This window comes from Pinus tabuliformis, chromosome 2_1 (assembly GCF_031772625.1).
Source record: "Pinus tabuliformis cultivar Carrire ecotype Pingquan chromosome 2_1, CPIR1, whole genome shotgun sequence".
Taxonomy (NCBI): Eukaryota; Viridiplantae; Streptophyta; class Pinopsida; order Pinales; family Pinaceae; genus Pinus; species Pinus tabuliformis.
Genome location: NC_142299.1, coordinates 855832044 through 855976222, shown reverse-complemented (window position 1 = coordinate 855976222; position 144179 = coordinate 855832044).

The following is a 144179-nucleotide window of genomic DNA, read 5'->3' as shown; positions in this document are numbered from 1 at the left end:
ATGGACGTTGCTTTATTTCTTTGGATACTACATTACCACTTATTTTTTAAGGAACGATAGCAATTGGTAAAATAGATGGTACCATGGAAGCAAAACCTTATGAGAAAGATGATAATAAAGTAATTCATGTTCCAGATAATCTTCCAAAAGTGTATACACCATCGTCAAAAATATTGGCTACAATGTTACCCCTCAAAGGTAGTTTAGGTATGCAAGAAGGCCATATGAGCATAAGGAAGAGTGTTTCATCAATGCAAAAGAATTCGTTTGTTCAAGATGTAATAAGAAATATTCTCTAGAAAATGTTCAACCTTCCAAGAGTAGCCTCAGAGAGACATTAGAGTTCAAAGAGGATATAGAATACATGTAAGTATGGATTCGACAAGTGACAGAAGACAAATCATCGTTTAATATCTCATTTGTTGGTCAATGCAAACCTGGTAGAAATTCCATCAAATGAAGTAATCAACCATGTTCTCTCCCATGGTTTGGGATGAACATCAAGCTAGTATCCTTGAGAAGTTGCTAATGATTACATATATTTATAGCTGAAGGCGTCTTATAGAAAATGATTTTGAGTGGACAAATTGTTTGGAAGTTTGCAAAGATGCATGGGTGTTATGTTGTTGGGCATGATAGAAGTATATGATCAAAAGAGAATATTTATTCACTTGAATTTGTTATCTTCATTGATAGGAACTAGATGAAAACTAAGGTCATTGCTTCTACGAAGGAAAAAGATGCTCCTCACACTCTGGTACACCATGGCATGTAGATCCAAGAGTTACACGTTCTTGGAACATTATTCTCCAAGGGTTAAAGAGTGTAGCAATAAAGTCAATGAACCTTCATTTCAGTTGTGAAAATTCTAAAAATATTTTGCATGAGATATCATTCATAAGTAATCGAGATCTTAGAATGTGATATCCAAAGAGGATTTTCGATTCCTTTAAAAGTAAGGAATCATTTCGAACAGTTCGGTGATACAGATTCATCATTTAGAGGATTTATTCGTGGCTTACGAAACCCATTTTGGGGGTTTTCCCTTGTTATTTTGAAGTGGACTTGGAACCCGATTTGTGGTCGTCTCATTTGCTTGTTCTCAAAGATGTGAATTAAATTACAATATCTTGATTTGTGATACTAAGAGATTGTATAGGAAGATGTATCATGCAGATTTTGAACACATAAATATTTTACAATTGTAAGAGTATGGAAGCTCTCATAGAAATCGTGCCCTGCAATACCAGGTTCCTCTATTTTTCTTCTAAGGTACCTAAAAGCTCAAATGCTAGATTTATGTACCTTTATTTTTCGGCATCCCACTTACGAAGTGTAGGTAAGAGGTTAAGCAAAGGATAGCATGTTTATTCCTTGAATATTTCACATTAGCAGAGGACGCCAGAACAATATCCTTGAGGAAGCAGATTCCAGGATGTGAGCACAGTCATAGGAGGAACGTGCTTTTGGAAGGATGATCTTTTGATAGAAAAACTCGAGGATGTGATGATAGATGAAGTTGAGGCACCTTGTAAAGAAGAAATTCCCTCTTTAGTTGATAGCCAACAAGGTACGCAGGAAACACATGAAAATGAGGAGCATATTTTACCCAATCGTGAAATAGTTACTGGGAATGATGTGACAGGAGGAAGCCGACGCATCGAAATTTCACACAATATTATTTTTGTAGCAGCTGAAGTTGCTCGACACTAAAAAATAGGAGGTCCTCGAGACATCTATGGTTCTCTAACTATTTGGCTTGCTGCTTGAGGCCATTGTGTGATGGTAATATCTGTGAGATGTTTGAATGGTGTGAGAGATAAGAAGTACAATAGGGATTTTTATGCTCACTGTCACATTAAAATCAAGCGCTTTGATGGGGAACATCAAGTCACATATTTTCATGAGTACAGGGCAGGCATTGATTGGGTAATTTGTTGATGATCCTTCTTATCACTAGCTTGGAAATCCATATGGTTATAATTTTGGTTCTTTTGGTGATAATCAGACCCACTGCACTCCTATTTTCCATGCTGCTTATGAGGCACCTTTGTACTCTCCTTGGGAGGATTTATATACAGAGAAAAGTTTATATTTATAGAAAATGGTTGACATCCACGTATCATCCTAGTTCTAATAGCAGCTTTGTATCTTGCATATGGATTTTATTGTGATGCTCATTCTATTCTTTCTATACAAAACCTTGCACACCAAGGGGTTGAACCTGGAATAGCCTATGGGAATCTGGGATTACCTCGTGATTAATATGGATCACTAGAATGGGTCTTTCCTAAATGGGCAAGAAAGCATGCTCTTGATAGAGGTGAAGTTGTTAATCATGTGAAAGGTGCAATTGTTACAACAGATCCAATTCTAACTATTAGTCAGCGAGATGCTTGAGAAATAACAACCACTTTCAGTGAATCTCTATGAAATGCAACAAGTACTCCAAGATTTCCAAGCACAAAATCAACATTTTGGTTTTTATGATCTATCAGTCAAAGAGAAATGTGGTAGTAGAAATCCAAAACTTTTCACAAAATTAGTAGATGAGGGATAATTCCAAATATGCAAGGAATTTTTTGGGCTCTTAGTTAACATGTGGCAGAGCATCTTAGATCCTTAGCACAAATCAAATCTAGTATACTTAAGAAATCAAGGATAACAACAAGTGAAAGGAATAGGGTACAATTGGAAAATCACCTCAGATTTATAGAAATCTTCGAAGCAAACTTTTATCAAGTTGGACATCATCCAACAATTAACCATATCATTGATTATCATTCCAAATTTCATGTAATTTATTAAAGAATGGTTTGATAGGATTTTTATTTTTTATAATTCAAAACTGTAGGTACTATGTCTGGGATTTAGTTTATTTTATAGTTTTATTCCAAAAAATGAAGCTAGCAACAACTAGCGTAATGTAATTGGCTAAAATAACACTCAACTTTCAAATGCATACATTTTATGGATTGTTTAAGAGAAAAAATTAGTCGTAAGAAATAGGGTGGCACTTAAAGATAGTGCTACAAAATTTGGAGATATTTGCAGCTAATGGACAACTATCAAGGATCCAAATTGCAAAGGACAAGGGAGGTACTCTTAGTACTATTGTTTCTCGAACCAACAATAGCTCCACATAACCAACACCTCCATATATCCAAAGAACACTTAACACAAGAAGAAGATGACATAGCGTCTTTGTGACCATATACAATTCGAAACCTTATGCAACTTGTTTTCAATTATTTTAGTTTGTTTTTTGTTTCTCATTCCTAAGAAATAGGAAAAGATAAGATGATTTAATTTTTATTTAAGTTATCATTTGTAATGAACAAATCATTGTTCATTATGAAATAAAAATACTACTTTATCTTTGATTTTAAGTTGTGGATCTCAAGGAGAAGTGATCAATTTACAAAAGAACAGAGAAAATTTTGTTATGGAATTCTTGTGTTAAGCAATCGGTGATGTGTTCTCTCATGTAAAGTTGTTTATTTTGTTAGTTTTCTATATGGCTTTCCCTCCTTATTGTTGCAATAATATTAAGGGATGACTTTTGTTAAGTGTAATCTACTCTAGCTTGATAATAATATTAATATTTTTCTTGTGAGGTTTAAGTATTGAATTCATCTATGTAAGCTATATGTTTAAATTTATCCTTAATTTGATTCATTTCATCCACCCCCAATACCTCTATAAGGAGTAGGAGCTTTCTTAGCTCGCCCTAATCCAAATCTTCCTCTGTCTATCTATTATTGATTATTGAAAACCTTTATGACTCATGGCCAATGGGCTCTTCCTTCATTCTGCAACCATAATTTTGAAACCAAATCCTTGATCTTCGTACCTAGCCTAAAACCATAGACTATTATTGATTGAAATCCATCGAGAGAGAGCCCTCTCTATTATTGGAAAGACTAGTTTCCAATTTTGCTAGCGGTTTTTGGTTACCTCTACAAGTTTCCTTTGCAGCCTAGGAAAATTACATAGCGTTAACAACGTGCATGCTTGAGATTTCATGCACTTAGGTTGCTCCTTTTGATGAGATGGTTTGATCTCTCCATTACCAAAAATTGATGCTATATGTCCAAGAACTCCATAATTATAACACTTCCCAATTCTATTATTCTTCTTTGTCCTTCTTCACTTTTTCTTCTACATCCTACATGGCTAATGGTTCTAATTATTCTCACTACTACTATATGCTTCAATAATTTATGATTTACTTGTAGATGCCTCACTACTATCTTTGAACCTTTCTAATTCATTCCTTGCAAAAATTTCTTTAGTCTTCAAATTTTGGCACTCATCCTCCAACTCCTTATACTACTTCCACATTCCATTTTCGATTTTTCTTCCTCCTTCTAGTTGAATTTTCAGATATAAAATTCCTTCCTTGAATGCACGATCCTTTTCGTCAAACATTTCTAGCAGCATCTATTGATCTTTATCTTCAACTATGAGCCTTTGAAACTTTTCTTCTAGTGCCTTTACCTTGGATTTCTCATCATATTTTCAACTGATCTATTATTTTCGTTCCTCTTGTTTGATGCTTGATCAATATCACTAGGAATTCCATATTCTTCTTGTGAACATGATTGATTTTCTCCTACAATAAAAGTAGAATCTTTTATATTTTCTTCCATTTCTGGAATGCACAATTTTCCTCTAAGATACCAACTTTTCAACTTATCTAACATCTCTCTTGCAGTCTCATGATGCTTCACATACGTGCTATCTCATTTTGAAATACCAATGAAAGTCATCTTTTTAGCGAGATCATTATATTAATATTTAATTCCATATTGAAGTAATAGAAAAATATCTTCATTAACAGACAAAAAATATGATTCCAAATTCATTGTCCAGCTTGAAAATTTACCTATATGAAACATTGGAATTCCTTGTGGATCCATTTCAAAAAAAATTCAAAAAATATACCAAAAACTCAAAGATCCAGTCTCTAGCGATCAAGCTACAAATGAAAGCCCCACTCTCATACCAATCATTGGAAACTAGATCAGTACTGAGACAAGGGGTTGAATTAGTAGTGAATGCATCTATAACATTTTCTTGAAATTTTTAATCTCTAACCATGCATAACTAAAACCCATAAATAGAAATTAAAGCATCGAAAATGAACATGAAACATGAAAACCATTCAAAACGTAGAACACAAATATGTCTGGTGGAACACCATTGCCCAATCAAAAAACCACCCATTGTTGTTGTGATGCTCAAATATTCTATTATGTCAAACAATTCTTTACATAGAGATTCAAATGGCTACTTTCAAATGGAGACTCTTTGTCATGTGGGTCTACAAAATACGATCTCTTGAAGACCACCATGATAAACGATCCTCACTCAGTTACTCTTGAATTATAATTGAATCTATAGATGTTGATATGCTGGAATCCACCTTGATCAATGAGCCTTGCCCAATTTCTTATGAACTATCTAACCACCATTGGATTAGGAAAACTACCTACTTATATTAATATTGCCTGAGTCACCCAACTCCACTTCCCTGTGTGGTTCTCATTTCATACATTTTCAAAATCGAACCGAGAAATTCTTAACATGAATGCCACAACACCAATATCTTCAAAGAACAAAATCAAAGCCAATTTTTCACCACAAACTACAACACAATCTTTCCACACACTTCTATCAATCCACACTTCACCTTCTCACTCACTACACAAAAATGATGGTTTGAAACATATTTCTTCTATCTGTTTCTACTACTTTTAACTACTTTACAAGATTTGTAATAATATCCTCACACAACTTTCACAGTCTTCTCTACCCTAACACTCACTCAACAGAACATAAGAATCAACTAAACTATCATTGATCTATATTCGTTATATATATGAAATCATGTGCTCAACTCAATAATTATAATAACGATTTAGCGCCACAACTTTAGCAATATGGTTGATTGGGTCTGAATTTAGCTCATTGACTCAATTAAGAAAGTAACTCCACTTTCCTTTTGATATTTTCAACTTCGATTATCTTCTAGAGGCCCAACAAAATTTCGTGAGCATATGCCGAAAAGTGTTGAACAACAAGGTCGCCGTAATAAAAAAATTAGTTAATATACATGAGGAATGCAAATACTTTTATTTGAAAAAGCTCTATCTCATGGAAAACACTGGACAAACTCGACTGGAACTCCTCAGTTGCTCCAATAAGCCTCTCTACTAGCAACTGGAGCCTTTAAATTCCTCCCACAAAATTTCCTCCATCCTGCTGGGGAAAAGTGTGAACAAAAACAAGTGAAATTTAGTCTAGGACCTCTGTTGACTAATGGATCACCTTCCTCAGCTCTTCAACACACCTCAAAGCCTATCTAACAAGCTTTAAACTGATGACATAGGCTAAGGACTCCACAACAAATCACTAAGAAGTAGTCCCTAGTCTACCAACCCCATCACCAATATCAACACCTCCATCTCCTTAAGAAACAACGAAAACCTATCTAAACACCTCCACCACCTATAGAAACATCTATAACTCGTGTAGTAGTATCTTGAACCCATGCAATAGCAACATAAATTCATCCAACTTCCTCCAATTCTCGTATAATCACCTCCAAGATATGTAGCAACATCTTTAATGCTTCGAAGACATATAAAAACATATGCAACACCTGTATGATCACTCCAACCTCAGGAAGCAACAACATCTCCAACATGTGTGGCAATTCAATCATCAATCTATGAGAATCCACCATATCATACCTTGTATCCATCTCTACTCAACCTCCCATTCCTACACTAGATCATATCATAAACATCTTGACATTAATGTCAACTAACAAGACCATCATTTTGAACACTAAAACAACCAAAAACTCATCAAACATCATGAGGTAGACATAGGCATATGATGAACACCACCAAGACCCTATTTACATCAATGGAAATGCTACAATGCCAATAATTTTATCTTATAACTTATGTATTTTTTATTGAAATATTAAAATAGAAGTGAAAAGACATGTCAAGGTAAATATTTTTTTTAATTATGGAAAGAATGAATTATTTGCAGCATGTTAATCCTCTTAGAAATATACTAAAGTTTGTTATGTGATATTAACTCCCAACTATCAGAAAAATAGTTGAAATGAGTTATGCCCGGGAAGGGGTAGGAATAAAAGAATAAAAATCATCCTTTGGTTGTCATTAATTATTAACATAATTTTTGGATGAGACAAACCACCAATATTATGTTCACAGCTAGAGATAAATGTTATGAGGTGGACCTATGGGGGAGAAAATAGAGAAATGTCTAACGGTTGGCAGGAACATTGAAGCCTTTAGCTTATCCCTTGAGGAACCTAGATAAGTATATAAATTATTTAATTTGTTAATAACGGAAATCTAAATGTGGCGAGTGTTTCTCAAAGGATAGGATGCATGGTTGTTGTTAAATTCAATGGTTATGAGAATTGTATATTGTTAAACGAAGATTTTGTTGGTGTTGCGAAATGAGAATAAATGTATGTGTATCATACAATTGAGTTGTTTTTTCTTATATACTCTTGTTACACATAAATAAAGGTGCTCATGTGTCAGGAAAAAGGCCTTTTTTGTTATTGAAAGTAGTAAGATTCTACCCATGAGCTTATTTTGGAATTTTCTCGGTTGGAACGACATAAATAAGATAAGGGAAGGGTTGAATAATTGGCCTAATTATTCAGTAAATAAATATGGTATGGTAGCATAGACATAAAAATGATTCCATAGCTCATTTGTATCAATATATGTGTTTTAAGAAGTAATAGAGTAGAAGGGTTTACAAATAAACATACCTATATTTTAATCTTAAAGTGAGAGGCTATGATTATGTTTAGGTTAGATTTGAAAACTTATTCAGGGTAACAATTGTTCACAAGCACTAACACAATTGGTTAGGGGGAAAGGAGGAATAAAACTTACAAAATCTAGAGTGGTCCCACATCACAGGGGTCCACTAGGTTTTTGACTTAGTACTATGAGTAAATGATAATATGATATTGATATTCTCAATGAAGAATTGAATTAATATCTTAAAAATATTTCACACAGATACAATACATAATATATGTCTATTTAAAGAGAAAACTCAATTAGGAAAGTGAATTAATTATGTAGCCATCTTCAAGAAAATAAATACTAAGTTATCTAGTAAAACGCAAAAACAATATATATATATATATATATATATATATATATATATATATATATATATATATATATATATATATATATATATATATATATATATAGATATATATACTATTATTCAACTATTTAATGTAGAATAATTCCTTCAACAAACAATTCATGAAGGACTTAGCCATAACTCTTGGGAATTGAATAACGAAGAATCTTGCCTTAAGCATATGTATATATATATATATATATATATATATATATATATATATATATATATATATATATATATATATATATATATATATATATATACCTTTGGAACAACATCAAAGGATTGATGGAAAAGCATAAATAATAACTTTCGACTAATGAAGCATTAACAGGATATTTTGAAGACAATATATGGGTACATAGATTTTCAAATAAGAATTAGATGAGAAACAGTCATTCTATGTCAATAATTTACAAGGTGCATGAGTTTTTACCATGCCATATTATGCAAGCAATTGTAATAGACAAGAAAGATAAAAAATCAAGGAAACTACCCGAATGCGAGTGATCACAACCGCATATAATGACAAATCACACCAAGCAGACACCTCGCCTCACGGATGGCAGGCGGAAGATCTACCAGGTACGCAGTGCAGGAGGTTATTTCAGGTTCACGGTAAGCGAATTAATGTCTGTTCAGTCTCGAAGCACGATTGAGTTCAATACGAGCATGGCTACCCTGCTCACAGTCCGGCTCATTAACGTGGATCGGCTCAACACCGATGCTGCAGTTATTTCCTCTGCTCTTTATGAAGCGATGCCGCTTCAGTGCTCTTGTATGATCTTTCCCGTCTGCTCAATTGCCTGGCTCTGGAATAGGCAGAATTTTATTAGTTCTCTCACCATCTCAGGCTCACTCTGTCTCACTCGTTTTCTCAGGTTTCTTGTTGCTATTACAATGCCTTGCAGTCGAGGCATCCTGCGTCGTGGAGGTCGGTCAGGGATCAGGGGTCGCTCTCCACCAGTTCCTCAGCAGGTCGCACCCATTGCCTTAGCCCCTCCCTCATCTCCGCCTTTAGAGCAAGATATGATTATCCCTAATAACTCTTACCAGACCTCGAGGTTCATATTCTAGATTCGGCTCAATAGGCCTGTGGTGACGGTGAATTTTACAGTTTTTGTCTCAGAGGAGGAAAGCAACCAGCTCAGTTCAACCCCACCCGCTTCCTCACCTTCTCAGGATGACAATATTCTTCTTGGTGATATGACTCGGTTGGTGTTTCATGCTGACCGCATGCAGGAGGACGCCCCTGTCTCGGCTGCGCCTCAGCATCCTGTCCCTGCTCAGGAAAATGACATTGTTGGCGAGCCGTCTCAAAGAGTAGCTGGTTTATTACATTTGGTTACTAATTTTGACGGAGTGCCGGTTCTGGACGATGAAGGGCTCGTGACCTGGGTTGCTTCACCAAGCCAGGCAAAGAAGGATCTGCCAGCTTCTTCAAGTCATGCGGATTAATCTCTACTCCTGTCTTTCGGTTCGCCTTCTGGTTCACATGCTTTGCAATTTTGGTCCTGTGTCTCTGTTTTTGAAGGTAAATGTTATTGTTTGTTTCAATCTCATGCTTCAGTTAGCAACATCAGACAATACAGATTTCAATTTTTGTTTTAAAGACAGCCATGCTCGTTGCTACAATATTTTTGAGGTCACTGAAGGTTATGTTAATTGTAGTCCTGATAAACTTTGTCAATCTGTCGGGGATCGAAATCAAATCTCTGAGGTCTGTAATGTAAATCTGATGGACAGTTTAAACTGTAAAGTCCCTGAATTTTTGGTTAAGGAATGGCCTCGGCCTCCTCGGAGGTCTTGACCTCATTGTACATATTTTTTCCCCTTTTTTTAATAGAATTAGTATTTACCGAGAAAAAAAAAAATCAAGGAAACTAAAAATTGAGCAAGAGTGTTGGAAAAACTGAGAGGAGGGGGTGAATCAACATTTCCTTTTCTCGCTATTGTTTTACTAGTTAAAACATATATATTCAGAACAAAAGATGAACAACAAGAATAAATGCTTTTATTAATATAAACTGTGCAGTAAAATAGATAAACTATATAGATGGTTGCAATCAGTTGCAAAGCTCCAACTTGGACTTTGGTGAGGCTCCAACCTCCAGAGCACCAACTTTATTTCACCAAGACACCAATCTTGGACTTAGGAGCACAAACTCACAAGGAATTCAATCCTTCCTACTTCTGAGGCATCAATCCCAAGGATTCCTATCCTTCTTGCTGCTGAGGCACCAACCCCAATATTGTCAAGGCACTTTTGATGATAATGTTCTACTCTCAAAACTCTTCTCTACTGAGTTCTGTGTGGTTATAGTTTCTCTGTAGTCTCCAAGCTACAGCATCAACGACAACCAGTCTTCTCTTAAAGGAGTCTTTTACAACTCTCCCTACCATTTGCATAGAGTCTCCAATAGCTAACCTTTGATCGTATCTCCACAATGCTTTAGTGAGTCCACTACAACTGCACTAAAACTCTGCATAAGAACTTGCTTTCAGTTCAAGCATATGTTCTAATGTCACGTTGAATGTTTCAGCAAGACTACTTCTCTGCTGGCAACTTCTACCCTTTGAATGTCTCCTGTCCTGTTGGTCCTTCAGCCCTCTTTTTGTTCTCCTGGACCCTCTTTCTGTTCTGTTGTTTTCTCCAACTATTTCAATAGTGTTCAATAGCTACAACATCCTTCACCAATGTTCACCAACAACTTCATACAATGCTTAACCACCTCTTCTGCTTCTGCTACCACACATTCTGGTTCTTCACAACACCAATAGTCACTATAGTCCTCTACTTTTGCTGCTTTTATGCATTCCCATGCCTCTGTCCATTCATTTCCTCTTACTCGCTGGCTCTTTGGCTTCCTTCTTGCCTGCTTCAGCTTCCTCACCACTCACTTGTTTGTTAGCTCCTCTTCTTTGGCATATATATGGCATATATATATTACATATATATGTGGCTCCTCCTGTAGCTCCTCTAACTCTGTTGGCATATATATATATATATATATATATATATATATATATATATATATATATATATATATATATTTGTGTGTGTGTATGGCTCCTCTTGTAGCTCCTCTTGCTCCAATTTGGCTCCTCTCATTTCCATCTGCTCCTCTGGTGGCTCTGTCTGCTCCTCTCATCTCCATCTTCTCCTCTGGCCTGGCAGTGTCTTTCAAAGACCTCCTTGCATATATGTCTGTTTCCGCATATATATATGGCTCGGCTATCCTGATGGCCTTGCACCTGTCTGTTCATGAATCTGCTCTACATCGCCTTGGCTTCATGTCATCCTCTAGTATCTAGAATATCACCATATTGACATCAATGACAACCTAGGTCAACAATCTCCCCCTTTGTTATTGATGGCAATATTCTTCTTCTCTCCCCCTTTGACATCAATGGCAAAGGAGTGCTCTGGGACTCCCCCTATCAATCTTCTTCTGCTCTTCATGAATGGTAGATCTTCACAGGTCTGTGACTCCCCCTGTCATTGTGTTCTTCTTCTTTTTACTCAAGATAGAAGGATTGATATTTTATCATCAATTAGCATATTATTCCCTCTTCATGTCACAGAACTGCTTTATCATGGCTTCAACAATGAATAAGGATGCTCTGCTTTAATGGTTTCATTCAGATTGCAAATGGCCATACACCAAGTGTCCAAGTCTAGGCTTTGATGCCTCAATCCATATTGTTGTCTTCATAAGCAGAATTAAGAGACCTTCATAGTCTGAATCAAGAGAGAATGCCGCCGAGATTGTATTTTTTGCTGTCTTTCTATAGATCTGAGTTTATCTGTGTCTCTGTGCTTCTTCTTAACTCACTCCCATCCTTTCCTTGTGTTCTTGTACATATCTCAGCTAGTTATTTCCTCTTAGCAGATTTAGATATCCAAGCTGTGATTGTCTTTTAAATACAATTGTTGATCTGCATCTTCATGCAATGCTTTAGTTTTGTTATATGCTACCAACTACTCTTACTTCAAACTCCATTCCAGATGTATCTGTTTATTTGAAGACTTCCTCTATCAGTGTCCAGAATTTATCTATTCTCACATTTAATTCTTGAGTTAATACATAAACTTCTATGATAATAGCACCATGGTTGTTTGCCCTATTTCTTTAACAACATTCCAAAGCATGGTTACACGATCATATGCTTCAACGGAGTGCTCCTGAGACATGATCTTCATCAAAGAATGATTGTTAATATAGCTCAACAAGGATTTCATCACGACCCATTCACTAATAGCTTTAGCGATAATAATCAAGAATTACAGGCTCCCCCTAACTGTATGCATCGTCTCCTTTGGGCAGACTCTTCCCATCAAATGCTTAGATTGTCAAAATTCAGGCCAATGACATATGTTGTTGGCTAAAGAGCTGAAGGGAATTTTGGATTGCATTTCCTTCCTTCTCCACACTTGTATAACTTTCTCCTTTTGCATGGTTCTAGCTTGGGTAAGAGCCAAAGTTAAGTTACAATCTCATACCATATGACCAATGTTATGACACTTGAACCATTCTACATTGTTTATGAATAAGAATTCATGTTTTCTTCCTACAAAATTGTTTCTTGGAGGTTGTCAGAGACTATAACACCTATCTCTATGAGATGGTTGGGGACCATAACATCTATCTCTAAAATATGCTTTATAGTCTTTTTCCATCTGACCAAAGTTTGAACAAGAATAACAATAACCAAAAAATGAACTTTGATACCTGGGAGATTGAGGTTTCCTTGATGTACTTCTAAAGCCTTTCTACCTTGAGATCCTTTGATGATAACCATTGCCTCTTGCATATTTGACATCATCTACATTTATTCTTGGAGCCGGGCTTCTTCTATTGTAGCCTTCATTTTTCTCCTTGCCTTTGCTGGAGCTGGGAGCATCCCCATTTCTTTCTGACTTCTTCACATCTCTTTTGTTTAAAGCATTTTCATTCTTGTTTGAGGATTCACCTACATATCCGAGACCTGATTTATCAAATGGGAATATGTGATAGCTGAGCATGTCATCCAAGGCTTGAGATCTCTTCAAGATTTTGTTCATCCCTTCAACCATTGTTCTGAGGAAGACAACCTCTTTTTCCAATCTTTCACACTCATTATTCTTCTGGGCAAGTTGTTTCTTAGTTTCTTCCTTGCTACGAGTAGCTTCATCTACTTCTATTTTAAGGGAGATGATATCTCACTTCATTTTGAAGATTTCTTCATTCTTTGCTTGACTGCTCTCCATTCTCTTCTCAGCTCCTTGTTCCTATTTCCTGGCTTCTTGTAATTGAGACTTAAGGGAGGAGACCTCTACCTTGTACTGACCAATCTCTTCTTCAATTTTTTTCAAGCTCTTGTGCCTTTGTTCAAGTTGACTTGACAAGGTATCTTCCTTCTTATTTGCTTTATTCAGTTGATTTGTCATGGACATGACTTTTTCATGATGCTTTCTTTTACTTTGATCAAATTCCTTCTTAAGCTTGGCAAGCTCTTCATCCCTTTTTTGTACTTGAAGCTTGATGAGATCAACTTTCTTTCTTGTTTGATCTTGGTCACCAACTGGAGCTATCTTCTTAAGTGCCTCATTTTCCTTTTTCAAATTGTTAATCTCTTCCATGGCAGTCATAAGTTGAGCGAGGAGTTCTTCTAAAAATTCTTTTCCATTCTCTTCATCTTCTAGGTCTGCTTTAGCCTTCATGTCATCATTCTCATTTTCAACTTCTATGATGGGTTCAGGATCTCCTTCTTGATTGATGGTCATGGTCAGTGCTCATTTTGAGTGAATGTCATGAAGTTTGTCCCATATATACTTTGCTGATGAATAGTTTCCTAGATTGTTCTTTATAGAATCAGGTGGCCCATTCAAGATTGCCTTTACTACTTTTGAATTGTACTCCTTGGATTCTCTATCCATCTTGCTATCTTCAATCACTGATTTCCAGATTTCAATGCCTTGAGATTGTAAGAAATTCCTCATTCTTGCTTCCCATATATTAAAGTTCCCATTCAGCCTTGGAGCCTCCTCAAATTGATTGTCTTCTATTTTAGTAGTGGAGGAAGACACATTCTTAGGAGGATTGGAGACTCTCTTCCTTGACTTCGCCATTTTTGTTCTAAGGTTCAACCTTCAAGTTGTTAAGCTTTGAATGAAGGTACCTACTCTGATAACAATTGTTGGAAATACTGTGGAGGGGGGGTGAATCAATATTTCTTTTTCCCACTATTGTTTTACCAGTTAAAACATATATATTCAGAACACAAGATGAACAACAAGAATAAATGCTTTTATTAATATAAACTATGCAGTAAAATAGATACACTATATAGATGGTTACAAGCAGTTGCCAAGCTCCAACTTGGACTTTGGTGAGGCTCCAACCTCCAAAGCACCAACTTTATTTCACCAAGACACCAATCTTGGACTTAGGAGCACAAACTCCCAAGGAATTCAATCCTTCCTACTTCTGAGGCATCAATCCCAAGGACTCCTATCCTTCTTGCTGCTGAGGCACCAACCCTAATATTGTCAAGGCACTTTTGATGATAATGTTCTACTCTCAAAACTCTTCTCTGCTGAGTTCTGTCTGGTTATAGTTTCTCTGTAGTCTCCAAGCTACAGTATCAATGACAACCAATCTTCTCTTAAAGGATTCTTTTACAACTCTTCCTACCGTTCACACAGAGTCTCCAATCACTGACCTCTGATCATATCTCCACACTACTTTAGTGAGTCCACTACAACTGCACTAAAACTCTACATAAGAACCTGCTTTTAGTTCCATCATATGTTCTAATGTCACGGTGAATGTTTCAGCAAGACTGCTTCTCTGCTAGTAACTTCTACCCTTTGAATGTCTCTTGTCCTGTTGGTCCTTCAGCCCTCTTTCTGTTCTGCTGGACCCTACTTCTGTTCTGTTGTTTTCTCCAACTATTTCAACAGTGTTCAATAGCTACAATAGCCTTCACTAGCATTCACCAGCAACTTCATACAACGCTTAACCACATCTGTTGCTTCTACTACCACACATTCTAGTTCTTCACAACACCAACAGTCACTACAGTCCTCTGTTTTTGCTGCTTTCATGCATTTCCATGCCTCTGCCCATTCATTTCCTCTTACTCGCTGGCTCTTTGGCTTCCTTCTCGCCTGCTTTGGCTTCCTCACCACTGGCTTGTCTTTCGTTGTAGCTTCCTTCTTTCTCATCGGGCTCACAGGACACGTTAATTCATAAGAGAGTGCCAAATAATCCATGGAGAACACATCTCACTAGTTACGACTGTAACAATGCTCCTTTAACAATGATTGTGGGCATGTACAGGGACGCTTCATTTAACGGATATCAACGTCCTGATCGCAATCATAATCGCCATGAATCAGCCTCCTAAACTATCGGGAGCGTTATTGTATGCATCTCTGCCTCAAAAGCCCGTGCACGGAAAATATACAATTACACAGGATATATGAGTGAAACAGGAGAAACTTGTTAAAGAGCCGGACTTCAATAAATTTTATACTCGCATCTATAGTGTATCGGGTCCACAGTATAATTGCAATAGGGACTTTCCCTTGGTCGATGCCTGATGGCCGATGGATGCGATAAGACATTAAGCCAAATCGCAATATAACATCGTGTCTGGTCTTGCAATCGCAATCGACAATTCGCGAGGGTCCTTTATATATCGGACCCATGACTCCACCGATGGCTGACAGCCGATCCTCCACTGCTCTGATGAAACATATGTGATGTAGCATTCAACCATATATTATATGCCTGTCGGGTCCAGTCTTTCAATTCACAATCGGCGTTTACCCTAGGTGCAGGTCCGATGCGATATTCGCTAATCGCTATTAGTGATCGCAACATATCGACAGTCGCAGCAATCAGCAATCGCAAATCGGAGGTTTCATGTGGCATGGCTTCATGACTTGTGATATGGCGATGAACATGACATTACAATAGGTGTGATATAGAAAGACCATCGGGTCCACAATTGTATTCGAAATTAGAGGTTTCAGGGTGATGGCGCATAGTCTAACCGCTGATTAGGACTGTCGTTGATATTTACGCGTATGCCCGTTCCGATAGTGTAAATGCCATATAACTAAGTCTTCAGCCTGTTATCACCAAAATAATACCCTGATAGGCTGCTGATCAGACTATCTCAGTGTAACTATTTCAAACCAACTTTTGGCTGAGGCTTAGCCTCCTCAACCTGAGAGGGCTCTCTCAAAGGTTAATTATTTTTATAAAGATTAGATGGCTAACTCTATGAAACAAGTATGAAAAATATGAATGGTTGAACATGATCAGTAAAAATCCATTGGGCTTATGGAGTCAACAACACCTCAATATAACAATGAACTCAACCTTACATGGAAGTCAGGGCATTCAGCGTTTAAATATTCAGAACATAAACTCATATGGGACACACAGTTTATGCATGTATACAGGAAGTCAGAGCACATTCAGTGAATTCTGAGTGATTATACATCCATACCACTGTAAGAATTAAGAAGAAGTACAACATCACATATTATGAACATGAAAAACCCTTCATGAATCCTGAGAAGCAAAGTCAAGCATGTATTATTGAAAATGAGTCATACATATGCCAAATACAAGTTTTTCCATAAAAATTTCCAACCCTTTGTACATAAGATGTTCTTCTATATATAGAGCTCTTTACATGCTTGGATTCCTTCCTCCATCATGAGGGGAATTCGAATTTACCATCAGTGACACCTATTCTAACCATAAAACAAGACTTTAAATGCATTTGACACCTAACTAACAGTCCTAGAGACCTAATACAACTAGGAGTGTAACTCCTTATTATGATTACAACAAACTTATCTAAACATTTAAAACATTCTTTGACACCTAACACTCCATGAAGTCGAATTTGATGAAGCCTCCCACGTGGTCACCCAACTACTGATGACAAACCCTAGACAAACCCTAGAAATTAGGGAACATGTTTCCCTGTTTTTAGGATTAGATACTTGAAAACTGGCACGTGGGACATAGCCTTTATCTCTTCATCCATGACACATTTTACGAAACGGAAGGAGGTTTTTGTAGCCCATGTTGTCCAGAACAAAAACCTATCCTGGTTTTTTAAAAAATTTCTCCAGCTGTCCAGTAACTGTCCTTGAAAAACACGTGTCAAACAGGAAACTGTCCCTTGCTCTGTTCTGGCTGAAAAATAGGTCTTGGGAAAAATAGGTCTTGGGACAGAGGTCATAACTTCTCGTACAAAATGTATTTGGAAAAACTGAAGGAGTGTTTTGTGAACCAATCTGTGCTTAACAAAAAACTCTCTTGGTTTTTTTAAACATCTTTTCTACCGCCCAGAATGAGTCTTTTAAAAACAGGTGTAAAACAGGAGATGAAAAACTGCACCTACAGCAGTTTCGTAGCGCAACTTTGGTCCTTCATTTCTCCCAGATCATAATGGATTTGAAGAAAGTGGAAGAGGTTTTTGTACTTTAGTATCTTAGGAATAAAAACCTCTTTCAATTTTCAGAGATGAGTTTTCAACTGCTCAGAAAAGCTTCTGGAAGTTAACTAGTAAAACAGTTTTTTCTGCTGAAACAGGCTGCTACAGGGGTTTCGTAGCGCTATGAAAACACTGATTTCGTAGCGCAAAACAGGATTTTTACACTGTCTGCGCTACGAAAACGTGGATTCGTAGCTAGTTTCAAAATTTCTCCGAAATTATGTGAGATATGTCTTCTAAACAGGTGGTGAGGCTTCTAGGACATGGAATGAGGCTATCAAACTTTATTTGAAGATGGACATGAGACTCTAACCATATGACTTAGACTCTAAAACATAAAAATGACTTCACCATGACTTGACCATGACTGATACAAGAATTGAGAAACCATGTAAGTTGTCCGAATTTTTTAAGGAAGTTTTACAGTGATAACAGTGGCTCCACTAGGGATAGTGTGCCCTTGTGGTACATTAAGAACCTGTAGCTCCAGTGCCACTATCCATCCTCTAGAAGAAAACTTTGAACTTCTGCCCAATTTGCTCCTCAAGCCTTGAATGATTTTTTGTAAGAAGAATTCAAACTATACCTACTGAAATAGATGATCAGTCAACCTACCCTGAGCTTATTTGCACATTCCTACCTACCCTATCAGCTGCGATCTCCACTTGTAGCTCAAGGGACATGAAACTTCCAATGAAGCCAGTCATCGATTTGATCTAACACTTGAATCCTTTGACTGTGCTTGAAACAAAAATAAACCAGATACTGAAATAACCAAGGCAGCATGAGGTGTAACTGTTCTTCAAGATGAAAATATAACTGGAAGCCTGAACAGTAAATCTTTTCCATGTATTCAGCTATAGGGTCAAAAAACACATGGTTAGTTTGATGATTCTCACAACTTTCTGGTTGTGCAAACTGATCTTCAACAACAGTGTACAGTTCCTCAATCGTGAAAGAGAAAGGAAGCAACACTCTCTCCTTGTGTTCTGCCATAGAAAGCTTCTGAAAATAATGATCATGATTATGAAGACTATATGCCTGAATTTGACCTTGTAAACCTTCAATGTCTTTCTCAATGTCTTTAGCAACTTCATCCAAAAATTTCATCTTATCCTTTGCCTTGCACTCAAAAGATTTTAGATACGAAGAAAAGGACAAAGAAAAACTTTCATCTATTTCTTCATTAATATGATCATCATTCCATTGTTTGAAACCTTGAATTGAAGGAGAGTTTGCCACCACATCTGATTTATCTATCCATTCCTCCAAAAACATAAGCCAAAAGTCTTCAAATGACTAAATGGATTTGGTAGGAAAGCTTTCAATCCATTGTTTACATTTCCCTTGAAATGAATCATAGAACAACATAATGCAAACATCCTCATGTTTAACTCTAAGAAGCTATGTAAAATCACAAAAATCTGATATATGCTTCAAAGTTAAACTCAAATCCTCTCCATTGAATTTTGGACCATTCCTTAGAAAATATGCATCCTTGGGAAAATGATTTGGGAAACCATGAATTCCTGAAAAATCTATGCATGCATACCTTGAAATAAGACTGGTAGCATCTGGGTTCTTCATAACTCCAGTGGAATCACCATGAATCTATGAATTTCGAATTCTTCAACAATGGAGTCACCAAGGTAGATTTGCAGCCTCAAAAAGATTTCTGAGCTCCTGTTACCTTCAGAAGTTCAGTCTCTTGATTTCGGGAATGAATAATCTTCAGACTCCCGGCAGACGCACCAAAAAGTTATCACCAAAATAAGATCGTGATAGGCTGCTGATCAGACTATCTCAGTGTAACTATTTCAAACCAACTTTTGGCTGAGGCTTAGCCTCCTCAACTTGAGAGGGCTCTCTCAAAGGTTAATGATTTTTATAAAGATTAGATGGCTAACTCTATGAAACAAGTATGAAAAATATGAATGGTTGAACATGATCAGTAAAAATCCATTGGGCTTATGGAGTCAACAACACCTCAATATAACAATGAACTCAACCTTACATGGAAGTCAGGGCATTCAGCGTTTAAATATTCAGAACATAAACTCATATGGGACACACAGTTTATGCATGTATACAAGAAGTCAGAGCACATTCAGTGAATTCTAAGTGATTATACATGCATACCACTGTAAGAATTAAGAAGAAGGACAACATCACATATTCTGAACATGAAAAACCCTTCATGAATCCTGAGAAGCAAAGTCAAGCATGTATTATTGAAAATGAGTCATACATATGCCGAATACAAGTTTTTCCATCAAAATTTCCAACCCTTTGTACATCAGATGTTATTCTATATATAGATCTCTTTACATGCTTGTATTCCTCCCTCGATCATGAGGGGAATTCGAATTTACCATCAGTGACACCTATTCTAACCATAAAACAAGACTTTAAATGCATTTGACACCTAACTAGCAGTCCTAGAGACCTAATACAACTAGGAGTGTAACTCCTTATTATGATTACAACAAACTTATCTAAACATTTAAAACATTCTTTAACACCTAACACTCCATGAAGTCGAATTTGATGAAGCCTCCCACATGGTCACCCAACTGCTGTTGACAAACCCTAGACAAACCCTAGAAATTAGGGAACATGTTTCCCTGTTTTTAGGATTAGATACTTTAAAACTGGCACGTGGGACATAGCCTTTATCTCTTCATCCATGACACATTTTACGAAATTTAAGGAGGTTTATGTAGCCCATGTTGTCCAGAACAAAAACCTCTCCTGGTTTTTTAAAACATTTCTCCAGCTGTCCAGAAACTGTCCTTGAAAAACACGTGTCAAACAGGAAACTGTCCCTTGCTCTGTTCTGGCTGAAAAATAGGTCTTGGGACAGAGGTCATAACTTCTCGTACAAAATGTATTTGGAAAAACGGAAGGAGGTTTTTGTGAACCAATCCGTGCTTAACGAAAATGTCTCTTGGTTTTTTGAAACATCTTTTCTACCGCCCAGAATGAGTCTTTGAAAAACAGGTGTAAAACAGGAGATGAAAAACTGCACCTACAGCAGTTTCGTAGCGCAACTTTGGTCCTTCATTTCTCCCAGATCATAAAGGATTTGAAGAACATGGAAGAGGGTTTTGTACTTTAGTCTCTTAGGAATAAAAACCTCTTTCAATTTTCAGAGATGAGTTTTAAACTGCTCAGAAAAGCTTCTGGACGTTAACTAATAAAACAATTTTTTCTGCTGAAACAGGCTGCTACAGGGGTTTCGTAGCGTTATGGAAACATTGATTTCGTAGCGCAAAATAGGATTTTTACACTGTCTGCGCTACGAAAACGTGGATTCGTAGCTAGTTTCAAAATTTCTCCGAAATTATGTGAGATATGTCTTCTAAACACATGGTGAAGCTTCTAGGGCATGGAATGAGGCTATCAAACTTTATTTGAAGATGGACATGAGACTCTAACCCTATGACTTAGACTCTAAAACATAAAAATGACTTCACCATGACTTGACCATGACTGATACAAGAATTGAGAAACCATGTAAGTTGTCCAAATTTTTTAAGGAAGTTTTATAGTGATAACACATCCTATGTATGGTTTTTGGCCTATGATAGTGTTAAATGAATATTTATATGATATATGCTGCTCTGCCTGTATTTGCATGCATATATGGCCTCCGATGGTATATTTGTATGCATCTATGCCTCCCGATAGTGTTATCTTTGGATATATGGCTCCTTTAATTCTTCCTCTCAGATCTTCTTGCCTCTGTCTGCTCCTCTTGACTCCACTTCGCACCGTTTGCTCCTCTTCTTTGGCATATATGTATGGTCTATAAATATGGCTCCGTTGGTTGTGCTTCGTGCTCTATTAGCTCCTCTTATTTGGCATGTATATGGCATATATGTATGCTCTATTCTGCTTGCTCTGATGCTCTATCTACTCCTCTATTGCTCTGATGGTTGTGTCCTAATTTGGCATATATATATTGCATATATATGTGGCTCCTCCTTGTAGCTCCTCTAACTCTGTTGGCATATATATATATATATATATATATATATATATATATATATATATATATCTGTGTGTGTGTGTGCGCGCGTGTGCGTGTGTGGCTCCTCATGTGGCTCCTCTTGTTCCAATGTGGCTCCTCTCATTTCCATCTGCTCCTTTGGTGGCTCTGTCTTCTCCTATGGCCTCTCATCTCCATCTACTCCTCTGGCTTGGCAGTCTCTTTCAAATACCTCCTTGTATATATGTCTGTTTCCGCATATATATATGATATATATATATATGGCTTGACTATCCTGATGGCCTTGCACCTATCTCTTCATGAATCTGCTCTGCATCCCCTTGGCTTCATGTCATCCTCTAGTATCCAAAATATTTCCATATTGACATCAATGACAACCTAGGTCAACAAAAAGTTCCTTCAAGTAATGGTAAAACCTCCATGAACTGGAGTAAGGTTTTTGGAAAAGTTTGCAAGGCTCATTCTTGACATCATACACCGTAACAAATGAAGCATTGGATACAGCTTGTAGTAGGGTAGTTACCCTACCCATAACCTAAGAAATCCACACAATTGATTCTCCAACATAGATCTATATTTTCAAAGACCACCAATAAGCTATGGAGTGTGGACCCAAATCCATTCAAACCAAGCCATACATATGAATGCCAACATAAAAAGGAATAAAAATATATATTTTCATGCCTACCATGTTTACAGGTAGAGCCTTCTTAACTCCTCATGAAAATGAAAACCTATAATCAAACCTCATAGTGATGTTAAACTATTGTCTGTGTGGTGATTGAATTCCGAAAAGACAGTTGGAATTGTATGTCATAATTCAATATTGTAAGTGGCAAGGTTACACGAGTAAGCATGAGGTAACGCCAATGGTTTATATAAAGTGGTTGAGTCATTCATTATATATATATATATAGAGAGAGAGGGATTTCATGCATATATATATATGTTTGTGTGTGTGGGTGTGTGTGTTTGTAAATGTCATAAAATTTCACAAGGCATTGTGAATTGTCTTCCCATCCTCCAAATAAGAAAGTAAAGAAAGCTAATTTCAAAAATGAGAAAAGGAAAAGTATAAAAATAGACTATTAGAACTAGTAGGTGGGACCATCCCTTAAGAAAATCCTCTATCATCTAAAGAAATACATGACAAATGTGTGTTTAAAAACTCCATATTTAAAAGTCCTCTTTATGAGATCTTTTGATATGAAGATGATTTTGACCTAGACTCATATGATGCTAACATGTTCATACATCTCAAAACATGCAAAGTGTGTGAGCTTTGATATGCTAGTTGGATGTTTTATAATCAAAAGGATTTCTAACAAGAGTCGTATTACATATATACATGTGGTTGGGAGCTTGTTACAATAGTCAAGGAATTTTCACCTTATGACCGTATGAATAAAATTAAATCATAATACCTTATATGATGTATGTACCATGGAAATGCTTACTATTATCATAAGCTCAACCTAGTCAATGAGATTGGTACGAAAACATTTATATGGAACATTGTGGTTATGCTATCAAATGTGTTGGATCTTTATGAATAATGTTTGTTGTATGGTCGAAGTTTTGGTAATGTTTATACCCCATATGATGGAGTCACATATTAGGTTTAAATTTTCAATGTGAAACATTTCTATAATATGGTTTTTAATATGACAAGTGTGCATTACATATGGAGCATATTGAATATGTGATGGAAAATGGTTATGGACATTAATATTCCCAAGGAAAGTGATAAAAAGTTATTTTTGGCACATTTAGTTTCCCTTTTGCGTCGATATGTGTTGGAAAATTGGCATTTCATTCATGGCTAGTGGTAGCAAGTGTGTTGGCATTGATGCCAACAGTCACGGTGGGAGAGGTGTTGGCTAGTTGGCGTTGTCTGATAGTTGGAAAGAGTGTTGGAATTGATGATGTCAACCAGACTAGAATGGGTGAATATGGCACCAAAAGTTGGCTTTGATGTCCACTAGCCTAGATGTGATAACTCGGTTAGTATTAATTTGCTTGATATGCCAAGCTAAGTAGGAGTCCCCATGGTTTCTACAGTGTCTTGTAGAGAATCATCATAGTAGCAAGCTTATTAAAGAATCCATAAAATGATGTCTATGATGGCTGGGAGTCCTAGAAGTTAGCTTTGATGCCCACTAGCCTGGTTGTGATGGTCACTTCAATAGTATTGATGTGTTCAATGTATCAAGCTAAGAGGGAGTTTGTTAAGGCCTGGAATTGTTTTGTTTTTACTATCCTTTTATCCATATCACTTCACCTTCTTATCACCATTTTATAGAAATCTCTGCATGTTCAAGGTCAAGTTCAAATCATAAAAAGGTATTAATCATCCATAATTATAATCTCTGCTTCTGAATGAACCATAATGAAAATATTCTTACAAATGACAAAATCATAAACATTTTGTTGCTAATATTGGTTTCTACAACAATATTCATTGTTAGACAGGATGAAACACTTCAATAAAAGGATGAAGACTACTTGGAGATGAAAATTATTGACCGTACGGATACCAACTATCATCATAACTTGGAAAGGTACGAGGATTGAGAAGTCTATAAATAAAATTCATAGTCAAACTTTGAAAATGACGTGTAGCAATCAAGTAAAAGTAGTGGAGGAATGGAAAAAGCAAAGCAAGCTAGATTAAAGAACTGTTTAGCTATTAGATTTTGGATCAAGATGAATCCCTTATGATTTGATCTTCCATTAGAAAATCATAAAGAGATTGAGATTCAAATTGAATATATCTCATAAATGTAAAAATAGTTGAGGTCGTATCAGCTTAAAACCCTTAAAACCATTTTATAAAATTTGTATAAAGTATGTAAATTAGGAGGTAAGATATATATTTTTCAAATATCAACTTTATAATTTCTTTTTGTAAATACTATTGATACTCTGTTCCAGTTTAATATAAGCTACTTTCTTCTCAATCCGTGCGTGAAGTTATTTTGATTACTAGATGACCTACACTCATAAGAGGGACCCGTGTCAAGATGTGATGTTCTTTTTTTATGGTTTTCTTTTGCATCAATTATTTCTAATTTTATAGCTTCTTTTAGAATCTATTTCCATTGTAACTACATTTATGATAATTCTCATTTTGATTGCAGATTACTCATAAATAGAAAAACACCCAAAATATTTCAGTTATTCAATTCATCTTCTTTTCATAACTTAATTACTTCATAGATTTATTCAATTTCTTAAATGATGATGACGTACTATTTAGAGGCTAAATTTGCACAAAAGTAATCATTCTCAAGTTGTAAATATTTTAATTTCATTTTTTGCACGTAGGAATTAGATGTTTTTTTTTTCGATTTCTCTTTCATGCAATTAGTATAGAATTTCCTTGCTGCAATTTAATATAAAGTTTCTTTTTGCAAGTTAATGTAGAATGTTTTGAATTCTTCAAAATATAATTAGATTGTTTCTTTCTTGAAATTTGGTTTGTAATCATTCTCCTTTCATACAATTAGAGGAAAGTTTGAATTTTTCAATTTAGATAGGTTTTCAAATTTTGCAAAGTAATGAATTTCAATTCAGATAATTAGTATTTAATATAACTTTGGATTCAAAGAATATCTGTGTTAAGCCCCTATACTACTAGTGTAACCCCTTATTGTTATTAGTATAACCCACTTATTATATTGATGTACCCATGTAGTGCCCATATTGTTACTATTGTGCCCCATAGAAGCCCACTATTGTTATTATTGTGCCCTTACATTATTATTGTTATGTCGGCTCTGATTATGATATGACCCCTTAGACTCCTATATATAGAAAGGAGGTATTTTCATTTGTATCATCCAATAATTGTTCACTTATGTAATGTAAAGTAGGTTGCCCCCTCGAAGAGGCTAAATTCTAAGGCGTTGATATATCTTTTCTATCTTTTCTTGAGCTGGTTTCATAACATTTGGTATCAGAGCTTTGGATTCTAGGGTTTCGCTGCTCCAAACAGGTCATCGTGGCATTTTCGCTATAACCTTTTTTCTGTGACGTTTTAGAAGTCCCAAAAAAAACCCATTTTAGAAGAAATCACATTGAACCTTGGGTCCAAATTTTAGAGCTTTTCACGTGATATTTGCGGAGATATGATCTAAGGAAGTTGGTCTTTTTGCAGACTCCTGAATTACATTCAAAACAGGTGACCTGGGAAAATTTGCCATAACTTTCTCTCTGGGGATTGGATTGAAATAGCATAGGAAGTTACAGAAAGAGGACATACTGTAGTTTCTTGTATGCATTTGTCAGATCCAAAGGTTGAAATAGTGACTCGTGGCACGTCGTACAAGTTCGCTCTACTGAACTAGTATATAATCAAGTCATCATGGGAGATTGTGCATAACTCTTTCTTGGAGAATCCAATTTGGATCAGACTAGTGGCATTGGAAAGAGGACACAGAGAGCTACTACATATGACAATTTCAGAACTTAAAGATTCAAAAGTGAATATTTACAGTCGTTTCAAGGTCGATCTCCTAAAATCAAGAAAAAGCAAGATGAGAAAGTTTGATGGAAAGGATCCGGTAAATTGGATACTTCAGATGGAGAAATATTTTGATCTACATGGTGTACAACTGTTACAAAAAGTATTTATTGCATCTTCATATTTAGAACCAGATCAATTTTTATGGTACAAAGGGCTTTGTTCTTGTAAAAAACTTGTTACGTGGTCAATTTTCACAGAGGAAATGATAGCACATTATGAGGATACAAAGAGCAACACCTTCTTTAGAGCAACACCACAACAATTGGAAAGAGTAAAAGGGCTTTGTGACATAGTGGAAAGAAAAATTATGGAAACCAGGAAGTGTACCCCTCACAACTATAAAGATTGAAGTGTTGTTTCTCCTAGCCTTCCACAACCTACAAGGGTTACACCACAACAATTGGAAGAAAAAAGAGAAAAAGGGCTTTGTTACAATTGTGATAGCAAATGCACTAAAGGTCATAAGTGTGCTGAGAAGAAATTATTTTACATAGAATATGAAGAGGAGGAAGAAAAGGATCAAGAAACAACAAAAGAAGAAGATATACGTCAGGACCTCACCCCAGAGAAAGAAGAAATGAATTAGACCATATCTTGTAAAGCATTGGCAAGAATTACCACTCCTCAAACTCTCAAGACAGAAGGCCATATCAAGAAGAAAAAGGTGCAAGAAGTGAAAGATCACATCGAGAAAGAAGAAATGAATCCAACTATATCTTATAATTCATTGTTTGAAATTACCACTCCTCAAACTATCAAGATAGAAGGACATATAAAGAAGAAAAATGTTCAAGAAGTGAAAGATCACATCGAGCATAAAGAAATGAATCTGACCATATCTTGTAAAGGATTGGAAGAAATTACCACTCCTCAAACTCTAGAGATAGAAGGACATATCAAGAAGAAAAAGGTTCAAGCAGTGAAAGATCACATCGAGCATCAACAACAAGTTCTCCAACTTTTAAAGGATAACGCCACTTCGATGCAAAATCAAATGAAACAACACGTAGATCAACATTGTAGTGAAAAATGTTTTGATGTAGGTGATTGGGTCTTTTTACTGCTACATCTCAAGCAAGCCATTTATGAGAAGGAAATGTTGGCAATACTACATGCACTTAAAAAATGGCGACCTTACTGAATGGGAAGACTCTTCAAGGATGAGGATGTGGAAGCATTATTTTGTACTATTGATATTATCCAACCAGATTGGATAAATGAAGCAAGGTATGAATGGAAGCATGATGAAGAAGTATGGCCACTTATTCAAAAGTTGCAAAAGATCCCAATTCAAACAATATTGCCAGAAATTGAAGAGGAAGGAAAAATCATATTGGAACTTGGAGCAGTGACAGAAACAAGAACCTGACAGCTACGAAATCGATCAATTTTAGAGTATCTCATCAAGTGGAAGAACTTACCCGCTGAATATTCCACATGGGAGGACAAGAATTTTATACAGAAGCATCAAGAACTACTCAAGTGTTGAGGACAACACTTTTTGAAGGAGAGGGGCATGTTAAGCCCCTATACTACTAGTGTAACCCCTTATTGTTATTATTATAACCCACTTATTATATTGATGTACCCATGTAGTGCCCATATTGTTACTATTATGCCCCATAGAAGCCCACTATTTTTATTATTGTGCCCTTACATTATTATTGTTATGTCGGCTCTGATTATGTTATGACCCCTTAGACTCCTATATATAGAAAGGAGGTCTTTTCATTTGTATCATCCAAGAATTGTTCACTTATGTAATGTAAAGGAGGTTGCCCCCTCGAAGAGGCTGAATTCTAAGGCGTTGATATATCTTTTCTATCTTTTCTTGAGCTGGTTTCATAACAATCTGTGTAATTATTCTCCAAATCATGTCCATAGTTAGAATTACTTTGATTTCTATAACCAATTAATTCACAAAAAGAATCCTAGCATATATAATGCACATACATTTCATAAGTACATGAATGCTTGTTGACAATTAATGAAGTAAATTAAGAATAGTTGATTTACCAAAGATTTCGGCATCATTGTCAGGGAAGTGTATAAAGGATTCCATTCATGCATATCATATTTAGTATTTTTTAATTTTTATAAATTGAAAAATGATAAAAAGCATTTACCCATAGAGAAAGTCATTCTAGGGGTAGATATGTAAGTGAATGTAGAATTTCAATTCCAACATCACCACTCACTCCACCTAGATCTTTTAGTGCCACACCATACAACCATACTCGCATCCCAGCATTGGAAAGTAGACGTAGACTTCCTAAGGTGCATATATATGAAATCCAACCTAGAGATTCACCAACAACTTCTAGTAAAGTTGTAGTTGAAGAACCGACATCCCCAGTAGAAGGAGAAATTTTCCTCTCTTCAATGGGATAACAACGTCTAGGGAAGGAACTAGAGGTTCCTAGTGAAGAATAGGAATATATTATTTTAACTTACCATTAGTGGAGGAAGTTGAAGAAGAGACAGATAATCCTATTGTAGAACCATATATTAGCTATGAGGATTCTACAATGGAAGGGGAAGTAGAAGGATAATTACATAAAATAAATGACAAACTTAGGATTGGAGGTGGAAGAGTAAGAGGAGGAAATGAAGGAGGAGGTGGAGGGGGAGGTGGTAGGGGTGGTGGGGGACAACCAGATCCTTATGGAATTTTGATCTTTGATGAAGATACCACAACCGTAGTGAAGAAAATCTCATCCTCTATCCTCCCTCATTTCCGTGGTTTGAGACAAGAGAACCTTGAAACATTGATTTTTGAGTTTGAAGTTTTGTATACAACCTATGACTACTTACATGATCCTAAAAAAATGGAATTATTTCTATTAGATCTTAAATATGGAGCACTTAAATGGTTTATGGGATTTGGAACACATACCATTAGAACATGGGATGAAAAAAGAAAATGTGTTATTAGAAAGATAAAAATATTATTCTATGCCCCATATCCGTAAGGATGAAGTCTTTAAGATGATGCCAAAAGAGGATGAAAGCCTTGAATATCTATTTGAAATATTTACTTACAACATCAGAAGGCATAATATGTATAATTTGGATGATGAAACACTAAAAACTCTTTTGTTAAAACTGATCAGAGTGTTAGCTACCTATACCAATAGGTTTCATATTTCATGATTGGCTATGAAAAAGTCCAAATATGCTCTGCTTTGATGATTCAAAGATCACATATTTCCAAGAGAATCAAATATGTGCTTATAGCTTGGTATGGACTCAAATTTTGATGGATGTGTTATAGACATTTTTGTGCCTCGCGACATGGAGCATGAAATGTCAATAATTACAGGGATCCTCAGTCCCTAAACATGTTGTTCTTACCCCTAAAAGAACAAGGTCATCAAACAACAGCACTTCCAATCAGTTCTCCACCTGAAAACACTTCAAAACAGGCTAATTTTGGATCATGTCAGCTGCTCCACTGAGCATCTGCGCTGGAATGCAACTGCTCCTCCTTGTACCTGCGCTGGAAGTCAAATCTAATGAAGGCTACCTGCGCTGGGCGAGATTGGCCAAGTGGCACAGTCATTCTGCAAGGTGTCAACTGCCTAGGAAGCTTCCAAACTGACACTTGGTTCATGAGATTCGCCCTGTGATGAGTAAGAGGTACTTGATCACCATGTGTAAGCAAGGATCTCCAAGTGGACTCAAGAACTGAAGATTAACTGAAGAGGGAGAGGACACAAGGCAGCTTCATGTCAGTCTCAAGCTGACTCATCCTTTCTTCTTCTCTCCTATATATAGAGCTCTTCTATGAGGTCTAAGGAGGCTGGAATTTTGTGTAAAGCAAGGAGGTGCTGTTGGTTTACAGTTAGAGCTATTGGGTGATTGTTTTACTAGAGGTGAAGAGGAGAGTTCTTGCTGCTGGGGAGGTGCTGCTGGATTGGAGCCATCATTGGTTGTAACCTTCTCAGAACCCTGTTACTTCTATCAATAAAGTTTTGCATGTTCTCCTATATACTTGTATTGCATTGATGTATTGTATTTACTTGTATATTTGATTCACTCTAATCCATGCATCAGTTATGAGTACATGTATCTTGTAGTTTCCTCTCTTGTTTTGTGCAGGATCTGTGTGTAGCTGAACCGGCAAAGAGAGCAAGGAGCTGGGAACAAGAGACAAAGAGAGAGGATAAGGATCTACTAAGCGAAAGACACCAGGTTGGTTAATCTTTTCTTCCTTCTCTCTGTACTTTCATAAAGGAAAATATCAAAGCTTTACTTTCAGTTGTTGCTAAAGACTATCACCTTTAGAGTAGGGATAGGGTCATCCGAGTCGGATACTTTTCCCCACAACAAACTGGCGACTCCGCTAGGGAGCCTAGTATCTTGTTGGTGTTTGTAGTATTTTGCCATTCATTTCTTGAAGAAAAGAGTACCAAATCGAAAAGCTTTTGACTATATCAAAAGCGAAGTAGAGGGACTGCTACTCTTGCTCATTTGCTGAGCAAATTCAAGATTTGAACAGCTTATCTACAAAAGACTCTTTACTCTTTGTGATAGCTTTTCATCCTCTTGATCATCCCTTAGCCTGTACTTGACCTATAGCTTTTTATTTCAGCAAAAACAGTGCATTTTTGAGCTTTTTATGACCCGGAAAACTTTGTAGACGTAACTCTCGTGTCCCAGAGCAGGCTGTCCACAGGCAGTCTACATTACAGCGCAGGTACTCCCTTCGGGAACTGCGCTGAGAGTCAAACTGACAGACCAGAGCCTGCGCTGGTCCAGTTAGCCATTGTCTTGCTCAGTTTTCCCATTATGTCTCAGCCCTGTTTTCACTGATTTTTTGCTGATTGCTCGCTGGTCATTGTATTTGCTGTAAACCATTCTCCTTGACATTATTCCGCCTCAGTTGTGTGATGAAACTGTGAATGTTCTTTCAGTATTTCTTGTTTCAGTTACAGTTTCCCATTGTGAAAAGCGAACCAGTATAGTTGTGACCTCTTAGATCCTGAACTGTAAAAGTGTCTTTGTGATCTTAAGAGCTAGTTTTATTACTGTTCATGGCTGTTTGAGTTTGTTTGTTTTTCATATTATGGTTTTAATTCATATATTTTTAGTGTTGAAACAAGTACCTGTAAGGTGTCTTTTCATTTTAGACGAAACTTGTTTGTTTACGCTTCAAATTGAATTCAAAAATTATACAACAATTTCCTTTTGTCTACATCAACATTAAGGGAAAAGAAAAGAAATACATGCATCTTGCATTTGCATTTTTGATAAGTTTGTGTGTCTGATCTAGGAGAAAGTGCATTAGTTTGTGCTTTGTGCTCTGTGTGGAAAGATATTGTTTTTCTCTCCCCTCAGTAGTTAGGATTTTCAAAGCTAAAAAGATTGTAAAAGCTTGCTTATCATTTTAGCTGCATTTAGGAATTTGTACCAATACATCTCGTGGTGATCCTGAAAGACAAACTGATAAACAAGATCAACTTAAAATATATTGAATGAATCTAAAAACGCATTGTAACATAACGCTCACAATAGAGGTCTAGGTAGAGACGTGTTCCGGCGTCGTTAAACGTAGTGACTGTCGATCTCTACGAAGGTGGGTGATTCCTCCTGAGGGACGATAGCACTAATACGGACTTGTGCTCCCGCGTACCGTCGCGTATATTGGGAGACCCCTATAGGCAATTATCCTTTATCCTTAGGAAGCCGTGTCGACCGCCCTACTGATCGCGATGCAGTGAACACAGCATTCACGAAGATCGACCACCCGTACCGTAAAACGTATTCTGTGGTTTCGCGAAAGGTTTGGCACACCCTCTGCCTAGATCTCCAGAGCAGTTTCTTTTGGCCCTTTTCAAACTCTATAACTGAAAAGGTCCAACCGAGCATTTGTCACTTCGGGCTCGTTAATACATCGAAGGCGACTAGAGTCATCTTTAGCTTTTTCTCGACTCTTAAAACATGAAAAAGCAAAGTTGTGTCTAAAAGCGTCTAATAAAATTCATTCAATACGGAAACATAATTCCCCTTTTTGTATTTTAGTTGATCAAGTAATCCGCAACCGTGGAGGAAAGTCAATTAAAACTCCGTCGTTCGGGGAGACTTGCGAGTCAACCACCTTTGTCTCCGGAACCGAGAGTAGTACGGACAAAGCGAACTCGCTGGACCAGGTCAAAATCTCCTTTTAAAGTTAGAATGGAAGTTCCAACAACATCTGAGATTCTGGTCACTCCCAATATTTCTGGAATCCCTGCCTCTATTGAAGAAGTTCAACAGCAACAGAAGGACAGTTGTACTGATCCTAGTCTGAAGACAAGTACTTGCATAACTGAACCAGTGCCATCTGAAACCAGTCCACAGAGTCTTGTTGGTCAAACAACTGTCGCTGTCGAAGCAACCCCTTCTTCGGCACCAGAAATCTTTTACGGACCTGACGGTCTTCCTCTTCCTCCTGGTCTGATTGCAATAGAGGAAATCGTAGAGGACCAGCAAGCAAATAATCCAACTCATTTTGGAGTAGGTACCACTCTTTTTCCTTCTGCATCAGAAGTTTGTCCATCACCACAGGAAGTTCCTGTAGAATCGATAGGCAGTTTATTGGATAGACTTAAAATGTCTGAACAACCGTCGACATCTAGAACTGTGCCAAACGACACAGCGACAGCAGAACCTCCTGCTGCCAACCCAACGATGTTTGCCGGCATACCAGCCGTCCCGACTAGCTCTCATCAGCTAGAAGGAGTCCACCCAGGGACTATTATGACAACTTGGTCTGTTCCAGTTTGTTCTTCCGGTATAATACCCGGTAATTCTTATGTTGAAACTAGACAAATTGATCCCTTTGGGAATCAGTTTGGGCCATCCAGTCCTCAAAGGCAATCTATACCCTTGAGCTCCGGATTGTTACCGTATGGGGGGCAATATGCCCTTTCACTTCCTCTTCCAGAAGGATACCCATACGGCAGTTTTCAACCACATTCAAGTTTAGCTGAAGTAACGACGAGTGGTTGGGTACCTATGTTACCCCAACAACCAAGAGTTGTATATTCCATGCAACAGTGTGTACCTATGTCTAGTATCCCGACGACGCCAGCAATTGTAACCGTTTCGCAAGTTCAATCGATGCATGTTGTATGTCAACCCCAAGTTGTAATGCAACAGCCTATTGACCCTGCAACACAACCACAATCGCCAACTGCCGGGACGACACAGATACAAACGGGAACCATAACCCCGCATCTTGGTCCGTCGGTTAGTGTCGCACAACAAAACATGGCTTCACAACCATGGATGGTGCAATACCAACAACCTCAGTTTCAACAGGTGTACTAGGGATCTGAGCAACAGATCTTTGCAAATAGTGGGCAACCCTATATTCAGAATGGGTTAAACCAACCACTTTACAGTGGCCAAGCCCACCAACCATATCAGTCATATCAACATCAGTTGCATTATGCTGGTGTGCAAAGGCCTACTGCTCAGGCAATTCCATCATATCCTGGGTACGCCTCGCCAAACCTGAATCAGCAGTTGCCATTCGTGGCGACCCTAGAATTACCAGATTTACATCGATTAACAAATGATCCAATCGCCTATGCCCATTGGTGGCCAGCGATTCCTCACAAACTTCCTTCGGACATTCCTAAATTCAATGGAAATCTGGGCGAAGACCCGTCGAATCATGTGATGACATTCCATCTGTGGTGTTCGTCGAATACCTTGAATGATGATTCAATAAGGCTTCACCTTTTCCAGAGGACATTGACTGGTCCGGCGGCTAAATAGTATATTGAATTACCTAGAGCCTCGTTCGACAATTTTAGTTCCCTAGCCACGACTTTCTTAACACACTTTCAATTACCTATAAGGTACGAAACTGGAACAGAGATCTTGACCAATTTCAAGCAGACAACGGCCACACATATATCAGATCATATACATGAGTGGCGTCGTCGTCGCATAATGGTAAAAACCTATGTTCCAGATCAGCTATTAGCTGAGTGGTTTATAAAGTCACTTCTGCCTGCAATAACAGAAGATGTGGTCAAGGGAGGCGTCGTAACAGAAGAGCAGGTTATTGCTCGTGCTCAATATTTGGACTTAGTATATACTCAGTCGGGCACGCTCTATGATAAGATACCTGACGCCCCCAGACCAGAATTTTCAATCCCTCCTCCTCCCGGATCGAATAGTGACTCTCATGCCGGTGATGGCGTGATTGGAACTGAAAACGCTAAGTCGACAAGGGATTCGAATAAGAAAGCCCGTAAGACTTCGAATCAAAAAGCAAATCAAGAGATTCTTGCTTCGGAGGTAAATGCTGTATCTACGGATAAAGACAAAAACTCCAATCAACCAGGAAGCAAGAAGAAACAAAACAAAGGGAAGAAGAAACAGGGTGGGTCATCCCCTCAGAAAACTTCTTCAGGCTCTCCAGGAAAGAGGAAACCACCCCCGTCAGGGTGTCAGATATGTGAAGAGGATCATTGGACGAAAGATTGTCCATTCAAAGCTGAGTTTAAAAAATTCGTAAAGAATTCGCAAACCCCAGCTGTGTTAAATGATCCGTTTCCAAATCCAGGTCAAAATCTGGTTGATAGTAGGGATGCTTCTAGATGCGAAGTACTAATGTTGTCGACTTCTAAGCAACAAGACGATGCTTTGATTTCGACAAAAAGAAAAGATTGTGAGGATCCGCAGTCATCGAACAGCAAAGGGAATGATCAACCAAGCAGTTCGACGACAACTTCGGCAGAAGTTGTGCAACCTCGCATCATGGGAAGCATTCCAATAATCCATGGGAACAATTGTTCTCTCCAAAATATCGGATTCATCTTCCTAAAGAACCCTCCATTGATGGGTACTTTCGCCTTACCGCCTCCAAGTAATCTGGCAGAAATGGCTACAGTGGAGTATGAAACTTTCTGTTTCTAATGGATCTAAAATTTCGAGGATAATTCCTATCTCGGGTCAACCTCGTTAAAAAATGAAATAAGGATAGTTCTTTACTATGTCAACCTTGTTAAAAAATGAAATGACCCTATAAAGACTAGGGGGCATGTGCCTCCGTTGCATTATTATGCTGGGGGCATATCGAGCAGTTTTAGCACATAGTTCATGCTCGTTAAAAAATAAACGCAAGATTCGAGCAGTTTTAGCACATAGTTCATGCTCGTTAAAAAATAAACACAAGAATCGAGCAGTTTTAGCATATAGTTCAGGCTCGTTAAAAAATAAACGCAAAATTCGAGCAGTTTTATGACTGAATTTATGCTCGTTAAAAAATAGAAAAGTGTGAGAAAAAGTTTCCCCCAGAGTTCAAGCTCATGGAAAAAATGAACCGGTAAATCACCTTTTGAGATTGTAAATTCATCATCCATAAGAACCTTGATCGTGTTTTCATCCATCACCTCCGCTGTTCATTTGGCCGATCATTCACTTCCATTTGTGTGTTTACCTCTTTTGAGAAACAGCTGCGAAGGGTGACTTCATCTAGCCATCCTTGTGACACTGCCGTGATTGGAAAATTCCAATTTGTACCTGAAATCTGCTGCTATCCCTGTTTATCACTCGTTCCTCAAAAGACGAGTCTTCTTTGAGCTCTTTTCACTGACTCGTAAAATATGAAAAGTTTGCCGAGTTTTGGCCTTCCAGCTCGTTAAATGACCGGAACGCTATCCCTCCTCTAAATTTTAATCTTTTTGGACCTGAGGGATTATTACACAAAAGGATCGAGCGCTTGTCTTGTTCGGCTCGTTAAAAGTACCGAACAGCCATCCCTACTGTATTGTTTTATACTTTTTCAGACTTAAGGGATTAGCTGACGAAAAATGGATTATGGAGTTGACTTTCTGTACCTTTTCAGACTCTCTAAAAATGAAAAGGACCGAGTTTTCATTGTCGTTAGACTCGTTAAAATGATTAAATAGCGACAAACTTGTCTTTAGATGAGAACGAGTTTCCCTATCGCTAAGCTCGTTAAATCATAGCGATGGGCTTGCCCGAAGGGCAGGTTATAGAACAAGCATATGTTATCCTCCTCAAGCTTGACAAAAATAAAGAGGTACTGGTCAGAAATGACTGGGGAAAAATTGGGAGAACATCAAAGTTTAATGGTAGCAAGTCACTCTTGAACATGACACTTTTCCTCCGTACCACATCGGGTTGGGTTGTTTCATTCACCGGTCTCATCACCATGGTCCTCGCCAAACCATCCACATTTGGGGTAATGCTACCGATCCATCGCATCAGTGTCGTTATATGTTCAAGAGGGGTCATTCTGAAAGTGTCAACCGTGTCCCATCCACTGCCATACATTATCCTTCATCCATTCATGATTGCCACCCTGAATCATATGTCACAGTTTGTTTTCACCTCCACTAAAATCATTAGCTCCGTTCCGTGTCATTGATGTGGGATTCATTAAGGCCCTCCTTTGACGGATCTCTTCTTGTCGACTTCAGCTCATTATCCAAGAAGTTGATCTAGGAACACCCCCATCAGTACTTTGAAGCTTGCATGCCTCAATGGCAAGTTTCTCACTTCCGGCGACAGGTATACATCAATGACCTTCGACCAGAAGATTTTGCGTGGCGTTCGACGCCAAGTCCTTTATTCACGCCACGTGAATTGTACTGCAGTACCTTGAGGGTCATCGTCATTATTGGTGATTCCTCTCGCGCTTGTTAACGGTTTTCATTATTGACCGGTAATCAAGCGATGTCTTTCCATGTTCGACTTCAGCAAAATTCTCACATGGATCGACTTGTACTTAGAGTGAAGATCGAACGAGTTTGAAGACCCCGGATCTAGTTTCATCCATCCGGGCTGCGATATATATTCAGGAAATATAAAAGCATTTGCCATGTACATCATTGCAGCAGATGATCATCCTATTCAAAGGATGATAATTTCAGCAGAAAATTATCAGTCTACCTTCAGACGATCGTCTGTCATATGTACCAAAATGTATTTATAAAAGCTGAGCATGGGAATGCCCGCCTCAGCTAGATCATGAAAATAGAATGAAAAATAATGTATTGTATTGTATTGTATTACAGGGCGCCTCCTCAGCACTGGAATGAACTTCGGACCCTCTAGATAAAGCATTTCACCCGATAAACGGCCTCATACTTTAGGGGGCAACTGTTATAGACATTTTTGTGCCTCGCGACATGGAGCATGAAATGTCAATAATTACAGGGATCCTCAGTCCCTAAACATGTTGTTCTTACCCCTAAAAGAACAAGGTCATCAAACAACAGCACTTCCAATCAGTTCTCCACCTGAAAACACTTCAAAACAGGCTAATTTTGGATCATGTCAGCTGCTCCACTGAGCATCTGCGCTGGAATGCAACTGCTCCTCCTTGTACCTGCGCTGGAAGTCAAATCTAATGAAGGCTACCTGCGCTGGGCGAGATTGGCCAAGTGGCACAGTCATTCTGCAAGGTGTCAACTGCCCAGGAAGCTTCCAAACTGACACTTGGTTCATGAGATTCGCCCTGTGATGAGTAAGAGGTACTTGATCACCATGTGTAAGCAAGGATCTCCAAGTGGACTCAAGAACTGAAGATTAACTGAAGATGGAGAGGACACAAGGCAGCTTCATGTCAGTCTCAAGCTGACTCATCCTTTCTTCTTCTCTCCTATATATAGAGCTCTTCTATGAGGTCTAAGGAGGCTGGAATTTTGTGTAAAGCAAGGAGGTGCTGTTGGTTTACAGTTAGAGCTATTGGGTGATTGTTTTACTAGAGGTGAAGAGGAGAGTTCTTGCTGCTGGGGAGGTGCTGCTGGATTGGAGCCATCATTGGTTGTAACCTTCTCAGAACCCTGTTACTTCTATCAATAAAGTTTTGCATGTTCTCCTATATACTTGTATTGCATTGATGTATTGTATTTACTTGTATATTTGATTCACTCTAATCCATGCATCAGTTATGAGTACATGTATCTTGTAGTTTCCTCTCTTGTTTTGTGCAGGATCTGTGTGTAGCTGAACCGGCAAAGAGAGCAAGGAGCTGGGAACAAGAGACAAAGAGAGAGGATAAGGATCGACTAAGCGAAAGACACCAGGTTGGTTAATCTTTTCTTCCTTCTCTCTGTACTTTCATAAAGGAAAATATCAAAGCTTTACTTTCAGTTGTTGCTAAAGACTGTCACCTTTAGAGTAGGGATAGGGTCATCCGAGTCGGATATTTTTCCCCACAACAGGATGGTCCAACAGTCTAATCTGGATCATGTCATGTTTTAAATTTTCAGTTGTAGAATAGAGAAAGGAGTCTGTCCAAACTGTTTAATCTTGGCAGACAAGTAGTTTAGGTAGAGAAAAAAGGCTCCCAACAGCTTAATCTGGGACCTTGGAAGAAATAAGGGTAGAAGTAGATAGAAAAACAAAATAAAAAGCCAAAAGAAAAGAAAAGGCAAGTAAGGGTCTGCAAGTCCAAGTGCACCCTCCAAGAAGAAATAAAAAACGCTAGGTAAATATATGGGTAGGCAGTTGGGGTTGCAGAAAGGTCATTTCTTATAAGTTTCATGTGTGCTAACTTTGTTTACCAAAGCAAAATCAATGAATTGAGAAGGTGTCATTCTTCATCAAGTTGCAGCAAGCAAGAAGCATGTCTAACCCCCCTTCTTCCCCTTTCGATTTCATTACTAACAATCCCTCATCAGCTGAGATTCATGGAAGAGATTATCGTTTCATGGTGGTTCTTAATCTTTTTAGAAGCCAAATTTCTTGTCTAAAAATCCTTTCATTTTGATCTACTCCCTAAACTAAGTAAGTCTCAAATAAACTTAGTGATTTTCCCCCTCATTCACATTTACCCCATATTAACTCTAACTCTATTATGTAATTCCCTTATGATTACCCTTCCCCTACTAGTATTAACACCATGGTGTATAAACCCCAAATTTTGTATAAATATCCCTCCCCTTGGCATTATAGCCAATAAATCCTCTGTCAGGGATCAAATTGGCATCTGGTCACTTTGATGAACCTAAACCTTACCCCTCTCCCTTCTTTAAAGTCATTCCACCCAGTAAACCTCCGTTTGTAAAGAAAAACCTTATAAAAAATCCATCCTACCCATAAACCCCTTTGAAATTATGAAAAACCCAAAAAACCCACCTTTTGCCGCTTATCCAAAGTTTCAGCGCATATGGTTGATTTTTCAAAATACATTGAGAAACTTTACAAAACCCATATCTAATGTTTTCCGCCGGGCGCAGCTTTCAAAACAAATAATAAATTAAACCCGCCCCCCCCTCCGTATTGTTCGATTACATCACCCTTCCGTCAACCGTCGGATCGGACCCATGTGATCCGACGGCCCTCGTTGATATCGGAGCGGCCCCCACGTCCGACAGTTAGCGCCCGAGAAAATGATGAAGGGTTACGTCAGTCCTCGGCCACGCATCACCCTGTCAAGTCTCTCGGAGCGTCCTCTGACAAAACCGGGGCCGTATCGTAATCAGTCCGAGAAAACCGTAACCACTATTGCACTTACCGCCCGGTTTGCTGGTCCCATGTCATGCCCACGTCAGAGCCACGTCGCCGCCACCCCGCCGTCACATCACCTCATTCGTCTGTCCCTACGCTGACATGTCCGCCACTTCAGCATATCCATGGACCAACCAGGGCCTGCCACATCACCCGGTACCGTCATGCTGACGTTATCCGACTCCGACCCCACCTGATGACGTCATCCCAAAAGCGTGCCAATATTGCCAAAAATCTATTTTAAGTCAAAATTTCGTGTTTTTCCTACTTTTGCCGAAAGAGACTGTTGTTTTTGCTACATGAATTTGACGACCATACCAGCGCCAACCTGTACCATTCAACTCTGAAACCACGGGCGCCTCCGCCGTACCTGCACTTGCAACTATCAGTGACAATCTGCAAGGTATTTTTCGAAATTATTCTCTGCACCTGGTTTTTATCCAAATTTCTTTGAACAAACTGTTAAGGGAGTGTTAAAACACGGAATTCACCGTCCAGTATCCAGTAACCTGCACCTATTTCCTTCTGGCAAGACAACGAACAATTTACGAAACCCGCATTTGACTGAAACAACCTGAATTCACAGGTAGCTCACGCAACCGTGAGCTAGAAACCTCTGCTGGCTAAATTCACCATAGAAAAGTTCTGGTCAGCCCTGCTATTTGTCTTTATTAATCTGTTAAACAGTATTTCAATTTCTGTGTGCTCAATTCACCCTCTGGTCCCTGAAATTCACACTTTCATTGTAAGGAATCACCTCTGTGTTGTTCTGCTTAGTTCAACCAGTTCACCTGCAAGTCAGAAGCTTAATAGACCATGGAAACTCCAATTGCACTGAACATCAAGCCTTTCAATACCCCTCACAGGGAGTTAGAATGGAAAGCTCTGGGAGATATGGATTATCAAATGTTAGATTGTTTTCCAATAGGCTCTAAATATAATATTCAGTTGCTAAATGAGTTGAAAGCCCAGCACCTTAGTGGAGCTGATATCCTAGGGATTTGGGACTCAAACCTGCCCATCTACAACCTCCCCCAGGTAAGTCCTATGCCAGAATTGATCCACAGATGCCAGGAGTGCTATGATCCATGCCAAAGAGCTATCCTCAGCCCCACAGGCTCAATTCTGTTCCATATCACCCCAAAGAGCATAAATGGGATACTGCATTTCCACACTGCAAAACCATTGACCCCCCTCTACATGCAGAACTTGATAAAGAAGGGGACTAAGTTGTCAAATGACCAGATCATCAAAATCAACCAGCTGTTTGTACAACCAGGCTCTGAAGCCATCAGAACTCCTCCTATTGGATATGCATACTTAAATGAATTGGGCACAATGCTAGTGGATTTGATCAGCTATGTCCTAGGGTTCAAGGGAGTGGAGGATGTGGATGATAGTATAATGGCAATGCTGTCTATATTCTCTCCTGGAAAGCCTCCAACTGTACATAATGACTATGCCACATATATTGCAGATAGGATCCATGACCAGCTAATGAATCTACAAAGGGAAAGACTGTTCAGATACACTTCGTACATTTACCATCTATTCTTGTTTTATCAACCAGGCAGCTTCCTCATTCCCCTGAAGCAAGTTAATGCCCAGGGAAATCCAAGGTCAGTTGTGTTTTGGACCTCTGTTTTTCATTGCACCTCCGTATCACCATACACATACTGTGAGTTCATAGACTTGTTCATTCATCCAGCTATGACATTATTGTATGGTGTTTCTCCTCCAAGGTTAACTGATGACATGAGGAGAATTCTACATCTAAACAAAACCTACAGCATTGGTAATTGGTACTTTTACCAAGACCACACAGTCATCAGAGTATATGGCTATGAGTTGAAGCCTTACAGGCTGCCAAGGTATGTTCCTATGAGACTTTTTTCCCTAGAATATTTCAGGCAATTTGGGAATGCCGACTACCTCCACTTCCAAAGTAAGAACAAGAAGGCACAATTGAAGGTAAGGAGCCAGCTGGGCCCTTTCCTATATAACAAAAAAGAGGAGGGATGGAAAGAGGCAAATAGTATCCTAGAGGCCCTCAAACTGCAAACTAGTTTTGAGTGGATACCCTATGACCCCAATCATTTTGTTTCCCTCAGGAGGATAAGATACAAATTGGGTACCTATTCACATATGAGGCTGCCAGAGATTGAGCAGTATGCCAATTCATTGAGCTGGGAAAAGGGCACCCTAGAAGAGGAAATTACTAGTGAAGAGCTGCTAGAAAGAGAGGCTAGAAATATTCAAAAAGAAGCTGACTTAGAAACTTGTGGACAGGTCCCCCTCTCATATAAAAGACAACTTGGAGCAGCTGCCTCATCCTCAACAACACATCAGCAAGCTGCAATGAATACTCCATAGACATCCAACAAAGGCAAAGAAAAGCAGGTGGAACAGCCACCTCCTATGACTGAAGAGCAAATGGAAACACTAGTGCAGCAAGAAGAAGAGATGGAGTAGGAGGGAGAAGTGCAGCAGCAAGAAGAACAGCAACAACAGGAGGAACAAAGGAAGGAACAGCCTGTCCAGCAAGAGCAAATAGTGGAAGCTCCTAAATCCACTGAACAAACTGTGCCTCCAAGGCAAGAAACTTCAGCTGAGGCATCAATCCTCCAAACTCCACAAAAGGAGGATACAAGCAGGAAAAGGGACAGAGAGACTCCCCTTACAACATCAGCAACTCATGGGGAGAAAAGACAGAGAATCAATCCCTTCTTAGAGGAAGAAATGCCAATAGGACAGTCTTTTGGTATGGTCCCACCCAGCAGGGAAGCATCAACAAGTTCCTTTCAATAGGAACAGGATAGAGCAATGGGAGGAGAAGTGAGTTCATCAAATCAGCAAAGGGAAGGTGGACCCAGCATTAAACAGCAGTTCATCGACATTAAGAGGAGAAATGAGCCCATCAAGATACAGCTGTATAACCATCTGTTAAACATGGCTCCCACCAATCAACAAAGACTCATGTCTGCATATGATGTGCAGGAAGGAAAAATAATCATGAGTCATTTTATGCCAACAGCAGTACAGCCCCAATCTGCCTCTGACTACTTGAGGACTAACCTGGAAGTCCTTGCCAAGGATATCCACCCGATGGACAAGATAGAACTGCATAAGCAAACGGGTGAGATGGTCTATGCTTCCCTGGCAGACCAAACATTGGATAACTACAGGCTACAAAATAGCCTTAACAATACAGCCTCTCAGCTAGAGTTGGAGAGAGCATCATCCCAGGCAAAGGACAACAGAATAAGGTCCTTAGAGGACATCATCATAGAGATTGGGCATGATCCCAAAGATATCAAGGGCATACAAGAGATATTAAAATTGAGGGATGCAGACATGGCAGCCTTGAGGAGAAAGATCAAACTCTCAGCCACAATTCACCCTCAAACAGATGATGTTGCCCAGAAAAGACACGATCAAGAGGCCACAACCTTGTTGATATCTCTGTACAAGCAGCTAATCCAAACTGAGGAAAAGCTGGGAGAATCGGAGGCTGCAAAAGCAGCACTACAGGCAGCCTTGAAACAAAGAGAAGAAGGTCAAACCTCCAAGCCTCCTCCTGAAGTAATCAACCTTGAGGAAGCTGCTCCAACTACTGCTCCTCCTCGTCAACAAACAGAACCTACAGCACCAACTACATCGATAGCTGCACCAACAACAGAGCAGACTCATAGTCTGGATATGCAGAAGCTTCAAAATGAAATTCAAGTCCTGGAAGCTCAAATGTTAGAGCTTAATCAAGCCAAAGAATCTTTGGCTAAAGCAAATGAAAGATATGATAAGAGCAAACAGAATGTGGCTGAGAAGGAAAGGGATATAAAAGCTCTCAAAAAGAGAATAACTGAGCTTGAGAAAGAGCTCACACTAGATAAGGTGACAACAGAGCTTAAAACAGTCCTTTGGGCCAATATTGGCTAGTCCATTACTGATCAGTGGCAGTTCATTGAGACCATAGATGAACAGTCAGCAGTCATTACAAAGGAAGATAGGGAAATACGTAGAGCAAGAGCAAGCCTTGGCAACATGCCTGATGCTACCAATAGGATGATCAACATATTGAATAACAGGACAAGCTCTCAACTGACCACCATGGGAATTGCTCACAGGACTGAGACAATCTCAATGGTTAAAAGGGTCCTGACATTAAGAAACCTGGTTGGAACATTAGAAAGGAGAACCCAAGATATGCAGACCGAAATCAACAGGTTCATGGACAGGTTTCAGGTGTTACAAAACAGAGGCCTCCCCAGCATACTAAGCAGTGTGGGAAGACTGATTACCCATGAAAATTATGCTAAAAGGGTCAATGCCTTTGCTGCAAGTCAAATTGCAGGACAGCCCAGCACTTCAGTAGAATCAGGGCTAGCATCAGGGCAGACTCTATATAATAAGGTGGAAAACCTGTTTTTCATCATGAATGAGATCAATCATCTGTTCGATGTGCCTCCAAATTTTTATAAATATACAGAAGCAGATGAAACCATAGAGGCAATTGTGAAGCACCAATTTCCCACACAGGAAGTCTGGGATAAATTGACACAGCTAATATTATCAAGCCAGAACCTATAATGTTATGTTTTGTCAAATTTATAAGTGATCATACACAGGGAAAATTTTGGTAGATGAGCATACAGAGGAAAGATGAAAGGCTGAGCCAACTCAGCAGGGCTATTCGGTCACCACAGCAGCAAGCCCAGTCACAGGTGGCAGGGCCCAGAAGATACAGCGCAGCAAACGTAAAGATACATTTTCCAGCATTGAAGCAAAGCGTTCCAACCGAATCAGTGACCTCCAAAGGTCAAAATATCCTCTCACAGACTTAAAGAGCAATTATGTTGCATTCAAAGTTGTAATAACTTCTTTTCTACTTTTCTGTACGAAGTAATGAATATATTTTTCTCTCAGATGACTCAATGCCTGAGATATTTTGTATAAAGATTTCTATAAAATCCCCTTCGCATGAGTTTTCAAAGGGTTGTTGTGGATTTCATTTCTATATTTCTGTTGCTGTACAACTCTCAGAGAAATTAATACAAAAGGTGGATGGAATTTCCAAAGCTCTGTGTTCCTTGATGCACTGTGGTGGCTCACTGAATGTTACAGGATTCCTGCATGTTTCATAGCACAATAAGTCTTCTTTTAACCTCTGTGTTATATGTTTTCTAGTCTATCATTTTCTTTCATGTTTATGAGTTTTTACACTTAATGGAAAAGTAAAAGAATAGTTCCAGGATTTAATCACAGATTACCCTGAACTCAATCTAAGCTGTTATAAATGTTTTCTTCAGATAGAGTAAATAAGGTGTAATTCTTAATTGCTACACTTTTCAAGCTATATCTCTCACTGTGATAAATATCCTCAGGAATTCAAGTTTGCTCCTGAGGCATCTATCTCCTTCCCACACTCCAGCTTAGTGGAAAATTCTTGAATGCTTTTCACTGGTTGTTCACATGTCACCATCATAATCTAACTTTGTTATATGAAGTATTTAAATGGCCCTGTAATTTCAGCAAATCATCTCAAGGTTTCTAAACACTTATAGCCACAGACTCCATTGTCTAATGAAATAAACTCATCTGCAGATTGCACACTTCAGTTACAGAAAGATATCCCTCAACCAAAGCATAAAACTAAACACCCCCATTTCATAGCTAGCCTAAAATCATTTCAAAACAGAGACAAATTATAAAGAGAGAGACCTCTCTGATTACAGTGTGGCTAGGCACTGTAATCCAAATTTTGGTTAGTGGTTACCCCGGCCGTATTCCCTTGGGAGTCATAGGGAACAACCTGGGTGTTAACATAATTGGCGACTCCACTGGGGAATTCTTAGGATTTTCCAATTTCTATACATCTCTCAAAACTGTAAATCAAGCCTGAAATCAGTCAGGAGGCATCAAAATTGTTTCTATATCACAGTGACAGCTTTAGGGAAGAGATTTTTCAGTAAGTCTTCATCTCAGCTTTGGAATATATATAGCCATTACAAAATCTTTATCCAGTCCTTGAAGATATAACAATTTCCTATAAAAATCCTAAAAAACAGTTAGAAGCTGGCTCCCATGAAAAATCCACTGCATACTAGGGCAAATCCTGACCCTAATCCACCCACCATTGTTGATAATCCAAATACCATCCCTAGAAACATTAAGAGGCAGCAAAGCTAGGAGCAGCCTGCTGATTTAACCTCAGATCCAGATCATCCCAACCTTATCTCTACCCCATGCAAGGTCCTCTTCCGGTCTACCCCTAATTCCCCTAGTTCACCATCCACATCTCAAAGTCCTCCTCTCACAACTTCATCCACTGCACATATCCCCTTGACCAACACTCTAGGTTCACCCCTACTTGTCACCCCTGTGGTACCCATTGTTCCTATTATCCCAGCTGCCCCTGTTAATCCTCTAAACCCTGTAAATATGGCTAACAGATATGCACCCTTGCAAATACCAGCTAATGCTGTAGCTCTACCCCAAGATTACCAAACCAAAATCTCATATTTTGACTCCAACGGCCCTCTGACAGCTGTCCAGCATGCTCAAAGGACGCAAGACCATTTTGAGACCTATGAAATAGATGATGACAATGTCAGAATGAGGATGTTTGTTCAAAGCCTAACTGGGGATGTAAGAACTTGGTTTAGATCCCTGAATGCAAATTCCATTACAACTCCTGATGAACTGTATCAAGCCTTTACTAGTAGATGGGAGAAGAAGAAAGATCCTCTGCACATACTTGGGGAATATGACACTATCAAAAGAGGTCCCCAAGAGACTGTTTTGGAGTATTGTGCAAGATTTAACAATGTATATAACGCGATTCCACAAAATTTAAGACCTCCTCCTGATTTAGCCTTGTACAAATTCCCTGATGGTTTTGACCCTGACATGGCCTATCAGTTGAAGGAAAGAGATCCTCAATCCCTTGCAGAGGCCCAAAGGGTTGCTGTCACAGTGGAAGCCAACCTAATTTCCAAAAGGAACAGGGCAAGGTTGGAAAAGAGGACTGCTTTCAAAGAGGAACCCTCTACCTTTGATCAAAAGCTAGATGCAATTCTCAATGGAATGAAAAGATTAGGTGACAGAGTGGAATCGGTTGAGAGAAAATCATCATGGGAACCACCAAAAAACAACCCTCCTAGGAATCCAAATTTTAGGAGAACTCAAAACCCAAATGTTGGCAAGGCCAGTGCTGACCAAGACATAAGGCCCCCTTTCCAAGAAAATTATGCAAAAACTTCCACTTCAATAGAGCCCAATGAAGATCCTGAGATTAATTTAATGGGTCTAGATGGTGAAAGTCAAGTTTTCTTAACACAAGAAGATCACGAGGATGATGAAATCAAACTGTTCCAAACTAAATTAGGTGAATCCTTTGACTTCAAACAAGGCTATGATACTGCTGTTTATGAAGTCCATAAACAATACAAGCTGAGGAGCAGAACTGTGAATGTGAACCAGCCTGAAAAGATAAAGGATAATCAGCAGCTTGAAAGAGTCATAGTCACAGAGCCTAATGACAAAATAAATTTACCTTCAGAAGAAGTGATTATTGAAGAGATCACTGAACCACTGTCCTTAAAACAGCAGCCTATGGCCACTCCACCTTCTCAACCTAATTTAAAGGTTACTCCCCAAGAGATGAGTAAAGAGGCAAGTCCCAAAGTCAAGATAAAAATCAAGAAGAATATTTAATGAACAAGGAAAGGACTGTTATCCATAACCCCAAGACCCAATCTGAAAAAACCTTTGACCTAGAGACTGAAATTGGCAAACTAAAGATAGCTATTCCTGTCTCAGAACTAGCCAAGCATGACATCTATAAGCTACAGATCAAGAAGTCTCTTCAACTCACTAGCAACAAAGATGATGTCAATGTGCTGGATGACACCCCAGAACTCCTGTTTGGCCCAAAAGTGGATGGAAAAACGGTAGTCACAGGGGTATTACCTTTCTATGTCAGTTTACATATTCATGATAAAATATTACATAATGCAATGTTTGACTCAGGTGCCTCTCACAATCTCATGCCAAAAGCAGTCATGGAAAGATTGAATCTAGACATAACAAGACCATACAAGGACATATTTTCCTTTGACTCCAGCCAAGTCAAGTGTCTAGGTCTCATAAAAGATTTATGTGTGTCTCTTGTTCAATACCCAAACAAGACAATCCTAATGGATGTGGTAGTTGCTGATATTCCACCTAAGTATGGGATGCTGTTATCAAGATCTTGGGGAGCTAAACTCCAAGGTTCCTTGCAATTAGACATGTCATATGCCACCATCTCTGTTTTTGGGCAACCAAAAAGACTGTACAAAGAAACACTCATGAAATACATGGTCAACAGTGAAGAAAAGCCTCAAAAGTTTCCCATATATGCTGTCCATTCAGACATAGACTCATACATTCTCTTCAATGACACCACAACTCCCTTAAAAGGTGAGGTTGACACCAAGATACTCATACAAGAGGAAGACTCAAATGAAAGAATTATCACCCATGAGACAACAGTTAATCAAACACTAGATACTGTTGCTATCAAGCATACCCAATCAAATGATGAAACTGTCCTAGAAGATAAGCTAGATGAAAAACCACAACTTCTACTCACATTGCCAGCCCATGAACAGATCATTAAATCTCCTTCCCAACAGGATATTCTATGGTTCCTTGAATTTGATGGCTCAGTCAACAAGTTAGGGGCAGGAGCTGGAGTTTGGGTACACAATAAAGAAAATAGTCATGCAGAGGGCAGAGCCTATAGATTGAGCTTCAGATGTACTAATAACATGGCAGAATATGAAGCTCTTTTACTAGGCCTCAAGTTAGTAAAGTTCTTACAAGCTGCCAGGGTTTCAATCATGGGTGATTCAAATTTAGTTATCCAACAAGTGAAGGGAAATTTCGTCACCAATGAAAAAAGACTAAGGACTTATAGGTCTGCTGTTGCTGAGGTACTAAACTCTTTCTCTGAATTCCAAATTACTAAAATTCCTAGAACCCACAATCTACATGCTCATAGTTTAGCCACCTTTGCAAGTACCTGCAAGCTGCCTTTTGAGCCTCATCATTGTTTTACAGCTGAGGTAAAACACAGACCCTCCATTCCAAACAATGTTAATGATTGGCAAGCATTTGAGGATGACAAGCAAATAAACCATTTTTTAACCCTGCAGCGAGAATTTGCAGGATTAAATATTGACACTGATATAGCAAGTCAATCACAAATACTTGATACAGCAAGTCAATCACAAATACTTGATGGAGCAAGTCCATCACAAATACAGTTTCAACAAATTACTCACCCAATATCACCTAGAATAGCAAAACAAATGCTAAATCCAACTATTTTCAACAAGGACAACATTCAGTAAATTCAATCAATCAATGGTGAGGAAGTGGCCAATGCTGAAACTAAAATCATAGAGCTGAAAGATAATTTTTTACCAACAGGCCTAACCCCACTAGAGGACATCTTTGATTCAAATAATATCCCCAGAAAACCAAAAATGCAGCTCTTAAATGCATCCATTGAAGAATTCAACATAGGTACAATTGACAAACCCAAAATAATTAAATTGTCTGCTTCTTTACCTCCTGACCAAAAGCCTAAATACATTGACCTCTTCAAAGAGTTCCAGGATGTCTTTGCATGGAGTTATGAGGACTTAAAGTCCTATGACACCTCTGTTATCCAGCATACAATCCCTCTGAAACCTGATCAAAAGCCCTTTAAACAAAAATTGAGGAGAATCAATCCTATGCTTCTCCCAGCAATGGAACAAGAGGTACAGAAAATGTTCAAGGTTGGCATCATAGCACCAATCAGATTCTCTGAATGGATCTCCAACTTAGTCCCTACAAGAAAGAAGACTGGTGAAATTAGGCTGTGTGTGGACTTAAGGAATCTGAACCAAGTATCCCTCAAAGACAACTATCCCTTACCCAAGATGGATCACATTCTCCAAAGGGTGGTAGGGGCCTCAAGGATCTCATTACTGGATGGATTTTCAGGCTTCAATCAAATCCTGGTGCACCCTGATGATCAAGATAAAACAACATTCACTACCCCATGGGGAACTTTCAAGTATGTAAAAATGCCTTTTGGATTGAAAAATGCAGGGGCAACTTTTCAAAGAGCAATGGATATTGCTTTTTCCAAAGAGATTCATGACTTTTTAGTCATTTACCTAGATTACCTTACACCTTTCTCAAAATCAGACCAAGAACATACAAAACATTTGAGACAGATCTTCCTAAAATGCAGAAAATATGGAATTTCCTTGAATCCCAAGAAATCCCTGTTTGGTTTAGAGGAAGGTAAGCTGTTGGGCCACATCATTTCGAAAGATGGCATTAGAATTGACCCAGATAGGATACAGGCTATCCTACAAATGCCCCACCCAAGAAATGTCAAAAAGTTGCAAGGATTCTTGGGAAAAATCAATTTGTTGAGAAGGTTTATCCCAAACTTAGCAGAACTAATCAGATTATTAAATAACATGCTAAAAATGGATTCAAAAGTCAAGTGGACTGTTGAAGCCAATCAAGCCTTTGAAAGTATAAAACTGGCCCTTACCCAAACACCAGTGCTGACCAATCCTCGATTTGACAGAGAATTTATCATTTTCTCTTTTGCCTCCCACCATACTATTTCTGTTGTTTTATTGCAAAAAAATGACCAAGGAAATGAGAAGCCAATTGCTTTCTTTAGCAAAGCTCTTAGAGATGCACCTTTAAAGTATCAAATCGTGGAAAAACAAGCTTATGCTTTGGTCAAAGCCATTAAAGACTTTAGGATTTACATCCTTTATTCACATGTTATAGCTTATGTACCAAGTCCTATTGTCAAAGACATTCTCACCCAAGAAAATTTAGAGGGCAGAAGAGGAAAGTGGATTGCCAACATCTTGGAATTTGACATTGAGATAAAACCTACAAAACTAATAAAAGGGCAAGGCTTGGCCAAATTAATGACAGAAGCAAATTTCCAAGCATTAGACATTAACCAGCTGGACAGTGAACCGGAGCTGGCGACTCGAAAGATCAATGTAGTTTTTGAACATTCCCCTTGGTACTCTGATATATGTTATGTATTGCAAAACCTGTGTGCTCCCCCAGGATTTTCCAGAACTAAATGTAGGTTTTTAAAAATGAAAGCTTCTAAATTTTGTGTTATGGATGGAAATTTATTGTGGAAAAACCATGAAGGAATATTGCTAAACTGCCTAATTGAGAATGAAACTGACAATATCATAAAGGAATTTCATGCAGGTGACTGTGGTGGACACTTGTACTGGAAGTCCACTGTGGATAAAATACTAAGGGTTGGTTACTACTGGCCCACCATGTTCTCTGATGTCAAGAAATTCACCACCTCATGTCATAAATGTCAAGTGTTTGAGGGAAAGAGACAGTTGCTGCCACTCCCCTTAAGGCCTATTGCAACAGAGAGACCTTTTCAACAATGGGGCTTGGATTTCATTGGGGAAATTCACCCCTCATCCTCAGGCCAACATAGATGGATCTTGACAGCCACAAACTACTTCACCAAGTGGATTGAAGCTGTTCCATGTAGACAAGCAAATGATTCCACTATCATTCAGTTCTTGGAGAACAACATATTGGCTAGATTTGGCTGTCCTGACAAAATAATAACAGACAATGTTGCTGCTTTCAGATCCAAGAAAATGGTGAACTTCTGCCATAAATTTCACATCACCTTGGGCCATTCTACTGCATACTATCCCCAAGGGAATGGCCTTGCTGAGTCATCAAATAAAAGTCTGGTAAACATCATAAAGAAAGTACTAGAAGAGAACAAAAAGAATTGGCATAAGAAGCTTGTGAATGCCCTATGGGCAAATAGACTAACAACCAAAAGATCAATTGGGACCAGCCCATATGAGTTGGTTTATGGATTAGAGGCCAAATTTCCTTCATCACTAGGAGTGCCTGTTATGAAACTTCTTCAAGAAAGCCAAGATGAACCAAATGACATGCAAAGAAGAATCAATCAAATCATATGTTTACAGTAAACCAGAGACCAAGTTTTCTGCAGAGTTCAAGTTCTATAAGAAAAATTAAAGAAGGCTTTTGATAGAAGAACTAAGGCATAAGATTTCAACATTTGTGACAAAGTCCTCAAGTGGGATTCAAGAAGAGAGGATAAGGGAAAACATGGAAAATTTGATTCCCTTTGGAGAGGACCATTTGCTGTCCAAGCAGTACAAGGAAACAATACTTATTTCCTTAAGAGTCTCAATGAAACTGACTTGGATGAGGGTCCTGTGAATGGCAGGATGCTGAAGCACTATTTTGAATATCACCCCTAAGTGCAGCCTGAGTTTTCCCCTGTACATATCCAGATGTATATATTATTTTCTGTCAACATGTAGAAATGCAATTTCTCAAAGTTTTCTTAAACTGCCAGCAAAAGGTGAATAGAATCAGAAGTCTACCAAGAAGAGAAGCACACAATTTTGGCATTTTTAAAGCATCAAACTTCAAGATTGGCAAGAGCAGTCAAGGAGCAAGGCAATCTGACCTGCTGTTCTTGGTCTTTCAAATGAAACACCACCCCCATGTGGAGCCACTGTTAGCTACCTATACCAATAGGTTTCATATTTCATGATTGGCTATGAAAAAGTCCAAATATGCTCTGCTTTGATGATTCAAAGATCACATATTTCCAAGAGAATCAAATCTGTGCTTATAGCTTGGTATGGACTCAAATTTTGATGGATGGTCCAACAGTCTAATCTGGATCATGTCATGTTTTAAATTTTCAGTTGTAGAATAGAGAAAGGAGTCTGTCCAAACTGTTTAATCTTGGCAGACAAGTAGTTTAGGTAGAGAAAAAAGGCTCCCAACAGCTTAATCTGGGACCTTGGAAGAAATAACGGTAGAAGTAGATAGAAAAACAAAATAAAAAGCCAAAAGAAAAGAAAAGGCAAGTAAGGGTCTGCAGGTCCAAGTGCACCCTCCAAGAAGAAATAAAAAATGCTAGGCAAATAGATGGGTAGGCAGTTGGGGTTGCAGAAAGGTCATTTCTTATAAGTTGCGTGTGTGCTAACTTTGTTTACCAAAGCAAAATCAATGAATTGAGAAGGTGTCATTCTTCATCAAGTTGCAGCAAGCAAGAAGCATGTCTAACCCCCCTTCCTCCCCTTTCCATTTCATTACTAACACTCCCTCATCAGCTGAGATTCATGGAAGAGATTATGGTTTCATGGTGGTTCTTAATCTTTTTAGAAGCCACATTTCTTGTCTAAAACTCTTTTCATTTTGATCTACTCCCTAAACTAAGTAAGTCTCAAATAAACTTAGTGATTTTCCCCCTCATTCACATTTCCCCCATATTAACTCTAACTCTATTATGTAATTTCCTTATGATTACCCTTCCCCTACTAGTATTAACACCATGGTGTATAAACCCCAAATTTTGTATAAATATCCCTCCCCTTGGCATTATAGCCAATAAATCCTCTGTCAGGGATCAAATTGGCATTTGGTCACTTTGATGAACCTAAACCTTACCCCTCTCCCTTCTTTAAAGTCATTCCACCCATTAAACCTTCTTTTGTAAAGAAAAACCTTATAAAAACTCCATCCTACCCATAAACCCCTTTGAAATTATGAAAAACCCAAAAAACCCACCTTTTGCCGCTTATCCAAAGTTTCGGCGCATATGGTTGATTTTTCAAAATACATTGAGAAACTTTACAAAACCCATATCCTAATGTTTTCTGCCGGGTGCAACTTTCAAAACAAATAATAAATTAAACCTGCCCCCCCCTCCGTATTGTTCGATCACATCGCCCTTCCGTCAGCCGTCGGATCAGACCCATGTGATCAGACGGCCATCATTGATATCGGAGCGGCCCCCACGTCCGACAGTTAGCGCCCGAGAAAATGACGAAGGGTTACGTCAGTCCTAGGCCAGGCGTCACCCTCTCAAGTCTCTCGGAGCGTCCTCTGACAAAATCGGGGCCGTATCGTAAGCGGTCCGAGAAAACCGTAACCACTATTGCACTTACCGCCCGGTTTGCTGGTCCCATGTCATGCCCACGTCAGAGCCACCTCGCCGCCACCCCGCCGTCGCATCACCTCATTCGTCTGTCCCTACGCTGACATGTCCGCCACTTCAGCATATCCATGGACCAACCAGGGCCTGCCACATCACCCGGTGACGTCATGCTGACGTCATCCGACTCCGACCCCACCTGATGACGTCATGCTGACGTCATCCCAAAAGCGCGCCAATATTGCCAAAAATCTATTTTAAGCCAAAATTTCATGTTTTTTCTACTTTTGCCGAAAGAGACTATTGTTGTTGCTGCATGAATTTGACGACCATACCAGCGCCAACCTGCACCATTCAACTATGAAACCACGGGCGCCTCCGCCGTACCTGCACTTGCAACTATCAGTGACAATCCGCAAGGTATTTTTCGAAATTATTCTCTACACCTAGTTTTTATCCAAATTTCTTCGAACAAACTATTAAGGGAGTGTTAAAACACTGAATTCACCATCCAGTATCTAGTAACCTGCACCTATTTCCCTCTGGCAAGACAACGAACAGTTTACGAAACCTGCATTTGACTGAAACAACCTGAATTCATAGGTAGCTCGCGCAACCATGAGCTAGAAACCTCTGTTGGCTAAATTCACCATAGAAAAGTTTTGGTTAGCCCTGCTATTTGTCTTTATTAATCTGTTAAACAATATTTCAATTGGTGTGTGCTCAATTCACCCTCTGGTCCCTGAAATTCACACTTTCATTGTAAGGAATCACCTCTGTGTTGTTCTGCTTAGTTCAACTAGTTCACATGCAAGTCAGAAGCTTAATAGACCATGGAAACTCCAATTGCACTGAACATCAAGCCTCTCAATACCCCTCACAGGGAGTTAGAATGGAAAGCTCTGGGAGATATGGATTATCAAATGCTAGATTGGTTTCCAATAGGCTCTAAATATAATATTCAGTTGCTAAATGAGTTGAAAGCCCAACACCTTAGTGGAGCTGATATCCTAGGGATTTGGGACTCAAACCTGCCCATCTACAACCTCCCCCAGGTAAATCCTATGCCAGAATTGATCCACAGATGCCAGGAGTGCTATGATCCATGCCAAAGAGCTGTCCTCAGCCCCTCAGGCTCAATTCTGTTCCATATCACCCCAGAGAGCATAAATGGGATGCTGCATTTCCACACTGCAAAACCATTGACCCCCCTCTACATGCAGAACTTGATAAAGAAGGGGACTAAGTTGTCAAATGACCAGATCATCAAAATCAACCAGCTGTTTGTACAACCAGGCTCTGAAGCCATCAGAACTCCTCCTATTGGATATGCATACTTAAATGAATTGGGCACAATGCTAGTGGATTTGATCAGCTATGTCCTAGGGTTCAAGGGAGTGGAGGATGTGGATGATAGTATAATGGCAATGTTGTCTATATTCTCTCCTGGAAAGCCTCCAGCTGTACATTATGACTATGCCACATATATTGCAGATAGGATCCATGACCAGCTAATGAATCTACAAAGGGAAAGATTGTTCAGATACACTTCGTACATTTACCATCTATTCTTGTTTTATCAACCAGGCAGCTTCCTCATTCCCCTGAAGCAAGTTAATGCCCAGGGAAATCCAAGTCTGTTTTTCATTGCACCTCTGTATCACCATACACATACTGTGAGTTCATAGACTTGTTCATTCATCCAGCTATGACATTATTGTATGGTGTTTCTCCTCCAAGGTTAACTGATGACATGAGGAGAATTCTACATCTAAACAAAACCTACAGTATTGGTAATTGGTACTTTTACCAAGACCACACAGTCATCAGAGTATATGGCTTTTAGTTGAAGCCTTACAGGCTCCCAAGGTATGTCCCTATGAGACTTTTTGCCCTAGAATATTTCAGGCAATTTGGGAATGCCGACTACCTTCACTTCCAAAGTAAGAACAAGAAGGAGCAGTTGAAGGTAAGGAGCCAGCTGGGCCCTTTCCTATATAACAAAAAAGAGGAGGGATGGAAAGAGGCAAATAGTATCCTAGAGGCCCTCAAACTGCAAATTAGTTTTGAGTGGATACCCTATGACCCCAATCATTTTGTTTCCCTCAGGAGGATAAGATACAAATTGGGTACCTATTCACATATGAGGCTGCCAGAGATTGAGCAGTATGCCAATGCATTGAGCTGGGAAAAGGGCACCCTAGAAGAGGAAATTACTAGTGAAGAGTTGCTAGAAAGAGAGGCTAGAAATATTCAAAAAGAAGCTGACTTAGAAACTTGTGGACAGGTCCCCCTCTCATATAAAAGACAACTTGGAGCAGCTGCCTCATCCTCAACAACACATCAGCAAGCTGCCATGAATACTCCACAGACATCCAACAAAGGCAAAGAAAAGCAGGTGGAACGACCACCTCCTATGACTGAAGAGCAAATGGAAACACTAGTGCAGCAACAAGAAGAGATGGAGCAGCAGGGAGAAGAGCAGCAACACGAAGAACAGCAACAACAGGAAGAACAAAGGAAGGAATAGCCTGTCCAGCAAGAGCAAACAGTGGAAGCTCCTAAATCCACTGAACAAACTGTGCCTCCAAGGCAAGAAACTTCAGTTGAGGCATCAATCCTCCAAACTCCACAAAAGGAGGATACAAGCAGGAAAAGGGACAGAGAGACTCCCCTTACAACATCAACAACTCATGGGGAGAAAAGACAAAGAATCAATCCCTTCTCAGAGGAAGAAATGCCAATAGGATAGTCTTTTGGTATGGTCCCACCTAGCAGGGAAGCATCAGCATGTTCCTTTCAACAGGAACAGGATAGAGCAATTGGAGGAGAAGTGAGTTCATCAAATCAGCAAAGGGAAGGTGGACCCAGCATTAAATAGCAGTTCATCGACATTAAGAGGAGAAATGAGCCCATCAAGATACAACTGTATAACCATCTGTTAAACATGGCTCCCACCAATCAACAAAGACTCATGTCTGCATATGATGTGCAGGAAGGCAAAATAATCATGAGTCATTTTATGCCAACAGCAGTACATTCCCAATCTGCCTCTGACTACTTGAGGACTAACCTGGAAGTCCTTGCCAAGGATATCCACCCAATGGACAAGATAGAACTGCATAAGAAAACGGGTGAGATGGTCTATGCTTCCCTGGCAGACCAAACATTGGATAACTACAGGCTACAAAATAGCCTTAACAATACAGCCTCTCAGCTAGAGTTGGAGAGAGCATCATCCCAGGCAAAGGACAACAGAATAAGGTCCTTAGAGGAAATCATCATAGAGATTGGGCATGATCCCAAAGATATCAAGGGCATACAAGAGATATTAAAATTGAGGGATGCAGACATGGCAGCCTTGAGGAGAAAGATCAAACTCCCAGCCACAATTCACCCTCAAACAGATGATGTTGCCCAGCAAAGACACGAACAAGAGGCCACAACCTTGTTGATATCTCTGTACAAGCAGCTAATCCAAACTCAGGAAAAGCTGGGAGAATCGGAGGCTGCAAAAGCAGCACTACAGGTAGCCTTGAAACAAAGAGAAGAAGGTCAAACCTCCAAGCCTCCTCCTAAAGTAATCAACCTTGAGGAAGCTGCTCCAACTATTGCTCCTCCTCCTCAGCAAACAGAACCTACAGCACCAACTACATCGACAGGTGCACCAACAACAGAGCAGACTCATAGTCTGGATATGCAGAAGCTTCAAAATGAAATTCAAGTCCTGGAAGCTCAAATGTTAGAGCTTAATCAAGCCAAAGAATCTTTGGCTAAAGCAAATGAAAGATATGATAAGAGCAAACAGAATGTGGCTGAGAAGGAAAGGGATATAAAAGCTCTCAAAAAGAGAATAACTGAGCTTGAGAAAGAGCTCACACTAGATAAGGTGACAGCAGAGCTTAAAACAGTCCTTTGGGCCAATATTGGCCAGTCCATTACTGATCAGTGGCAGTTCATTGAGACCATAGATGAACAGTCAGCACTCATTACAAAGGCAAATAGGGAAATACGCAGAGCAAGAGCAAGCCTTGGCAACATGCCTGATGCTGCCAATAGGATGATCAACATATTGAATAACAGGACAAGCTCTCAACTGACCACCATGGGAATTGCTCACAGGACTGATACAATCTCAATGGTTAAAAGGGTCCTGACATTAAGAAACCTGGTTGGAACATTAGAAAGGAGAACCCAGGATATCCAGACTGAAATCAACAGGTTCATGGAGAGGTTTCAGGTGTTACAAAATAGAGGCATCCCCAACATACTAAGCAGTGTGGGAAGACTGCTTACCCATGCAAATTATGCTAAAAGGGTCAATGCCTTTGCTGCAAGTCAAATTGCAGGACAGCCCAGCACTTCAGCAGAATCAGGGCCAGCATTAGGGCAGACTCTATATAATAAGGTGGAAAACTTGTTTTTCATCATGAACGAGATCAATCATCTGTTCGATGTGCCTCCAAATTTCTATAAATATACAGAAGCAGATGAAACCATAGAGGCAATTGTGAAGCACCAATTGCCCACACAGGAAGTCTGGGATAAATTGACACAGCTAATATTATCAAGCCAGAACCTGTAATGTTATGTTTTGTCAAATTTATAAGTGATCATACACAGGGAAAATTTTGGTAGATGAGCATACAAAGGAAAGATGAAAGGCTGAGCCAACTCAGCAGGGCTATTCGGTCACCACAGCAGCAAGCACAGTCACAGGTGGCAGGGCCCAGAAGATACAGCGCAGCAAACGTAAAGATACATTTTCCAGCATTAAAGCAAAGCGTTCCAACCGACTCAGTGACCTCCAAAGGTCAAAATATCCTCTGACAGACTTAAAGAGCAGTTATGCTGCATTCAAAGCTGTAATAACTTCTTTTCTACTTTTCTGTATGAAGTAATGAAGATATTTTTCTCTCAGATGACTCAATGCCTGAGATATTTTTTATAAACATTTCTATAAAATCCCCTTCACATGAGTTTGCAAAGGGTTGTTGTGGATTTCATTTCTATATTTATGTTGCTGTACAACTCTCAGAGAAATTAATACAAAAGGTGGATGGAATTTCCAAAGCTCTGTGTTCCTTGATGCACTGTGGTGGCTGACTAAATGTTACAGGATTCCTGCATGTTTCATAGCACAATAAGTCTTCTTTTAACCTCTGTGTTATATGTTTTCTAGTCTATCATTTTCTTTCATGTTTATGAGTTTTTACACTTAATGGCAAAGTAAAAGAATAGTTCCAGGATTTAATCACAGATTACCCTAAACTCAATCTAAGCTGTTATAAATGTTTTCTTCAGATAGAGTAAATAAGGTGTAATTCTTAATTGCTACACTTTTCAAGCTATATCTATCACTGTGATAAATATCCTCAGGAATTCAAGTTTGCTCCTGAGGCATCTATCTCCTTCCCACACCCCAGCTTAGTGGAAAATTATTGAATGCTTTTCACTGGTTGTTCACATGTCACCATCATAATCTAACTTTGTTATATGAAGTATTTAAATGGCCCTGTAATTTCAGCAAATCATCTCAAGGTTTCTAAACACTTATAGCCACAGACTCCATTGCCCAATGAAATAAACTCATCCGCAGATTGCACACTTCAGGTACAGAAAGATATCCCTCAACCAAAGCATAAAACTAAACACCCCCATTTCATAGCTAGCCTAAAATCATTTCAAAACAGAGACAAATTATAAAGAGAGAGCCCTCTCTGATTACAGTGTGGCTAGGCACTGTAATCCAAAGTTTGGTTAGTGGTTACCCCGGCCGTATTCCCTTGGGAGTCATAGGGAACAACCTGGGTGTTAACACAGAGATGAATGGATTGATATTATTAATTTAATGGGCAAGGGAGATGTTTCAAAACTTTGTTTTGGAGAAATATATTATTTATGGAAACAAATTTAATGGGGAAAGGCTAAAACTGGAAAAAATATGAGAGATCTTGTCATGTCCATATTATTAATAAATCTGCAACCGAAACAATAAGTAGAGTTGAAATAGGAAATTTACTTGATAATTTCAAAATGATATCCCAGTGAGTCTTAGAGAACAAGTAAACACCATTAAGATAAAAAACAAGTAAAAGGCCAAGAATGTTGCATTATCTATTTCCTATATGAAGTGTAGGAAGAAACATGCCCTAAGAGAATTCCCCCTTCATATTATATAGATTTGTGTCATATGTGTTGAAAATCATAACGTTAAGGCATGCCCTTTAATACCTGGTATTAAATTTGTTTTCAAGATGAAGTTGGAACAAGATAGGCTAAATATGTTTGTTTTATTGATAAAAGAACACGGAAAAATAAAAAATCAAATATGACTCAAGGTTTCAATACCAAATCATATGGAAAACCACATAATAATTGGACTACACCCACGCCATGGCAACTGTTGTACCTTTGGAGACAATCTCTGACTCGTGAGAGATTAGTGCCCAAGGCACTTCTTCAAAACTGTAAAAGGCTTAATTGATTGTCCCATCATTTCATAAAACCCCAAAAGTTTGATTAAATCCATTTACCTCTCCATAAGTGAACAATGTTTCGAAAGTGGTCGTCTGATGTTACACGTAAATGAATAAAGAGTAGAAATAAGTGATGGTGGAATGTCTTAGATAATAGTTTTCCCTCCACAAAATATTTTATCTTCAACATTAGAAGAAATATGATCGGAATGTAATGAAATTTAGAAAAGAGGATCTTATAATTAAGGGTTTTTAGTTTTAATTTAGAAAACTCAAATAGACAACACTATAAAATCAAACCCCAACAACTTCATTACTCTTTTCTATGAAGAAAAATTAACATGAGATGAAACAAGACAGACTTAGCGTACCCAAAAAATTATGGAATCACTGTGAAAATATTATTCATCAACACACAGATGATAATAACATAATTAGAGGTAATTTGATTCGGGAGGCGAACAATGGCAATCCTCTGAATGGAATGGCAATGGCCTGAATAGGATGGCATTTTGGGTACGGGGTACTGCAGCCGTCAGGCACCTGACCTACAACTACCCCTAACAGCTCCTCGAAACCCAAACCTATGCTACCTCTTACCTCTTCATTTGTTTACGGGCGGGGGTTTTTGTCGCTTAGGTCATCGTTTGAGGAGGGTTTGCTCTCAGGTCACTCTCACCCTCCACTCCCCCAACGATTTTGCTCCTGTTACTTCTCCAAGCTCACGCCTCAGATCCTACTCCCTAGGGTTTTCGTCTGCGACTGTTACCGTTCCCATTGCTGTCGGTGCTAGTTTTCTGTCAGCTAGCTAGTGTCAAGGCGGTTAGCCATTTTCTTATGCAGCTACCGGTATGGACATTGATGAGGTGGATTATTCGGAGGAAGGCTCCATCTAGCGCTCAACGTTTACAGCTCTTTAAGGTATGTTACATTACAACAAGGGTCTCTCTGGTAATTTTGTAGGTTTTCCTCAGTCCTCTAGTCCTATTCGCACCGCCTCTATGTTGCCGGAAGAATCCTCATCCTAGCCGCCTTTCTCCGTGCCATCCCTGGCTACCTTGGGTTTTCTCTTGGACTACATTCACCGTTCTCCTGATATCGCGGTCCTTATTCTATCTTGCCTAGCCTCTCGTCTGTACCTCTATCAGGAGCCCCATCTGATGGCCCTATGCCTATCACCCCCCTCCTATCCTCTGCTCACTCCATTCCCTCGAGCTGCTTCTCCTCTTTTCCCAACCTCTATGAAGCCATTCTTGATTTTCCCACAAACCCTAACCCCTCCCCCGAAGCTCTGGAAGAGGCGAGGGTTTCTATAAACTCTAGCATCCCACCTTCCCGTAACTTGAAGAAATAGAGGTGTTTTAAATCTCGGGCTACAGACGTCATACTTTGGCTCGAAGAGGATATCTATTGGGGGGACACGATGGAGTATGCTGACAAAGTTCTAGTAGGAAAAATTAGAGGGAGAAGCTATTCAGCTGCCTAGCTGAAGACATGGGCCATGGAGATTTAGAGATAGCACTTGGTAGACATCCATTTCATCCATACTTTCATTCACGGATGGTTTGCCTTACACTTTGTTAGGGCCGACCATATGAGTTGGTTCCTCTCATCATTTTGACACTTTGAGAATGCTTCAGTGCTCCTCAAGTGTTGGACACCTCTTTTCAACCTAGAGATTGAGCGAATTGGTGTCGACCCAATCTATATTACGCTTCCTGGCTTGCCTCTGCATTACTAGTCTGAGGACATTTTCTGGAAAATTTGGAATTCCCTGGGCACTTTCATGGAGTTCGACAAGTCATATCAACCCACGGGCATGATGGCCTATACAAGAATCCTTGTTCACTTGGATACCAGAGGAGGTCTTCATGAATTCATTACCATACAGTGGATATCCTTCCTGCACAAATAGCCGCTGGACTATGAAGGTGTCCCCTACCACTGCAAAAGGTGTCATCAGGCAGGTCATGTTTACAAGGCATGCCCTCTCCTAAAGAAGCAGAAATAGGCCTCTCAAGATCTGGAACAGGCACTTCCAGCAGAACAACCTCCTCCTCCTGCAACTGAGACCCTGACAACAGAGCAGATCAGGACTTCAGATATAGTTGAAGCACCTCCTACACCAACATAGTAGAGTCGAGGGAAATCCACTATTCAGCCTCCCTCCCCACCTCTAGCGTGCTCCAGGGCTACAAAGGGCGACGTCTTCTCTTTGGATATGCCTCTTTTCTCTAATGTCTCTGTATCTCATCATTTCTCATCTTCTTTATCTCTCTCTTCTTAGATGCCCCACCAGGCTTTGGTATCCCCCGACCTCTCCCCTCTGGCCCTTTCCTTGGACCCCGGATCTACCCCCTTCCCCATCTGGCAGGACAATCCTATATGTCCTGCTCCCTCCCGGTGCCTCTACATATTTTCACCTCATGCTCTCTCTCCTCTACCCCGATCCCCTCTCTTCCACCACCCTCCCCCTCGGTTAACTCTGCCCCAAGGTACTCCACCTGATCTAGAACCATAGAGAGAGAGCCAGATGAAGTCGGCCTAGATGTGGATTTTCCCCTGCTTACTCCCAGACCGTCAAAGGGCATCCCCTCCAACCTTAACAAGGCGATTGCACAAGCTGGAGAAGAGGTTGTCTATGGGAAATAGAAGACCATTGAAAGGGATCTTAGAGAAAAGGATACCCTCCCCCCTCCCCGTCCATGAAGCTTTTATCTTTCAACTGTAGAGGGTTGGCTAGCCTTGAGAAAAAATTAGCCCTGAAATGATTTTTTCTGTCTAAAATGGTCGATGTGATTCTCTTACAAGAAACCCTTTGTATGGCTAACATGATCATACCCCTTCTACAATCATGGTTGCTGGACTGGAACTTCCATGCTCTGGATGCCTCTGGGCAATCTGGGGGAGTCTCTAAAGGCTTCAGGAACAAGAAAATTGATATTAGGAACATTTGGGGTGGTGGAGGATTCATAGGAGCTGATATCTTTTCCAAGGATTTGGAGGCTGAAACAAGGGTTATAAATGTCTATGGCCCCTATCAGAATAGGGATATTTTTGGACAGTGCTTTTCAGCAACACTCTCTTTCAGGCAGACAATGTTATCCTCGGTGGGGATCTGAACTTGTCCTTAATCTTCATGGAATATTGGGGCCATATGGCTCAGATACGTTTGCTATCTGATGTTTTTGTGCACATGCTAGAGGATCACCACTAGATTGATATCCCATCTGCCAAGATCCAGCATATTTGGAAAAACAATCGCACAGGAATCCAAGGTCTGGCTAGGAGATTGGACCGATTCTTTATTAAGGAGGTCTTCCATGCCCATCATTCTTGCTCCGGGCAATGGGTGGGCAATGGTGGAATCGCGGACCATCAACCTATATATCTGGAATTAGATGATAGCTCCCTCAAGATCAAAGCTTCCTTCAAATTCAATTCAACCTGGCTGAGCGACCCATCCTATATCAAGCTGGTCACCGAATTCTAGCAATCCCAGCCAATCTTAGAGGAGGTGGACCCTGCTAAAGGTTTTGTCAACAATCTTAAGGAAATAAAGGGCATATCTAGAGAATGGGCACACAAGAAGAGGGAACAAGATTACATTAACTTAAGAGAAGTGGAACATGCCATCTCATCTATTGAAGATCAATTTGAAGGTACATTTACCTCACTGGAGCTTAAAGTGAACAGTGCTATCCTAACTAAATAGAGATCCCAAATTCTTAAAGACAGAGAAGAAAGCTGGCGTCATAGAGGCAGAGCACTCTGGCTAAAGGAAGGAGATGAAAACACAAAGTTTTACCATCATTTTTCTAATGGGAAAAAGACTATTAACACCATTTAGGAACTCCAGAATGATCAGGGACAAGTGGTTAAAACCTCCAGAGAGTTGGCATCCTTTTCCAGCTCACATTTCAAAAGTATTTACTCGGCCCCTCAAGAAGCCAACATTCTGGAGATCATGCATATAGCAGAACTCTTCCCTCGGTTTGTAGAGTTGGAGGAAGCAGAGGAGCTTTCATAGGAGGTAACAATGGGGGAACTGGAATCCACCATGAAAGGTTTCCAAAAATACAAGAGCCCAAGCCCTGATGGTTGGACCATAAAATTCTACCTCCCTTTCTTCGACATTGTTATAGACATTTTTGTGCCTTACAACATTGAGCATGAAATGTCCATAATCCAAAGGATCCAAAGTCCCTAAATGAGTTGTTCCTACCCCTAAAGGAACAAGGTCAACCAAAGACAGCTTCTCCCAGAAGTTCTCCACCAAAAACCACTCAGAAACAGTCAATTCAGGATCAATTCAGAGGCTCCACTAGCTGTCTATGCTGAAATGCAGAGATTACACTGGCTAGGTGCACTGCAACGCAGGTAGAAGCACTACCAGGGTGCGCTGAGTGGGAAATGACAAATGGCGAGTTCATTCAACGAGGTGGAAAGACCCTGGAAGCTTCCAGAATCTTCTCCAATGACACTTGCCTCAATGAATTTGACTAGTGATGAGTCAGAGGTTCTCAACCTCCAAGTGGAAGCAAGAACTGACAGAGAGAAGCCACAAGTCAAAACATGAGCTGACTCATCCTCTCTGCTCACATCTATATATGGATCTCTCACCCAGAGGTTCAGGGGGTTGGAATTTTGTACTTTGCAGAGAATTGCTGTTGGTTTGATATTGATATTAGCACATTGGGTGATTTATGCTTTGTTGGAGGAGAGGAAGGGTTTCCATCACTGGGAGGTAGATGCTGGATCGGAACTCACTTGGTTGTATCTCTTCTTAGACTTTATTATCTTATCAATAAACTATTTGAGATTCTCCTACATGTTGTATACCAATGATGTTTTGTTATGCTTACATGTTTATCTTAATCTGATCTTGAGCTTTTTATGAATGTATATCTGTATCTTTGTGTAGTTTCTCTTTCCTATGATCTTGCAGGAATTCAGTGAAGCTAGGCTGGTGAAGGAGCAAGAAGTTGTGAGCTACCGAAGAGAGGAGTGATTTGGATCGACAAACTAGAGGAAGATACAAGTTAGTTAGATCCTTCTTCCTCACTTGCATTTCATAAAGAAGAATACTCGAATAAGTTTACATGTTTGTTGCTAAGGCACTATCACCTCTTAGAGTGGGATAGGGGCATTCCGTATTGGATACCTTTCCCAACAACAAATTGGCGACTCCACTGGGGATCGTATCTTGTTGGTTAATTTGTGTTTCTAGTCTTGTTCTTCTCATAAACTCAGGAGTGTTGAATCGAAATGCACTTGCCATTTTCAAGTGCAAAGTAGAGATCTGCCACTCTAGTCCACTCACTAGGCCTGTTTTTATGATCTGAACAAACTGATCCACAAGTGCTCTAACAGCCCTTTGTGATAGATCTTAGTCCTCCTATAAATCATCCTCCTAATTGTACCTAATTGATAGCTTTGATTTGGCCAAAAATTGTTGATTTAACTGCAAACCGTAACCCAGAACCCAGAAACAACTCTCGTTTCTGCTTCAGTACAGACTCTGTGAAGAGGTTCTGCATTTCAACACAGGTCCCGTGAAGGCTACCGGCGCTGAATGTCAAAACCTCTGTGCTGAGGGTGCGCTGATCAGTCTTTGCCTTGTGCAGTTGTGGTTCCCTGCTTCCTTTTGCTCAGTTTTATCTCTGTTTTTTGTAGCCTGTTATCAGTCAGTGTACCTATCTGAAACCCCTTTTCTTTGCCTCAATTCTGCCTCAGTTGTATAAAGAAACTGTATTTGTTCTTTGTGTATTTTTTACATCATTTGCAGTTTCCCATTACAAAAGTAAACTAGTCATACTTTCGCCCTTAGATCTAGACCTGTCATAAGTGTCGTTTTGATCTTAGGAGTGAGTTCATTTGTTGTTCACGGTTGATTGAGTTTTTACTTTTATCGTTTGGTTTGAATTTATGCATTTCTGGTGTCGAAACAAGTAAATCATAAGGTGTCGTAATCGTCTTTTTGATTTTGAAAAAAGGAACTTGTTTATGTTTTCACTTGAAATCGAATTCAAATTTGTACAACAACTTTCTTTTTAGGCATCAATATTAAGGAAGCGAAAATGAATACATGCATTTGTGCATTTGCATTTTGATAGTTTTCATGCTTTGATTTAGGGAAAAGTGCATTACAGTGTGCTCTATGCTCTTTGAGAAAAGTTGTATCTTCCTTTTCCCCTTGTAGCTAGGATTTTCATTGTTGAAAAGATATAAAAGCTTGCTTTTCATCTTTAGACTGCATTTAGGAATTGTATCATACATCTCATGGTGATCCAAAATGGAAAAATTCTAAGAAATATCATCCTAAAGTAAATTGAATGAACTCAACAACGCTTTGTAACATAACGCACAACATAGAGGTCTAGGCTAGAGACGTGTTCCGGCATCGTAAAACCTGGTGACTGTCGATCTCGCTGATGGTTGGGTGATTCCTCCTGAGGGACGATAGCGCCAGTACGGATTGCGCTCCCACGTACCGTCGAGTATATATTGGGAGACCCATATAGGCATAAAACCTTTATCCTTAGGAAGCCGTGTCGGCCGCCCTACTGATCGCAATGCACTGAACACAGCATTCGGGAAGATTGACCGCCCGTACCTTAAAAAGTATTCTGCGGTTTTGCGAAAAGTTTGGCACACCCTCTACCTAGAAATCCAGAGCAGTTCCTTTTGGCCTTTTTCAGACTCTATAACGGAAACAACTCATCCAAGCATTTGTCACTTCGGGCTCGTTAAAACATCGAAGGAGACTAGATTCATCTTTAGCTTTTTCTCGACTCTTTAAAATAGAAAAAGCTAGTTGTGTCTAAAGCGTCGTTAAAATTTATTTTAAAAGGAACAATCACCCCTTTTTCCTGCGTTGATCTTTAAGTTGAGAAAATGGAACCCACAAACCAAGGAATTCCCCTTGGTGGAAATCCTAGTCCCTTCTCCTCTTGGGGAGATGTTGGTGTGCACCATATGGCCACATTGTCGCTTCCAGGACTGACAATTGGCTTGCCGGTCTGGCTCTTCTCAACCAATGTCATTCAGAACACCACTATTCCTGAACAGTCCAATCAACAGTTAGACCAGTCCAGAGTTTCCCACCAGCCTTCTACTTCCTCTAATTCTTCCTCTCCTCCTTCCTCTTCGGTTGACGGAACTGGTAAAACAAAAAACCAAGTTCCTAAGTAGAAGAAGGAAAAGAAGAAGAAAGAGAAGAAGAAGAAGAAGGAGCCAAAAGCGACTAGGGGCAAACAAGTGTCGTCTGACAAAAATCCACACACAGCACTGACTGGGCCTAAATTTCCATGTGTCATATGCAAGGGAGACCACTTCCACAGAGATTGTCCCTGCATCCCTCGGATACTAAGGGACTGGTCTCCCCGTTTGCACAATCCGGTAGCATCAACCTCTGATAGCCATGTTGAATGCATACCGTAAACTAGCGAGAGTGAAGTCCTTGGACAAAAAGGGAGAGCTAGATCTCCCTGTAGACTGTGCGAAGGCAACCACGCCATCCACCATTGTCCCTTCTTAGACGAAGCGAAAAGAGTTTTGGATGATTTTCCGGTTTCACCGTTACGACTCCCTCCTGGATATAAAAAACTCTTGTTGAGTCCTTCGTTAGTTGAAAATCCAGCTAGCCCGCTCAAGTGTTCAACTGAAGCACCGGTCATTGAAGATGAACTAGCTGAATCCATACCTGACGAAAGTCAAAACGTCGAGGCGGCAGTTGACCCGGTATCTTCGAATGATACAGTCACTGAAGAGAATAAAGATGAAACCATCCAAATTCTCTTCATCAACACAGACTCCGACGAGCACGGGGGCACTCCCCCCATTCCTTTATCGCAGGAAAGAAATTTGTCAGAGCGATACCTGGCCGTTTACTCGGTCCCACCACCAAGAAACCTAGTTGTCTCCTTCGACTGGAACCAACTAGGCAGACCCCGTTTGCCAGCAAGCATACCATTCAGAATTATCGTCCAAATATACAAAATGGTCATGGCTGGCACCATCATTGATGAAGGGGCATCTGTGAGTATCCTTTCCTCCACTGCTTGGAAAGCGCTTGGTTCGCAAGTGCTTTTGCCTGAAATGAGAAATCTGACAGGCTTTGATAAAGGAACCAGTCGACCTTTAGGGATCCTCCCCAATGTTCCTATCACATTGAAAGGGAAGACCATTCAAATGAACGTGATGGTCGTTTAAGGACCCTTGGATTATAACCTACTCCTTGGACGAGACTATATATATTGCATGGGAGCCATCGTCTCCTCACTCTTTAGAGTAATGTGTTTTCCGCACGAAGGAAGAGTGGTCAAGCTCGTGGACCAGCTTTCATTTCCCGGATCACGCATCGCAAATAGTCATCTACCTTCCCTAAATGGTCTCTTCACGCAAGAAATGTCTCAACCCACGGTCCGTCCTCCCGATGAGCGCGAGTAATTCAGAGGGATATGACTCGAACCCAGGGGGCATGCGTCCTGGTCTGCTTCGGCAGGAAAACTTTGGGTATAGAGTAGGTTTCCGCAGGAGAATATGACTAGTCTGTACCCCGTCCGTCTTGGAAGAGGGGTTATTCTAGAACAGGATTCTTTTGTCAAAGTTATGTGAGTTGACATAACTGATTCAATCACCTTTGTCTATCTCGGTAGACATTGCCGAAGAAGTGTTTTGTTTGAAAGATTAATAGAACAATCTTTGGGTGACCTGTAAGAGGTAGGCCTTTCTCGTTGAAACAAATGTTTTATCGGACTAAAGTAGGGGTAACCTTGAAACTCTGTTTTATACCTGGGGCCATGCAAACCTTTTGGAGTGCAAGCAAGGGGCGGCTATTTATTTTTTAAATTTTTAGGTCCTCCCTTTAAACCTGTAGGTCTAACCCTTTAAACTCGTAGGATTAGTCGTTTCCGAACTTGCATAAAGAAAGGATTCCAGGAGCATAGCTTTGTGAGGCGCAAGCTCCATAAAAAATGGGATCTTACATGAGACATTCTTATCATATGACTGGAAAATTGAGCAGTGTTAGCACATAGTTCATGCTCGTTAAAAAATAAACATAAGATCGAGCAGTTTTAGCACATAGTTCACGCTCGTTAAAAAATAAACATAAGATCGAGCAGTTTTAGCACATAGTTCATGCTTGTTAAAAAATAAACATAAGATTGAGCAGTGTTTTTCCACGTTTAAGCTCGTTAAAAAATGAACTATCTTCCGGTAAATAACCACCGTGAATGTAACATTATCAGCCATTAATGCCTTGGTCGTGTTTGCACTGTCACCTCCACTTTTCCATTGGCCGATCGTTCACCTCCATATGATTGTTTACCCATTTTGAGGAACAGCTGCGAAGAGTGATTTCACTAGCCATCCTTGTGACACTGCCGTGATTGGAAAAGTCCAACCTTTACCTGGAATCAGCTGCTAACCCGTTTTATCACTCGTTCCTCAAAAGACGAGTCTTCTTTAAGCTCTTTTCACCTGACTCGTAAAATATGAAAAGATTGCCGAGTTTTGGCCTTCAAGCTCGTTAAAGCGACCGGAAGTGCTATCCCTCCTCTAGATTTTAATCTTTTTGGACCTGAGGGATTATTGCACAAAAAGATCGAGCGCTTGATTTGTTCGGCTCGTTAAAACTATCGAAAACTCATCCCTTCTGTATTGTTTTATACTTTTTCAGACTTAAGGGATTAGATGACGAAAAAGGACTTTCGGAGTTGACTTTACGTACCTTTTCAGACTCTCAAAAAATGAAAAGGACCGAGTTATCTTTGTCGTTAGACTCGTTAAAAGCATTAAATAGCGACAAACTTGTCTTTAGACGAGAACGAGTTTCACTATCGCTAGGCTCGTTAAAAAATATCGATGGGTTTGCCCGAAGGGAAAATTATAGAACAAGCATATGTTATCCTCCTCAAGCTTGACAAAAATAAAGAGGTACTGGTCAGCAATGACTGGGGAAAAATTGGGAAGAAACTCAAAGAACTTTATTGGTAGCAAGTCGCTCTTGAACATGACACTTCCACTCCGTGCCTGAGTGGGGTTGGGTTGTTTCATTCACCGGTCACATCACCATGGTCTCGCCAATACCATCCATCTTTGGGGTAAATGCTACCAATCCATCACACAAGTGTCGCCGATATGTTCAAGAGAAGTCATCCAGAGAAGTCAACCGTGTCCCATCCACTACCATACATTATCTTTCATCCTTTCATGACCGCCACCCTGAACCATATATCATCATATCGTTTTCACCTCCATCAAAATCATTTGCTACATTCCATGTAACTGATGTGGGATACATTAAGGCCCTCCTTTGACGGATCGCTTCTTGTCGACATCAGCTCATTATCCAAGACGTTGGTCTAGGAACAACCCCTTCAGTACTTTGAAGCTTGCATGCCTCAATGGCAAGTTTCTCACTTCCGGCGACAGGTATACATCAATGACCTTCGACCAAAAGATTTTGCGTGGTGTTCGACGCCAAGTCCTTTATTCACACCACGTGAATTGTACTGCAGTACCTTGAGGGTCATTATCATTATTGGTGATTTCTCTCGCGCTTGTTAACGGTTTACCTCATTGACCGGTAATAAAGCGATGTCTTTCCATGTTCGACTTCAGAACATCTCTCACATGGATCGACTTGTACTTAGAGTGAAGATCGGACGAGATTGAAGACCCCGGATCTAGTTTCATCCATCCGGGCTGTGATATATATTCAGGAAAAATAAGGACATTGACATGTACAACATTAGAGCAGATAATCATCCTACCAAAAGGATGATGATTTCATCAAAATCATCAGTCTACCATCAGACGATTGTCTGTTCTATGTACAGAAAAATGAATTTATAAAGCTGAGCATGGGAATGCCCGCCTCAGCTAGATCATGAAAGCAGTATGAAAAATAATGTATTATATTGTATCTTATTACAGGTCTCCTCCCAGCATTGGAAGAACTTCGGATCCTCCTAATAAAGCATTTCACCCGATAAACGGCCTCATACTTTAGGGGGCAACTGTTATAGACATTTTTGTGCCTTACAACATTGAGCATGAAATGTCCATAATCCAAGGGATCCAATGTCTCTAAATGAGTTTTTCCTACCCCTAAAGGAACAAGGTCAACCAAAGACAGCTTCTCCGAGAAGTTCTCCACCAAAAACCACTCAGAAACAGTCAATTAAGGATCAATTCAGAGGCTCCACTAGCTCTCTGCGCTGAAATGCAGAGATTACACTGGCTAGGTGCACTGGAACGTAGGTAGAAGCACTACCAGGGTGCGCTGAGCGGGAAATGACAAATGGAGAGTTCATTCAACGAGGCGGAAAGACCCTGGAAGCTTCCAGAATCTTCTCCAATGACACTTGCCTCAATGAATTCGACTAGTGATGAGGAAGAGGTTGTCAACCTCCAAGTGGAAGCAAGAACTGACAGAGAGAAGCCACAAGTCAAAACATGAGCTGACTCATCCTCTCTGCTCACATCTATATATGGATCTCTCACCCAGAGGTTCAGGGGGCTGGAATTTTGTACTTTGCAGAGAATTGTTGTTGGTTTGAGATTGACATTAGCACATTGGGTGATTTATGCTTGGTTGGAGGAGAGGAAGGGATTCCATCGCTGGGAGGTAGATGCTGGATCGGAACTCACTTGGTTGTATCTCTTCTCAGACTTTATTATCTTATCAATAAACTATTTGAGTTTCTCCTACATGTTGTATACCAATGATGTTTTGTTATGCTTACATGTTTAGCTTAATCTGATCTTGAGCTTTTTATGAATGTATATCTGTATCTTTGTGTAGTTTCTCTTTCCTGTGATCTTGCAGGAATTTAGTGAAGCTGGGCTGGTGAAGGAGCAAGAAGCTGTGAGCTACCAAAGAGAGGAGTGATTTGGATCGACAAACTAGCGGAAGATACAGGTTAGTTAGATCCTTCTTCCTCACTTGCATTTCATAAAGAAGAATACTCGAATAAGTTTACCTGTTTTTTGCTAAGGCACTATCACCTCTTAGAGTGGGATAGGGGCATTCCGTATTGGATACTTTTCCCAAAAACAGACATTTTGGGGCATGATCTACTTAAGGTGGTGGAGGACTGGTGCATCTCTAGAAGGATGTCTCCGGCTATCAAGGCTACTTTCATCGTGCTCATACCCATATCATAAAAGCCCTCATCCTTTAATGATTTCCGCCACATCTCGTTGTGCAATTTCCTTTATAAAATAATGGACGAAATCATTGCAAACAGGCTCAAGCCCATCCTCTCGGCACATATCTCCCCATAGCAATTTTCTTTCCTAGAGCATCACCAAATCCATGAAGCCATTGTAACTGCAGAAGAACTACTTCACTTAGTGCACATAGCGAACCTAAAAGGTATGATTCTAAAGGTGGATTTATCTAAGGCTTTTGATAGTGAAAATTTGCTATAAATTCGATTTATGCTTACTCATTTGGGTTTCCCTTATATATACATCAAGTGGATCATGAGCTGTATCACCAATGTTTCATACAATGTTCTTCTAAACAGTGCTCCTACTCCTTTCTTCTTAGCTGAGAGGGGTCTAAGGCAGGGATGTCCTCTCTCTCCCCTGCTCTTCCTCCTCATCATGGAAGGCCTAAGTCGAATTATAGGGGCTAAGCATAGAAGAGGCAGAATAGTGGGAATAAAGGTCACGGACAATTGCTTCTTAACCCACTTATTTCTTGTGGATGATGTTCTCATTTTCTTGAATGGTAGAATTGGAGACACCATTGCCCTACATAACGTTTTTGATCTCTTTCAGAAGGAAACAGGAATGGTTATCGATGTTCACAAGTCCACTCTAATAGTAGCTGGCTGCTCCCAGCTTGAAGTGAAATTCGCTCTACACCGGTTTCCATTTACCTTACACTCTCTAGAGGACGAGCTGAAATACCTAGGCTTCAGGTTGAAGCCCCAGGGCTACAAAATTGCAGATGGGACTTGGCTCATCTCTAAGGTGGAAAAGTGCTCGAACATTTGGTTAAATAGATATCTCTCTCGAGCAGGCAGATTTATCCTCATTAAAGCTGTTCTAGAAGCGACCCCTGTCACTGAATGACTTTGGCATGGATCCCTAGGCGGATTCTTGCTAGGCTACAAAGCATTTGCAACAGATTTCTATGGTAGGGAAAGAAACAGGGAAGTGTCTTTGCCTGGGTAAAATGGGATACTATTGCAAGACCTAAGAAATGGGGGGGTTGGGGCATTAAAAAACTGGACATCTTCACCAAAGCACTAGCAGCAAATTTGGGTTGGCAGTTAATCACATCCCAAAGTCTCTGGACAAAGGTTGCCTATGCTAAGTATATCTCCCCTTCAAATATAATGGACTGGATCTGGCTGGACCATTGGAACAACAAGAATGTCTCGATCATTTGGAAGGTGGTACTAAAATCCCTCCCCCTCATTCGCAAAGGTTTAACATGGAGGATTCATGAGGGGAATGCAGCTCGTATCGGTGTCAACCCCTAGATTGGTTGCGGGAATTCTCGTAGGCTACCAGTAGAGGTGACTGGTTTTCTAGCGGATCAAGGCTATACACATCTCAATCACATTATTGACAGTACAAACACTACACTCTTTCAATAGGCCTGGAGATCGGCCCTAGGCCTCCACCTTCTGGCCCATGGCATTAGGCCTGGTACGGCTTTACAAAGTCTCTTACTCAAGAACATATTCAGATATCAAAACGAGAGGATGAAATTGTGTGGGCACATGCAAAAAAAGGAAGATATTCGCCTAAGGATGGGTATCTAAAGCTCATGGAAGCTACAAAACCTGAGCATATATAGCCTTGGTGGAAAGCCCTCTAGAAACTAAAAGCAGCCCCCCGATCATGTTTACTCATGTGGTCCATCCTCTTCAACATAATCCCGATAGGTCAAAACTTGATGAAGCGATCCTTCCATGGAACTTTTTGGTTTCGCCTTTGCAAAATCATTGAGGAAAGTACTGAGCACCTTTTCCTAGATTGCTCTATCATCATTGAACAATGGGACATCATCCTTGCACATTACCCCTCATTTCAAGGTTGTCAAGGGAGAACCTTACATGAGGCCTGGCTTAGTTGGATCAGAGGACACAGGGGAAAGGATAGAAGCCTGCCTTTACTGATGTGCTGGGCTTTTTGTATGGCTGGGAACCAAGCCATATTTTACCATAGGGACCCCCACTGGCTCTCCATTAGAACTAGAATCATAGCAGACTTTGACTCTCTACCTCAGGAAGTCTCTCAGCCTCCCCCTAGGAGCATTCAACTGGAGCATATTGATAAATCAATACATTAGGCCTACTTTGACGGATCAGCCCAAGAGGAGGGTTGTGGGGGCGTGGGGAGGCATTCTCTTCCTGAGAGAATCCCACTATTTCAAAATCCAAATTAATCTAGGAAGAGGCACAAACAACTATGCTGAGCTAGCTACTACCAAACATCTCCTCCACTTTGCTCTCGAAAGACATTGCAGTCATCTCCAACTCCCTGGGGATTCCAAACTTGTTTGCAACTGGTTAAATAGAACACCTCATTTCTCTGCATTCTCATTAAGGCACATTTTGGAAGAGGCTCATAGACTTATATCATCCTTTGACAATTTTGTCTATGATCACATTTTCAGGGAGCACAAAGCAGGGGCACACTTCCTATCAGAGGAGGAAGTGCACTGGCAGGAAGAGGACTAGTTAATTCAGGAAGAAATTGATGGAACCTTCCATCAGTATTATCACAGACCATTCATAGACCTTCATATACCTTAGAGGATATAAGCACTATGTTTATACTTTTGTTTTCCTAGTATTATGTTATGTTGTTTTATTTCAGAACATATGGTCCTACAGAACTCTTTCCATAGAGAAAATTTTGACTGTTTTTAGCTAAAACTGATATGTGACAGTTAAATTTTGAGATCTTCATGATCTCCCTGCATGGAGAATTTAGAACTTTTGTTTTTTTGTTGTTTGTCGGCTAAAACTGATAAGTGACAACAAATTTTGAGACTTTCATGATCTCCCTACGTGGAGAATCTAGTTTATTTGTTGTTATTGTTTTGACAAACAGAATGGTGAGGAAAACCAGCCTCAATATGCATATGCTATGGCATCTACATAATGTAATTTCTCACCATTAATAGAAATTATGACATTTTCCAAGGGTAAAATTATTCATCAACACATGAAAAGTGAAAGTAAAATATTGTGTTTGCCTCTGAGCTCCAAAATTCTCAAACCCCCAAAATGACTTAGAAAGTTTTTTTATAAAAAATTTCAAAAAGGACAGTTATAAGACTATCAACCTTATAAACTACTTCAAGACTAAAGAATGTGTCACTTTTTGTATCCTCATAATATGCTGTAGTTTACTCCATAAAAATTGACCAAGTGATAATTTGTTTACGAGAGAAAATCCATCGATATCATACAAACTAATTGGGTTCCAAATATAAAGTTGCAATGCGTAGCTTCTGTGTGTTTTTCACATTATGCAGATCAAAATATTGCTCCATCTGTAGTATCCATGTTACAACATCCTTGTTATCAAAGTTACTCATATCGATCTTTTCAACATGGTGAGTCTTCAATCGAATGTTATATTCTATGAAATCATGATTAATATTACTTTTTTTCTCATCATGAGTTTCCCCTACTACCTTTTCACCATTAGGAAGCCTTTCATGTAGAAACTTTTCAATAACTCCTTTCCAACCTTCCATGTATTTCTTCAAATCTTCAATTATTTCTTTTCATTTTTCTTCTAAAACATCAATCTTAGCTTCAATCTTAGTTTCCATTCCATCTGTCTTAGCTTTGATGCCTTTCATTAAATTGTCTGTCTTTTCTTCTATTCCTTTTTTTGAGAGTGAAATTTGTTGCACTTGGTCTCCTAATTTTGATATAACATGTTGCAATTCTTCCTCTTTTTCATGAGTCATGGTAGAAATTTCAGGTTTCTTAGGAGGTGTTTCCATTTTCTTTCTTCAGGCAATCAATTAATGATAATTATGCTTCACTATTCCCTTTGAATCACATAAAAATAAATTTTCAAACTAAACTTATGCAAATTTAAAAAAAAAACTACACACCTTTTTTCTCTTTGTAGGAGCTCGCTATTGAATTTGATGTATCTCTGGAATTTTGGATCTCTTGGTTCTAGAATTTCATCATGTTTCCTTTGAGTCCTCTTTCTAACCCCATCAGTTGGATCAATGTTGCATTCTGTAAGAAGGATTTATGCCAAATGTCCCGCGATGACATGATTATAGACTAATTTAGTAGAGAAAATGTATACATCCTACCATGTGTCACTGTTTCCACCTTCGGACTTGAAACTGATACAAATAAAGCTATAGTATGTACACTTTATATAAGTTATTACTACTTTTCAATCTGATGCCCAAAGATAAAGTTATGATTGTTTTCCGAAGGTCACCTGTTTGGGATTTAACTCAAGAGCATGCAAAAACACTAACTTCCTTGGATCATATCTCTGCCACTATAGCGTCAAAAGATATGAAATATGGGTTTGAGCTTCACCAAGACATCATCTCAAATGGGTTTTAATTTTAGCTTCGAAAACTTCATATAAAAATGATATAGTGAAAATTCTACGATGACTTCTTTGGAGTAGTAAAACCCTAGAATCCAAACCTCTAATACCAAATGTTATGCAACCAACTCATAAAATAGAAGAAAAGATAGATCAATGACTTCAAAATTAGCCTCTTCAAGGGGGAAACATCCTTTACATTACATGAATGAATAATTCTTGGATTATACAACTGAGAAGACCTCCTTTCTATATATAGGAGTCTAAGGGGTCACGATATAATCCGAGCCGACATAACAATAATATTATAGGGGCACAAAAAATAAAAATAGTGGGCTTCTAAGAGGCACAATAATAACAATATGGGGGCTACATGGGCACAAAAATATAATAAGGGGGTTTAACTAATAAAAATAATGGGCTACTCTAATAGTATAGGGACCTAACATATTACAATTAGAAAATAAAATTACATTAAAATAAAAAAATTCTTCTAAACATTATAAAACTTTTTCGTTGAAAAAGACTTTATCATTGGATGATTTACGAATCAGGAACATAATAAGGCCTTGCTCCTGCATTGGCTTCATGGAGTGACATCCATTCTCTACACCTCTTCAAGACATCGAGTTTTTCATTTGAGTAGTTAATAAAATGATGGTGGCAGAAAGTGTTGACAATGATTTTTGTTGGCAAATTCGAAGGCCACTAGAGATAGAGATGGCATCAAAAGTACATGAAAATGAATTCAAATGGAGCTTTATAGGTTAAATGAAAGATTGTGAGGGGAAAACAAAAGTTTATTTCTTCCGTAGAATATAAATTTTTTTGCAGAGTGAAATTAAATGAATGATATGAAATGCATAACTGACAAGTGGTAGAGATAAAGGTTAAATGGCAGGATAAGTGGTGGAGGCAGGATCCCTTGATTCCAACATCAATATCACTTGCTAACCACACTACGGTGGTAAGCACCAATATAGAAAATCTTCGGAGGAGTGCCTCCATAGTCAATTTGAGACATAGATCTAATGTCAACAAGCTCATTTGAAAATATTTATGGAGGCACACTTTTCATTAACCTTCAGGAAGTTCATGGTGTTGGGCTCCCCATTGCATGGGCCTCGTTGTACAAACTCATCCTCATTGATGTATGTTCCTCTACTTTAACTCTTCAATCATTGGCACTCAGACCCACTTTCAGGCTTTAGTACTACGTTAATTATGATTAGCATGCTAATATTTGATTATTATTTTCAAAAACATTTCTTTAATAAAAGAAACCCTAAATGTTTCTACCCATATGTTTGTTTGTTTGTTTTTTTTTTTTCTTTAATATTTGATTTTCTTTTTTATCAAATATGCTCTAGAAATCTTGATAGGAAAAAACTAAAACAAGTTACAACAGTTGGCTCCACCTAGGGGTAGTTCTTTTACAAAGGAAAAACACTACGAACCACATATTAGTGCCTTCTCCTCAGGTATGGAGATAAATTGTGACTTAGTACATTACAATGGAAAAATCACAAAAATATTAACAATGGCCACACCAGTATATACAGTGATGAAAATAATTGCAAGTCAATGATGGAAGTAATGTTTGAGGTACTAGCCATTCACTAGAAATTGTATAAGCTCACCATCTATATTTCCAACAAAAGTGTTGTTTTCTCTATATTTTTCTATCTTGAAGGGACCAAACCACAAAGGTTCAAACTCTCCATGTTTATGTTATGAAACCATCTCACAAAAAGATAGAAAATATATATCAACAATTTTGAAATAAGTCTCTTCGAGGGGGCAACCACCTTTACATTACATAAATGAACAATTCTTGGATTATAGAAATGACAAAACCTCCTCTCTATATATAGGAGTCTAAGCGGTCACAATATAACCCAAGCCAAGCAAAAAATAATAATATAAGGGCACAAAAATAACAATAGTGGGCTTCTATGGGGAAAAAATAACAATATGGGGACAATAGCGGCACAACAATAACAATCAGGGCTACAATGACAATATTAATGGTGAAATCATTAGTATTATAGGGACCTAACATGCCCCTCTCCTTTTGTTGTGCTCTACAACAACCCCCCATTTCATACAAATTTTATTTTCATAACTATAATATGAAATGGGTCCCTTTTAGAATTAAATTGGTATCAACTTAGTATTTTTCAAAAGGTCCGAAAATAAATAAGATATTATAAACCTTTTGATAAATCACATAAGCGGTCTTATAATAAAAAATGAATAATCCCTTATTATTGCGATAAAGCGATCGCAAGATCGCATATCGCAATAACAAATGATACATAACAAAAGGCCCACTAAGTTTTCCCTGATGCGACAATACAAGAATAGTTATTAGATATCGGCAATGGCAAGCTATCATAACAAAAGCACCTTTCCGCTCCGATGCGATGCGATATCTCTATCGGCGATCAGACATGTACCATGCATGCATTTCAAAGCCCTCATTTAAAAACTCCCGATGCGACTTGGCGATATCTCTATCGGAAATTGGGGATTTCGAAAGGAACCAATATAACAACATAAGCTTTCCCCCGATCACCAATTGCGATAAAGCCAAAAGAGCAGATGACAAAAAAGATTGGTAAAGCCAGGATATTTTATGGTTATTTAGTATTAATGGCCTTTCTTTTCCCGATAGCGATTCACTTGCACTCAACTGCCAAAACATCGAAGCCACACTTAAGTGAGTCATTTGGCCAATAAACGACATAATGAGCATTTAAAGGATTGACAGGTTTAAACGGCCATTTAATGAAACAATAAGTCTAAAATCTCTTCGGAGATCGCATTCGTGACCACCTTAATTCAAATCCTCCACTATTAATTAATTGATGTATATCGTCCTTCTTTGGTTTGTGCTATCAATTCTCCACATTCATTTCATTTTCACTCCTGTGCAGAGCTCTTCCGATGTAGTAAATTCAAGAAGAATGGGGAAGAAATCTAAGAAGACCGCAACAGCTTCCGCTTCACCAGCTACAGGGCAACCCACCGCCAATCTAGGAACAAACAGAAAAGGACTCATATCCGACACTACATGTCTAGGACTCGGCAAAACTACTTGGCTAAGAACCTATAATTTAATTGATGCCGAAGGGCCTGAGGTAACAACAGTGCAAGCCACAGCAGACACGACTCATAAATGTAATGCTACTCTAAAGGATTTAGCCGACTCTTTCATTCATCAGATAGTAGCCCAGGAACAAATTCTCCCATATACAAATGTGCTGAAGTGGGCAATTGAAGAAATCCCAATCACAAACAGAACATTTTGCACCGCGGATGGGAGAATCTTCGGTTCATTTCAACCTGATGATTTGAGGCAAATGTACCATTTTCCTGTACCGGAGAAGAAGTACAACAAGGCTTTGTTGGAGAAATTCAGAAATAAGAATGAAATTGAATATGAACCCATTCGGGATTGGAGGCAAAACCCAGCAAAACACAAGCATGAGTCCTCGGGTAAGTACTCTGTCGATTCTTTGTGTTCTCCTTTTTGTTATGCCAGGATAATGATGTGTAGATTGTGGGAGTTACATAATTCCGCAAATTTCACTATAGAGATGGTTCCTTTGATGGAGGCAGCATGTAATAGAGAAATAATGGATTGGGAAACTATATTGTCTGGTAAGCTAGCGACCACAGTCCTTGAGTTTAGAAACAAATCCCACATTACTGAAAGGTTCATTTCCCCATTCTACTATAGTGCCTATATCTTGGACACCCTGTGTTTTAATTCTGAATTTCCTGTGCTTGGATGGAGATGGACTCCACAAGACTCCATGCCCATTCATATATACCATCAGAAGTTATGGAAAGCTTACTATAAGCACCATTTATATCAAGTTTGCAACGGTTTTATGTTACCCATTCACTATTCCATTTTTGATAAACCTGCTCCTAAGATTTCCTACCAAGCAGGGGTTGACTTGACATCCATAGGAAGATGGTTCGGAGAAGAAAAATTCACCTACGTAAGAGTTTTCGGCAGCCAAGCCAAACCTCATGTCCTCCCTTTGTACATACCTAATAAACTGTTAGCGAGGGAGGTAGCATATCAGATTACATCCGAAGGAGTTACACAAAATCTAAAGAGCAAAAAGAAGCAGGTTTGGCCTCCTTTACCTCTAAGATGTAGTGTCTACCTCTAAGAAGCTGATAAAATCAAGGCACTAAGTCTAGCCACTCTTCCTAATAGGCGATTTGATCCAAATAAAGTCGCCTACAATGCACTTGAACAGGAAAAGTTAACTAAATTTGATCATAAAGAAGATATATTTGATGACTTGTTCTCCTCAGCCAAGTCAATATTCCAAGTTAAATCGCTGGCCAGAATTAAATATCAGGATGACGGGTTAGTTGAATTTAACAGACTTAGAGAACAGAGGTTGCAAACTCTACCTCTAAATCTGTTAGCAACGACCCCAATGACAGATACAAGCGAGCCTGAGCAATGGCTCACTAAGGAACCTCCTGCTATATCAAAAGAGGAAGAGGAAGTGCATGTAAAAGAGCAAGAGAAAACCCAGAGAAATGAGCAAGAACAGAGCAGCACAGAGGTGAATGTAGATGCCCAGATTGACCCAAAATTGCTCCAGGAATGGTAGTAATTCGACTTAATCATAAGCAATCTTGAGAGCTCGAAGGAAGTCGAAACATCAAAAGTGGCTGACACACAAGAGAAAACATCTAAATAGGTTCCAAGTGGAACCAGCGGCCTTCCCAATTGTACAGGAATAGAAATAATTCCTAAGGATCCCTCTGATCAGATTGTTTTGCAAGTAGAAGAAATTCCTCCATTGGATGTCATTTACAGCCCAAAGCACAAGGTTGTAGTAAAATGACAGCGGGAAAGGAGAAGGACTGATCAACCTTCCCTATTCCTTGAATAAACAGTGACGGGAAATGTGGTTTGGAAGGAGGAGTTTGATCCTTCTCATGACCTAACGAAACTGTCCCAATATGCTGGAGCCTATTCGGCAGCCACCACAGACATGGCATCAGAAGTTAGTAATCTATTAAAAGGAAAGGACCAGGAAATCACTTTGCTACAAGCACAACTATCGGAGGCAGAACAAAAGGTAGAACAAGCAGAACGACAATTGTTTACACAGCAACAAATAAATAATCAATTGAATAAACAATTGTAGGAAGAGAAACAAAGAATTGATTCTAGTGCAGTTCAAAAGCAGAAAGAGTTGTCGGAAGCATTGGCAAAACTAAAAGCAATGAATGAACAAATGGTGAAGTCGAAAGATGAGAAAATTGCTCAACTATCAGCCCAAATAGAGAAAACCAAGAATCTTCCACATCCAACTGAATTCAAAGCAGAGGCATTACAGATAAACAAGGCATTGGTGACACAAATAAGGTTGTTATGTCAAAAAATCGCCCAAGCAGAACCTTAATGTGACTTAATAGCATCAATAAGTGATAAATCGGCTGATGCTAGAACACACTTAGAGCAGGTCGATGAGACCTTGACTAATTTTCTTGAGTGGCAAGACACCGATGAGGGATAGGCAGCTAATTTGCCAAAAATCCTAGAATCGCATAAAGAGATATTAATTATGGAATGGCAGTCCCAGTTAATGAAAGAAGAGAGAGCAGTTTCCAGATGCAAATTAACCACAAGTAACTTGGTTGAATTGATTAATGATACTCTCTACTTATCTAACATGATCTCTCAATGTACCCCAGGTAAATTGCTATAGGCTAAAACATTAGAGCAGTCATGTTATCAAGAGCTGGAGAAAAAGGGGAGATTAATAGCAGGAATTAACAATTTGACATGGGACACCTATTGGTTGTTCTTAGTCAAACCATACATACAGAGAGCCGCCCTCAAGTGCCTCACAGATGCAATCGGGTGTATCATTCCCGATATACAAGATGCCACCTATGCTTCCCAACTCAATTCTCGTCTCAACCGACCACCAGAAGTGGAACCAATGCTTGCAATATGCTAGCTCAGATCTAAAGGCAAACAACCTAATTGATGAATCATGCTGCTGACTGCCAGATTGCCTTGTGGAAGATATTCTGAATCAAGTTGTACCAATTAAGTAGTATTTTAGTTTCATAGTTAGTTAGTTTTAATCAAGTATTTATAGACCCTTTCATGTATTTAGAAAGGGTCGTAAGTTTTTTATATAACTTAAACCTAAAGTTGCACTACTGTACTTCAGGCATATTCTTTTATAAAGACTGGGCCAATTATTCCAATTTTGATAATGAATCTTTTATGTGAATGTGCACTACTGCCTTTATTTAAAAGTGTTTCTGCATCAGAAGAAGGAATCCAAATAGTGATTGATATTGGGAGTGATTCACAGCTCATATGGTACTACTATCTATGTCTGATTTCATTCCTTTTATGTGAATTGTTGTTTGATCACTCTTGCTATTATCATATATATGCATGTGTTTTAACAGCATTATTTATACTTTCCACTACTGGATGTTTACAGCATGCTTTCCTTTTACTCATACATGTATCGGTAATATAAAAAGGATAGGTGTAACAATGTGTTAATCACTTTGTTCAACTATTTGAACAAAGTAATCATTAACTAAAGGAATATCTATGTTTATTTCTTAGAGTCATCTATATGCCTATCGATGAACAAAGATCATCAAATGTTGCACTTCAAATAATAGAAGCCTCCCGGGATAGAATAGTTATTTATATTTTCGCTGATAGATTAGGTCATCCATTCATTATCATTTATCAGAAATCAATCACTCATCCATCCCCTTTTATTCATTATTGGGAAACTGGTCCCATTATATCCAGTCGGAGCCACCATTCCAAATGGAAAAGGAGTTGTATTAAGGTCCGGACTGGGTGGTTATCCCCCAATGTTGATAAAACGATTTTCGGGGCATCAACATTTTTGGGGCTAGAAGGAGGGCATGAACTATGAATGGTGAGAAAATCCAAATCTATAGACCATTGTCAGAGTAACTCTCCCTCCACATCACCTCGTACTTCCCAATTGCATGCTGGTTCTCTAGTATCCAAGCAAGAAGATGAGGAACCAACTACCACTGCTCTCAGCCACAATACTCTAGAATGATTAAGTCCTGAGTCCCCTGAAGTTCAGTTACTCATCCAAAAGCTTCAAAGCTTCTCGATAACACCACAAAAATCTGAAGTATCTCAAAGCAGTGAGACTTCGCAGTTCAATTTACCTCATCCCCTTACTAGACTTCAAAGCGGAAAGCTCGGTATTGAACCCACTGAGTTCCCTTTACCTAAAAGGAAAAGGACCAAGAAGAATACTGAAGGATCTGACAGTGAATCACATTCATCCACGTCCTCCATCTCATCTTCCCTTGTGCGAAGTCAACCATCCACCCCTTCATTACATATTGTCGTTCATCATAGAATAGGAACTTCAACATCCCAACCTGCGCAATCCGCAATATCAACTCCTTCCAAAACATCTGGAATTTCAACAGTAGTATCATCCACTACTCGTGTTACAATGGAAGATCCATGGACCAGGCCTGGTGCAGTCAATATGCCTACACCATTACATGCATTACCTGGTGCTCCTGAAAAATGGCTACCCAAGTTTAACCCAGATGATGGAACACAAGCTGGGGAACATATTAATAACTTCATGTTATCAGTTAATCTCAAAGGAGTAACTGAGGAAGATGTTGTAGTTAGGCTCTTCCCTTATACTTTGCAAGGATCAATAGGATCCTGGTATTTTTCCTTGCCATCTGGTTCCATTACCAGTTGGACCACTTGCCAAGAACAGTTTCTCACTAAGTATGGAGATGATAGATCTTTAGCCACATTAATAAGTGATCTCTCCAATCTTAGGATAGAGCATAGGGAACCAATTAAAGAATTCAATGCGTGATTTAATAAACTCTTGAATAAAATCCCAACGGCCTACAAACCAAGTGAACAAATTAGAAACGAATGGTATATAACTGCCCTACTTGCCAATATAGCTATTTTTGTAGACAGGGATGCAAAACCAACTCTAGCTGAAAACATGAAAGAAGCACTTGCTGTGGAGAAACGTATTAATGCTCTAGAGAAGAAAGCTGCTTTGGAAGATAGAAAAGCCAAAAAGGTTTCTTTTAAAGATGATTCAAAGAAGAAAGATCCATATGATATGGAAGGTCTACAAAAGGTCCTTAAGACTTTGTCAAATGAAATGGTTGAAATAAAAAAGCAAGTAGCAGAAACCTCAACTAAAAGACCCTTTAGAACTTTCAAGAAAACTGAATCAAAACCACCGAATGTTATATCTAATGCAGATTTAGACCCTGAAGAAGAAGAAGAGGAAACAATCTCACCAACTGATGATGAAGAGGAAGTTGTTGAATGCCATGGAATGTGGGATTTCATACTGCCTAACTGCGACACAGAAAATGAAGAAGAAGCTTTTCCTATCACTACTAGGAGTAAAGGTGCCCCTGAACCCAACCAGGAAACTTCAAAGAAAAGAAGTGCAGGTGCCACAACAACAAAGGAAAAGGTATCCACAAGGAAGCCAGCTGCAATGGTTTCCCAAAACCAACGTTCAACCTCAAATATGCCTTCAACATCTAAAACATTAGTAGTATTCGATTCAATGGATTACAATATCATTGATGATATGAAGAAAACTAGGGCAAACATTACTATGTTTGAACTTAGTAAACTAAAACATCAACAAAAATTGCTTCTCAAAGAATTGAATGATGTTCCTTCCTCACCTCTTCCCAGTGCTAAAGCTGCAAATGATTTAGGACAACCACCTTATAGTAGGATTGAAGGTACTGATATGATTCTGATCGGAGACCTATCCGATTCCCATACTCCTCCTTTCCTATTAACCTATGAGATTTATAATCATAATCTGCACAATTGTTTGATTGATTCAAGGGCATAATCAAATATAATGCCAACTTCGGTTTGTTCCAAACTGAACATTGAACCCCAGAAATATGCAATTCACATTGTACAGCTAGATAGAACCAAGGTACAAGTTGTAGGAGAAATCAACTCTATAACGATCAGGTTATCGGCCGATCCGCGAGTAGTTCAAAGAATTGATTTCCTAATCACCGATATACCTGAGTTTTATGGTTTAAGCTTAAGTAGGGATTGGTCTGAGAAGCTCCATGGGTATATTTCTACCGATTGGTCCCGCATGTGGCTACCCTACAATGGAAACCCAAATCAAATAAAAATCAATCGGGAAAAGCACATGACCCACACTGTCACAGAGTTCGAACAGGAAAATCAACCCATAGCATTTAATAACAATATCTTAGGGAATTATTCGTTGGAATCATTCTTCGGCAACTTCACAGCCCAACCATCTCCTTTCTTAGTAAACAATTTTACATCCCAGATCAAAAATTATTCAGAAACAGATAGATCAAGATGTTTTAATGATACTGAGAAAACTTTAAATACAATTGTTGATAATTATTTATTTTGGTCTTTATATTTTGATGGCTCTAAATCTAATGAAGGCTCGCGAGTAGGATGTATCTTGGTTAGCCCACAAGGAGAAAAAACAATGTTGTCCTATAGGTTAGAGTTTGAATGCATAAACAACAAAGCCGAGTATGAAGCCTCAGTCCAAGGACTATACAAAGAAATTGGCCTTAAAGTGCATTATTTGAAAGTGTTCGACGATTCTGAAATTATTTTCAAACAGGTGAGAAATACGATTCATTGTCCTTCAAATCACCTCAAGCATTACCAATCGCTGGTGCAAGGACTCACCTTGCACTTTTCAGCATTCAATATCTCTTCCATTCCCAGGTCTCAAAATTCGTCAGCCGACTTGCTAGCCAATGTTGCTTCCAAACTCTTACCTTCCAAAGATTATAGCCCAGAGAGATTTTCAGTAGAATTGATTTTTAGGCCGTCAATTCCTGACAATGTCACTAACTGGAGAGTATTCAATCACGATGAAGACATTTTACAATTTCTGATTTCCGAGAAGTCCTATGATGATCATATTATAGAGGAGAGCGATCATGATCTTCAAATGAGAGAAAAGCATGAGGAAAACTCAATACCGAAGCTTGTGGTGAAGCTTGAGGATCTTTATGATATTAAAGACAGATTTAAACCTGTGATCAATACAAAGCTCCACAGTTCCACCTTGAGGTTTGAGTTGATTAATCTTGGCACTGAACAAAATCCTCGAAACATTAATCTAGGATTAGGAATTTCTCTGGAAGAAAAAACGACATTAATTAGACTATTAAGAAAGAATAAACATGGCTTCGCTTGGAAGTATGATGATTTAAAGACATATGATACATCTATCATCCAACATACCATTCCTATGCTTGCAATACAAAAACCAGTTCAACAAAAGCTTAGGAAAATACATCTGAACCTAGAGAGTCAAATTAAAACTGAACTTAATAAACTCTTAAAGGCCAAGATTATTTTTCCTGTTCGACACTCGAACTGGGTCTCCAATATGGTGCCTGTTAGGAAGAAAAATGGCGATATCAGGATTTGTATAGATTTCAGAAATCTGAATAAGGTAAGCCTAAAAGGCAATTTCCCATTACCTACTATGGAGCAGATACTCCATTCAGTAGCAGGCTCTGAATTGATGTCCTTTTTAGATGGTTTTTCTGGATACAACCAAGTTTTGGTCCATCCTGATGACAGACTTAAAACTACATTCAGGACAAAGTGGGGAACTTATGCTTATCAGAAGATGCCTTTTGGACTGATTAATGCAATAGCCACGTTCCAAAGAGCGATGGTGTTATAGACATTTTTGTGCCTTACATCATGAAGCATGAAATTTCAATAATCTAAGGGATCCAAAGTCCCTAAACATGTTATCCCTACCCCTAGAGGAACAAGGTCAGCAAACCACAGCACTAAAAATCAGTTCTCCACCTGAAAACACTCAAAAACAAGCTAATTCTGGATCATGTCAACTGCTCCACTGAGCATCTGCGCTGAATGTCAACTACTACACTCTGTACTTGCGCTGAATGTCAAATCTAATGAAGGCTACCTACGCTTGGCGAGATTGGCCAAGTGGCACAGTCATTCTGCAAGGTGTCAAATGCCAAGGAAGCTTCCAAAATGACACTTGGATCAGGGAATTCGCCTTGTGATGAGTAAGAGGATCTAGATCTCCAAGTGGAAGCAAGAAACTCCAAGTGGACTCAAGAACTGAAGAATAACTGAAGTGGGAGAGAACACTAGTCAGCTTCATGCCAGCCTCCTATATATAGAGCTCTCTCATGAGGTCTAGGGAGGCTGGAATTTTATGAATGTAAGGAAGTGTTGTTGGTTTGTGCATAGAACTATTGGGTGATTTGCTTAAAGGAGGTGAAGAGGAGATTTCTTTTTGCTGGGAGGTGTTGCTGGATAGGGCCTCTTATGGTTGTAACACTCTCAGAACTTTACTTCTTCCATTAATAAAGCATTTGAGGTTCTTCTATATGCATGTGTCTTTGTGGCGTATTGATGCTTGTATATTTGATTTATTCTAATCCTTGAATCAATTATGGATGTATGCTTCTTGTAGTTTCCTTTTCTTGTGCTTTTGCAGGATCTTCGTGTAGCTGGGCCAGTGAAAGAGCAAGGAGCTGGGAGCAAGGAGCAAAGAGGGAAGATTGGATCAATCATTAGCGGAAGATAACGGTTAGTGGATCTCTTTCTCCTCTCTCTTAAATCTCATAAAGAAGTAATCTTGAATAGCTTTGCTTTGATTGTTGCTGAGGTACTATCACCCTTAGAGTGGGATAGGGTCATTCCGTATTGGATTACTTTCCCAACAAAAATTTGGCGACTCCACTGGGGATCGTATCTTGTTGGTTGTTTGTGTTTTTGCTATTCATTTCATAAACACAGGGAGTACCGAATCGAACTGCATTTGGATTTTTCAAATGCAAAGTAGAGGGCAACTAGTCTAGCTCAGTTTCTGGGCAAGTTTATGATTTGAAGAGCTGATCCACAAGGACTCTAATAAGCTCTTAGTGATAGTTTTTCATCCTCCTTTTCATCCCTTTATGTGTACTTGACTGATAGCTTCTGATTTGGCCAAAAACTGTGAATTTTTGAGCAATCTGTGACCCGGAAACCAAGAGAAACGAAAGTTTCGTTCTTCAGTGCAGGCTGTGTGAAGGCTGTCTGCATTTCAGCGCAGTTCCTGAAGGGGCTACCTGCGCTGAAGGTCAAACTGCCTGTGTACCACCTGCGCTGGACCAGTCTTGCCTTGTGCTACTGGGGTTTCCTGTTGTTTCTTGCCCTATTTTCACTCTTGTTTTTTGCTGCCTGTTACCAGTCAATGTGCCTATCTGAAACCAACTTTCCTTGCCACTATTCTGCCTCGTTTGTATAAAGAAACTGTGTTTGTTCTTTGTGTATTTCTTGTATCATTTACAGTTTCCCATAACGAAAGTGAACTAGTCTTGCTGTGACCTCTTAGATCTAGACCTGTGATAAAGTGTCGTTTTGATCTTAAGAGTTAGTTTGTTTGTTGTTCATAGCTGATTAAGATTTTGATTTCGTCATTTGGTTTGAATTTATATATTTCTAGTGTCGAAACAAGTAAATCTTAAGGTGTCTTTCGATTTTGGACAAGCTTGTTTGCTTTCACTTGAAATTGAATTCGAAACTATACAACAGCTTTCTTTTTGTGTCGCACAAACATTAAGAAAGAGAAAAGAAATACCTGCATTTTTTCATTTTGCATATAAGTTTGTATGTTGATTTAGGGAAAAAGTGCATTAGCGAGTGCTCTTTGATCTGTGTGAAAAGATTTTTTCTCTCTTTTCCCTCAGTAGTTAAGATTTTCATAAGTCGAAAAGATTGAAAAAGCTTGCTTCTCATCTTAGACTGCATTTAGGAATTTGTATCAATACATCTCGCGGTGAACCTTGAAAGGAAAAATTTAAAAAGATCAACTTAAAATATATTGAATGAACCTAACAACGCTTTGAAACATAACGAAAACACATAGAGGTCTAAGCTAGAGACGTGTTTTGGCGTCGTTAAACGTAGTGACTGTCGATCTCGACGAAGGTGGGTGATTCCTCCTGAGAGTCGATGGCACTAATACGGACTTGTACTCCCACGTACCGTCACGTATATATTGGGAGACCCCTCTAGGCATATATCTTTTATCCTTAGGAAGCCGTGTCGGCCGCCCTACTCATCGCAATGCAGTGAACACAGCATTCACGAAGATCGACCACCCGTACCGTAAAACGTATTCTGTGGTTTTGCGAAAGGTTTGGCACACCCTCTGCCTAGATCTCCAGAGCAGTTTCTTTTGGCCTTTTTCAAACTCTATAACTGAAAAAGTCCAACCGAGCATTTGTCACTTCGGGCTCGTTAATACATCGAAGGAGACTAGAGTCATCTTTAGCTTTTTCTCGACTCTTAAAAAGTGAAAAAGCAAGTTGTGTCTAAAAGCGTCTAATAAAATTCATTCAATTCGGAAACACAAATTTCCCCTTTTAATATTTTAGTTGATCGAGTAATCCGCAATCGTGGAAGAAGGTCAATTGAAACCCCGTCGTTCGCGGAGGCTTACGAGTCAACCGTCTTTGTCTCCGGAATCAAAAACAGTACGGGCAAAGCGAACTCGTTTAACTGGTTCAAAATCTCCTTTGAAAGTTAGAACAAGTGTTCCAACTGCATCTGAGGTTCCGGTTACTCCTAACATTTCTGGAAACCCTGCCTCTATAGAAGAAGTTCAACAGCCACAGAAGGACAGTAATACTGATCCTAGTCTGGGGGCAAATACTTGTGTAACTGAACCAATTCCATCTGTAACCGGTCCAGAAAGTTTTGCTCCTCAAACAACTATCGCTGTCGAAGAAACCTCTTCTTCGGCACCAGAAATATTTTACGGACCTGACGGTCTTCCTCTTCCACCGGGTTTGATTGCGATAGAGGAGATTGCAGAGGATACACAAGCAAGTACTCCAACTCATTTTGGAGTCGGGGTCACTCTATTTCCTTCATCAGAAGTTAATCCACCACAAGTGGAAGTTCCTGCAGAATCGCTAGGAAATCTATTGGATAGACTTAAGATGTCTGAACAACCGTCATCATCTAGGACTGTGTCAAATGACACAGCGACAGCAGAAGTCCCTGCCGTCACTCCGACGATGTTTGTCGGCATACCAGCTGTCCCAACTAGCTCTCAACAGCTAGAAGGAGTCCACCAAGGCACTATTTCGACAGTATGGTCTGTTCCAGTTTTTTCATCCAGAGTAATACCCGGCAACTCTTATGTTGAAACTCGCCAAATTGATCCATTTGGAAGTCAATCTGGGCCATCAATCCCCTTGAGTTTTGGATTGATACCGTATGGGGGGCAGTATACCCTTTCATTACCCCCTCTGGGAGGGTACCCATATGTGAGTTCACAACCATGTTCAGGTTATACTGGAATTGCATCAAGTAGTTGGGTACCTATGCTACCTCAACAACCAAGAATTGTATATTCTATGCGACAGTGTGTACCTGTGACGAACATCCCAACCACACCGGCTATTGTAACCGTGTCACAAGTTCAAGCGATACCTGTTACATGTCAACCTCAGATTCCTCAGGTTGTAATGCAACAGTCGCTTGACCATGGGTCACAACCACAATCGCCATCTGGTGGGATGACACAAGTACAAACGGTTACAATTACCCCACACCTTGGTCCAATGGTTAGCATGGCACAACAGAACATGGCGTCACAACCATGGCTTGTACAATACCAACAACCGCAATTCCAGCAAGTGTACCAAGGTTCTGAGCAGCAGATCTTTGCGAACAGTGGACAACCGTATATCCAAAACGGTCAAAACCAACCACTTTACAGTGGTCAAGTCCACCAACCGTATCAATCATACCAACATCAATTACATTATGCTGGTATGCCAAGGCCCACTGCTCAAGCGATTCCATCGTACCCTGGTTATGCTTCGCCTAACCTGAATCAACAGTTACCATTCGTGGTGACTTTAGAGTTACCCGATTTACACCGGTTAACGAACGATCCGATTGCTTATGCCCCTTGGTGGCCAGCGATTCCTCATAAACTTCCATCTGACATTCCTAAATTCAATGGAAATCCAGGTGAAGACCCATCGAATCACGTGATGACTTTTCATCTGTGGTGTTCGTCGAACACCCATAACGACGATTCGATAAGACTTCGCCTTTTTCAGAGGACATTGACAGGTCCAGCGGCTAAATGGTATATTGAATTGCCAAGAGCCTCTTTCGACAATTTTAGTTCCCTAGCCACGACTTTCTTAACCCACTTTCAATTACCGATAAGGTATGAAACGGGAACAGAAATATTAACCAACTTCAAACAGACAACTGCTACCCATATATCTGATCTTATACATGAGTGGCGTCGTTGTAGGATGGTGAAAATGTATGTTCCCGATCAGTTGTTAGCTGAATGGTTTATAAAGTCGTTACTTCCGGCTATTACGGAAGATGTGGCCAAGGGGGGAGTCATAACAGAGGAGCAAGTTATTTCTCGTGCGCAGTATTTGGACTTAGTTTATACTCAGTCCGGCACGCTCTATGACAAAATACCTGACGCCCCTAGACCGGAATTTTCATTTCCTCCCCCTCCTAAATCAAATAGTGACTCTCATGCAGGTGACGGCGTGATTGGCACGGCAAACACGAAATCGACAAGGGGTTCGTCAAAGAAATCCCGTAAGAATTCGGACCAAAATGAAAAAGAAGAAATTCTTGCTTCGGAAGTAAATGTCGTATCAGAAGATAAAGGCAAAGAAACCAATCAACCAGGAAGCAAGAAGAAGCAAAACAAAGGGAAGAAGAAGAAACAAGGTGAGTCATCCCCTGGGAAAAATTCTTCGAACCCTCCTGGAAAAGGGAAACAAATTTATCCATGTCAAATATGTGATGATGAGGATCATTACACAAAGAATTGCCCATTCAAAGCTGAGTTAAAGAGGTTCTTTAAAAGTTCCCAAACATCAGCTGTGTTAACTGATCCATTTCCCAACCCAGGTCAAAATCTGGTTGATAGTGGAAATTCTTCCCCGTCGCAAGTCCTTATGTTGTCGGTTTCGAAACAGCAAAATGATGCTTTGATTTCGACAAGGAACAAAGATTATGGTAATCCTCAGCTGTCGAACGAAAAAGGTAAAGATCAACCAAGTAGTTCAACAACAACTTCGACAGAAGTTGTAACGCCCACCATCCCTGAATTAACAATAAAACCGCCAAAGGGTGTAGTACACAAGTCGACATTTAATCCTCGCACCAGAGCGGCGCAACATTATAACATAGTGGAGGATTTGGCCCAATCGCCATCCGCTATGTCGACTCTTGAAGTGCTACAAAATTGTCCAACCCAAAGGCAGGCGTTGTTATCGGAAATTGGTGGGGTTGATCCTAAGGATTCCAATCTTGTATCCTTTGATCACAAGGGATATGATCCTCAATTACCAGCTCAGTTAGCTTTCCTTATTCAAGTGAAAGCACTCAACAAAACTGTTCACAGAACAATAATTGATGAGGGAGCCTCGACATGTATTATGTCAATCAGTTGCTGGAAAACTTTAGGATCTCCAACCTTGTCGCGATCTTCGACGACATTAAAAGCTTTCGACGGAAGGACTTATACCCCATACGGTATCCTTAATAACTTGAAAGTTGAACTAGGAGGAAAAACAGTAGAAATTGATGCAGAAGTCATTGATGGAAATCTTGACTATAACATCCTACTGGGTAGACCATGGATTTATGCCATGGCAGCTGTTGTGTCGACCTATTTTAGGAAGATCGCATTCCCGTTTGAAGGAGGGATTACGATCGTCGACCAACAGAATTTCCTCCCTAATGGTTCACAAGTTACAAGAAGCATTCCCATGATCCATGAGAGCAACCATTCAATTCAAGATATCGGAGTAGGATTATTGAAAGACCCCACATTAATGGGAACTTTCGCGCTACCACCTCCTATTTATACAGGAAATGTACCGTTTGTAGCAACCTGCAACATGATATCTTCCACGAAGGTCAACATGGATCATTCAATGGTTTTGCCCCCAAGCCCTTTAGAAATATTGTAGCAATCAATGTTTCAAGCATGGGAGGCGAGCCCAAATCAACGCTCGTCAAGCGTTTGGGTAGATAGGTCTAGAGAATATGGAACCCCATTAGATCCTTGGTCGAAAGTACATGGGACTGACGAAGGAATCTTACAATCAATGATGATTGAGGGGGCACCATGGAATGATCACCACCATCGTTCCCTTCTTCCGGAATATGAAGAAGAAACTCAAAGTGACCTTTATCACCCTTCAGTATTTGAATTCCTAACAAATACTGTAAACACGGTGGATTCCGAGCGAAACTTATCCAATATTAAAGAGACTATAGCCATAAATATCTCGACTAAAACAGATGTTGTAGAGAATATTTATGTCGGCAAAGGTTGTTCCCCTTCAGAACTGGAAATATATAACACTCTTTTTCGTGAATTTAGAGATGTCTTTGCTTGGTCATATGATGAAATGCTAGGCATTGACTCGAGTATCGTTGAACATGAAATTAAAATGTATCCTGATGTCAAACCAGTAAGGCAACGGCTTCGGCAAGTGCACCCGAAGAAAGCCGCTGCCATTAAGGCAGAAGTTGAAAAACTCCTCCATGCTGGATTCATCTACCCGGTTCCTCTAACCGATTGGGTATCGAATATTGTCCCTGTTATGAAAAAACAAGGGACAATTAGAGTGTGTGTTGATTATAGGGATGTAAACCAAGCTTGTCCGAAGGACAACTACCCTACACCCTTCATCGACCAGATAATTGATGAATGCGCCGGATGTGAAATCTTTTCATTTATGGATGGATTTTCCGGGTATAATCAAATAAATATCTGCCCACAGGACCAGTCAAAGACTGCATTTATTTGTCCGTGGGGCACATTTACTTATCGAAAATTACCCTTTGGTTTAAAGAACGCAGGGGCGAAGTTTCAGAGGGCGATGAATTATGCCTTCCATGACATCAAGAACATTGTTCAACCTTATCTCGACGATCTTCCGGCTCATTCGCGAAAGCGGACTGATCATCCGCAGCATTTAAGAGCGATATTTCTACGTTGCCGACACTACAAGATAAGACTCAATCCACACAAATGTGTGTTTTGCGTCGGTTCTGGTCATTTACTTGGCTTTGTAGTCTCTAAGGATGGGATTCGTCTTGACCCTTGTAAGGTTCAGGCAATCATTAATTTGCCTCCACCTTCAAATTTGCTTCAGATTCAGAAACTCCAAGGGAAAGCAAACTTTCTGAGGAGGTTCATTCCAAATTACGCAGAACTTGCTAAGGGTTATACTCGTCTTTTGAAAAAGGATGTACCTTTTGTCTGGGACCAAGTGGCGCAAGCTTCCTTTGATGCTCTGAAAGATTGTCTAGTAAAAGCATCATTAATGTACGCCCCAACTATCAAAGAGATTTTAACCTGTATCTGGCTGCAGCGAATACGACCATTGCAATGGTTTTAGTTCAAGAAGTCGATGGAATTGAACATCCTATCTATTATTTAAGTAAAAACTTAAACGATACAGAAAGTAAATATTCTTATGTTGAAAAACTAGCGCTTGCAGCTGTTCAAGCGATTCAAAGGTTTCGACATTATGTCCTCTTTCGGAAAACTACCATCTTATTAGATTGCAACCCCATGACTTATATACTGTCGCGACAGTTTCTAGGGGGCAAATATTCAAAATGGATAGCGATCCTTCAAGAGTTTGATCTGGAATTTGTAAAATCCAAATCAAAGAAAGCTCTAGTTTTCGCAGAATTGTTATGCGATCTCCCATCGTCGTCCAACGATGAAACATCGGAAGAATCAATCGTGGATGAAAGTTTGTTTATGATATCTGTAAGCAATGAGTGGTATGGAGATATCATAGTTTATCTCCAAACCCAAAAATTCAGGCCTAACACCTCTCGCTTCGAACAAAAATGCATACGATACCAAGCAAAAGACTACATGATCGTCGGTGATACACTTTACTGTCGTGGTATCGATACAGTTCTGAGGAGGTTCCTTACCCATGAGGAGGCCGAAAAAGCCCTGAATGATTGTCACTCAGGCGCATGTGGGGGGCATCAGTCTGGATATGCAACAGCACAAAGAATCTTACGAGCAGGATACTTCTGGCCAACAATGTTCAAAGATTGCATAACCGCAGTCAGAAGTTGCCATGCTTGTCAAATCTTTGATAGCAAAACCAGACGACCACCCGCACCTTTACAGCCGATAGTTGTTGTTGGGCCCTTCGCCAAGTGGGGCATCGATTTCATGCAATCTAACCCCACCTCGACCGGGGGGCATGGGTATATTATAGTCGCTGTTGACTATTTTACCAAATGGGCCGAGGCGATGCCTACATTGGATAACACTGGTGAAACAGCTGCCCTTTTCTTTTTCAATCATGTAGTCGCCAGGTTCGGCGTACCACAGGCTATAGTTACAGATCATGGGTCGCAATTTCGCAATCACATGATGGTCGAATTAGTTGCCAAGCTAGGGCTATCTCACGACAGCTCTACCCCATATTATCCGCAAGCCAATGGACAAGTTGAGGCAATCAACAAGGTCCTGAAGCGTATGTTGCAAAGGATGATCGGGGTTCATAAAAGAAGATGGCACCTAATCCTGTACTCAGCTTTGTGGGCTTACCGAACGTCGGTAAAGAACGCAACCAGGTTCACACCTTTTCAACTGGTGTATGGCTTGGAAGCAGTCTTGCCAAACCAGTGCGAAATTTCATCGCTTAAACTCATAGTCGATCTTCTCCCCGGAACTTCAGAAGAAGAGGCTCGTTTCTTGGAATTAATCCAGTTGGATGAAACCCGTCGTGATGCCGCTTTGGCTAACGAAGCCCATAAGAAACAAGTCAAGGGTCAGTTCGACAAAAATGTCAAACCCCGTGTCTTCTCAGAAGGTGATTTGGTCTTGCTTTATGACCAAGAATCTGATAAATTGGGAGCAGGTAAATTCAAGTCCTTATGGATGGGCCCCTATATTGTTAAAAGGGTGTTAGCAAAAGGAGCCTACGAGTTAATGCATTACGATGGAATTCCACTGGCGCAGCCCCGCAACGGGTTGTACCTCAAGCGTTACTATGCTTAAATAGTAACCTGCATGCTTTTGTTGTATTTTGTTTTCGCTAAAGTGTTTTTCCTGGTCGAGTGATCCACCTTTTCATTTATTGCAGATGTCGAACCTTTTGGAGACATGTGTTGGATATGCCAACGGAGCGAGTCGTAGTTCGCAGAACTTATCTTCCGCAACCTGGGCCATTTTTGATCCAAGCGGCGAGTTAGTAAGTTTCAGAGGTGTATGTATTGGGCAATCAACGAATAACATCGCTGAGTATAGCGCGTTGATAGAACTACTCTCTGATGCCATCACACGTGGCATACGCCGACTAATTGTCAGGCTAGACTCACAGCTCGTAATACTACAACTCAATGGTATATATTCTGTTCGCAATCCAGCTATTTATCACATGTTCCTAAGGGTTAAGATGTTGGAAAGACGATTTGATTCAATTCAATATCAACATATTTCAAGAAACTTAAACACATTAACTAACTCATTAGCGAACTATGTGTTAGATAGACATTTGCAACATTTATAAAAAGGACACATCATCAAAGATTGTACATATGGAATACATAAATCAACCAGAATAAAACTTGAAAATCAAAATACGTATAAGCTATTTATATAAGTTCATACATAATGTTCTGTAACCAAGACAAAATTTGTCATATGACCTAAAAAATCAAAAAGATGCTAGGGGGCACCCTAGCCTAGTGGTGCTCATGATAGTACGTCACGGCCTGTGCAATCATGCACAAGAGACGAGTCCATCGTCTAGGCACGCCGATAGTATGCCGCTGCAGCTGTAAAGGTAACTCGTCAATCTGTACATCCGGAAGACCGCGAGTAAGGCTCTCAACCTGCTCCTGCACAGCTGTAAGGGTCTCAGTGTCGTCAAGATCACGAATAACAACTCTCCTAGCAGGCTCCACTGCCGGGGCAGCAACTGGCGATCTCGGACGAACTGCTGGACGAACAGGACCAATATCTGCATGCACCCAAGAGTACAATTAAAATTCTTGATAGAATAAATCACAACAACATTATGAATAAGAACAGTAAAGAGTAATATGGTCAAGGAGTTTACCAATGGCGCCCCACTGTTCGCCATCCGGTAGCACCAAATCCGGATCACCTTGGAAATCCATACCCACATATGGATACTCGGAAAACGCCATCTCGTGGCGCTCGAACCACCTAAAGAAGGCCTCAGTAAAAGTAATCTGAGGTTGACCAGCATGCCTAGACATGTGGTCGACCCACCTCTGCATGCGTGGCTCGGTCGGAGAAGGCAAGTCGAGTATGATGTACTGAGGCTGCATCAGTGGAATTCTCTCCAAGGCGAAAGCAGTTAGAATAGAACCGAATCCAAAGTTCTTCAGATTCCCGTCCTTTACCTTGGTCAATTGACTTTTCATCTGAACAAGTACTGCATCACACCAGTTGAATACTTTTGGTTGGAGACACTCCAAGGCGTGCTGCATATAAGACCTGTTGGCAACATGTAGAGCTGCACTGCCAGCCATCCTACCAATAGAGAACAGAATGGACCTGAGAGCCCGATCAGTAATCTCACGGATAACAATCTTTCCGTCTCTGCTCGGCTGAGAACCTTCCCTACAATACTGGCGGACATAATCTCTAGTGGAATCAGTCCCCCGGGCCGTACCTGACAAGGAAATGGGGGCACCTCGTCTTGACAGTCCAGTCAAGAAGTACATGTCCTCTATGGTCAAGGGGATGGCCTTTCCCCTAATCTTGAACACTTGGTTAACAGGATCCCAAGCATCAAGCATGTACTGCAGCAAATAAATATGTGCTCTCATACTAGAAATACGGAAGAACTTCAGCAGGCCACAGTTCCGCAACGCGTTCACCGTGACAGGATCATGGAGGGAAATCATGTCCTCCTCTTCATGTTCTCGTTCTCTCCATGTAAGGGACATTTTGTTCAAGGTTCCCTGCAAAAAAAACAAGAGAAGGAGTAAGTTCCTGATTTTGATGAAAAAATGGCGAGAAAATCATCAAAAAATGACCTAAAAAACTCAGTTTTTGAGCCCAGCGCAGGCAGAAAGTCTCCCACTTGCGCTTAAGGCAGCTTGACCTTCAGCGCAGGTTTCGAAAGGGGAACTTGCGCTGATCCTAGGGCGCCCTGGCAAAACCCCAGGGGCTCAGAAATACTCGAAAACAGGCATGAAACAGGAAAATGAAACCATGAAAAGAAAGAGCTAGGGTTTAGCTCCTACCTGGTCCAGACGGCGCCGAAAATCATCCGCAGAATCTCCCGGGATCAGCTGGTGAAAATCAAGGGGGAAGAGGCACCTCTAGAGCTCCAACAAACCAAATGCAAATGAAATGGTAAATGAGAGGTAAAAATACCTTTTAATGGCTTTTTACACAGTTTAAAGTGAAATATTAGGGTTATAATCTCATTTTCATGAAAATATTATTCATTTCTAACAAAATTTGTTGCAGCAATTGAAAAAGTAGTAGTATATTTGAAAAGAGAAAAGCTAGTAATGGTAAAAAATCAAAATTTGACCATATAATCGAGCAGTTTTACCGTGGAATTTATGCTCGTTAAAAAATAGAAAAGCGAGATCCGAGCAGTTTTAGCACATAGTTCATGCCCGTTAAAAAATAAACATAAGATCGAGCAGTTTTACCGTGGAATCTATGCTCGTTAAAAAATAGAAAAGTGTGAGCAAGAGTTTTCCCCATAGTTTAAGCTCATTAAAAAATGAACCTATCCCGGTAAATAACCATTGTGATCGTAAATTTATTAGCCATAAAAAGCCTTGGTCGTGTTTGCATCCGCCACCTCCATTCCATTTGGCCAATCGTTCACCTCCATATGATTGTTTACCTATTTTGAGGAACAACTGCGAAGAGTGATTTCACTTAGCCATCCTTGTGACACTGCCGTGATTGGAAAATTCCAACCTGTACCTGGAATCTGCTGCTATCCCTGTTTATCACTCGTTCCTCAAAAGACGAGTCTTCTTTGAGCTCTTTTCTTCTGACTCGTAAAATATGAAAAGTTTGCCGAGTTTTGGTCTTCCAGCTCGTTAAAGTGACCGGAAGAGCTATCCCTCCTCTAGATTTTAATCTTTTTGGACCTGAGGGATTATTACACAAAAAGGTCGAGCGCTTGTTTTATTCGGCTCGTTAAATTTATCGAAAACTCATCCCTTCTGTATTGTTTTATACTTTTTCGGACTTAAGGGATTAGATGACGAAAAAGGAATCTTGGAGTTAACTTTCTATACCTTTTCAGACTCTCTAAAAATGAAAAGGATCGAGTTTTCATTGTCGTTAGACTCGTTAAAATGATTAAATAGCGACAAACTTGTCTTTAGACGAGAACGAGTTTCCCTATCGCTAAGCTCGTTAAAACATAGCGGTGGGCTTGCCCGAAGGGCAGGTTATAGAACAAGCATATGTTATCCTCCTCAAGCTTGACAAAAATAAAGAGGTACTGGTCAGAAATGACTGGGGAAAAATTGGGAGAACCTCAAAGCTTTAATGGTAGCAAGTCGCTCTTGAACATGACACTTTGTCCTCTGTATCACATCAGGTTGGGTTGTTTCATTCACCGGTCTCATCACCATGGTCCTCACCAAACCATCCACATTTGGGGTAATGCTACCGATCCATCACATCAGTGTCGTTATATGTTCAAGAGATGTTGTTCAGAGAGAGTCAACTGTGTCCCATCCACTGCCATACATTATCCTTCATCCACCCATGATCGCCACCCTGGATCATATTTCACAGATTGTTTTCGCCTCCATTAAAATACTTAACTCCGTTCCGTGTCACTGATGTGGGATTCATTATGGCCCTCCTTTGACGGATCGCTTCTTTTCGACTTCAGCTGATTATCCAAGAAGTTGATCTAGGAACAACCCCTTCAGTACTTTGAAGCTTGCATGCCTCAATGGCAAGTTTCTCACTTCCGGCGACAGGTATACATCAATGACCTTCGACCAGAAGATTTTGTGTGGTGTTCAACGCCAAGTCCTTTATTCACACCACGTGAATTGTACTGCAGTACCTTGAGGGTCATTATCATTATTGGTGATTCCTCTCGCGCTTGTTAACGGTTTACATTATTGACTGGTAATCAGGAGATGTCTTTCATGTTCGACTTCAACGCAATTCTCACATGGATCGAATTGTACTTAGAGTGAAGATCGAACGAGTTTTGAAGACCCCGGATCTAGTTTCATCCATCCGGGCTGCGATATATATTCAGGAAATATAAAGACATTTGATATGTACATCATTGCAACAGATGATCATCCTACTCAAAGGATGATAATTTCAGAAGAGAATTATCAGTCTACCATCAGACGATCTTCTGTTCTATGTACCAAAATGAATTTATAAAGCTGAGCATGGGAATGCCCGCCTCAGCTATATCATGAAAGCAGAATGAATCATAATGTATTGTATTGTATTTTATTACAGGTCACCTCTGAGCGATTGAATGAACTCTAGATCCTCCTGATAAGGCATTTCACCCGATAAACGACCTCATACTTTAGGGGGAAACTGTTATAGACATTTTTGTGCCTTACAGCATGAAGCATGAAATGTCAATAATCTAAGGGATCCAAAGTCCCTAAACATGTTGTTCCTACCCCTAGAGGAACAAGGTCAGCAAACCACAACACTAAAAATCAGTTCTCCACCTGAAAACACTCAAAAACAAGCTAATTCTGAATCATGTCAACTGCTCCACTGAGCATCTGCGCTGAATTTCAACTGCTCCACTCTGTACCTGCGCTGAATGTCAAATCTAATGAACGCTACCTGCGCTGGGCGAGATTGGCCAAGTGGCACAGTCATTCTGCAAGGTGTCAAATGCCCAGGAAGCTTCCAAAATGACACTTGGATCAGGGAATTCGCCTTGTGATGAGTAAGAGGATCTAGATCTCCAAGTGGAAGAAAGAAACTCCAAGTGGACTCAAGAACTGAAGAATAACTAAAGTGGGAGAGGACACTAGTCAGCTTCATGCCAGCCTCAAGCTGACTCATCCTTTCTCCAAAACTCCTATATATAGAGCTCTCTCATGAGGTCTAGGGAGGCTGGAATTTTATGAATGTAAGGAAGTGCTGTTGGTTTGTGCATAGAACTATTGGGTGATTTGCTTAAAGGAGGTGAAGAGGAGATTTCTTTCTGCTGGGAGGTGTTGCTGGATTGGGCCTCTTATGGTTGTAACACTCTCAGAACTTTACTTCTTCCATTAATAAAGAATTTGAGGTTCTTCTATATGCATGTGTCTCTGTGGCGTATTGATGCTTGTATATTTGATTTATTCTAATCCTTGAATCAATTATGAATGTATGCTTCTTGTAGTTTCCTTTTCTTGTGCTTTTGCAGGATCTTTGTGTAGCTGGGCCAGTGAAAGAGCAAGGAGCTGGGAGCAAGCAGCAAAGAGGGAAGATTGGATCAATCATTAGCGGAAGATAACGGTTAGTGGATCTCTTTCTCCTCTCTCTTACATCTCATAAAGAAGTAATCTTGAATAGCTTTGCTTTGATTGTTGCTGAGGTACTATCACCCTTAGAGTGGGATAGGGTCATTCTGTATTGGATACTTTTCCCAACAACAGATGGATATAGCTTTCAAAGGATTGATCAATAAAACAATAGTTGTTTACTTAGACGATATTACTCTATTTTCTAAAACAAGAACCAACCATTTGCATGATTTAAACCAAATATTTCAACGCTGCAGAAGCTACAACATTTCACTCAATCCTAGAAAACCATTCTTTGCTCTTGATCAAGGAAAGCTTTTGGGATTTATTGTGTCCAAAGATGGCATTTATATTGATCCGAGTAGGATCAAAGAGATCTCTGAAATTCCTTTTCCTCATAATAAAATATCCATGCAGTCATTTTTAGGCCAAATCAATTTTGTCAAAAGATTTGTTCCGGACTTTTCTCACCTCATTTTGCCACTACAAACTATGATTAAGAAAAATTCAGTGTTTAAATGGGGATCAACAGAAAAGGAAGCATTTGATTTAATCAAACAATCAATAATTAATGCCCTCACTTTAAATACTCCTAATTTTTCTAATCATTTCAGATTGTATACTATCACATCCGATTTGTCTTATGCAACAATACTCACTGAGATTAATAATCACAACTTAGAAGCACCCATTTCATTTTATAGTTCAAACTTGCAGGGTGCCGAACTGAAGTACTCTGAAGTAGAAAAACAAGCCTTTTCTATATATAAAACTGTCAAACATTACAGACCCTTCCTTTTAAAAGCCCATACAAAAGTCATAGTTCCTTTTTCTACAGTAAGGCAACTATTAATCCAAAAAGAATAAGGCGAAAAAAGGGCAAACTGGGTTACAACACTTCAAGAATATGACCTGGAAATCAAGCCAACAAAGATTGTTAGAGGCCAAGGTTTTTGCAGGTTATTGGCAGGAGAATTCGACATTCAACAACCAGGTGATACAGAACATATCAAAGAAATCAATCAGATAAGTATTACTGATTCTGAATCCCAATATGCAGACTTGATATTTTATTTAAAAAATCGATATGCACCTCATAACCTGTCTTATAAAAGAAAGAGGGCAATTAGATTGAAAGCAAGAAATTTCACAATTCTTGATGTTGTACTTTTTAGGCAAAATTATGATTCAATCTTGTTAAGATGCCTAGAAAAACCTGAAGCACAAAAGGTTTTGCAGGAATTACATGATTGACTAGAAGGAGGACATTTTGGAGTTGACACAATAGCCCATAAAATCATTCATGTTGGATATTATTGGCCCACCCTATTTAGAGATGCTCATGAATATGTAAGGAAATGTTGAAGTTGTCAAACTTCTAGTGGAAGACAAAGAAAGCCAACTTTCCCTTTGCAACCAGTCAACATTGAACAGCCATTTGAGCAATGGGGATTGGACATCATCGGAGAAATCATTCCACATTCTTCCAAACAGCATAAGTATATCCTTACTGCTAGAGATTATTTTACTAAGTGGGTTGAAGCAATTCCGTTAAAGACAACAAATTCTGAGGCAATTACATAATTCATAGATCAATTCATCATTACTAGGTTTTGTGTCCCAAATGCTCTTGGTTTTTACAATGCACCTTATTTCTCAGGCAATGTTATGTTTTATTTCGCTATTAAAAGAGGATTTAAATTGAAATATTCTACTAATTACTATCCCCAAGGTAACGGTTTAGCAGAATCTACCAATAAAAATCTAATCAAGATTATTAAGCGAACTATCGAACAGAATCATAAAAACTGGCATAAATCTTTAATATTCATAGTATGGGCTGATAGGATAACACATAAAGCTTCCATAGGTTCTTATCCATTCAATCTTGTGTATGGAAAAGAAGCAGTGCTACCAACAAATCTTGTCCTTCCTTCTCTAGCCCTAGTTCAGTTTATTGAAGAAAGGCATTCTTCTTCTATTCAAATTAGACATGATCAAATCCTAAAATTAGAAGCGGAAACAGAAAAAGCCAAGGTTACTCATGCAAAACATCAGCAAATTATCAAGTCATCCTTTGATTTAGCTTCATCCAGTTCAAAACAGTTTCAAGTCGGTGATTTAGTTCTGAAATGGGACAAAGCCCATGAGGATAAAGCAAAACACACCAAGTTCCAAAAAATGCGGTTTGAGCCATTTCAGATCTGCGAGAAGAGAGGCCATTCGACCTTCATATTACAAGATTTATTAGGTTTGAGATATTCTCTCCCTGTTAATGGCCTTATCTTAAAGAAATTCTTCACTTGAGGAGGTAACCCCTTCTCCTTTTTAGTTTAGTAAAATTCGTAGTTTGTAGGACCATTAGGAAATAAAGTTGTAAGCTATCTTCCATTGACCTTTTGCTGTATGAAAAATTTGCTCAAAGAAGTAGTGTTGATCTTTGCTTTTCAAATAATAGAAGCCTTAGACAAAAGGGAAAATTTCTTGGAAATTAGGTATAATTGCATTCTGAAACCGCATTTCAATTTTTGTGAACTCTTCTCAAAATTTAGAAGCATTGTAAATCATTTTATGTTTTCAAATTGGTCAAAAAAAAGGTTATCAATATCAAAACAGAAACTAATCCAATTTCAACATCTTCAACTCTTACCTTGTCATCCATTCTCTCTTAAGGAGAAAATTGTCCATCCCATTCATCAAAGTTCGTAATTACTCAGAGTGTAATTCTAAAATATTTGATATAAAATATAAGGGGTATTATTACAAGCCTGCTTACCATGATCATCAGGAAATAGTTTAACCGACATTACCAACACTGCATACCAAAATAGGGTAATGGCTTAAAATTATAAGGCAATGGGTCTCATCACGAGCCAACTTGTTCTGTTAAATTACTACCAGTGAATGGCATTGTCACTCAGCTAGCCACCAAACCAGGACAATGACTTTTTATCTTAAAAAATAACAGAAAAGTAAAAGAAATACAAAATATGAAAGCATGTTTTGAATTCATTCTATTAATCATACTCTGAAGTGGATGGGATAATGGACAATAATGTGGTTAAAAGGTATCCCTATCGAAACTATGAACATTTACTGGCAGCAGAGGCTCTACCTATGACAGACAAGTCAATTCTAAAAGCTGATCTGGAAAGGTTTCCTATTTTATCATTATCAACCAATATAGGCCAATTTAGAACTTAGAATGTATCTAAGTTTAAACAAGAGAGGAAATTAGCAAAGATAGTTTTATTTTTTTTGGAATGCATATATACCTAATTATATTAGAATTTTCCTCTTTGATGAGATTCCTATTTAAAGAAAGTTTAAGTATTTCAGTACTTTTCAGAGATAATTGTTCCTTCCAGTGAATGGCCAATTGTTGTTCTCTACAACAACCCCCCATTTCATACAAATTTTATTTTCATAACTATAATATGAAATGTGTCCCTTTTAGAATTAAATTGGTATCGACTTAGTATTTTTCAAAAGGTCTGAAAATAAATAAGATATTATAAACCTTTTGATAAATCACATAAGCGGTCTTATAATAAAAAATGAATAATCCCTTATTATTGCGATAAAGCGATCGCAAGATCGCATATCGCAATAACAAATGATACATAACAAAAGGCCCATTAAGTTTTCCCCAATGCAACAATACACGAATGGTTATCAGATATCAGCAATGGCAAGCTATCATAACAAAAGCTCCTTAAGTGAATCATTTTGCCAATAAACGACATAATGAGCATTTAAAGGATTGATAGGTTTAAATGGCCATTTAATGAAACAGTAAGTCTAAAATCTCTTCGGAGATCACATTCGTGACCACCTTAATTCAAATCCTCCACTATTCATTGATTGATGTATCTCGTTCTTCTTTGGTTTGTGATATCAATTCTCCACATTACGTTCATTTTCACTCGTGTGCAGAGCTCTTCCGAAGCAGTAAATTCAAGCAGAATGGGGAAGAAATCTAAGAAGACCGCAACAGCTTCCGCTTTGCCAGCTATAGGGCAACCCACCGTCGATCCAGGAACAAACAGAAAAGGACTCATAACCGACACTACATGTCTAGGACTCGACAAAACCACTTGGCTAAGCACCTATAATTTAATTGAGTCCGAAGGGCCTGAGGTAACAACAGTGCAAGCCACAGCAGACACGACTCGGAAATCTGATGCTACTCTAAAGGATTTAGTCGACTCTTTCCTTCATCGGATAGCAGCCCGGGAACAAATTCTCCCATATACAGATGTGGTGAAGTGGGAAATTGAAGAAATCCCAATCACAAACAAAACATTTTTCACCACGGATAAGAGAATCTTCAGTTCATTTCAACCTGATGATTTGAGGCAAATGTACCATTTTCCTATACCGGAGAAGAAGTACAACAAGGCTTTCTTGGAGAAATTCAGAAATGAGAACAAAATTGAATCTGAACCCATTCAGGATTGGAGGCAAAACCCAACAAAACACAAGCATGAGTCTTCGGGTAAGTACTATGTCGATTCTTTGTGTTCTCCTTATTGTTATGCCGGGATAATGATGTGTAGATTGTGGGGGTTACATAATTCCGCAAATTTCACTATAGAGATGGTTCCTTTGATGGAGGCAGCATGTAATAGTGAAATAATTGATTGGGCAACTATATTGTCTGATAAGCTAGCGACCACAGTCCGTGAGTTTAGAAACAAATCCTACATTACTGAAAGGGTCATTCCTCCATTCTACTATAGTGCCTATATCTTGGACACCCTGTGCTTTAATTCTGAATTTCCTGTGCTTGGATGGAGATGGACTCCACAAGACCCCATGCCCATTCATATATACCATCATAAGTTATGAAAAGCTCACTATAAGCACCATTTATATCAAGTTTGCAACGGTTTTATGTTACCCATTCACTATTCCATTTTTGATAAACCTGCTCCTAAAATTTCCTACCAAGAGGGGGTTGACTTGACATCCGTAGGAAGATGGTTCGGAGAAGAAAAATTCACCTATGTAAGAGTTTTCGGCAGCCAAGCCAAACCTCATGTCCTCCATTTGTACATACCTGATAAACTGTTAGCCAGGCATGTAGCCTATCAGATTACACTCGAAGGAGTTACACAAACTCTAAAGAGAAAATAAAAAGTAGGTTTGGCCTCCTTTTCCTCTAAGATGTGGTGTCTACGCTCTGCATGACTTTAAACATGTAGAGAAAGAAGCTGATAAAATCAAGGCACTAAGTCTAGCCACTCTTCCTAATATGCGATTTGATCCAAACAAAGTCGCCTACAATGCAATAAAATAGGCAAAATTAACTAAATTTTATCATAAAGAAGATATGTTTGATGACCTTCTCTCCTCAGCCGAGTCAATATTCCAAGTTAGATCGCTGGCCAGAATGAAATATCAGGATGACGGGTTAGTTGAATTTAACAGACTTAGAGAACAGAGGTTGCAAACTTTACCTCTAGATCTGTTAGCAACGACCCCAACGACAGAGTCAAGCGAGCCTGAGCAACGACTCACTAAGGAACCTCCTGCTACATCAGAAGAGCAGGAGGAAGTCCATGCAAAAGAGCAAGAGGAAACCCAGAGAAAAGAGCAAGAATAGAGCAACACAGAGGTGAATGTAGATGCCCAGATTGACCCAAAATTGCTCCAGGAATGGCAGCAATTCGACTCAATCATAAGAAATCTTGAGAGATCGAAGGAAGCCGAAACATCAAACGCGGCTAACACATAGGAGACAACATCTAAATAGGTTCCAAGTGGAACCTGCGGTCTACCCAGTTCTACAGGAATAGAAATAATTCCTAAGGATCCCTCCGATCAGATTGTTTTGCAAGTAGAAGAAATTCCTCCATTGGATGTCTTTTACAGCCCAAAGCACAAGGTTGTAGTAAAACGACAACGAAAAAGGAGAAGGACTGATCAACCTTCCCTATTCCCTGAACAAACAGTGACCGACAACATGGTTTGGAAGGAGGAGTTTGATCCTTCTGATGACCTAACGAAACTGTCCCAATATGCTGGAGCCTATTCGGCAACCACCATAGACAAGGCATCAGAAGTTAGTAATCTATTAAAAGGAAAGGACCAGGAAATAAATTTGCTACAAACACAACTATCGGAGGCACAACAGAAGGCAGAACAAGAAGAATGACAATTGTTTACACAACAACAAAAAAATAATCTATTGAATAAACAATTGTAGGAAGAGAAACAAAGAATTGATTCGAGTGCAGTTCAAAAGTGGAAAGAGCTATCGGATGCATTGGCAAGACAAAAAGCAATGAATGAACAAATGGTGAAGTCAAAAGATGAGCAAATTGTTCAACTATCAGCCCAAATAGAGAAAACCAATAATCTTCCACAGCCAGATGAATTCAGAGCAGAGGCATTACAGATAAACAAGGCATTGGTGACACAAATAAGACTGTTATGTCAACAAATCGCCCAAGCAGAACCTTTATGTGACTTAACAGCATCAATAAGTGATAAATCGGCTGATGCTAGAACAGACTTAGAGCAGGCCGATGAGACCTTGACTAATTTTCTTGAGTGGCAAGACACTGATGAGGGACAGGTAGCTAATTTGCCAAAAATCCTAGAATCGCATAAAGAGATATTATTTATGGAATGGCAGTCCCAGTTAATGAAAGCAAAGAGAGCAGTTTCCAGATGCAAATTAACCACAAATAATTTGGTTGAAATGGTTAATGATACTCTCTACTTATCTAACATGATCTCTTAATGTACCCCAAGTAAATTGCTATCGGCTAAAACATTGGAGCAGTCATGTTATCAAGAGCTGGAGAAAAAAGGGGGAGATTAATCGCAGGAATTAACAGTTTGACATGGGACACCTATTGTTTGTTCTTAGTCAAACCATACAGCCAGAGAGCCGCCCTCAAGTTCCTCACAGATGCAATTGGGTGTATCATTCCTGATATACAAGATGCCACCTATGCTTCCCAACTCAATTCTCGTCTCAACCGACCACCAGAAGTGGAACCAATGCTTGCAATATGCCAGCTCAGATCTAAAGGCAAACAACCTAAGTGATGAATCATGCTGCTGACTACCAGATTTCCGTGTGGAAGATATTCCGAATCAAGCTGTACCAATTAAGTAGGATTTTATTTTCATAGTTAGTTAGTTTTAATCAAGTATTTATAGACCCTTTCATGTATTTAGAAAGGGTCGTAAGTTTTTGTAAATGACTTAAACCTGAAGTTGCACTACTGTACTTCAGGCATATTCTTTTATAATGACTGGGCCAATTATTCCAATTTTGGTAACGAAGCTTTTATGTGAATGTGCACTACTGCCTTTATTTAAAAGTGTTTTTGCGTCGGAAGAAGGAATCCAAATAGCGATTGATATTGGGAGTGATTCGCAGCTCATATGGTACTACTATCTATGTCTGATTTCATTCCTTTTATGTGAATTGTTGTTTGATCACTCTTGCTATTATCAGATATATGCATGTGTTTTAAGAACATTCTTTATACTTTCCACTATTGGATGTTTACAGCATGATTTCCTTTTAATCATACATGTATCGGTAATATAAAAAGGATAGGTGTAACAATGTGTTAATCACTTTGTTCAACTATTTGAACAAAGTAATCATTAAGTAAAGGAATGTCTATGTTTATTGCTTAGAGTCATCTATATGCCTATCGATGAACAGAGATCATCAAACGTTGCACTTCAAAGAATAGAAGCCTCCCGAGATAGAATGGTTAGTTATATTTTCCCTGATAGATTAGGTAATCCATTCATTATCATTTATCAGAAATCAATCACTCATCCATCCCCTTTTATTCATTATTGGGAAACTGGTCCCATTATATCCATTCGGAGCCACCATTCCAAATGAAAAAGGAGCTGTATTAAGGTCCCGACCGGGTGGTTATCCCCCAATGTTGATACAACGATTTTCGGGGCATCAACACCTTCAAAAAAAATGTTGTCTTCAATGCTTGAGTAGTTCTAGATGCTTCTGTGTAAGATTCTCATCCTCCTTTATGTAATCTTCAGTGGGTACGTTCTTGCACTTCATGTGATACTGTGAAATTGATTGATTTCGTAGCTGTCAAGTTCTTGTATCTATGTCTGCTTCAGGTTCCAATATGATTTTTCATTCCTCATCAAGTTCTAGCAATATTGTTTGAACTGGGAACTTGTCACCTATAACGTTCTTTAAGAATGAAACATGGAAAACAGGGTGCAGTCGAGAAGTTGCAGGAATCTCCAATTTGTATTCCATATTACCTACCTTTTGCAACACCTTGTATGGCCCATAATACTTTGGTGATTATTTATTATCCTTCTTAGATTTCTTGAGGGAATTTTTTTTCTATGGTTGTAGCTAATATGGTGGTTCTTTCGTTGTGATGTTGATCTGCTTGTTGTTTCATTCTATTCTGCGCGAAAGTGATGTTATCCTTTAAAAGTTGGAGAAGTTGTTGTTGATGCTTGTTGTGATCTTCCACTGCCTGAAACTTAGAATTTTCTCTTAAATATGATGTGATGGATGGTAGATGATATCCATAAAGTGCCATAAATGGGGTCATTTTTGTTGCATTATGGAAGGAAGTGTTATACCACCATTCAGCTAGAGGCAACCATTTAACCCATTGTGTTTGTTTATTAGATACAAAGAAACGAAGATATCCTTCCAAGAATTTGTTTACTATCTCAATTTGCCCATGATATTGAGGATGATAAGATGAGATATGAGCTAACTAGGTACCAAGACAAGAAAATAATTTTGTCTAAAATTTTTTGTCAGGCCAGGGTAACTCCTCATTTGAATGAGAGAAAACTCTGATTGATATTTTATTCATTACCTAGCACTTTATTTATACAAATACAAAACGGATCAGTTCATCTTCTAGATGACTGTCCGGATTCACCTCATCCATTTCGGATTAGGTGTCAACATTCCCCCCCTTAATCTGAAGGGATGTTGGTGAGTCCAAGCATCATTCTGAATCTTTCAAGCTTTTCTCTTCCAAGCGCTTTGGTGAAGATGTCTGCAATTTGCTCGTTTGTGGAACAATGACGGAGATGGATTGTTTTGGCCTCAACATGATGTCGGATCAGATGATATTTAGTATTGATGTGCTTATTACGATCATGGAACTTTGGGTTCTTGGCCAATTTTATTGCAGATGTGTTATCAATCATGAGTGGAGTTGATTGTATTTGTTTTACCTGCAAATCTTCAAGATTTTTCCTGAGCCACACAATTTCTTTCGTTGCTTCAGCTGCTGCCACATATTCTGCTTCTGTTGTGGAATCTGCTAGTACTGATTGTTTGCGTGATATCCAGGAGACAACTCCCAATCCAAGACTCATAGCATATCCTGAAGTAGATACCCCAGTTTCTTTGTCTCCATCGAAGTCTGAATCAGAGTATCCAATCAAGTTGAAGTCGTCCACCTGTGTATACTTGATTCCAAGGTCTTGAGTTCCCTTCAAGTACCTTAGAACTCTTTTTGCAACAGACCAATGTCCCTCACAAGGCCTTTGCATAAACCTGGAGAGGATTCCAACAACAAATGAAATGTCTGGTCTGGTAGTAGTGAGGTAGATGAGACTTCCTACAAGTTGTCTATACTTTGTTGCATCCTCAAATTTCTTTCCTTCAGTAGATGTGAGCTTCAAGTTTTGTTCCATTGGAGTAGAAAGGGGATTGCACTCTGTCATGCCAAATCTGTATAAAAAATCTCCAATGTATTTCTTTTGAGAAAGAAATATGGACTTTGGATGTTGGGTTACTTCAATGCCAAGATAGTAATGAACATAGCCCAAATCAGTCATTTCAAAAAAATTTCCTAATTCTTTCTTTATGGATGCAATATAGCTTTCATTGTTCCCTATCATTAAAAGATCATCTACATATACCACAAGATATACAACTGTTTTGCCAACTTTCTTGACAAATAAAGTTGCATCATCAAGATCAAAATGATTGAAGTTGAGTTTCAGAAGATGCTCAGTTAGTTTTTCATACCATGCTCGTGGTGCTTGTTTTAGGCCATACAAGGACTTCACAAGTTTGCATACTTTGTGTTCATGTCCTCTCACAGCAAATCCTTCAGGTTGGGACATAAAAACATTCTCTTTTAGATCTCCATTCAAGAATGCAATTTTTACATCCATTTGATGGACTTTCCAACCGTTCTGAGCAGCTAGTTCAAAGAGTGTCCGGATGGTGGCCCATTTTGCTGTGGAGCATCATTTTCAATCCACTTATGAAAATTCTTGAATGTTTGAAAAGCATCAGATTTGTTCTTCAATAAGTAAACCCAACACATTCTGGTGTAATCATCAATAAATGTCATGATATATTTATTTCCATTTGCAGAAGGAACAAGAATTGGACCACATAAATCTGAATGAATAAGTTCAAGCTTCCTATGTGCTCTTGAATGTGAATCATGAAAAGATTATTTGCTATGCTTTCCTAGAATGCAAGCATCACATTGTTTATGTTTTCTAGGAATTGTAGGCAAACCAACAACACCATTTTTCTTCAACAAGCGGAGACTATCATAGTTTAAATGTCCAAATCTAGCATGCCATAATAAACTTGATGGAAGTGCACCTTCTTCATGATGAGAAATATATGAGAAATGTTGTGCATGAGCAGAGGTTCCTTGCAGTTTAAGGAGTCTTTCTTCTTCTATACCCCTCATGACGAGTGGTCAGATGCCTTTCTTACCTCAAGCTTGTCATCAAACATGTGAATGGAGTGACCTTACTGGCGGATGTGGACTAGGGACAGCAAGTTTCTCTTCAGCTGTGGGAGATATAGAACATGATCTAGAAGAAAGTCTGGAAGACCAGGCAGTTTAAGCCTGATTGTGCCAAGCCCTGATGGCTTGATTTTTGACTGATCTGCAAAGTATATTGCTCCATCAACATTGTCAGTGAAATCTTCAAAGAAATCTTTCCTATGAGTCATATGACAGGTTGCTCCTGAATCAAGCAACCAGTCATTTTTCGAAGAAGTAAGTGAAGCATTAAATAGATCTTCATTTACTCCAATGTTACATTGTGCCTCAATATAGTGAGCGGATTCAGGTGCTTTACCTTTTTCTGTGTCATCAGTTTTACCTTTCTACTGATTTCTTCTCTGCTAAACTTTGTCCCATGGTAGCTTGCATGTAGAAGCATCATGTGATCCATTTCGTTTGCAGCGAATGAAATGCAGATCTGCCTTTTCTGCTTGAGGATGTCTGCCCCCCCTGCCTCTGAAGTATCTTCCTCTTCCTCTTCGTCCACCTCTTCCTCTTGTAGAATCTTGAGCAGGATGTTTTTCTTTATGAGCAAGGCAAACAGTCTCTTCAGAAGATTCAGGGACTGTTTTCTTTCCAAAGGCTTTCTCTCTTTCAGCAAACTTTTTCACAAGAGTGTCAAAGGTTATATCTTTAAGATTTCCATTTGCTTGTAAAGACTCAAGATAGTTAGAGTAGGTAGGATAGAGTGCTTTGAGAAAGGTAATAAGAGAGATATCCAGCTCAACCTTAGTGGATTTAATATCATGCACTATAGACTTTATTTCAGAAGCAAGAGTAAGAGGATCATTATTTTTTAGTTCAAGGGTGAAGAGTTTAATCATGAGCTGAACAACTTCAAGTACAGAATGTGTATCATAGAGTTCTTTCAGCTTTTGTAAAGCTTAAAAGGCAGTGGAATAGGATGAAATATGACGACTTACTTCCTCATTTACAGATGCTGCGATCAATGCAAAGGCCTTGCTATTCTTGTTTTCCCAAATGGCGAGTTCTTTGTCTGATGTGGGCTGCACAAGGTCTCTGTCTTCTTCTCCGACACACACTCCTTTCCACAGTTCATTGTAGATAAGGGTGTGTTTTACCATCTGGGACCATTCAGAATAGTTCTCCTTGCCAGTGAGAACTATTCCGACCATAGAAATGATTGAATGAATTCTGTAAAAAAAATCTCTGCCAAAAACACTTCTGTTGAGAGAGAAAAGAAATCCTTATATGATAGCCTTATGCATTTTATTTTTCTTCTAACATTGCAACAGTATATATATATCACTGCTCACATATATATCATTGTTCAAAAATCAAAGGGCGCTTAAATATATCTCACTGCTCACATATATCACTGTTCAAAAAACAAAGGGCGCTTAAATATATCTCACTGCTCACATATATCACTGTTCAAAAACAAAGGGCGCTCAAATACATATAACTGCTCACATATATATCATATATATATCACATGAAAACGCTGTGGTATCCTGGAGGGGCTTCACGCCATGGTAGCCGCTGCCCATATCGATTTTTGGAGGGGCTTCACGCCATGGTAGGCGCTGGTGGATGACGGCTAGCACAAAAAACTGTTATTCAAACAAGCCTCAAAACATACCACTAGATTGTTGGACGCTAGATTAATAAACACAGTTCTTTATAATAGAAAACGACACCTCTGTTCTTACCAAGATACCACTGTTCTTACTGCATTAATGCGCATATACCATTGTTCTTAATAAAAAACGCAGTCACAATTTAAGACAGTCTTAGGAGGATCAATAACAGACCATATCAATCATCGTATTGAAATGAAATCATGGTGAAAAGAAATGTATCAACACTTCCATACATCAATACAACGTATTCTATAATACATCAATGCAGTCGCAGTAATAAAAACGCAGTCTTCATAAACTGTTCCGCCGCTATCTCAACGCTAGTTACAAACAAATGGAGCAGCCAATACCATGGAGCAACTTACAACCAAACGCAGCCAATACCACAGTTCTTTACAGTCTTCAAACGCAGTTCTTTATAACCTTCAAACGCAGTTCTTTATAAAAAAAGATAGTCTTCAAACCAAGCCAATACCACAGTTCTTTACAGTCATAACAAATGTAGACTCAGTCAAAGTATATACCCACAACTCTTTAAAAACGCAGTCTCGGTCTTCAGAAGAGCAATGACGCAGCGAAATTACACAGTCATATCAAATGCATACACCAACGATTACCTGGAAACGCATACCATTTTGTTTGAAAGGAATGAGGTAGGTTTGAGCAGAAACGCATCAACGTACAGTTCCACGGACAGAGGGCGCAGTCTTCATGTCAGAACAGAGGGCGCAGTCTCATGACAGGGCAGTGTCAGTCTCAGAGGCGTTCATGACAGAACAGACCAGGAGTTACAACTAATTTGGGACCTGTGCTCTGATACCATGTGAGGCCAGGGTAACTCCTCATTTGAATGAGAGAAAACTCTGATTGATATTTTATTCATTACCTAGCACTTTATTTATACAAATACAAAACGGATCAGTTCATCTTCTAGATGACTGTCCGGCTTCACCTCATCCGTTTCGGATTAGGTGTCAACAAATTTCATTGAAAATGGGATCTCTGTTGCTTACAATAATCTTTGGGTTTCGATCTTTATACCATAACAGATCATTTTTCTAGTTAAATGTATCATATGTACTGGGATCTTGTTGTAAATTTTGAATGAGTGCCCACACTTCTTTGTCGTTCTTCCATTGATCCCTTGCTTTGTTTATCCAATTTGGTTGGATAATAGAAATGGTGCAAAGAAATGCTTCCACATCCTCATCCTTTCTTGACAATGCATATACCACAACATTTTCTTTCATTTTTTGTACATTATTTGAAACTTATACCCAAAAATCTTTTTGACCCATTTTTGTTGCTCTTCTGAAGATAATCTTTCTTCCAAAAAATATTTAAGACTATCATGATCCGTTTTTACCTTGAAGTGTCTTCTCATTACGTAGGGTCACCATTTCTTTAGTGCATGTAGTATTGCCAACATTTCCTTCTCATAAATAGCTTTGTCTAAATACTTTCCTTTGATTGGATTACTTTCAGAAGCAATGGGTCTTTCTTCATCCATTAAAACAACAACAATTTCATTTCTTAAGGCATAAGATTATGCAATAAAGGGTTTTGTGAAGTATGGTGTAGCTAAGACCGGTGCTTGGCACATTGCCTCTTGAAGATGTTTAAAGGCCTTTGTTGCTTCTGGAGTCCATGAAAATGCGTATTTCTTCAATAATGTTGTTAGAGGTGCTGCTATTCCCCCATAATTATTAACAAACTTGTGATAATACTATCTCAACCCGAGAAATCCTCACATATTCTTTACGGATGTGGCACTTTTCCATTCCTTAATGTTTTTAATTTTTTTAGGGTCTACCTTAACACGTTCATGAGATAAAGTATCACCAAGATATTCCACCTCTTGTACTCCAAAGAAAAATTTGGAGCTTTTTGGATATAATGGTTTCTCCTCCAATAGTTTGAGCACCCTGTGAACATGTTGAACATGATCCTTCCAAGACTTGTTGTATATTAGTATATCATCAAAAAATACTAACATGAATTTTCTAAGGAACGGTTTGAAAATTGAATTCATCAAACCTTGAAATGTAGAAGGTTCACTGGTAAGGAGAAAATTCATGACCAAAAATTCATAATGACCCTCAATGAGTTCCATGACCCACATGACCCACATGTCATTGTTTAGACCTTAGGACCTGAAACCGATACACAAAAAACTACATGAAGTCCTCTTTTTGTAACTTCTTATGAAATTTCATTCTGATGTAGAGAAAAAGGGTTATGACAATTTTCCTCAGGTCACCTATTTGATGTATAATTCGCAATCTTGCCAAAACCCGAACTTCCTTCGATCATATCATCAAAAATATAGTGAGAAAATATCTGAAATTCGGACCCAAGATTCAGAGAAATTTTTTCTCAAATGGGTTTTTTTTTATCTTCTGAAATGTCGTACAAACAAATTTATAGTGAAATTTCCACGATGGCTTGTTGGGAGCAGCAAAACCCCAGAATTGAAAGTTCTAATAGCAAGTGTTATGAAACTAGCTCAAAAAAAGATAGAGAAGATAGATAAATGACTTAGAAATAAGGCTCTTCAAGGGGGAAACCTCCTTTACATTACATAAATGAAGACTTATTGGATGATACAAATGGAAAAACCTCCTTTCTATATATAGGAGTCTAAGGGGTCATAATATAACCCAAGCCGATCTAACAATAATAATATAAGGGCACACAGATACAATAGGAGGCATGGAGCAACATAATAACAATATGGGGATAATATGGGCACAACAATAACAATAAAGGCTATACTAAAAACAGTAATGGGGGAATCAATAGTATTATAGGCACCTAGCAGTTTACCTTTGGCTTCTCCCCTTGTATCCCATCTAAGTACTAGATCTCCAAGCTAAAGAAGGATATCGTTGGATTTTCTATCAAAATCTTTTTTCATTTTCTCCTGATAACAGATCAAATTATCCATGAATTTATCTCTATTTCATTTAGCTCTATCAACTGGTTCATTCTTGCAATGATGGGACTTGATTCTTCTTGAACATCTTGGACAAATGCCGCAACAAATTTTACTAATTGGCTGGGAAATAAAGCAGTTGTTCCATATAACAACTCAAAAGGGAACTTCTGAGTGGACCTTGCTAGAGTTATCTACTTGCCCATAAAGTAAACTTGAGTTTAGTATCCCAATTCTTTTTATTTTCTGCAATAGTCTTATTAAGTCTCTTCACCAAAGTTTTGTGAGAAGATTCTGCTAACCCATTCCCCTGAGGGTGATAGGTAGTAGAGCAAGACAAAATTACATTATTCTTTTGACATAAAGCAATTAATCTTGCATATTTAATAACTTGTGCATTTTCTGGTACTAACATTTTCAGACAAACTTGCTGAATATATTCTCCTCCAAGAACTTAATCACCACTAAATCATTTTCTCTTCTTGTTGGGACAACTTTCACCCATTTTATAAAATACTTTGTGCCTGTCAAAATTGACTTATATTGCCCACTAAATGAGGGATTTATTTCCCCTGTGGAATCCAATCCTCATTGCCTGAAAGGTTCCTGTACAAACATGGGAATTAAGGTAATGGTGTCAGTATTTTCTTCTCAGCAAAAAATTGACATTTTTTACAACTCCTTAGCAATAAAAAAACATAAGAAAATAGAGAGGGCCAGAAAAAAATAGCTTTTAATATTTTATGAGTTTTTACCTTACATCCATAGTGACAACCACAAAGACAAAAATGATTTCCATTTACTATTTCAACAATTTCCCCTTCTGTCAAACAAAGTGAAAGGACACCAATTAGATCTCTCCAATATAATTCCCATTTACTATCACATATTTATGAGCCTTGATTCTCAAATATTTATACATAGATTTATCTAAATTAGGAATACAACAGAGAAGACATAAATAATGTAGAATTTCTTTATACCATTGATAACAAAGGTATTTATACTTAATTTTTTTATCACACTCTATATCCTTACCTTTTTTTGTAGTGACATTATTCTCCTCAACTTTGGCTAGCAAGTTTATTCACACAGCTTGAAAATCTGTTTCAATCAAAATATTTTCCAAGCCTCATCCTTTCACAAACATAGTTGGTTTTATATCCATGTAATATTCCTCAATCCTTGCTATCCATTTCCCTCTCTTTCCTTCAATATCACTTTGAGTCAATACATCCTTCACAACAACATTGGGAACATAAGAAATAATTTCTGATTGAAGAATAGAGACCTTGAAATCCTTCAATGCTTTGACAAGAGAATAAGCTTCTTTTTCCAAGATATTGTATTTAAATTATGCATCTATTAACACCTTGCTATATAATGTGACATGATGTTCCTTTTTCTCTTCATTTTTTGTAAAATCACTCATGCAACGCTAGAAGAAGAAGCAAATGAAGAAAAATTAAATTAGTTTTTGCGATCATAGGAGGGTCTTGAAGGGCCTCCTTGATCCTTCAGAAAGAATCCTTGGAACCTACAATCCATATGACTTCTACACCTTCTCACAACATATCAATGATTTGATTAAAAATCTCTACATAATTTGGGGCAAATATTCTAAAGAATTTTAGTTTTCCTAGAAACCTTTGAATCTCCTTTTTAGTCCTTGGTAGAGGTACATTTTTTATTTCTTCCACTCTCTTAGGGTCTATTTTAACTCCCTCTTTTGATACAATATGACCTAATAATCTTCCTCCCCTTAAGGAAAAATGAGATTTTTTAGGATTTAAGGATAGGTCAAACCTTGTACATTTATGAAAAGTGTGTTGCAAATGCTCCAGATGCTTATCATCTGATCTAGCGAAATTTTTAATTTCGTCCAAGTAGATTACCACAAACTTGTCTTTTTCTCTTACAAAGGCTATATCCATATCCCATTCAAAGGTGGCACCAAAATTCATTAGTCCTAAGGGCATCTTCAAATACATGAAAATGCACCATGGAGTTGTAAAAATTGTCTTCTTCTGATCTTATTTCTCTACTGAAATCTGGTTATAACCATAAAAAAAATTAATCATCGACATCCTATCTAATCCTCTCACTTTCTGTAGGATATGATCCATTTTGGAAATCAATGCACAACCTGATTTCTCCATTTCTCTTTCTCACAGAAACTAAAGTAGCTATCCAATCTGAATATCTAGGAGGAACAATTATTTTTCCTTCGAACAACTTGTTCATTTTATATTCTATTGATGGGAGACGTAAGGGGTTTATCTATCTTAATTATTTTTTAAAAGCTTTTACACTTGGTTTTAAAAGAATCTTGTGCTAAATAATACTAGTGTCATATGTTCTCAGATCTTCATATGGCCAGGAAAATACATTAACAAACTTCTTGAAAATATTTAAATACCTATGTTTAAAATTCTCTCAAACATCCTTAGCCAACCTTACCATCTTTGGTTTCTATTGTGTTCCCAGATTACAATATTCAAGGTCTTCTTCTAAGTCTTTTTTCTTCGGATTGACTGCAACATCATTCAAATTAAAAAATATCTCCAAAGGAACTAAGCCTTTTGGTATCACATTATCATTCAGCTGTAATATCTTTTGATTTCCTATAGAATCCTTAAAAGACAATCCATCCTTTTATTCTCCTTCAGTTTCTTCTTCCTAATCAATCTCCAAATTGCCTATAGAATCCTTAAAAGACAATCCATCCTTTTGTTATCCTTCAGTTTCTTCTTCCTAATCAATCTCCAAATTCGCAAACTCACTAATCATTTCCAGAAAATCCTTGATCTGCTCTTCATCTTCAAACTCCTACAAATATTTTATAGTATATGGAGTACATTTCCTGTGCCTGATTTCGATTTGATATCCTAGCTTGAGATTGAGGAGAGGCTTTAAAGTACTAGCTGCAACTACTAAAGAATCGTCCAATCTATTTTCATCTATAGGTATAAACTGCATATTCAAAGAAGCAAAGAAATTATCTACTAGATCCCAGACTAAATTTCTATAAGTCTTCAATCTTGGATGCCTTGCTTCACATTTATTGTTGATCTATTTAAATACTAATTCTAAATATCTATAAACACAAATTCATTGTATTCCTAAACGTCTAGTAGTTTTCAAGCCAATAATGAGAGCTTCATACTCATTAATGTTATTTGCATAGTCAAATCTAAAGTATAAGAGAAGGGCATGAAATCACCCTGTGGGGAAACCAGAAGCACTCCTTCTCCACTACCATCTATTGGATAAGCACCATGAAAATATAGCATCCAGATTACAATTACTACTATCTCCTTACTTTTAATTGTTGAATGGAGATGCACATTAGTGTCTTTAATGATTTCTTCCATTTCTTGTAACATAATTAGGGAAAGTCACCCTTTTCCTCACTATAAATAGGATAATTACTAGAACCCTCCTTTTTCATTATTTTGAGAAACCTGGTCTCTCTATATCATATCATTTCCTCACCACCAAAAATAGGGATTATGGAATGTGTAAACTCTAACTTCAACACTCCTCGTAATTTGGATACCCAAGATTAGATAAGAGAACTCCAAAACATGCTAGAATGTTTGCAACCACTACATCCACCACAATGCTTATGGATGGAATTTGAGCTAGATAAACCAGTATGTCTTTAATTAATCCTATACACTTAACCTTCTTAGAATTAGAAGTGTAAAGATCCTTGTTGTGCTTAGTCATCTGCAAGTTCAAATGTTTCATGAATAAAATAGGCATTAATTTCTGAGAGGCTGCAGAATCCAACTTAGAGTTATAAAGAATAAAAGTATGTAGCAATACAAAAATATAGAAAGGAGTAGAGGAATCAACTTCTTCCACATGTGGGCCAAACATTACCATTAGTCTCTCCTCCTGCAAATTAAATTTGTATGTTGCATGCTTATCCTATTAAAGATTTATAAAATTAGAGACTTGTTTCTTATATTATAGTGGTTTATTCAACTCAGTCAAAGAGATTGGAACTGTGATCTTCTCTAATTCCTTTACCGTGTTAAAAGAATGGACCTATTTAGTCACCTTCTCTTTTTCTTCTTCATTCATATTTTGTTTTGAAACCTCATGAGGACTATCCAGATGAGGTTGAAAATATTTATTCAATACCTCTGTGTCATGTTTCCTTTTTAAACTCTCCCTCTGTTGAAATGTAACCTTTGGGAATGAATATACTTGTTGTTTTTCTCGATCAAGCTTCTCTGGAGGTTGCTTTGGAGTCACCATGCTTTGAAGCATTTGATCTTTTTGTCTTTATGTACTACCCTATACCCTTGACCTTTTCCTTGAGCTAATATCACATTTCTTGTGTAATTTTTCATACATGAAATCTGTGAATCTTTTGCAATAATATTCAATTTCCTCGTCATCTAGAGAGACTTGAAATTGAGAAATAAAACCTTCACTTCTAATCACATCTTATTCTTCCCCATAAAAAATAGAAATTTGTTTCTCTTTTTATTTAAAAGCCTCTTCCACAGCCTCTTCTTGTTCATCTCTTATATAGAGGGGAGGTTAGATCTCATCTTGATTCGTTCTATCCATTTTCACTATCGACAGTGGTTTCCTCTTAAATTGAGGATTAAAATTCATGTTTTGACCTTGAAGCTATCTGGGAGCATTTTCTTTTTCAAGCTCCAATTTTACCGATTCTTTTGAAACATTCCTCACATATTTACAATCTCTTCCAACTAGTGTACATGTGAATCCCTAGGTTCTTTTACATCCTTTACTTCCTCTTTTCCCTTTTGTTTATCATCAACTTGCTGCTTCGATTTGATCATTCCTGTAGTAGCCATATTTTCCTCAATTTCCAAGGGATGAGTTTGGATTTTATCTCAGGTAGGGATCTTGTTTCCTTCATTTAAATACAAAGCTAGGCTCAGAAGCTCCTGCAAACACCACTTTTGCTCCAGTAGGTAGAGGTCTTATTTCTTCAGGAAGACAGGTATAAAATTTATTAAAGCTTTTAATGAATTCACTTACATCCTCCTATGGCTTTCTCTTAATGGAATTAAATTATGTCAATAAATAAATGTGATCCTTTTTCTCCCCACATCTTTGTATAAACACATCCTCTAACTCTTCCCAAGTATTTATGGAATGTGCAGGAAGCGTTTTGAACCACTTCCTTCCTTCCATCACGTTATTGAATAAACAATATCCTCACTACATCAAGATGTTCAACATTCAAGTTATAAAAAAAAGCACAAAATGTGCTAACATTCTTTTATGTTGTCATTTCATCCTATCCTATGAGTTTATATAGAAATTGGAGGCAGTTCTGTGGCAGAGCATTAATTTGTTGGAGAAGGTTTAGAGGAGAACATATATTCAATAGAAAATTTGGAACATCCATGTTTGGATTTAGATTAAACACACAAGAAATTCTTGATTGAAACACAAAAGACTAAGGGGGAAGAACTAAAATATGATCTAGTTGATTGATACTAGAAATAGATTGATGCGAAAATGAAATATTAACTACTTCAACTTATTGAAATTCTAGAAAAGAGGATGAAATTGACTCAAAATATGTTTATTCAAAAGTTGATTGAGGAAAAACAGTTTGAGAAAATGTAGAATCTTCTTGAAGAAAATCGAGATTTTTAACAATTTCGTCTGAATGAATACAGAGCAACTGTTGATCAGAACTGGTACCAGGACCAGACAGAATGGGATTTTGGGTAACAGGTGATTTACCATTCCAAACACTTCGAGAAACTAGCTTCTATGGGTATGAAAGAGCAAGAATTGTATGTTGTGAGATATCAGACCTCCTATGTGTTCTTCTTGGATTCAAGACTGTTGTCCTGGTGAGAGACTCAGCCTAATCACTTTCTTTTCTCACCAACTGAGGAAATGACTCTAACGTAAAAGCTAGGGAAAGATAACTTCATGTCTCTGTTCCCTAACAATAACAAAAAAAAGTGTTGTACCTTGGGATACAATCTGTCTCTGAGAAAAGATCAATGCCCAAGACATTGTTTTAGAACTGTAAAAGGATTAATTGGTTGCTCCATTCCTTCATAAAACCCCATAAATTTGATTAAATCCCATTAAATTTCGATATGTGAAAAAAGTTTCCAAACTGGCCTTCTCATGTTGGATGAAAATGAAGAAAGAGAAGAAAAAGGTGATGGTAAATTTTTTTTGATAATAGGTTTCCTTGCACAAAATATTTTATCTTCATCATGAGAAGAAATGTGATTAGCATGTAATAAAATTTAGAAAAGAGGAGCACATCATTAAGGGTTTTTATCTTTAATTTATAGAAACTCAAACTCACAACACTGTAAAATCAAAGCCCAACAACTCCATTGTTCTTTGATAAGAAGAAAAACAGGAAAGTCTTATTGTACGCAACAAATTCTCAAATCAATGTGAAAACTTTATTTATCAACACATCAAAAGTGAAAGTGAAATATTGTGTTTTCCTCTAAGGTACAAAATTCGAAACCCATAAAATGCCTTAGAAAGTTATTTTTTATATAAAATTTCAAAAAGGACGGTCATAAAACTCTCAACCTTCTAAACTACTTCATGACCAATTGTCCTCCTATTTGAATATTACATTTAGAAAATAAAATTACATTGAAATAAAAAAAATTATGCTAAATATCATAAAACTTTGTCGTTGAAAAACACTTTTTCATTGGATGAATTGTGACTAAGGAAGAGAAGAAGGTCCTGCTCCTACATCTGTTCCTTCTCGTGACATCCATTCTCTACACCTCCTCCAGATATCTAGTTTTTCATTTGAGTTGTAAATAAACTAGCAATGGTAGGCAGTGCTGACTAGGATGTTTGCTGATGAATTCAGAGGCCACGATAGAGAGAGGAAGCATAAAAATTACATGAAAATGAATTAAAATGGGTCTTTATAGGCTAAATGGAAGAGCGGAAGGGGGAAACAAAATTTTAATCCTTCCATAGAACATTTATTTTTTGGGAGAGTGGAATTAAATGAATGAAATGACATGAATTAGTGGTGGAGTCAGGCTTGCTTACTAATGAAATCATGCTGACTTACTGATGACACCGTGGGGGAAATCATCAATACAGTTCATCCTCGAAAGAGTGCCTCTGTAGTCGATATTAGATTTCGATCTAAATTTAACAAGGTCGTTTGAAAATCTTTGCAAAGGAACACTTCTCATTAATCTTTAGGAAGCTCATGCTATCAGATTTTTCACATTGTGTGGACCTCATTGCACAAAATCATCCCCACCAGTGTATGTGCTTGTCCTTTAACTCTTCGACCATTGGTACTGTGATCCACTGTCAAGGTTTAGGACAATTGTTCGTACCAATTTATGACTGATTATTTTATGTATAAACCCTCTTTTATTCATCATTGTCCCTTATTTATCTTTTGTATTTCCTCCATATTCCCTAGAAACTAATCGATATAATTTTTTTTCAATTATTTTTATCTTGGAATTAATCTTAGGAATTTTTGTGCTAAAATTGAAAATTTCCAGAAAATTACAAGTTGTTGTAACTTCTTGTAATGGCTCAATGGTTTGACATATTGCATGATAGGTTGGAAAATTTGATGACCTGGGATTTGATCCTAGATGTAGGATGGTGGAATACCTATCCACTCTTGTATTTGAAGATTATAGGTGGTCAATCAACGCTGGTCAAACCTAGCCATTTTAGCAGAAATTCCAGATTTTGTGAACAATCTTTGCTATTTTTGTGATTTTTCTCAAATTGAGGATCTCAACTAATTCAACCTACTTTGATGTAATTGTTAGGATCTCATTAGGATTACAAGGAGTACAAATAGCTTCCCCTTTTTGTGAACATTTATGATAAATAACTCAAAAGGAGAATTATGTAGTTTAGTAGTTGTTGATACATGAAAAACTTGGGAACACAGTTTATGTAGTTTTGATTTCGAGACTTGAATACAGAGATACACTGTTGGAGGCCATAGTTATGTTTCAGATCCTTTAGTTGTCTTCATTTGAATTAGTCTAAGGTGTTCTTGCAAAGTGTGGAGGGCCCTCACTAAAGAGCTGGTACATTTTCCTTGAATTCTCTCCCACAATTACATAGGTAGATCTAATACTTAGAATTGTCATTCAATTCATATGTTGCAAGTTTACGAAATTGGAAATTGTTAATTGAAGTGATCCACATCTATTGTGAAAGAGTTTTTTAATAAAACCTCAGTTGATATTCATCTAGAAATTGACAATTGTGCTTGTTATTTCATGGTTTTTATCTCATATATTGATCTATACTTTGTTGTTCATTGGTTATGATTTGTAGTTGCAGAGCTCAATTGGTAGTTTGTTGATTGAACCTTGTAAGAGGTTCTACTATTGTTGATATCCAAATATACATATCACATTTACTATTTTGTGTGACAAGTAATTAGGACTTTGTTTTCCATATAGACAATTAGATTTGTTTCATTTAAGTAAATGCTTAAGTGTTAAAAAGACAAAGAGAAATCTCTTGTAAAATAGCATTGTTTGTTTTTCCACACTAAGATATCATTTATAAACGAAATCCTTCTATATATATATATATATATATATATATATATATATATATAGATATTAGATAGTGCCTCTAAGTGTACCTACTTGGGTTGACAGTGAAATTGAAGCTTGATTTACATCAGTAAGTAAGGTCCAACATTTTGGCGCCATTGCTGGGAAGGTGCAACTAGGAGGATTTAAAAAAAAAAACTAGAAAAATATCTTAAATAAACAAAACAACAAAAACATAGATTTTGTTTTAATTCCTTAAGCCATGATTCTTTACGTTTAGACCTAGGGATGAAAAAGGAAGATTCACAAAAACCCCCTACCTAACAACTAACCCTCCATTAGGAGAAGAAAATTTAGAGAGGATTGAGTACACAACACCAACTGGAAAAGTTACTATGGGAGAACTTGAGAAAAACCAAAGATCAGGCAAGAGACTTACTCTCGTTGAAAGACAAATCCTACTAGCTTATGAGGCAAAGAAAATACATATACTTGGGCCTTCTAGAGTAGGGAAGCTAAAAGAGAGTAGTACAAGAATCCAACAACCTATCCTTGAATATATTGTTCCTTAAGAATCAAAATAGGAAGAAGAGATAGAAACCTTATACAAGTCACATATCAAAATGGCTGAAGATGGAGGATCCAGAGGACTTGTTGTAGAACAACTCAAAGAATATGCGAGACAAGTGGAAGAAAGCAGAAGACAAAGAGAGCTTGAATAAAAACATACTATGTTTGGAGGGAATCAAAATCCACCAGAAGAATAGGAGTCAACATTTAAATTTCCAACTCAAGATAGAGGAGAATACATGGATGAGGAAATTAAAATGAAAAATATCCCACCTTTTGTATTACCAAACTTTTATGGTATGGAATTTGAAGACCTTGATTCATTTTTTTTAATTTGATATAGTATGTCAAACCTATGGATATATTGATGATGCACACAGAGTTCGAATTTCTCCTTCCACATTAAAAACAACAGTCACTAATTGGGATAACATGAGAAAAATATTTTTGAAAAAGTATCAAGCTTACTGTCGATCAAAAGACTCTAAAGGTGACATCTTTAGAATGAATCAACAAGAAGATGAGACCTTAGAAGAATACTTGGAAAGATTTTCATACAATCTGTAAAAATCAAAACATAGAGCCATGTCTGCTAATCTTATTCGAACAATATTTCTTAAGGGCTTCCGGGACAAATATATAGATGACGTTAATCTCATGGGTAAAGGGGTAATTTCTAATTTACCTTTAGATGAGATTGTTGACTTGCATAAGAAGTACTCCAAAATTAGATTAAGAAATGGAAGAAGAACTATGACATCTAGAATCACTAAATCTGCCACAGGAAATATTACCAAAGCTAAACTAGGCATTCTGTTTGAATATTTTAAAAGAGGCCTCTTAAGAACTTTGGGAAATAAAATAGACACTCTAAAAGCAAATAAAAGACAAGATGAAAAAGAGAAAGTGTTGTCTATATTTTGTCCTAAATGCCGGAAAAAGCATGGATTGAAAGAATGTCCTTTAGGTAATGTTCAGATATGTGGGTTTTGTATAGAAAATCATGACACTAAAGACTACTCTAAGATGAAAGTTTTGCATAGTTATAATTTGGAAGCTAATGCCGAGATGGAGAACTTATACTTTGTGGGAGCTCCAAGACCATGGCAGCCAAGACCTCCAAGTATGTTTCAAAACCCAAATCTAGCAAATTATCAAGTGCCTATTCAGAATTCTTGGAATATACCTATGCCATGGAAAAATTGGTCGAATCAGAAACATCAATATTATCCATAATAGGGAGGGAGAGGATACTCGCATCCTCAACAAGTTCCTCAACAACCACCTTAGAAATATCAATAGTCATTTCCAAACCCATATCCTCAACAATATCAACAACAATACTCTTAGCCATATCCACCATAGTACACACAACAATATGCTCAGCAACCAATTTCTTATCAAGAACAAAATCCACAGTAATCCTTACCTACTTCTCCACCAATGAATCAACCATAGCTACAATTACCATCTAATCGACCTCCTAAACCTATGAAGCTACCTTCTCAACCAGTAGTTAATCCAAATAATTGACTAGACCCACCAGCATACAGTGTGGATGAGGGACCATCATACCCAATATTACCTCTGCAAAACATAGAACTTAGATCCGGTTGAACTCTTCACACAGAACCTTCTCCTCCACATGCTTCAACGAAAGAGAGTTTGAATCAAACTGATGGACATGAATTTCCAACAAACAGTAAAAAAAGATGATTTAGAACAAGGTAAACAAGTTAGGGTACTATAGTCACCTCCTTATCCTAAGCGGTTACTTCAACCAAAATTAACCACACCTCTGCCATAATTCAATGTTCTGGATGAGCTGAGAAATGTGTATGTAAAAATGCCATTTCTCGAGGAAATTAAGGAATTCCATTCTATACCAAAGCCATCAAATAACTATGCCTTAAAAATCCTGCAAAGAAAAGATTTAATCCACAGACCATTCATGTTATTGGCAGTTTAGCTGGCCTTATGTCAAATATCATTTCTATGGATAAATAAGTTGAACTTTGTATACCTAGAGTTACAAAAATCATCAATAAAATCTCCATTCCAAAAATTGTCATTGATTTGGGAGCTGCAATAAATGTCATGACATTGGATATAATGAAAACCTTACAGCTCACAAATTTACATTCAACACCAATTGTTTTGGAATTAGTAGGTCTCTCTAAAGTCATTCTTGAAGGTATATTGGAAGATATAGCTATTTCATTGGACTCTCGAAAGTATCCAGTTGATTTCCTAGTTCTCCAACCAAACTCAAATTTAGGAGGACACCCTCTAATACTTGGCAGACCATGGTTGGCAACTGGTGATGCATTTATTAGGTGTAGATCATGTAATATGATCATTTCCAGAGGAACAGAGAGAAAACAACATGCCTTATACCCATCAGCCCAAGCTCCAACAATAACACATAACCTATCACTTGATGATAAATACAATGATAGGGAAGAAATACAATATGTTTTAAACATCAATCAAATTTATGATTCCAGGTAAGAGAATAATGAAGATTTGGTGGATATGTTTATCCCTCAATGTCATGTTTCAGAGGAATTAAGAAATTAACAATAGACAACAACAGATCAAATATTGGCACATAGCTTCCAGGAAACTTGTACCATATATTATCTGCAAACATTATTTGAGTATATCTTTCCAATCAACTCCATTACAAACACACAAAGAAAGACTGTAGAAATCAGCCCAGGAAAAACGATGAACATTGGAGCATTTTTAGATTCATCTCATGAACATAAATTGGTTGATTTCCCAACAAAATACCAAAAGGCATTTGCTTGGGAGTACACTGACATGCAAGTAATTCACTTGGAAACTTACACTCACCATATCTATACAAACACTAGTATTTGACCACTGAGGTAGCCACACAGAAAGATGAACAACATGCTTAAACAGATTGTAAGAGATGAATTGCAGAAGCTACTGAAAGTAAATATCATTTACCCCATCTCTAACAGCCAGTGGGTATATCCACTGGTGATAGTCCCAAAGGAAAATGGTAAGTGCCGAGTTTGTGTTGACTACAGAGAACTGAATAAATCCACCCTTAAAGACTACTTGACATTTCTATTTATCGACCATGTTTTTGATACATTAGCTGGAAAAAAATTGTTTTCCTTCCTGGATGGTTTTAGCGGTTATAAATAGATCAGCATAGCCTTAGAAGACCAAGACAAAACAACATTTACCTGTCCCTGGGGAACATATGCCTACAAAGTTTTACCATTTGTCTTATTCAATGGTCCAGCAACGTTTCGGAGAGAAGTATTAGCAATATTTGCTAATCTGGTTCATGAATGTGTTGCAGTATATATGGATGATTTTTTAGTATATGGTGATTTATTTGACCATTATTTGCAAAATCTTGAGAAAGTTTTAAAATGATGTATAGAAACCAACCTCTCTTTAAGCAATGAAAAATGTTATATGATGTTGAATGAGGGAAGTGTCTTAGGACATCATGTTTCTTCTAAGGGAATCAAGGTAGATCAAACCAAAATTCAAATTATTGTCAAATTGTCAATTCCAACAAATCAAAAATATGTAAGAAGCTTTCTTGGTTATGCAAGATATTATAGGAGATTTATTGAAAAATTTAGTAAAATAGCTTTGCCTTTGTTCAATATTCTTGCAAAAGATGTATCTTTCAACTGGAATGATGCTTGTCAAAATTCTTCTAAGAAACTTAAAGAGAAATTGTCAACAACTCCCATATTGAGGGGACCCAAATGGACTTCACCTTTTCACATCTCCACTGATGCATCCAATGCAGAAGTAAGGGCTTCATTAGGGTAGAAAAACTATGGTTTAACTTATTCCATTTACTTCATTAGTAAAAATTTGACTACTACTGAGCTCAACTACGCAATAACTAAGAAGTAAATGCTTGCAATCATACATGATGTGAAAAAATTTCGTCACTACATAACTGGTTATGAAGTCTTTGTTCACACTGACCACTCTGCCATTTGATACTTAATGAAAAAACCTATAACTAATAGTAGGATCACAAGATGGTTATTATAACTGTAGGAATTTAATCTCATAGTGCTGGACAGACAAGGGAAAGAGAACCAGGTAGAAGATTACTTTTCTAGACTACAAAATCTAGGTGAAGTTGTTCTAATCGAAGATTCATTTCCTGATGAACATTTATTTGCAATTTCAATATTAACACCATGGTATGCTGATTTAGCTAATTACTTGTCCACAAGGAAGATACCTCCATCATTCAGCTCAAAGGAGAAGAAAAGACTGATTAAGCCATGTGCAAGATATTCATGGGTTAATGGAGAATTGTTTTATATTAGTTATCATGTAATTATTAGAAAATGTATTAGAGAGGATGAAATTATTGACATACTAAAATATTATCATGATGAACCTTGTGGTGGACATTTTGCATCCAAGAGGACAATACACAAAATCCTTAGCCTTGGCTACTATTGGCCATCAATTATCAAGGATTCAAAGAATTATGTGAGAAGTTGTGACAGTTGCCAATGCATGGGTAGACCAATTACCACAGATGAGATGCCACTACAGCCATAGGTACATCTACTGCCATTTAGAAAATGGTCTTTGAACTTTGTTGGACCCATTAATCCACCTTCCAAGGGGAAAAAGTACATCTTGGTATGTACAGCTTATGTGAAAAAATGGGCAGAAGCAAAGGCACTTGTAAGGGCAACTGAGAAAACCGTAGTTAATTTCCTTTTTGAAGAAATCCTTGTTATATATGGAGTGCCCAGAGAGATATTAATGGACCAAGCGAGTCAATTCGCTTCTGATTAGTTCAAGTCATCACTAAAATGTACAAAAACAAATGCAAAAGGAGCACACCCTACCATCCACAGGCCAACGGCCAAGTGGAATCTACAACAAGACATTGGAATGGATAATGAATAAAACAATGGCAATAAACAGAAAATATTGGGCACATAAGCTCAATGAGGCACTTTGGGCATATAGAATCACCTGCAAAAACACAACATGGTTTTCACCTTATGAACTAGTGCATGGCAAAAAAGTCACGCTGCCAATAGAATTTCAAATACATACTTACAAATTGGTAGCAGACTTAGGCATTGACCTCTCTAAAGCACAACAAGAAAGAATTATCCAATTGAATCAGTTGGATGAGATGATACAAAAAGCAGTAGAAAGGAAAACACTAATCCAAAAACAAAGATGATAGTGGAATGATAAACTAATCATGAAGAAGGAGTTTAAAGTTGGTGACTCGGCTCTATTATTTTACTCCAAATTTAAAGGTTGTAAAGCCAAATTTACAACACGTTGGATGGGCCCATATGAAATAATTGAAGTTTTCCACAATGGATCAGTCAAACTCAAAACCATTGACCAAGAAGATCGAACATTTATAGTAAATGGACATAGGCTGAAGATCTACCATAGGCTTGTCAGAAAAGAAGATTTCATGAAAATGGTGACATAGAAAAATGAGGTTCTGATAGTACAACACCGTGTTGTGATATTTATGCCTTGGTCATTTTTCTACTTTAAAGTTTAAAACAAAGTAAAAACATAAATAAAAATAAAAAATAACAGTTTAGATGTGAAAAGTAGACTCTGGCACACTCTAAACTCGAATTCTTACAAGTAAAGCAAGAAATTGACCAGTAAGAATTCAATCTTTTCTTAGTTGTATTTCAAAATAAAAAACCTTTTCCTATTTGAATTTCAAATTGATGACTGGAGGACAAGTCATATGATCAACACGGGAGGAGAAAAGTTTGAATTTTTTGATGCTTTTTCATCTCCTTATTTTTAGAATTTCATTACATGAGGGGAAGGATTTTGTTTATTTTCATTCTTCAATGGACTTTTCAATAGAGGATTGGTGTTCATTACTTCTCAAGAAGGATTTTTCAATCTAAATTTAGAACACATCACGAAAGGGACCTGTTGCTTGATAATCTCTTAGAAGGGATCTGTTGCTTGATAATCTTTCAGAAGGGACCTTTTGCTTGATAATCTTTCAGAAGGGACCTGTTAAGAAGAAGAAGACTGCATCATTAGATTATGTCATGTCTTGTACACATCAATTAATTCAAGAAAGGTTACATTTTAGCAAGGAAACATCTGAAGGCTATAAAAAAATTTCATTTCAATACTTGAATTTCTTTTATTAATTTCAATTTTAAATAGTGGTTAATGATATTTATTGATTTCACTTTCTCAATCATTGAACCTATCCTATATCATATCCACTTAGCCTATCCTTCACTTAGCTGAATAGCTTAATCCCTAAGCCTGTGCATAGCATTCTATTCCTGTAGGATTTATTCCTACTCTTCAAAACTATCCATCCCAACCAATATATCCTATCTCTTTATCCTGTACATAATACTTCGATTCATTAGCATATACTCGAATACATCAGTTAGATGTGCCAACAGATCCACTAAAACAAACCTTGTCAGATCTAGTCAAACACAGTCTCAAATCAAACATTTTTGAGATACACGGTCCAGGTTCAAAGACTTAAATAGCAACGCAAATTTTTTTATGGTTTTTAACCGATTTTTTTTTACGAAATGCATATGTTATGATGAAATGTTTTGATTGAAAAGGGTATTATGACAAAGTGTCATCATAACAAGGATCAATGGATGGTTTAATAATAGGGATATTATGAAAAAGTGTCATCATAATAGGGATTTTGTAGTTATTCACGATCTCAGCCACGGTTCATACCATGCCATTATGCCAAATATCATCATTTTTTAATGCGACTATTCCACATAACCATCAAGCTTATCATTACTGAGTATTGTGTCGTAAGAGCAGTTCATTACTATTGAACGTTGTAGGAAAGGTTCATTAGTGTTGAACTTTGTGTTCATTAATGTTTGATAAAGCCTGCCGGCTAACGAGGGTATCCATTGAGCCGGGGCTGTAGCCTTCAGACGGAGGGGCAAGGTCCCGGAGGGGCTTGCGCTTCCTAGTGCAAGGATTTCGATGCCTCAAAGGGTACGTAAGTACACTCGACTAATAAGGAGAGGAAGATAGATCCGGCTTTTGGGGGAGGGGCCCCAAAAGAGAGTTGTTCATCTCCTCTCCTTATCAATCAAGCCGATGGCGGCTTTATTAGTCAAGCATGATATGCACCCTAACGGACGTCACACGTTACGTCACCCTTCAGGCCTTTAGTTGAGAGTTCAAAGGAAGAACAAGGAAGTAAAGTTAGTTACATCTATCTTAAGGTCATATTCTACTTGAGCGGCCTTTTCTCTCTGAGGCAAAGATAGTTCGGTAAGCCTCGTCATCTAGTATGACCAATGTCTCTATCTATTTCTAGAAACCCTAAACACCTCAGAAATCCTCCTTAAGGCATGCATGAATTCTAATAAGGAGAGCAAGTTGAATTCATAGATGAGCATTTGTTCTATTTATGGAACCCCAAATGCTTGAGAAACCCTCCTTGGGATATGTGTGAAGCGTAATGATGAGAGCTATGAGTATGATGACAATGGAAATGTCAACATACGAGTCTTAAGGGAAAAATTACACAGGACGAGTCGAGAATTAAGAAGGAGATTCCATTTGAGGACAACAACCGTTTTCACTCCTGCAGAGACACGAAATCTAAGGCAAAAGAATGACATTCAAGTCAGCGTAGGACCAGGTAGTTATTTTCAAAAACCTTGGTCAATTTTTCTTACAGAGCAGGGTAAAAGTAAAATAATTCTCATTGGAAATAGAACTGAATGAGAACAAATTGATATTTCTAAATGACATAAAGACTGTGTAGACATATTTAGAGCAAAAGAGTGGTTAGTTTTTCTGGAAAAATTTAATGGCCACAATGACTTAACAACCAGGGAATTTTCTTCTTCTTTCACTGGAGAGAGAGCCATGGTAGGGAACCTATCCTTTAGAGTTTTAGAGAATACAATTGCCCAAGCTACATGCGTAAGTCCAAATGGAGAAAAATAGTTTAAAACTATGCAGTTTAAGGAGAAATCATAGACATATTTTGTATCTAGAACAAGAGTATCAACAGTTGATTGGGAGACATGAATTCCTAGGAGTTGGCTTATTCATCCTTGGGATGAAATAGTCTATGTGATTCAAAAATTTATAACATGTGAGGGCAGATAGAGTATAATATATATTTATCATATTAAATTGTTGATGCATCTGAGGGGGGATTGTGTTATAACTTTACCTTATTTTCTTCTACAGAGTTTAAATAAGATGTCCAAAACTATACAAAAACAAAGAAGTAACATGGATAGGAGCTTATATCATTTTGGCTTGGTGAAAATTTTAATTGAGTTTGAATTGGAGAAGATAGGATTATCCTGGAAAAGATTTCTGGTTGCTAATGAATTTATAGCAGATGAAGAGGAACAAGAAAGGCAGCAAAATCCAAAATTAGTGGTTGATGTGGATGATGTAGAAGAGGAATTTTTAGAGAACAAACCTAATACCTCAGCTCCATCTAGTACTAGTGTCAAAACTAGAAAAATGGTAAGGGAAGAAACTGAGAAAGCTGAGAAGGATAAGATATTTACCACCTATCAAAGGAAGACTAGGAAGACTAAATTTGGACAAAAAGGGAAAAAATTGGAAGAAGATAGCATCTTAGAGAAGCCACATTATGATTATATACATGAATTGGAAAGAGAGGGCAAGGAGGAAGAAAAATATGAACAAAAATTTTCGGGCAAAAACAAAGGAATTTTGAAAGGAAAACTGAAAAATTTGAGCAACAACTTATGGAGTATAAAATTCTGGAAAGAGTTGTGAAGAAAGAAAATGAAACCTTTAGAACACAAAGTAAAAAGTTTGGCGATGAAAATGAGAAGTTGAAGAGGAAGGTGAGGAGACTCCAAGCCTATAAGGTTTAGATTGTTAAGAGGACCTGTAAATTATATAGACAGAATAAGGCCATCAAAACCAAATACCAAATTTTGAAAATTGAAAACAAGGCCTAGATGAGCATCGATGCTTTAATCTAGGAAGCATAGGTAGAGGCAGAAGCAGACGCAGAGGGAAGGGGTTGACACGTTAGAATCCATTTGCATGAGGACTTGGAAAGTTTTGTGTTTGGGGGAGATGTTGGTAGCAATTTATCACTGATTATTTTATGTAAAAACCCTCTTTTATTCATCATTTTCCCTTATTAATATTTTAAATTTCCACCATATTCCCTAGAAACTAATTGATATAATTTTATTTGTATTATTTTTATCTTTGAATTAATCTCAGGAATTTTTGTGTTAAAATTGAAAATTTGCAGAAAATTACAAGTTGTTGTAACTTCTTGTAATGCCTCCATGTTTTGACATGTTGCATGACACGATGGAAATTTTGAAGACCTGGGGTTAGATCTTAAATATGCAAGGAGGGTGGAACATATATCCACTCTTGGATTTGAAGATTATAAGTGGTCAATCAACGTTGGTCAAACCCAACCATTTTAGTAGAAATTCCAGATTCTCTGAACAAACTTTGCTATTCTTGGGATTTTGCTCAAATTGAGGATCTGAACTAATCCGACCTCCTTTGATGTAATTGTTAGGATTTCATTAGGATTATGAGGGGTATGAATAACTTCCTCTTCTTGTGAATATTTATGATAAATAACTCAAAAGGAGAAGTATGTAGTTTAGTAGTTGTTGATACATGAAAAACTTGGGAACGCAGTTTATGTATTTTTGATTTTCAGACATGAATACAAAGATATAGTGTTTGAGTCCATATTTATGTTTGAGATCCAATAGTTGTGTTCATTTGAATTAGTGTGAGCTATGCTTGCAAAGTGTGGAAGGCCCCCACTATAAAGCTGATACACTTTTCCTTGAATTCTCTTTTATAATTGCATAGATAGATCTGATATTTAGAATTGTCATTCAATTCATATGCTACAAGTTTACAAGATTGGAAGTTATTAATTGAGGAGATCCACATCTGTTGCGAAAGAGTTTTGTAAGAAAAACTCAATTGATATTCATCTTGAAATTGACAATTGTGCTTGCTATTTCACGATTTTTATCTCATAGCTTGATCGATAGTTTGTTGTTCATTGGTTATGATTTGTAGTTGCAGAGCTCAATTGGTAGTTTGTTGATTGATCCTTGTAAGAGGTTCCACTATTGTTCATCTCCAAAGCTACATATCTCATTTACTATTTTGTGTGATAAGTAATTAGGACTCTATTTTCCATATAGACAATTAGATTTGTTTCATTTAAGTAAATGGTTAAGTGTTACAAAGACAAAGAGAAACCTCTTGTAAAAGAGCATTGTTGATTTTTCCACACTAAGCTATCATTTAAAAACTAAATCCTTCTAGATCTATATATATTAGATAGCACCTCTAAGTGTATCTACTCGGGTTGACAAAGAAATTGAAGTCTAATTTACATCAGTAAGGCACAACAACTATGCTAATTATACTTAGCATGCTAACATTTCATTATTATTTTTAAAAACATATGAGTAATAAAATAAACCCTAAACGCTTTCTAACACTATCTTTTTTTTCTTTAGATATTTAAATTTTTTTTTTACAAAATATGCTTGAGACATCTAGATAGGAAAAAATTAAAATTAAAATGAGATACAACTCTGGCTCCACATGGGGATAGTTCTTTTCAAAAAGAAAAACATTAATAACCACATATTAGTGCCTTTTACTCGGCCATGGAGTCAAATTTTAGCTTAGCACATTACAATGGATAACTCATTGAACTATTAACAATGGCCACACCGGTATATACAGTGATGAAAATAATTACAAGTCAATGTTGGAAGTGATGTTTCACGTGCTGCCCATTCACTACCAATTGTAGAAGATCATCATCTAGATTTTCAAGAACAAAAGTGTTGTTTTCTCTAGATTGTACTATATTGAAGGGACCAAACCACAAAGGGTCAAACTTGCCATGTTTACCTTTGTCTTCTCTCCTTGTATCCCATCTGAGTACTAGATCTCCATGTTGAAAAAGGATATCTTTGGCTTTTTTGTCAAAAAATTGTTTCATTTTCTCCTAATAACCGATATAATTATCCATGACCTTCTCTCCATTTTCATTTAACTCTATCAACTAGTTCATTCTTCTAATTAGGAAAATTGATCCTTTCTTAACATCTTCATGAAATGATGAAAGAGGTTTTACTAATTTGTTGAAAAATAAAGCGATTGTTCTTTATAGAAGCTCAAAAGGTGAGTTTCCAATGGACCTTCTTGGAGTTACTCTACATTCGCATAAAGTAAAGTATAGTTTAGTATCCCAATTCTTTTGATTTTCTGCAATAGTCTTCTTAATTATTTTGACCAGAGTTTTGTTGGAAGACTGTGCTAACTAATTCCCCTGACGGTGACAAGTAGTAGAGTGAAACAAAATTTCATTATACTTTTTACAGAAATTAATTAACCATGGAAATTTAAAATCTTGTGCATTGTCTGGTACTAATCTTTTGGGACAACGAAACCTGCTAAAGATATTCTTTGCCAAGGACTTAATCACCACTAAAACATTTTCTCTTCTTGCATGGACAACTTCCACCCATTTGCTAAAATAGTTAGTGCCTGTCAAAATCAAATTATACTTCCCACTAAATGATGAATTCATTTACCCTATGAGAGCCAATCCTCATTTCCTGAAATGTTCCTCCAAAAACATGTGGATGAAAGGTAATGGTGCCAGTGTTTTGTTCTCAGAAAAAAATTGACATTTTTTGGAACTCTTTGCCAATCTAAAAACTTCTGAAAAGCATAAGGGGCCAAAAGGAACAAGCTGTTAAGATTTTATGAGTTGTTATCTTCCATCCATGGTGACCACCACAAAGACAACCATTATATTCGTTTACTATTTCAACAGTTTCTCCTTCTACCAGACAAAGTAAAAGGAAACCAACTAGATCTCTCGAGTATAATTTCCCATTTACTATCACATATTTCTGAGCCTTGACTCTTAAAACTTTATACTTAGATATATCTAAATTAGGAGGACAACATAGAAAACATAGAAAATGTACAATATCTTTATACCATTGAGAAAAAAATAATTTATACTTAATTTTGTTATGAGGCTCTATATTTTGACCTTATTCTGCAGTGGCATTATTCTCCTCAACTTCAGCCAACAAGGTTATTCCCATGGCTTGAAAATTTCTCTCTGTCAAAATCTTTACCAAGCCTTTTCCTTTCACTAGCTTAGTTTCTTTTATATCCATGTCATATTCCTGAATCCTAGCTATCCAATTCTTTCTCTTTCCTTCAATATCACTTTGAGTCAATACATCCTTCAAAACAACATCGAGAGCATAAGAACTAATTTGTGATTGAAGAATATAGACCCTGAAAGCCTTCATTGCATAGACCAAAGCATAAGCTAGTTTTTCCAAGATATTTTATTTCAATTCTACATCCCTTAAAACCTTGCTAAAGGATGAAACACGCTGTTCCTTTTTCTCTTTATTTCTTTGTAAAAGCAAAAGAAGAATTTTTTTTGAAAAGGATTTGTCTAATGAGGGCCAAACAACACAAGGTATTCTTGAAGGGCCTCCTTGATCCTTGAGAAATACTCCCTGGAAGGTGTAGTCCATCTCACTTCTACACCTTCTCTGAACATATCAATGATTTCCTTAACACTCTCTACAAAATTTGGGACAAATGTTCTAAGGAAATATATTTTTCTTAGAAAGATTTGAATCTCCTTTTTACTCATTGGCAGAGGTACATTTTTAATTTCTTCCACTCTCTTTGGGTCTATTTTAACTCCCTATTTTCATATCATATGGCCTAATAATCTTCCTCCCCTTAAAGAAGAGAATAGATTTTTTAGGATTTATAGATAGGCCAAACCTTCTACACTTCTTAAAATTCCACTACAAATGCTCTAGATGCTCCTCATCATATCTGGACAATACTGTAATATCATCCAAGTAAATTACCACAAACATTTCATTTTCTCCTACCAAGGATATATCCATAGGCCTTTGAAAAGTGGCACTACATTCATTAATCCAAAGGGAATCTTAGCATACATAAAAGTGCACCATGGAGTTGTAAACATTGTCCTCCCTATATCTTATTTCTCTATTGGAATCTAGTTATAACTAGAAAAACCATCAATCGTTGATATCCTATATGGTCTTGTTACTTTCTATAGGATATGATCCATTTTAGCAAGAGGATAGTTTTCTTTCAACAATGCCTTATTCAAATTTCATAAAACAATGCACAACCTTATTTCTGGATTTTTCTCTCTCACAAGAACTAAATTAGCTACCTAATTGTGAACATCTAAGAGGAACAATTATATTTTCTTGCAACAACTTCTTTATTTCCTTCTCTATTGATGGGAGAAATAAGGGATTTATCTATCTTAATTTTTGTTTCTAATCTTTTACTCCTAGTTTTAAAGGAATATTGTGTTGAATAATAGTAGTGTAATATGTTTTGAGATCTTCATATGACCAGGGAAATACAACAACAAACTTCTTGAAAATATTTAGATATCTCTGTTTCAAATTCTCTAGAACATACATAGCCAACCTTACCATCTTTGGTTGTTGTTGTGTTCCTAGATTACAATCTTCAAGGTATTCTTCTAATTATGTTTTCTTTAGATTGACTACAACATCGTTCGAATTAAACCACCTCTAAAGGTACTAATCCTCTTGGTATCACATTTTCCTTAAGCTGTAATATCTTTTGATTTCGTAAAAAATCTTTAAATATAATTCATCCTCTTTTTATCCTTGAGTTTCTTTTTCCTTATCAATCTCCAAATTGGCAACCTCACCAATCATTTCCAGAAAATATTTGATCTTCTCTTCATATTCAAACACCTTCCCGTGTTCTATATTATCATGAATAGATGGACTATGTCACATTTCGACTTCATATCTTATCCTGGGATTTAGGGGAGCATTTAAGGTATTAGATGCAATCACTAAAGAATCAACCAATAGACTTTCATCTATAGGTATAAACTATGTATTGAAAGCAACAAAGAAATTATCTACCACATCCAAAACTTCATTTATGTAAGTCTTCAATCTTGGATGCCTTGCTTGACATTTATCCTTGATATGTTTAACTAATAATTCTAAATTTATATAAATAGAAATTCATTGTATTCTAAATTGTCTAGCAATTTGCAAACTAATAACCAAAGCTTCATACTCAATAATGTTATTTGTAGAGTCAAAATCTAAATTATCAGAGAAGGGCATGAAATGACCTTTTAGGGAGACCAAAAGTACTCCCTCTCCACTGCCAATTATTGAATAAGCAGCTTCTGGACTCTGCTGACTACTAGCTCCTTACATTAAAATGTTGAAGGGAGATGCACTTTGGGGTCTTCAACAATTTATTTTGTTTCTTGTAAAATAAAATAGGAAAAGTCATCCTTTTCTTGGCTATAAACAAGAGAATTACTAGAACCCTCCATTGTAATTGTTTTGAAAAACCTAGTCTCTCTATATAATCTCTTTTCTCCATCACCAAAAACAAGCATTATGGAATATGTACAATCCAACTTCAACACTCCTCCTAATTTGGCTCCCACAGATCTAGATATGAGGATTCCAAAACATGATGGAATCTCTACAACCACCACATCCATCACATTTCTTTTGGTTGTAAATTGATTCATACAAACCACCGAGTATTTAATCAATCCTACAGACTTAACCTTCTTAGAATCAAAATAATAAAGATTGTTGTAAGGCTTAGTGATCTGCAAGTTCAATTGTTTCAGAACTAATAGCAGCATTAAGTTGTGAGAATCCAACATAGAGTAATGAAGAATAAAAGTACGCACCAATAGAGAAATATAGAAAGGAGGAGTAGAAGTGTCAAACTTTTCCACATGGTGGTCAACCATTACCACTGATCTGTCCTCCCGAGAATTAATTATGTCTGCTGCATGGTTATCCTGTGAATGATTTATAAAATCACAAAATTGTTTCTTATATGTTGGAGTTTTAATCAACTCAGATAAACGGATTGGAACTTTGATCTTCTCTAATTCCTTTACCAAGTTAAAAGAATGGTCATGTTTAGTCACCTTCCCTTTTTCTTCCTCACTCATATTTTTTTTCAAACCTCATGAGGACTATCCATAGGAGGTTGAACAGATTTATTAAATACCTCTGTGTCTAGTTTTCTTTTTGAAATCTCACCTTGTTGAAATGAGACCTTTGGGACTAAACTAACATGTTGTTTTCCTCGATAAATCTACTTTGGAGGTTACTATGAACTTGGCATGTGTTGAATAATTTTATTTTTTTTCCTTCTGCACCATCATGTACTCTCGACCTTTTCGTTGGTTTAAAATCATATTGATTTTGTAATTTTTCTTGCATGAAATCCGTGAATCTCTTTCAATAATCTTCAATTTCGTTGTCATCTAGAGAGACTTGAAATTTAGAACTCAAATATTATCTTCTAATCACATCTTCTTCTTCCCCATACAAAATAGAAATTTGATTTTCCTATTCTTTAAGAGCCTCTTCCACTACCTCTTCATGTTCATTTTCTACATAGAGAGGAGGTTGGATTTTATCTTGATACCTTCTATCACTTTTCATTATCTTTAGTTGTTACCTCATAAGGTAAGGATTAAAATTTCTATTTTTACATTTTTAAAGCTGTTTGGGAGGATTTTTAGTTTCGAGCTCTAGTTTTACCAATTTTTATGAATGATTGCTGATAAATATAATCATCTCTAACAACTTTTGTTCATGTGAATCCTTAGGTTGTTTTATAGCCTTTACTTCCTCTTTTCCCTTTCCTTTATCATGAACATGTTACCTCGATTTGATCTTCCCTTACGCAACTATATTTTCCTAAACCTCTGAGACATCAGTTTGGATTTGATCTAAGGTAGGGGATCTCCTTTCCCGTAATATAAATCCAAAATCAGAGTCAAAAGCTCATGCAAACACCAGTTTTTCTCCAGTAGGTGAAGGTTTTATTTCTTCTGGTAGAATTCTATATATTTTATTAAATATTTTAGTGAATTTGCTTACATCCTCTAGATTTTTCTTAATGGAATTAAATTTTGTCACAAAATATTTGCGACCTTTTTTCTCTACCCATCTTTGTATAAACACATTCTCTATCTCTTATCAAGTATTTATAGATTCTAGAGGAAGTGTTTTGAACCACTTCCTTTCTTTGTCATAAAGCAATTGAACAAACAATCTCATTACTACATCAAGATGTTCAACATTCAAATTTTCAGAAAAAGCATAGAATGTAGCAACATGCGTTTCTGCTATCATTTTAACCTCTCTCGTGAAGGGCAATAGTTGGAGGTAGTCTTGTGGAAGAGAATTCATTTGCTGAGGAAGGTTTAGAGGAGCATGTCTATTCAATAGAAAAGTTGAAAAAACCATGTTTGGATTTGGATTAACCACAAAATAACTTCTTGCTTGAAACACAAAATAATATTGAGGGGAAAGAATTGAAACAAGAGCTAGTTGATTAATACTAGAAACGGATTGAAGTGAAACTGAAATGTTAACTACCTCGACTTCTTGACACTATTGGAAAGAGAAAGAAATTGACTCAATTTTTTTTTTGCTTTAAATTCAATTTAGGAAAAAGAGTTTGAGAAAATATAGAATCTTCTTGAAGAAATCAATATTTTTAAAAATTTCTTCTGAATGAACACCAAGCAACTGCTGATCGGAACTGGTACTGGGAGCATACAAAATCGGGTTTGGGGTAACAGGTGATTTATCCTTCCAAAATCTTCGAGAAACTAACTTCTTTATGTCTGAAAGAGCAAGATTTTTTTGTTATGAGGTATTAGACATCGTGTGTGGTCATTTTGGAGCTAGGACTATTGTCTTGATGAGTGAATGAGACTAATCACTTTCTTTTCTCACCAACCAAAGAAATGATTCTAAAGTAAAAACCAAGTAAAAATAACTTTGTGTCTCCCTTCCTGACAACGACGCCAAAAAATGTTGTACCTAGGGAGACAATCTCTAGCTGAGAAGAGATCATTGCCCAAGACATTTGTTCATAGCTGTAAAATAAAATTGATTATCCCATCATTTCATTCAACCCCCAGAAATTTGATTAAATCCATTTAACTTTCTATGTGTGAAAAATGTTTCCAAAGTGGCATTTCCATCTTGAATGCAAATGAGGAAAGCACAGA